This window comes from Trematomus bernacchii, unplaced genomic scaffold (genome assembly GCF_902827165.1).
Source record: "Trematomus bernacchii unplaced genomic scaffold, fTreBer1.1, whole genome shotgun sequence".
NCBI classification, from domain to species: domain Eukaryota; kingdom Metazoa; phylum Chordata; class Actinopteri; order Perciformes; family Nototheniidae; genus Trematomus; species Trematomus bernacchii.
This window is the reverse complement of record NW_022987708.1, coordinates 621,746-765,924: the sequence shown is the minus strand read 5'-3', so window position 1 is coordinate 765,924 and position 144,179 is coordinate 621,746. Positions and strand designations below refer to the sequence as shown.

The following is a 144,179-nucleotide window of genomic DNA, read 5'->3' as shown; positions in this document are numbered from 1 at the left end:
TCAGGAGTCAACCAAATTATTTAAATTAATGTTGAGGTGAACATGAACATGATGGGACATTTAATAAAAAATCACAAACGCTTTAGCAAAGTAATTTGTTTTGCTCTTATCTTCAGAAAATAAAAACTTTCAACAGTTTATTTATGTGAACAAATACTTGCCTTGTGTATTCATGCATATATGAACACTTCATTTATGACTTGTTTAACAATTTCGACAGTTTTACACCAGGCTGTCAGGAGGCTGAACTCTCTCCCCTCCCTCCCTGCCCCCAATGGACTGTTGACTATAACGCCCCACACACACTCAGACACTCAAATCCAGCACCAGACACTTTTGTTTTTACGCTGCTATGGACAATCTTGAAATAAATGCATATTCTATGGACAATCTTGCACTAATGTACATTCCCAAAGATATTAATATTGAAGTGACTGTTATTTTGTATTGATTGTTGTGTTTTTTATCTTAATGTGTGCATATGTGTAAATGTGTCTGTTGATTGTGTATAGGATATACATATTGTATACATATCTGTATATTGTATAATTGTATTTTTGTATTCAGGATTGTTGGAAACGTCATTTCGATCTCTCTGTCTGTACACACAAACTGAAAGATTTACATTAAAGTTGACTTTTGACTTTCCAAAACGTTGTAAATGTCCTTCTTACACATATCCCAAATAACCCTCCAAAGACTTTTATCTTCCATTTAGTCAGACTTACATTTTCATATTAATGAAATACTGAGCACTCTTTGGTACAACCTACTCCCATCACTTTTTTTTTTATTTTTTTTTTTATGTCAATTTATTGAACATGTCAGAAACAAAACATACATCAATACTAATAATAATATATATTGCTTCTTCTTTTTCTTCCTTCTCACTCATAATAATAATAATTATACCAAAGTACAATAAAATAAATAATAATGATAATGGAAAAAAAGAAATAAAAAGAAACAACAACAATAAAATCTTAAATTAGTCTCTGTCGTGTTCAACAGGGGCAAGAAGAAGCTTAAAAAACTTTTCTGGTCCTACCCCTTCTAGCGTACATTTTCCTTGCAGTATAAATGAAGTAATTAGGTCATCGTCATCAGCGACATGTTTGTCTTGATACTTTTTTTTGTTTTACAAAAACAATCAGGAAGTAATTACTTTTACAATTACAGGAAATAACAAAAGGAATTTTTACAGGTACTGTTCATAACCACTAATGGTTTGGCTCTTAAATAATACTTTCATTTTATATAAAGTTGTACAATTTTTCTGTGCATCACTACATTTATTCCACAGACTAACACCTTTTGATGAGATGCAATGAAGTTTGGCATTTGTACGTACGGGTGGTTTTTTGAAAATGCAGTTTCCTCTCAACATGTGCATGCCTTCTCTCCGTGTAAAAAGTCCCTGGACACCATGAGGCAAATGATGATTTGCGGCTTTGTACATGATTTGAATAGTTTTATAGTCAACCAGGTCTTGTAGTTTTAGTGTTTTTAGTTTGATAAATAATTTATTTGTTGGTTCTCTGTACGAAGTTTTGTGTATAACTCGTATTGCTCTTTTTTGCAGGATGAAGATAGGATGTGTATTTGTTTTGTATGTGTTCCCCCAAACTTCCACACAATACATCATGTATGGAAGTATGAAGGAGCAGTACAGCATAAACAAGGAAGCTTGATTAACTAGGTATTTGGCTTTATTTAGAATTGCTATTGATTTGGATATTTTGGCTTTGATATAGCTTATATGTGGTTTCCAACTTAATTTATTGTCTATGATTATTCCAAGGAATTTTATTTCCGTTACTCTTTCTAGTTGGACGCCATTTATAGTGAGTTTCTTCTCTGTATTGGTCGACCGATTCCCAAATATTATGAGTTTGGTTTTGCTTGCGTTCAATGTTAATTTATTTTGGTCAAACCAGATCTTCATCCTGCTCAGTTCCTTTTCCATTGTGACCAATAGCTGTTCAAGATTGTCCCCACAGCAGAGTAGACTTGTGTCATCTGCAAAAAGAATGGTTTTAACAGTTTTTGATACTTCACATATGTTGTTAATATACAGAATAAATAATAATGGCCCCAAGACTGAGCCTTGAGGCACCCCGCATGTAACCTGTAGTAGTTGTGATGTATGACTTTGTATTTCAACGTACTGATTCCTGTTATGTAGGTAGCTGGATAGCCATGATAGTGCAACACCTCTAATTCCATATCTCTGTAGTTTTTTTAATAATAGTTCATGGTCAACCGTGTCAAATGCTTTTTTAAGGTCCAGAAATATCCCTATTGCATATTCTTTCTTTTCTATTGCCTTAGTAATGTGTTCCATAAATTCTATAACTGCAAATGATGTGGTTCTGTTTGCTCTGAAACCATATTGTTGTTCATAGAGTATGTTATATTTGGTGAAGAAGTCATTTAGTCTTGTATAGTAGATTTTTTCCAGTATTTTAGAAAACTGTGGGAGCAATGAAATTGGTCTATAGTTTGACAGTACATGTTTATCTCCAGATTTATGTATCGGTATGACTTTAGCAGTTTTCATTTTATTTGGAAATACACCGGTTTGTATTGACTGATTACAGATGTGAGTTAGTGGTTTGGCTATACATTCAATAATGTTTTTAACTGTATACATGTCAGTATCATGACAGTCTGTAGACCTTTTACTCTTTAGTTTTTTAACTGTGTCAATAATTTCATTTTCATCAGTCCCTCTTAAGAATATAGTTTCCTTCACATTTATATCTTTACTTTCTACACCTTCACTACTACCAGTATTTGGAATTTCCCCAGCTAGACAAGGACCAACATTAACAAAATACTCATTAAACTGTTCAGCAACTGAGGTCATGTCATAAATGACTGTATTGTCTTTTGACAGAAAACTGTTTGGGTGCTGTGCTTTTCCATTTCCTTTTTTAATAATGGTATTTAATACATTCCATGTGTTTTTAATATTATTTTTGTTATCTTCCAATAATTTGTTGTAATGATCCATTTTGCTACATCGTATTATCTTTGTTAATTTGTTTTTGTATGTCTTGTATTTTTGTTCAGCCTCTACTGTTCTATTCTTTAACAAGTCTTTATATAATTCATTTTTCTTTTTACAAGCATTTTCTATTCCCTTAGTGATCCATGGTTTTTCAGCATATTTTTGTTTCACAATTTTCTTTACACGAGGACAATGTTTTTCATACAGCCCTGATAGAATATCTAGAAATGATTCATAAGCTTCATTTACATCTGGTACATACACTTTGTTCCAGTCTTGTTTACGTAATTCTTCTTTAAAAGAATTAACAGACTCTGGTGTTTTGTGTCTTGTAATTACGACTGTTCTGGTGTCTTTTTTGATCCTAGTACAGTTCTGTATTGTTGCAAAGACTGGCAAGTGATCACTTGTGTCATTTATTAATATTCCACTTATTACTTTCCTATCCATAACATTTGTGAATATGTTGTCAATGAGTGTAGCACTGTGTGATGTTATTCTGGTCGGTCGTGTGATTGTAGGATATAAACTGTTGCTATACATAGAATTAATAAATTCTGTAGTTGCATTGTGTTCTTGTGGGTTCAGCAAATCAATATTAATCTCCACATACAAAGAGCATTTTCTTGCTGCTTGTGTAGTTATAAAGTTCAGCTAGCTTTTTCTCAAATGTGTCAACACATGATCCTGGTTTTCTATACACGCAGCTTATCAGAAGGTTTTTAGATTTTTTTATTTCAATTTCTACTGTTATGCATTCCATGATGTTGTCTAAAGCAAAAGACATATTACTGACAGATCTACTTTTATAACTTTTGTTAATATAAAGTGCAGTCCCCCCAGCTTTAGAATGAGTCCTATTAGTAAAAAACATGTTGTATCCCTCGATTTCAACCATGTCAGCTTGCTCATCACTAAGCCAGGTCTCTGATATTGCTAGGGCTGTAACTTGTTTCTCCAGTTGCCTTAAACAGTGTTTGATCTTTGATACATTTGAAATTAGGCTTCTGCTATTAAAATGTAATATTCACTCAATGTATCACTCAAATCTGAATCTTAATTATAGGTATTTCTGAAAAGGACTTAGGAAAGATGTATTGCACATGAACACATATTCATGATGACAACAGACAAAAAGTGTTCATCCTGTGCTTGTAGTTGCAGCACCACAGTTAACAGTTATATTTGTTACATATGGGGCAGTGTTTAACACTCCAATGTGGAATGTGTTCAATCAACAGGGTCATGGTATACTGTAAACACAGGATGCATGTAGACTGGAACTCCTCTGCAGTTACCACACTGTCAGCACTGGGTGGCAGCAGAGAGGTGATCTGATTGAGATGTTATGACGGAGGGTGGATGCAGTCCGGAACAAGGCTCAGCAGGTGGCAGTGTGGAGTCATACATGTGAACACGGAGAGTAGTGTGTTTGTCCACAGGAGGCAGTGTATCCCTTCTATTCCCTATTCTCCTTCACACATGTACACACAGGCAGTGTTTTGAAACAGGGTTCACTCAGGGCTTATCTTGGCATTCTATTTTAGAACTCCACCCTGAACAGATCCAAATGGACTTAGTCCCCATTCTGCTGCGGGACTGTGTGTGATAGTATGTGGTTGTATCATTAAATGAAAAGACAGGGAGAACCGCATGGGGAGGAAATGTAGGTCATGCTACATAGGACGAAGGAAGAAGAGAAGGAAATGGAGACAGAGAGAGACAAGGAGAAGAAGACTGAGGAGGACAAGACACTCCAACTCCCAGATTCCCTCATGAATCCTTTTGCCGATAAACAGTGGGGACAGAGACACAGAAAATATCACAGATTTGCACTGTGTGTGTGTGTGTGTGTGTGTGTGTGTGTGTGTGTGTGTGTGTGTGTGTGTGTGTGTGTGTGTGTTTTTCTGGCCAATCAACAACCCTTACTTTGGGATGCAGCCTCCCTCCTCCCTCTCTCCTTCCACAAAGAGATGACCTAAATACTAAAGCCGCCAAACTGTTGGAGAAAAACTGAAGGAATTGTGTGTGTGTGTGTGTGTGTGTGTGTGTGTGTGTGTGTGGTGGGGGGGAGGGTGTTATGGTAAATGTTGCATCAGTCATGAAAGCTATAGTACTGCAGCTCAAAGCTTTAATCTCGCCCGTTGGCATGGCAACCCCTGAGTCAAACCAGGATGATCAAAGAGGGCCTGATTACCAAATATGTGTGTGTGTGTGTGTGTGTGTGTGTGTGTGTGTGTGTGTGTGTGTGTGTGTGTGTGTGTGTGTGTGTGTGTGTGTGTGTGTGTGTTTTATTTGACTGAATTTGGTACATAATTGCTTCAGCAAGTCGATCCATAGAGGTTCTCCTGGTACATCCCTTATGCCTGCTACACAATAGAGATAGCATTTTGCATCTGGTATCAGCTGGAACAGTCAAATATATAGAAGTAAACAGAAGTCACAATATTGTGTTTATTTTCTACAAATACTAACAGCTTTGGAATAACTGGTCTGGTGGTAACTGAACTAAGATGAGCTGATTCAAAAGAATATATGTCCTTATCCTTAAAAGTCTCCTATTATACTATTTTTAGGCATACATTATAGGTCTCGGATATATAAAAAACATGAAGTCTATGAAGTGTTTTGCTCAAAATGCCAAACAGATCACCCATTCTAGCCATGCCTCATACCCCTCTATTTCAGCCCTGTTAGAGAAGTGCTGATTCCGGTCCGTAGCTTTAAAAATAATAATAAACGAGAGGCGAGACGAGAGCTCATGCTGGAGAATTATACCCAGAAACTCAGGGAAACGCTGCCGTGATTAAATGCCATATTATGTTCCAAACCACATCAAGGATTATTTCTGAAACAGTATGGAGCTCGAATGCTTTTTCTCTCACGGGTTTACCACAAGGTGAGTACCCTTTTATATCCTGCTTCTTAACACATACTCTGTCCAGTACAGGTTAGCTCTGAGTGTTAGCGATGCTTGCTAATGTAAACACAGACCATATAACTTCCAAAACGATGCGCATTGTTTCTGATACAGCGACGTTTCTGATAGGGCCATGGGCGTAAAGCCAGCCCACATTTCCGATATTACGTCATATCGGACGTAAATCTGGATCAGCTCCGTTGTGCCCCCGTTTTTAGAGATGTGGGTAAGGAGGAAAAGAGAGAGGGTATTATTTTCGGACACTTAGTGAGTCTACTGACACACCGGAGACACATATTTAAGTATAAAAGATATCAAAAAGGGCATTTTGCATGATAGGAGGACCTTTAAAATACTAAATAAACAGTTTGTCATTGCCTATTCTACAACTTTTAAGGTTGACATGTCTTGGTACCCTCACATACTCGCAGACAGTATAGTTTTGGCTAGCATAACAACTCTACGCTAACGTACTCACAGCTATGGATGGGTCTGGTGGTAACTGAACTAAGATGAGCTGATTAAAAATAATAAATGTCCTTACCCCTAATAGATCAAATAAATAGTTTGTCATTTCCTATTCTATCACTTTTAGATGTCTTGGTACCCTAATATACTTGCAAGTATAGAAATTAAAGTTTTGGCTAGCCTAGCAATAATCTAACGTATCAGTTATGAAATAACGTACTCACAGCTATGGATGGGTCTGGTCGTAACTGAACTAAGATGATTCAAAACAATGTATAACCTTAGTCTTCAAAGAGAAAATAAATAGCTCGTAATTGCCTTGGACGCTTTTCGAAAAACAATTTGTAGGCTTTGCCCTAGTGCATAAATTAGCTTTCTGCCATTCCATTTGAAGGTTTGTATTCTTAGCATACAATGTATTCCTCACCATTGATGGATAATGATGCTTATAATGTCAGTGTAAACTCCTTAGTGCATTTTATATATAGTGACTGAGGGAACCTGGAAGAGGTAAAGGGCACAGCCATAGTTTTTCTGTCTTGTCATGTCAATGGTTAAGTTCTGGCAACTGAAACTACTGGTTTAGGCTAGTGAAAGATATCATTCATTGTTAAAAGAAACTAAGATGAACTGTTGGCAAGACATAGAACACAAGCTAAGGTCTCCGGTCTGCCAAATCATCTACGCAAAATCTTGCTTTTGGTGCAATATTTTTAGAAACTTGCCAGGATAAGGTGTGGTTGTTTTTTAACTAATTGTGACCATATGTTTACATCAACACCAGTACCATTTGGCATACTGAAAGCTTGGGCGCACATGAGTCAAACTAGTTCATATGACGATTTGTCGGATTTAATTTGTCCGAAACATGTTTTCATTAAGATCCAGAACTCCACACAGTGTCTGTGAACTTGCAGATACAGAAGCATATTTCAGACTTAAAATAACTTCTGCCTCTGAAAAATGTGTGCAGAGCTATCTATAGATCTCCTGCAATATCACGGCTGGCTGACAAAACAAGGTTATGATGCAGTTCACTTATCTGCTCTGTTAAAACATGTTTTAGAGGTGACATATTCCAACCTTTTTTGTGTATCTAGTGTAATATTGTACATTCACATTTCTGGAGAATCACTATCTTGGGTCACAGTGTCCACAGGATCATAATAACATGGTAATACCATGGCACAGCAAACCTAAATTGCTCCTTGATTTTCTATTCCAATAGACAACTATTATTATATTTTTCCTACATCACTCATTATACCGACAACATTCTAACAGATAAAAGCTCCTTGCTTTTGTCACCTCTTTTTTTGACACAACAGCAGAGAAATCCTAAAAAAGCTAAAAGGTTAGTTTGTCCTTGTCCTTATTTCAATAAGGAACTCAAAAGCCAGTAACTGTGGAATGAATGTAAACATTTGTTTTAGTGATGCCTCAGTCTGGTGAAGAGGAACAGCACATATAGGTGTGTGTCTTTTGTCCACCAGGAGATCAGAGCGGTTTGTTTCTGTTTTTGTTTGAGAGAACAGAAGAGTGTATTTCGAGTGCATGTATGCCATCATTTCTCAGAAACCACAGAGCTGGTTGCCATGGGAATGCTGCAGGGAGCTCCTCAGCCTCCCACCAATGGGCTTCAGTGATTTGTTACCGCGGGAAACCTGGCTTGTTGCCTAGGAGACCAGAGGCTGTATGCTCCAGCTCAAATGAAGAAATGTTTTCTGCCTGGCTGTTACTAAAGCAGAAACAGAAATATGGCACTATTGATTTGTTAATACAAAAAATGGATATCAGCCAGTGAACACTGTCTGTATTAAATCATATTGATTTGGTTTTATAGTACAATTTGTCACAACTACTGTATAATGTCTCTGTATGATAGTACCTTAAAGACAGAACCTACACATAAACATGGCTAAAAATGTGCAATGCAGTCAGTATAATGACAATTTAAATATCTGAAATATACAGTAAACAAGCAATGGGTCAAACCTCAAGCCGGGCTTACCTCTCCTATTGTGTTCCGCTCAAATGTACCTATTCCAAGTGAAAATATGTATAGAATATTATTCTTTATTCATTGACCAAGACTTCAAAAATATCCAGATAAACGCAACAAATAAAATGATTTGAAAGGCTCTGCAGAGATAACATCTGTTGTTTTCTGGATAACATTTTATTCAAACTCACCTCATATTCTTGTTTGGGTAGGGGCATAAAACATACAGAGAATACTAAATGCTTCATACTTACTGTCGATTTTTCCTGCAGAAACAAAAGGTACAGTAGATAGCGTAATAGGAGGGTTTAACTTGTAAATACTAAAAACTGTACACAATGATTGTTTCTATCAACTTGCATTGATTTTTGGGCATCACGGGCCAATTCACATTCAAATTTGGCTCAACAATCGTAGCGTGTCATCGCCCCATTTAGCAAAACTAGGATCAATGACACAACATGTGTTGTTATTATTAACTAGCTACATTAACAATATATGTCAAAATGATATCATTACATTACATGTTACTTGTTAGACGCTTTTATCCAAAGCGACTTACATACTCAATACTGTGGGCAATCCCCACAGGAGCAATTTGGGGTGAAGTGTCTTGCCCAGGGACACAATGACATGCTGACTGCAGTGGGGTTTGAACCTGTGCTCCCTTGATCTGAACACCAATGCACTAGCCCACTGCACCACAGCCTCCCTCACATATTACAGATTCATTTCAGGGGGCTTTAGAATGTATACAGAATATGACACCTTCTGTCCTTAGACCCTCGGAAACATCTCCCAAAGAAACCCCACAAATAAAGGGGGAAAATGTTAGAAACCTCGGGGAGAGCAACAGAGGACAGACTGACATGCAGTAGGTGTGTATAAATTAAAAAGACAATTCAACATAGACAGTCCAAATGTTAAAAAAGATAATGTGTCTATATATAAATAGAAAAGGAAGATAGAAGTAAGTGGATTGTTATAAAACTCCCAGGTGCTGCCAACAAAATAAAAAATGTTACCTATGGAATTAGACACATCAATGAATCGTGAATAAATAGTTCATTTGTTTATTCATGTATTAATATGTATTTGATGTTGTACTGAGTACTTCTGGCAGTAGGGCTGTCTGTGATATTGAGGGAAAATAATAAACTCTAGTGTGTGCATTCGTGGTAATATACACCAGGATACACATAGCACTTTTAGTACCTATCCTTTTATCCAAAATCATAACAGCATAGAAACTCATGTTCTCTTTGTGGTGAAAAGCTTACTTGTGATTTAACTGTTTAAATCAAAACTGTATACATTTACACAAAACACCCTTTTGATTATATGAAAAGGGTGATAAGCTGGTTTAGACATTGTACTGGAAGTTTGCTGCATTGTCAGTGTACAGTAAAAACTAACTTAGTGAAGTTTGTTTCCAAGATTTGTGTGACAAAGGTTATGTGGGAGCATCTAATGGGATATTTCACATTCAGATGTTTCAGTGCAAAGAATGAGTCGCGAGAGAAAGTATTCAAAACTTGATGAATTATTGATAAGCGAGCCATCTGGAGATGCAAATAACCTCGTACTAATTCACCAAGGACATCAGCTGAGAGCACGACAGCATTGCAATGCAGAGTAAAAAATATCACAAAGTAATATATAACTGCTTGTTTAGTACATATCAGTTGGAAAAATACAATGTGGGAACAAAGACACCTGTTTGTATTTAACTTTAGTATTTCAGTGTTCCTCGTCTCATAAGCTCTGACTGAATGGGCCTCCTAACATGGCACTGATAAATAGCTTTATACTAAAACAAACGACCACCATGCTTTACACTGCATTACATAATGTATATCAAGGGACTGAGTTTAATGTAAGAGAAAACATACAAACTCACCTCATCCTTGGACCAATTGCTGAGGATAAAAAAAAGATTTTTATTTAACAAAATGTAGCGTACCATGAACTTTTGAGGCAATTTGTATTTTAATTATATAAAAAGAAAAAATGAATAGATAATAGGGCTGAAACTAAATTGTATCTGCAAGATATGATTGACAGTTTAAAGTAAAGAAACATTGAACATAGCACAACAAATCTGTAGAAAATGTAACATTTAGTAAAAAAACACATTCTTTTCATATTATTCCATCATAAAACAAAGTGTATGAGTGGTTGCTTACAGTCACAACAAGTTATAATTTGCCTTAAGTGACTCTTTAGACTGTGGGTGTTTCTCAATCACGAGTACGCTTGCTTGGTAGCACATGTCTGCCGAGCATCTTGCTTCAGAAGCGAGGCAAGAATACTTCCTGGCATTTGGAAAACGAAGAGTGAAACACGCTAGCAAGTGTGCAGGTGTGCGTCATATGAGAGGCCCCGCCTTACATCTTCCGCCACAGATTTTGGAAATTGGTCCGTGCGCAAAGCATTGTGGGGATTTTAAGACCGCGGAGTCTACTCATGTGCAGCCTCGATATTTCTCCAAACGGAGTACGCCAGGCTCGGTAGAATTCCAAGTATGCTGGAGATTGGAACAGTACTTCGGCGGCACTCGATGACATAGTATGCTTGAAATAGTGGCTCTGAAGCAGCTTTACTCGCGATTGAGAAACACCCTGTGGGTCGTGATGTCGTACACATTTTTTAAATATGCCCTTATTATAACTGCTTAGCAGCAAAACAAACAGAACACCAAGTGCACTCCAACCTTTCAATGTCCTCACTGAAACTTCACACCATATAAAACTCTCTCTGTAGAGCTGGAGTCATTTAAATTAGGTCAACAGTTCCAAAGCTTTCTTTACTTTTCATTGGCGTCAATTTCTTTTTCAAACTATCTTCAATAAATCAGATTTTCTGAATGTGAAATGTACGGCGGCAAATGCATAACAACTGCCCAAAACATTTCTATTAGGAGAAATGTGCAGCAGTTTCAAAAACGATGCAAATATAAAAACACAAATGTGCCAAAACACATGCAATAAAAAGCATCTTCACCAACTTGACAACACATGCTCAAATAAAGTTTTTTGTCAGTACGTTTGAAATGACTATGTTAGCTTTTAGTGAACGCTGCGGAAGTGTTGTCAAGTTGGTGAAGATGTTTCTTCATTTGCATGTGTTTTAGCACATCTGTGGGGTTTTTTTTTGCATCGTTTTTTAAAGTGGAGCGCGTTTCTACTAATGGAAGTGTTTTGGCCCGTTGTAGCATGTTTGCACCTGTTGGCCGCCGTAGAAGGAAACAGAATCCCGCTTTTTAATACACAAGGTTAATAAATTACTAGCTTCTGAATCTTCCGATGTGAAAACATGTTTGGGGAATGTTTACACCACTTAAAAGGAACAACACTTAATCACATTTTAGAAACTGTGGTAATGTTTAAGCTTCAACACGTTAGACACCGACTCAAAAAGGAAATTCTTTATCTTAGAAGTTAATTAAATATGAGCTTCAATGTTGAAACAGATTTGGTAGTGTCTTTGAAAAGCCCATCCCCTGTGTTGTGTACTGTCTACGTCAAGTCAGATTTCTGTGTGTGGAGTGTTCATCTTTACAAGACAAAAAGGTCATTCTACACCCTGGAGTATTTCTCTGCACTGACACAGACTGACAGCGTGATGGAACACCAGAAAGCAAAGGCTCTGGTTTGGCCGCATCTCAGACCAGAAAGTGAAAACAAACATTAGACCCTTTATTCCAGAGGTGCTGTGACCAGTGGTGGAAAGTAGATTTACTCAAGTACTGTACTCAATTACACTTTTGAGGTACCTGTAGGCCTACTTTAGATTCAAGATTTAACGATTCCAACAACAGAGTCTCACTCCCTGATAGTCCAATAGCGATGCTTAGTCAGGGTCCTTTGGCGTGCAGTTGTGACGCGCCGAGTCTCCTTCAGCTTCATAAACGGACGCAAAGAGCTTTCAACTGATTGCAATGTATTCCCATCGGCGGCGGTATTTGACGCTCAGGGAAGCACTGCATCCGTCCATGTCGGCGGCAGTTAAAGGCAATGTGAGCGTCCATTCCCATTGGATAACGGAGGATTTTACACCCGGAAGTAAGTATTCTCCTTACTGTCGATTGATTTTACAGTGATATCTGCACTACTCATCAACTCAAAAACACCAGATTATCCTTGATAATTACACAACATTGATTGGTTTAAATTGTGTACAATGCTTTTGTATTTTTCCTAGGGCTGTCAAGTCAACGCATTAATAAAATAAAAAATTAACGCCACTAATTATTTTAACGCGATTAACGCATGTGTATTTTTTGTCCTCGGCCGCCCCGTAGTTTCAGAGCGCATCGAGTTTAAAATACCATCTACAAGCTGATGCTGACAGCCCCGCTCCTGCCGCCCGCTTGCGGCAGACCACACTTCCACGCTCACCGGCAGGCCCGGACTGGCCATCGGGAGGACCGGGAGGGTGTGTGTATGTGTGGCGCGAGCGAGGCACACCTTACGTGTTGTTGTTGTTGTTAGCATCTGGTGCTAGCTAGCTGCGCTAACGGATATAAGGAGCTGTTTCAATGAAAACAGAGGAGCGACATTTCGCCGACAACTGCGCCGAGCACTTGACTTTATGCAGGTAGCCAGACAGTGGGACATTGTACGAAAAGTCAGCACACTCAGCACGGATAGTGCGCACAACATGATTGCAGCGTCCAGGCAGCTCCCGTTCGAGCATATGCCTTGAGCTGCACATAGCTCCAACGATCCATCACAGTGTCTCCACATTCACACACACACACACACACACACACACACACACACACGCACGCACACACGCACGCACGCACGCACGCACGCACACACACACACACACACACACACACACACACACACACACACACACACACACACTGTATTGTATTATTGTATGAGAGAGGTTCCAGGTTGAATTGAGGCGAATATTTGTAATGTTCAGGTTGTTGTGTTTAATATTCATGAGAATATTTGCCATTGTTCAAATGATAATAAACAAACATATAAAGCATAGTTGTCCACTCATATGTTGATGAGAGTATTCAAAACTTGAAAAATATCCCTCTAAGGTACATTTAGAACAGATAAAAAATGTGCGATTCATTTGCGATTAATCGCGATTAACTATGGACAATCATGCGATTAATCGCGATTAAATATTTGAATCGACTGACAGCCCTAGTACTTTTACTTGAAAAAGCTTTTGAATGCTGGCCTTTAAGGTTGTAGTAGAGCATTTTTACAATGTGAAATGTTGAGATTATTAAAGATAGGGTATGTAAGTTTGAGAAACCGGCTCGAGATCGCTAGAATTTGAAAATACACGACCGGAGAGAATCTGCCACTTCCTTACAGAGCCCCTCCTCCAACACACACGAACGTGCACATGACCAATGAGGGCACGAGATAAGTTTGTGCACAGATGGAAGGCTGACAGGCAGGTAGGCCATCCAGTTCCATCCGGGCCGGCTAAAATGATTGGTCGTGCTTTTTACAGTACTACAGCTTCCACAGATGACATTTTTTTATGGATTTTTTGTCAAAGCACTTAAGATATTCATTGCTATCGGGATGTTAAGAGCATTCCATGGAATATAACAAAAAGTGTATCTCGAGCCGGTTTCTCAAACTTACATACCTTTAAGGTGGACCCTCTGAGTGATATAACCATTTGGCAGTTTTAAGGCTTTTTAGGGTAAACATAACATGACATATCATATTTATTTGAGCTGCTACTGTATGGTTCCTTATTTACACATTCAGAAGTCACTGAGAACATTATAATTTGTTCAAGTAATTCCACTATTCACTTTTTTGTACAAACTCTTGAGGCTCTTTAGCAACAAAGTATTCCACTATGGTCACAAGGTAAGTGCTAACTGTGTCTCTCTCACGCATGCATTAAGAAGAAATGGACACCAGGTTTAAAGATGGAGCCCCATTCATTCCTATACTAGTTTCTGTACACCTAGGAAGCCTCTATATATGCTTCCTCATGCTCATGTCTTTGGGCTCATATGCATTAGAGCCGGCTCACCTACTGTTGTCTCCCTGCACACATGGGATTAAATAAATAACACCAAAAAGCTAAATGTATGAGTTCTTCTTGAAAATTGTATTCATTGTTTTATAGTTGCTGCTTCTCTAATTAATTCGTAATTTGGGCCTAGGAAAAAGCATAAATATAGGTCTTAATAATCTGCTTGCACAGACATGGTATTCACATGGTCATTACACACATTTGTTCTCATAAAAATAATAGTTAAAGCTGATTTAACTCAACTTCTCTTAGATTCTGCTACCTCTTCTCAGTGCTTCCATGTTGAATGTAAATGAAACAGCTGTACTAACTGATTGGAAAAACTGAAATAAATATATGAATATCTATATATGATTAGAGATTTTCTTTCAGCAGTTTACTATAATTCAAGGTTATCCATGGTCGTCCATGTGTGACGGGAGACTCTCACTGTTGCTACACCTCCCACTATTAGAGGTCATTTAAGGTCATACATTCTTAAAGCCTTTCAGACTCGACCTGACCCTCTGTGACTGCAGCAAGGAAGGGGGGCTTTACAGAGAGGTGGGAGGAGTACTCTCATCTTGTACTTGAGTAAAAGTAGAAGTACCAGAATGTTACTCAAGTAAAAGTAGAAAAGCATAAGCATTATACTTAAAGTACCAAAAATAAAAGTAGTAATTGTGCAGATTGGTCCATTTCAGAATAATATATATGATATGTTTTATAATTATTGATCATTAAAGTGTTCTCAAAGCTGGTAAAGGTGCAGCTAGTTTGAATGACTTTGTATACTGCAGGGTAGCTTGTGAATTGACTCCAGGTGGAACTAAAGTCTGATTTAACACTTGATTCTACAAAGTAACTAAAGGTATTAAATGTAATGGAGTAAAAGTACACAATGTATCTCTGAATTGTAGTGGAGTAGAAGTACAAAATAGCAAAACATTGAAATACTCATGTAAAGTACAAGCACCTCAAAATTGTACTTAGTTACTTTACACCACTGGCTTTACAACCGGACCCAACAGCTCCTGGTGCTTCAACAGTTTAACCAGAGATGTTCCAGGAAGGCTCTCTAACACCCTCCTCCTCCTCCTCCTCCTCCTTCTCCTCTTCCTCCTCCTCTTCCTCCTGGCTCTTTGCCCACCTGCTGTTGAATATTTCAGGCTAATATCAATGAAGGAAGTTATCAGTCTCTCACTGCAGCCGGGGCTTTAAATAGCTCCTGTCGTGTGTGTGTGTGTGTGTGTGTGTGTGTGTGTGTGTGTGTGTGTGTGTGTGTGTGTGTGTGTGTGTGTGTGTGTGTGTGTGTGTGTGTGTGTGTGTGTGTGTGTGTGTGTGTGTGTGTGTGGCGTGTCCGCTGGGATAAGGATAAATATAATGTACAACCACACTATAGTCAAATATATCTTTAGATTTCTACGTGGCATTCAGAAAAAGTGAGGAATCTGCCAACGGAGTCTTGACAGGAAATGTAAAAAATATTAAACAAGGTGTCAATGACCAGCCTATAGGCAGGTATGGCAAGCCGTTTGATTATTTATTCCATGTCCTTGATATCAGACGGAAGTTGCAAACACTAGTTGGCTCTTTGTTAGCGCTCATCAGATAAATATTTAAAAATAAAATGTAATGATTATAATATAAGGAGTGGAGAAAAACAGTACTTAAATATACATATATACACTGTATATCATCCATTCCTCCCCTTATAGGCGTTTTCGGCATCTTGCCTATCGCAGCTTTGTAAGCTGGTGCTGGGGCTTTTTAGGACGAGGCATCAGAGTGGGTCATCCCGTGTGTGTGTTGTCCACCGGATACGCCAGGAGTTCCTGACTAAATCAAATGCAAATCACAAAATATTAGAGAAACTTAGTTGTTTTAGGTTTGTTAGCTCGCCAGCTAGATTAATATGCTAACCTACGTTTGCTAGTTGTTCAGTGTAATATGCCAACCTACTATGAACAACAGCTAGTGGTTCATATTAGGCAAGCAAGAACATGTTTACAATTGCAATCTTATTCGGGTAGTCTGCTACGTTCGGTCATTCATTGTAGCTGGCATAAAAACACTGTTTTCCCTAGCATGTCTAGCTCTTGGTGGCCTTCTTTTTTAGCTCGGTAGCATACACGCTAGGAACGCCAACTATAATGTAATCATGAAAATTAGAAATCTCCAACGAGGTGTTTTGGGGCAGCATAGACAGGTCTTTTCTGTGTTAGAGTTTTACTCGCTACAGGGTGTACTTTGAGGGTTTGTGACTTTGCAGACCGTTTACATGCATAAAAACCTTCATAACACACAAGGGGACGGGTAATAACCGGAAAAGCATGACATGGGACCTTTAAAAGTCAAACCTGAAACACAGGTTGTTGGAAAGGAATCCATCACTTACAGATGGGATTTTTAAATGTCTTTAACATAACAGAACAACTGGTGATGGTATCATACATGAACATACAGCCTGTGTGTGGGGGGGGGGAGTGTTCATGAATGCACCATCATGTGTTTGTGTTTTCTGTGCTGCTCCACTCTTAATCCCAGGATCAATAACAGGAGCCAGTCTTTCATGATCGCTTCACAGTGGCCTCCATCTGTCACACAACATCATGTCTGTGTCACACACACACACGTCTATTTACATTCACTGAAAAAAAAAAATTAAGTTGAACCTAATATCTTTTATTTAAACGTAATATTATTGCTTTAAACTAACCTAATACAGTTATGTGAAATCTGTTTCATTTAATTCAAGTCCATGTTTCAGATTTCTCAGTGTTTGTTTCAAACATCACAAAGGGAGAAGTGATTCACTACGTGTTTATTTCGCTCTTTATTTACACCAACCTCTCATCATTCTGTTCCTATGCTGCAGGATATTTAAAGGCACCTTGACTGTAATATTGGAGAGACGCTTCCTCATTTCCTTTCCGTGCACACACTCTCTGGCAGCCTGGGAATCTGAGCTGCAGCTTGCCAGTTCTCTAATGCTTACATAAAGTCTTTCTTTCTGCTCTTTGGGCAGAGTGGGGAGAGGAAGCCACCTGGCAGCGCTGCACTTTGAATATGCTGCTGACAAATATAATAAAACAAATGCATGAAGATTGAGGAACATTAGTAATGGCTTCATACAGGCTCCACACCTTCCTTGATTTTATTTACCATTTTAAAACAGGAAACGAAAATTTTAACATTTTGGGAAATTGTTAAAGGTCCCATGTCAGAATAGATTTACATTGTTCAATGTTCCAAACTCAAATTGGTTTTTCATACACCATCTCTGTATAGTATGTGTATTCACTCTCTGTCCTACACGGCTTGTTGGAGCTCCTGCCCCCCCCCCCCTCCCTGTGAGCCCAGTGTGCTCTGATTGGTCAGCTCGCCCACTCTGTTCTGATGAGTCCACCACCGTTACAGCGGAACATCAGTGATTATGTGTTACAATGGCGTTAGCAACCAGAAAATGACACCAGTAATGACAAACAGATGAGAATGCTGCGTGGGGTCTCTGGTTGCCGTGTTGGCGGGACGTTGCACGGCTCGCTGCTGTGAGGAGGGGACAGTGTGAGCTGTGTGTGTGAGGAGCTCCACGGATTGGTCCATTTGGACCAAGCCCCCAGGAAGTGCTCCGGACTCTGTTCCCACAATTCGTTCTGTCCAAACGGCGGTACTGCAACTTCCGTATCAGTCCGTGATGTCCCTGGGCCCGGAAATACTTTTTCCCATTGACTAACATTGGGAAAGAGTGGTCTGTAAATCGTTGGATACTTTATTTTTAACTAAATAAACTACCCAGTATGAACATTTGTATAGCCCTTATTAAAAACATTAGGTCCTCAAGTTGTAAAATGTGCTAATAACGTTATTCTGAGAGTTATTTTCCTCTGCATTATGGACGCGCATCTAACCCACGGGACGGCTTGATGTGAACGAGCCTTTTGGGGGGCGTGGTTAAAGTTGTGCATGCTCTATGAGCGCACATACGGGTACTTCTCAGGCATGACGGGTAATCTGTGACGTTTCGCTCTCTCAAAAGTTGGGCCATTTTGACTTCATGCGCCAATGAGCAACTCTCATAGGAATGAACGAGACCCCGCCTCCCACGCTGTATCCAGTTCTTATTATACATCCATGATTTTGACCAATGGGTCCATTTGAGTATGGTCACGTCACTGTACCCAGCAAGAAAAAAAATGGAAAAATAAAAATCTCCAACGAGGCGTTCTGGGGCAGCATAGACAGGTATTTTTGTGTTAGAGTTTTACTCGCTACAGGGGTGTACTTTGAGGGTTTGTGACTTTGCAGAACCGTCTTAACATGCATAAACAAAAGCTACATAACACACAAGGGGGACGGGTAATAACCGGAAAAGCATGAGATGGGACCATTTAATTTATTTCGTGATAGGGATGACTGAGTGTCATTCTGGCCCATCGACACTACATGTTAGCATAAGGGTTAGCAACGATTTAAATCATCCAAAAATGTAACTGGCGACCATTACCGACAAACACACTGCTTATTTGAAGATTAAATATGAAATGAGAGAATCATGCCAATAGTTCGCTCGTCTGTTGTGTCGCTAAGGGGGCTGACCACCAGTCCTTACACACACACACACAGCGACACACACACACACACACACACACACACACACACACACACACACACACACACACCACACACACAAGCACAGACACACACACACACACACACACACACCACACACAGACACACACAACAAACACACACACACACACACAGTTACTTCCGAGACCTGTGTTCATTCTGACAGATTGGTCGTTTTCATAGTTACTATTCTTGTTGGGACTTTTGATGAAAATTACGCAGCATGAAGTGCAGGCCATCAGGGGGGTATTTCATTTTTTATTTATGGTCTTGATTGTAGCATTAATTGCTCTTATCTTTTATTTTCTAGGAAACCAATGTTTATGTCCCATGTGGATCCAAAACTCAGTGTTGATTTGTGTATGTAATTTCAGTTATATAAAAAATGTACTTAGTGATCCGAACTCATTATCTTTATTGAAACCTAATCTAAGTATTTTTGTTTCGATTTACAACTTTAACCACGTGTTTAAAACTGAGACCTGAAGCATTATAATAGTATATATTAACGGTGATAACTCCTGACGTTTGCCATTTTAAGGTGCTGCTAATATTTGTAACTGTGGTTAGATGTATAAGTTAAAACAATTAAGAGACGAGTTAGCAGATTATGTTTTTCGTTACTTATGGAAGGTTTTTCACATGGCTCAGTGTAATTCAGATGGTTTTCTGATGTTATTGAAGCTGAAGAAGTGCCAGACAGCTGCACTTCTCTTTCTCTCTCCCCTCAGCTTCCTCTCTCTGTGGCTCTCGCCTCATGACTTCTGTCAGAGGGGAATACAAATTGAGCTCTAGCTCTGAACTAAATAAAGTCGTGCTTTGATGAATACAAATGAACAGCTTTCATAAGCTTTGAGCATTTTCAAATTCCCTGATATAATACAACAGTACTGCCACAGCGAGCATACTATGACATTGATTTGGTGACAGTTTGTGTTAGCTTAGCTTTTTTGACATGGTATAGCTTTAACTTGAGAATAAATCAAATCAAATCAAATCAAGGTTTATTTATAAAGCACATTTATAAGCACATTTAAAAGCGATTTTTGGTCGGGCCAAAGTGCTGTACATGTAATAAATACGACAATCACATAAAAACACATTACTACAATCACAATAAAAGACAATAAATTACAACAGATATATAAAAAAACACAGGGAAAAGTCAGGAGTCGTGCTCCGCTCTGACTAGAAGGCCAGGGAGAAGAAGTGTGTTTTAAGAGTAGATTTAAAAACCCCTAGGGTCTGGGCCGACCTCACATGCAGGGGCAGAGTGTTCCAGAGCCTCGGGCCAGCTGCTGCGAAGGCTCGGTGCCCTCGGGTTTTGAGCCTGGTCTTGGGCACTATCAGCAGAAGCTGGTCAGTAGACCTTAAAGCTCTGGCTGGCGTGTAGCGATGGAGGAGTTCAGCTATATAGGCCGGAGCCAGCCCATTTAGTGCTTTAAAAACAAATAAAAGGAGTTTAAAATCAATTCGGAACCGAATTGGAAGCCAGTGCAGTGAGGCCAGAATTGGGGTGATGTGGTCACGCTTTTTGTGACCAGTGAGTAGACGTGCAGCTGCGTTCTGCACTAGCTGCAGGCGTTTAATTGACGCCTGGTCCATACCCACGTACAGAGCGTTGCAGTAGTCCAACCTCGAGGTAACAAAGGTGTTAATAACCCTTTCCAGGTCTTTAAAAGATAAAAACGACTTGGTCTTGGCCAATAGTCGTATTTAAAAAAAGCAGGTTTTGACTACGCTGCTGACCTGCTTATCGAATTTAAAAGTGCTATTGAAGGTCACTCCAAGGTTCGTGACAGAGGGGAGGATATTATTTTTGAGGGAGCCCAGAATATCAACCTGGGAGGCTAGAGGTTGGGGTCCAAAAAAGATAACCTCAGTCTTGCTTTCATTGAGGTTGAGGAAATGTTGGCTCAGCCAGGATTTGATCTCTGCTAAGCAGTCCATCAATAGCTGTAATGAGTTTACATTTGCATTGAGTGGCAGATAGATCTGTACATCGTCAGCGTAGCAGTGGAAGGGGATGTTGTGTTTTGTGAGAATTGAACCTAGGGGCAGTATGTACAGTAGAAAAAGGATGGGGCCCAAAATCGAGCCTTGGGGAACCCCACAGGTAAGAGGGGCTTTGGCAGAGGAGAAGGCACCTAGCTGCACTGAGAAGCTACGGTCTGTCAGGTAGGACCTGAACCATGCAAGGGCAGAGCCTGTGATGCCAGCGGACTGTTCAAGCCGTGACAACAGGATGCTATGGTCCACAGTGTCGAAGGCAGCTGTCAGGTCTAACAGCACCAAGACAGCTGGGCTACCTGAGTCGGCAGCTAGGAGCAGATCATTAAAAACTCTTAAAAGGGCTGTTTCAGTGCTGTGCATGGGTTTGAAGCCAGACTGAAACTTTTCATGGAAGCCATGCATGGTTAAAAAAGACTGCAGCTGGGCGTAGACTACTCGCTCCAGGGCTTTAGATAAAAAAGGTAGCTGGGAGAAGGGCCTAAAATTTGCGAGAATGGAAGGGTCGAGATTTTTCTTTTTAAGTAGTGGCTTGACCACGGCATGTTTGAAGGCAGCTGGGACACATCCTGAGCTAAGAGAGGTATTTATAAGTAATAAAATACTTGCTCCAACTGATTCGGAAACATCTCTGAGAAGGCGAGAGGGAATGCTGTCTGAGGTGCAGTTTGTCGGCCGCAGGTGCATGACTACATCCGAGAGAGAAGAGAGCAGCGATGTGCAGTCAGGGGAGGCAGGGGAGGCAAAGCCTCACCTGTCATACTCCAATGTAACGGAAAAACAATTAAAGAAAAACTAAATAATAATAATAATAAAATGTCTCCACTGATCTTGTGTAAATGTGATTTCTGTATGATTCCAATCGCTTTTTATAGTCAAAATCAGCAAATTTGCCGAGATCCTCTACGGGAGCGATGAGAAGTGAGGCAGGGACGAGCTCTGCCTCTCGTAAGCCCACAGTAACTTGCTGGAGCGCGGGCACTAATTTAGCGCGGCCACTTATTTTGTGAGCGCGCTCAAGCCATTTACTGTGGGGTAAGGTGAGGCACAGATGAGCTCTGCCTCACCTCAGAATGCGTAACCCCACAGAAACTGGCTGGAAAGCGGGCATTAAGCGCATGCCTGTTCCCATCTCACTGTAGGTCACCAATGTAATGTTTGTAGATCCCTTTATTACATTTATCCTCGCCATCCATAGTCTCTAAATAACTTATTTCACGTATATATGATATTTAGGCTCGCTGCTCTCATCATACAACGGCAATGAAAAAAGCACCAGGAGAGGCAGCCATAACCTCTGCCGCACTGAAGGTGTGGTGGAGAGGAGGTGAGGACCCCCCCTAGAGGATGTTAGGTCCACGGTGTTTACATGCTGATTTATACAATATGTGTGCTTATGCTAACATCATAAGACAAAAGTGAGAACGCGCTAGAGTGAGGGGGGCCCCCAAGCCAATGCTCGCTTAGGGCCCCCAAAGGTCTAGGGCCGGCCCTGTGTGTGTGTGTGTGTGTGTGTGTGTGTGTGTGTGTGTGTGTGTGTGTGTGTGTGTGTGTGTGTGTGTGTGTGTGTGTGTGTGTGTGTGTGTGTGTGTGTGTGTGTGTGTGTGTGTGTGTGTGTGTGTGTGTGTGTGTGTGTGTGAGAGTCTCTCTCTCCACTCATGGCCGCCTTCCTGCGGATTCATTATTAATTCATCCAATTTCTTAATGTTCCTCCTCTTCCTTGCCTTCACATGTCTCCCCACCCCAACATCTCTGCACTCCTTTAGGATGGAAGAGCTCCTCTCTGCTTTATTGCCCTCTGTGTCGTTGAGTTGATGAAAACAGATGACGAGACTCGTGTGACCTTTTCTCTTTCTGCACCACAGTGCTCTGGATCACTTTCTACTTCTACTATAGAAGTCACACACAGATATTTGTTTAATATTTCATACTACACATGGTGATGTGTGTGATACTGACTCAATATTTACATGGGATTCATTTTTTGATCAGGGAATGTTCTGTTTCATCTCTCAGTAACTCTTTCTTTTTGTGAACTTTGTTAATAGATGTATACATAATTTGACAGCAATGATTAAACAGTTGTGAGTGTCATATTACAGTAGTGCAATACAAAACATGACATAACACACTGAAAAAACTGTCATGCAAAATGCACTTTTTGATGTCTTTTATACATAAATATGTGTCCCCGGTGTTAGTAGACTCACAAAGTGTCCGAAAACAAAACCCTCTCTCTTTTCCTGCTTACCCACATCTCTAAAAAAGGGGATACAACGGAGCTGATCCAGATTTTCTGCCGATATGACGTAATATCGGAAATGTGGGCTGGCTTTACGCCAACTGCCCGATCAGAAACAATGCACAATGTGTTTTGGAAGTAATATGGTCTTTGTTTACATTAGCAAGCATCGCTAACACTCAGAGCTAACCTGTACTGGAGAGAGCATTACCTTCTGGTAAACCTGCTAGAGAAAAAGCATTTGAGCTCCATACTGTTTCAGAAATAAACCTTGATGTGGTTTGGGCTTGGGTTTTTTTTTTTTTTTAAAGCTACGGACCCGGAATCAGCACTTCTCTAACAGGGCTGAAATAGAGGGGTATGAGGCATGGCTAGAATGGGTGATCTGTTTGGTATTTTGAGCAAAGCACTTCATAGACATGTTTTTTATATATCTGAGACTTATAATATATGCCTAAACATAGTATAATAGGAGACCTTTAAGTTGTCCAGTTATATCTGGCCAAATCCAATTCCAATGTGCTTGAGTCAAGAAGGCAAAAATGTGTTAATGTTCTAAATACCTATGCTTCTATTGAATTACATTCTACAATGTGCCTTACAACCACATCTAAAGGAAAATGTGTTGGGTTAAAAAGTGTTTGGGTTAAAAAGTAGGATCGTTGTGGCCTTAGTGTTTAGAGTCACGTCGTAAACAGTACTAATTTTGCATCCGATATGTCATTCCTCATCCATCTTTCTGATATCCTGTCATCGCTCTACTGTTGTTGATCAAAATAAAGGCAAACAATGCCCAACTTGTATTTGATAAAAACGTTATGTCATGGCTTCTTCCTGTCTTTGACTCTTGCATGTTTTGCGTGTAATCTCAGTGTGATGAATCAAAGGGGATTGGTGCAGATTTTGTACTCCTTTAAAGCAGGAATGGAAGTAGTACACTGGGATACAAGATCGCTTGAAAAATAAGTTAAAACCATGCCAACCTTGACAATCAGTGCGTACATTGGGCCTTTGTCTGTTTGCACTTTGTTGAAGCATGCCGTAATACGTTAGTTATTTAAAACAATGCAAATGAGGATCTCTTTATGAGTAAGAGAAGATAGGCTCTTTCATACATTGAAAGAGCCTATCTCCCAACCCTAATCCCAAACTAGCAATGACTGTCATGATACACGTCCCCATCTTGATATTCTTGTATTTGCTTCACAAACAAATACAATGCTGCACACAGATGCCTCTCTCTACTGAACTGTGTATAACATGAGACTATATTAAGGCTGATAATAGCACAGGTCTGCAGTGCTGCTGGACTTGATTAGCCTGTTTCCACATATCTATAAATAGCAGTGCTGATCATGCAGCACAGCCTGTCATCACTCACACACACCTACACACTTCTCCCCATGTTCCTTCTCTTATTCCTCCCATCCACAGTTTCACACTCATTTGCTGTAGCTCGTCACATCTCCTTCCCCCACTCTTTGTCTCTCCTCTGACTCTCATTTCATCACAGATTCCTCACAATGCCTCAATCCCCTCTTAACTCTCTTATTTCCCTCCATGTTAGGATTCAAATTCTCTTTCAGTACCTCCTATCATACTCTCCTTCCATGTCCTACATTTATTTAGTTTCCCCTCCACACTTTCATTTGGTTCCTACTCTTTCTCATTAGCTGTTAACCCCGGCAGTTGCTTCCTTCACCTTCACACACAGAGATGGAGGGTGGGAAGTGGCAGTAATGACTGATTAAATGTCTGTGACTGTGCTGCAGTAGTAAATTCCAATAGAATGTGCATGTTGATGGACTCAGTTTCTCTTTATGTCTAACACCAATGTTTCTTTCGGGAATGATCTGCATAATTTAAGTGCTACAGATGTTCACAGGCACCAATGTTCACCTACAGGTAAATAATAATGGGTGACCATATCAGGGTGAATGGTAACCTCATCCAAGTAAGCCAAATACGTAATTGAACACAAGGTCAAATTAACATGTTTTTGGGGAAAAATACATTACAGCCATGCTAGTAGCTCTGTGAGGCTTTACGCACATGGGCGTTGGGCTAATGCTAATGTTACCATGCTCACAACGACAACGCTAACTTTGTAATGTTTAGCGTGTAAATGTTGCCATGCTCATAATTTTTGTTTGCCGTGTTTACTTAATAACATGCTAAAGCAGGTAATAAGCAAGTTAGCATAAATTACCATGTTAGTGTGTTAACTTGCAAACATGCTAATTCATGCTAACATGCTAATCACTGCTTTGTTTTATGTTGTCAGGAAATTAAAATCTACTGAGCTGTTTTAGCAGGATGGATACACAAATTACTTTTTTTACTACTTAACATTGTATGAATGGGGATTTGACCTTGGCGGTGGTGTGCCCTCTCCGAGTGCCATTCTTTGAGCCTCTAAAAAGCAGTTACTACAGCTAAACCTAAAGGGAATTTCGTTATAATGAATTTGGTTTATATAGTTTTGCAGTCTGTCATAAACCAAACGGAAAGATACTTAAATGTATGGCAAACCAACCCAGTATCACAAAAAAACGTGTAATAGGTCGACAGGGCAAACACGTAGTATATTCACAAATAACCCTCTCAAGACGTGACATGGATACAATATTTTTGTAAAAAAAACATGGAGCTCAAATCTCTCTAGGTCGTCCTCGGACGAGCCCTCCATCGTCGCTTCCAGTCATCCCGGTACTCCGTATAGGATTTGGGATGACTTTGTTCTTCATGGTTGGCTTTACGCTGATTAAGGACTGGGGGGCGCAACTCCTCTCGGTCCTGGTTTTTAGTTCAGAGTGTCCTTCTCCTGGGCGGGGTTGGGTTGCTTTCCATGGCTATGAGCCCCAACTGCCCGGGGAGCATTGTAGGGAACGGTGCCTTGCTCAGGGACTGTACCGGGACTTGAACTGGTGACCTTCCAGTTGCCAAGCCAACTCCCTATCGACTTCGCCACCACCGCCCTAAATAATCTTCGTAATATCTATCAAACTATAGATCCTACACATCCACTGGACGTAGATTATAAAAGTACAATATAAACTTCTCGCTAGAAATGTAATCTATCCTACAATTTAGAATATTCCACTAAAAATAAATCGGGTGTCCGCCATGTTTTTTTTTCTCACTGGTCATTAGAAATGAATAGGAAAAAATATTGTATCCATGTCACGTCTTGAGAGGGTTATTTGTGAATATACTACGTTTTGCCCTGTAGACCAACGTAGCTATTACAGGTTTTTTTGTGAGACTGGGTTGGGCAAACCATTCAAAAGTAAAATATTTCGATCTGGATCAAGAAGATTGACCAACAGACGGACAGCTCGACGTTGCCAGCCCTTATCGACAGATTATTAAAAAATGTCTTGTCCTCGTGTATTGGAAATAGCATGTCCTAGGCCTAGAGTATTGTAATTACATTGCAAGTGTTTGGCTTGATATACGATGCTGCATAACATTGAAAGTCATTTTTGAAACACTTGCTTTGCATGCTTCTCAGCTCAGTTCTAATGTAAGCTGCTACTTGACCTTAAGTCAGGATATGGAGTGTTCTCCAGTGCTGGCAGCTCCCTGTGCGGGTACACTTCACATTACATGAGAGTACATCTTCTTTTAAAATTTAAAATCTCGTTCTTGAACGGCTCTTTATGTCTCTGTGACCTCAATTCTACTTCTGAGAGATGACACACTTCTAGCTTTTTATTTTAAATCAAACACATTTACAACTACCTTACCCTGTGACTCACTCAATCTTGGCAGATATGGGGTTTGTTTCAAATAACTTAACTAGTATCTCAAAATGAATGTTCTAATTTTGTGTTGATGGTAAATAAAAATAAAGTCTCTTTCAGGTCACTACTTTCCTTTTTTGTCAAACAAAGATATTGGTGAGTTTGCGTTAGATGAATGATGAGTGCACTCCAGATGAATACCAGTCATGTCTATGAAGTAGTTTGTGGTCCAGGGGGACGATACCCATTAACCCTGACCCACTGCTCTTGTCTGGCTGTGTACTCTGCCTTCTATCCCTCCTCACAGATCGTCCCAAGTGTTTGTAAAAAAGATGAACCAACAAATCTTTTTTGTGTTCCTTATGAGCTGATATGTACTGTTCCCAGGAAATAGCTACAGCCTCGCCCCCATGAGTCCAACACTGACCTTCTCCCACCTGCTAGCTGCTGGTGATGGGAATAGGAGCAATACTTTTAAACAGTGTTACAGACTCACTCAGTACTTTGTGACAAAGTTAGGCTTGCTTTATGCCGGTGACTGACACATTGTCCTCTCAGGGCCTACTGTAGCCTAGGGTGAGATCTTAAATATGAATTAAGTACATGTTCAATCAGAGCAAAGAAGTCAAATCAACCATAAAACTTACCTAGTTACAACCCACTCCTATGGCAAGTAGCATCCTCTGGCCTGACACAAATCCGCTCACCAGTGGTGAGCCATCAGGGCCCTCTAGGCCCTCTCTGAGGGCCTAAGATATTCTACAAAATAATATACATATATTTTTAAATATTTGTTTTGTTATATTTTTCATTAGTTTTACCAAAATAACTTGATTTAATTGTATTTAAAATAACATTTCCAAATAAATAAATCCTTTGAATCTGCCTATTCAGTTTCTGTTTGAATGTGAAAGGGTTAAATGAAAGAAGCTTGTGAGTTATGTGAAGACAGGAGCTGATTGGTGGTCCTGCTGTAAATTCACAGAGGGCCCGCTATAGTAACTGAACGAGAGAGTAATGTCAAATGACAGTACAATTGACCAATCATATCTTCCCTCTAAATGGGTGGGTTTTATTATCGCGGACTTTATGACAAGTTCCGCCCGCTGTGAAGCTTTTCTTGTTTCCATAGCAACAACAACTTCCTGTCAACAGCGTAAACTCACCGTCAAAATAAAAGCATGTCCATACAAAATAGGAAGCCAAGCCAAATTACACTTAAGACATATACAACTGCAACGGAAGTAACAAACACAATGCAATATCCTTTTCAATTTCAAAGAACACAAATTGGGTTATTTACAGGTGTTGTTTTGTGTGGTAGAGGGTCGCTGTCATTGATGCGTTTTGCACCCCGGGCCGTTGTTTTGATATTCCGCTGAAGTATACGCTGTGACGTAATAAGTCTTTTTTTTTTTTTTTCGAGGGAAGGGGGGGTCAGAGGGCCTAGGTATAAAAGTCACGGCTCGCCACTGCCGCTCACCCATGGTGCAACAGAAGGAGTGACCCAACACTGAGAGACTAGAGATTCATTCGCACACAATATATTGGATAGATGGTCTAAAGAAGTTCATACATCAGTAAGTCTCTTTTTAGGAATAGAGTTGCGACGAGGGTCTAAGTAATCGCAGCTCTATTTCTAAATTTAGCAAAAACGTTTTTAAGTTGGTAACGCAACTAACATAATAATCCTTACTGTCATACTGAACCGTCTGCAGTATGTTTGAGTAATGGAGGCGCCTGATTTCAACAAGGAAGACAATGCATGGAATTATCAGTGCTTCTGCTGCATCAATTTGAACCCAAGACTAAAAATCATCACAGATCCAATGCTCAATCAGTGCAAGACTCTTGTAATCATTTCTTTCTATTTGTGTTTATTTGACCTTTTATGAATCAAAGAACTTCGTATTTTACACGACAATGTAACTTTTCTTTTTGTTTTGTTTACCTTTCTTATTCTATTTTAGCTAGTTTTATTAGATATTTGCTTTTAATTACTGATATAAATTGCATTTAAATGTAATTGTATAATGTGCTTCTGTTGCACTTTTTCTTAATGTTACTAAAGTAGTTTGGATTGCCTTGTGATGAAATGTTCAATATAAATTAACCTGTCTTAGCCTAATACATACTTACTACTTTTAAATCCAGGCTGAAGACTTTTCTTTTTGTCGCCGCTTTTAATTTAACTATTCACATCTTAAACTGCACTGTAACTTTTATCCATGTATTTTTTCTTTTAATGTTTCTTTTATTATCTTTTCTTTTTAATGACTGATTTTAAATGCCATTTTCTTAATGTCTTTCATTTTTTGTAAAGCACTTTGAATTGCCTTGTGTTGAAAGGTGCTATATAAATAAACTTGCCTTGCCTTGCCTTGCAACTACAGAATTGCCAAATACTTTAATCACAGGAAAAAATAAGAATTATGTTTTCAATTCAAATGTTTCTCAAAAATACTACCCTCACTTTAAGTGTGACAATCCAAGTGTATAACTTCTTCAAGCTATAATCACCTTTATCTCTTGTCAGACAAATATAAACTAGTTTGTTTCACTCATACTGACAACTTCCTGTGATTAAAGTGTGTGCATTTGTCATGTTGTACAGCCTTGTGTATAACTGCTTAAATGCTATCATCTCTCACATTACTTCTCCATACACAAGCATATTTATATAAAAGTGATGTGAGACATATCTTAAATGTTACTTTTGTTTTTCTCTTGTGCTGAGAGTGCTGCTATTTCTCGTTTTGTAAAAGCTGGACTTTTTAATGTGATTTATTCATGAGCAGCATTTCAATTCAATAATTCTGTTTGTAACATCAGTTATATTATAAAACTTGTGATCCTCATTTGTTTTTATAAGAAGCTTTTTCTTTAAGAATCCAGTTATGATTCTGGTCCTGCAAAAAACAACTCTCCCATCCATAGGGAAATAATTTCCTTGATAATAAAAAAAAAGCCTTCACGATATTTATGTGTTGCGCTCTGTTTATTATTTCTGTTTTCATCTTTCTAATCCTGTAAAACCAGTTGGCCTAGAGTGACCTCAGCCTTCCTCCTCTACCTTCTTCCCCCATCTCCAGTCAGCAATTAATGATATGACCTCACCGAGCACACAAGCCCTGAATCATTTTCCTCCTTCCTCCTCCTCCTCCACCTCCTCCATCCCCACGTCTGCCAGCCTGTAATTGTTGATTGTCCTTTTCAGTTTATGCCTGCAGCAAACTAGGCGCCCACACAACACAACACACACACAATCTTTATCTTTTTATAGCTCTGTCTTGTTAGGCAGTGAAAGCAGCTTTCTCCCCAGTGAACAGTAAGCATTTCCTGCAGCCAAACGCCTCTGTGTTATATAACAAGGGACTCAAAAGTATGAGCAGTTCATTTCATCTCCATTTCCAACTCCAAACCTGGTATTGATGTTCTCCAAACACAGAGTATATGAATGTTAGGGTTATGTGTGCTTTTGGATTTCTTTCAGAGACGGTTCTGAAGCCAAGAGGAAGCAGCGGTTGAGGTCTGACAGTGTGTGTTTATACCATAACAAGCTAAAAGTACAAGGTGTATTTTCATCTGCTGTACCGAAGTGAATGTACTCTACTCTCGCATGTGTAAAAAAACAACATCCACTAAAACCGGACTAGGAGTTCAGCCAGAAACAGTGCACATAAATACAGGGAATCACATACCTTATGATGTTTTTAAGGGAACAAGAGACTAGTATCTGTTTCCACTAATAAACAGTCAGACTGTAAACACTGAAAAATATCATGAAGATAAAGAAATACATAAAAAAGAAAAGCCCTGTTCAGACGAAGCTACAGCAGATTGTTAAAGAGGCACTATTATGCTTTTGGGTGTTCCTTCCCTGTAGTGTGTTCTATAGGTTTTTGTCCATGTAAATGGTTTGCAGAGGCACAAATCCCTGTGTTCCCAGAGTTTTAGTACACTACTTTGTTTACTTCTATGACATAGTGACATCACTATAACACTTGCGCTTATTGGCAAGCGCTCCAACACATTGTACGTGGGGGGGGGGGGGGGGGGGGGGGGGGGGGGTGAGACATTTCCATCACGTCTCTAAGCGGTTGCCCAATCACAACAGAGCCGACCAGCTAACCAATCAGAGCAGACTGGGCTCTCTCTTTCTTTCAACTCAAAGCTGCTATATTTTGTATTTTCAGATGTATAATGTGAGAAGGTTAGCTCTTACTAACTATAATGAAGAGACCAAGCAACCAGTTCTGAAAAGGCATGTTTTGAAAGGCGTTGTTATATCTATTTATCTATCTTTCTATTTGGCAGGCAAGTTTGTGAATCCAGTAAAACCCGTGCAATTATTGAAAACGAACACACAATGTGCAAGTAAATTACTGCCAACCTTCCTCTTCAACAATTGACTTGATGAACTTGCACATTATAGAGGTGTGTTCGAAATCCCTGAATGGTAATAGCAGGTTACAAAGACACTCCACCTTTTTAAAGAAATACCCACACCTAGAAAAACTGTTGGTGAATGAGTAATGGTGACATAAAGTGCTTGGAGCATATTGAGCTTACTGGTGGACAATATATATTATTATTATTTTCACCACAGACTGGCTAAATTCATTACTTCCACATGACAATTACACACTTTATGGGCAAACACAGGTTTGAGAATGAGCACAAGAATCAGTTCTCTTTACAGACACTTTTCAAAGCTGCAAAACTCTCTCACTGCCCTCCCCTCCTCCTCCCGCATCGATTCCGCCTCTTCAACCCACCCCCTTGAGAAAAATGGCGGGGGAGTGTAGATTATAGCTTCTGCTCGCTCTGCTCCACTCTGCACTGCCTGGCTCTGACAGAAAAGCCCTTTCACCTACATTCATTGAGAATCTACACACACACACACACACACACACACACACACACACACACACACACACACACACACACACACACACACACACACACACACACACACACACACACACACACACACACACACACACACACACACACACACACACACACACACACACACACACACACACACACACACACACACACTCATGCAGAGTGCAGCAGAGCTGCAGAGAGTCTGGCTCCCTACAGGAGGGGAGTATTTACCATCTGTCTCTAAAACCAGAGCTGGCCATCTCTGTTGTGATTGGTCAACAACTTAGAGATGTCCCGCCCCTTATCTTATCACGTATAATGTGTTAACGCGCTAGCTCTAGCCAATAGAAGCACGAGTGTTATAGTGATGCCATTATGACACAGAAGTAAACAAAGGAGTCCAATGGAGGCGTTTCAGAGAGGGGGGGAGTGTGTGGGAGAGAAACTCCCTCTGGAAGGAACACAGGGATTTTAGCCTTTGAATACCATTTACATGCACACATACCTATAGAACACACTACAGGGAAGGGAAAACTCCCAAAAATAAAACTTGAAGTCTTCTGAAATACATAGATTTTCATCACAATACAATGGTCTAGTGTGAAGCCTGAATATCACATCTGCTATGTAAAGTTTAACCACAACACAATAAACAAGTTGTCCCTTTGGAGCTTCTTTGGAAATCAGCATGAGGTGTATCATCTCTCTCAGTTTAATTAGAAGCAGGTCCATGATTTCGCAACAATGGACTTTTGTAAGTTAGGAAAAGGTCATCATGATTGTGCAGTAACATTTGTAAGGAAATCATGTTTCATCCTGGACTTTTGGGTTTTTTAACATTCTAGGGAGTTGCATTCTCTAAACTACAATCAAATTGCATTTTAAGAGTGATTACGTGTAAGGCAAGGCAAGGCAATTTAATGGCTAGTAATCAATTTTAGGGTTTTTTGAGAATTTGGACCTCATCACCAGTATTTTCAAACTTGGCTATTCATAGAAGCCAATCTGAAATTCATTGGTGTGCTGCAACCTCGATGCCAAGTGCATCTCATGGTTTTCATCTTCAGATAGCATTGCAACTAAAAGGGCACTCGAAGGGACAACTGCCAAAGCCGACTCTGTAATGGCGCGTTTCCACTACAGCGCGGAGCACGGTTTAAGAGGGCTGTGACGTCAGCGGCCCGTCTTTGGTTGCGTTTCCACTTGGCCTAGTACCGGCCGGCGGGTCCTAATTCACAGTTTTTCTGGCCTCATAAAATCGCGGGTCTAGGGCCAGAGACAACGAGGCTGAGTCGGGCTGAGTATGCTAAACTAGAGAGAGCATCGCTGGCAAGGGGGCTACAACTACAACAAGATGGACATATTTGACCGTGATTTAATTGTAATACACGTTTCAAAATGATGCCGAAGTAACAACATACTGATACCGGTTAGTAAAAACCATGAATTAATGCTTTGTCAAGTCTGCAGACAGACGGCAGGCGAAAAACCTTTTAAAATGCGTGTTTTCTAAATGGAGATTAGATGGCTAAGCTAACGCAGTATATGCTCCGACCGTCCACACTCACAACAACGGCCTATACAGACATAAATAAAGCAGCGACTGTATTCACCATGACACAGGCAGTCTGTGCTTTGTACTTGTTTAACTTTTGTCTAGTTTCTGAACATATATGAGGAGCTGTGAGCTCTGAGTGCTAACAGCTAACGGCTGTGTTGTTTTTCTGGGGTTCTCATTGAAGATCACGTCACGGCTCCGCCTACACTGCGTTACTATAGATACTACCCCAGTTCCTAAACTGTAATGGAAATGCGCTATAAAGTGAGCCAGTCCTAACGAGGCCCAGCCATACCGAGCGGGACCGAGCGAGGCCGTGTAGTGGAAACGCGCCATAAGTGAAAGATAATTTGTATTTCAACCCGGTGACTCAGATCTGCTCCAAAATTCTTTCTTGGCCGATGCTACACCCCTCCACCGTGTTTCATGGAAATCTAACCAATAGTTTTTTCCCCGTGATCATGGTGACGGACCAACAAACAAACAAACAAACCAATAAACCTCAGAATTTTTTATAATAACAAACACCTTGTCCTATATGTGCCATCTTTGGATTCTGTGCATGTTCTCTATTCTCCTCTTCCTTCCTTTTTTAGGAATGATGAAAGTCAGCATGTGATGTCTACCACAGAGAGCCTCTGGTCTGTGGTGTGCATGTTGTGCAGATCTGAGAGTCTGCACAGGCCTCTGAAGTTTCTCAGTCTTTCTCAGAGTAACTGGAGTACAATCTAGCATGTAGCGCAAACATATTACATCGGATTATTTATTTGTTAGAAGGCCCTTGACAACAAAAGAAGAACTGTCTTTAAAGTGTATGGCCATTTTAAAATAAAAACTCGTAAAAGGGTAGTTTTTGTTGTATAAATGTTGTACACTAAATTGTCCAATCTTGCACCTCAAAGCAGCCAGATTTTGTATTTTTACATGACAATGTTTTGAATGAGTTTAATATTTTTACTCACTACAGAAAATGACTGCCCAACAATTCACATCATCTTTAATAATCTTTCTAAAGTCTTTTAGTTTTTTGGGTTTTAAAGCACATGCAACCGTAAGGTTTTCCCTCCCTCTCCCATCTCTACGCTACGCTGCCTGCCGAACAGCAGAAGGCAGACGAAGTACGTGAACATAGTGGAGTATTAGGTCCTTCGAATTTGGAAATCTCACTCTGGAGTTGGTGGAAACCAAAATGAGCTACAAGTAGAGCTAATATTTGACTACACTTTCTAACTCCAACTATTGCTTATGTTTCCCCGTCTCTGAGGGATGTGTCAAAGGTCACCTAGGGATAAACTGCTCTCTCCAGCTGAAACAAGAACTGTTGTTACTTTGTATACCATGGTTTCGATTCAGCATCTCTCAGACGAAAAAACGAAATTATAATTATAATGAAATCTTTAGTTGCATTTCTTTTTTCTTTATCACAACTTTTCATTTTTAAATGTAATGTTTATGACTTGGTTTTTGCAACAGTTCCTGTAAATATACAACATTTTACTATCAAATTAAGGAGTTTAACGTTTTTGTAGACAAGACAGGGGTATATGAGCCTTAGCAAAAATACAAAAATAAAATGTAATATTCATGTTGTTAACCTCTGACAGTATCTTAATTTGCAGAAACTTTCGAGTAAAATTGAACATAACTTGTACACTTTTATGGTTCGACAGGCTCATACACATGGTAACACATCAGAAGTGTACAGTTACCATCATTTATAGTATAGCCTAAAGTCTCCAATATGTATCAACAGGCTGAAAATGTATCCAGCATCATCTGAACACTGGGAGATGTTACTTTTGGTTTAACAGCTTGTCAGGTTTCACGCCCTGCACATAATAACCACATGAGATGGTGCAATATGGAAGAATTATCAGCTTTTCTCCCTTTCTGTTTTCCAGCAGGGCAGCTGATTGTTAGCTCCGTCTTCATTAGGGCGCCTCGGGTTCGGCTGGGACTGAAATTAGACCACATCGATTTGGCCATCCTCCTCTTCTCTCTGGCACACACACTCATGATTATTTGATCCTGCTAAAGCTTCCTGTCAGCAACTCAGAATATAGTGTGGCTGTTTATAGTAGCTTCCAACTCATATCCCACGCTCTCATCCACTCTCAAACTTGCCATGCAATACACGCTCTACTGCGAATGCACATATTCAAACTAAGCACATTGGACAAATGGAAGGCTATAAACACAACGATCACATTACCTAATTCTTCATGCATGCAAATTATTTTTGGTTGTAGAAGTAGAAGCATTATTAGAATACTCTTAGGAGCAAAAATACTGGGAGGTAATTGTCACAGCAGTGGTACACGTGTTCAATCAGGTCTATTAACTTGTGAGAGAGTAAGACACCATAATGCCCCAGTTAGAATCGGTAAACTTGGATCAGTAGGTTGGCTTCTGTAGATTCTCCATATTAAGTCCAAAGCCTCATTTGAACAACTATCACCTCCAGGCTATGAAAACCTGCTGAAAGACTGGATCATTATATCTGGAAGTGTGTGTCAGCCACAATATGAACCATTACAAGTTGATGTTAAAGGGACCTATTATGCTTTTTGGGGGGTTTCCCTTTCCTGTAGTGTGGTATATAGTTGTAAATGATCCCAAAGGGCCCTCTAAGGGAGTTTCTCTCCCACACACTCCTTCCCTTGATCTCTCACTTCCTGTCTGCTAATTAGGAAACAACAGCAAATGTTAGTCATGTCATTGTTCTATAAGATCTTGATGGAAAGTTTGCCAAAAACGGAATTGTGAAGTATATTGTGTGCTTAATGTTCTGAGTGGTTTTGGGAATTCAAATAGCAGTAACCAGGTGTGTGAGTGCAAGTTGCTTTACGTGCTCTATGAATGAGATTCTGATGATGATACTTTGCAGGATTTTTAGTGTAAGGCATGTTTACATTGCTAGAGACAAAAGAAGACTTGTAAAATATATTTGAAACATTTATAAATATGCGTAAATGCATAAATAAATGCATTAAAACAATATTTTGAATATATAAAATGCAATAATAAATGAAAACAATAATTCGAATACTGAATTAAATAATTCAAGAACAACATTGTAAATCTTCTGTAACTCCTGCATAATAGTTAAATAATTTCATATGAATATGTACGTTTTAAAGCTTCAATGGTAGTAAAACGTGATCCAGGTATGAGTGCTTTTCATGCAACTGTTTCTGAATTTGCCCTGGAGCAGATTTGGTTGAAAGGAAAAACAACATTGGAGCTGAACACATACTGTTTAAATGTCTTTCATCCTTTTGATTCTCCTGGAAACAGCAAAGGTTGCTATAGTGTTGCCAAGGAAACTCAGGATATGTCTGTTATTGGCTCAGCTGTATCCAGGCAGCCTGCATTAGCACAGACACACACACAAGACATTATGATGCCCTCCCTCCTACAAAAACACTGTGCATAGGCTCTGGGGCTGCAGCAAAACCCACTCCATTCAATTTCTGCAGCTAACATCAAAACCTGTTACATGTTGAAGAAGACGTAGCAAACAACAGACACACCTTGTTTTCACAATTTTGTAATTACAGTGTTATTGACGGATAATATTTCGAATTTCCTAATTAAAATTGTTTATGTTAATCTGAAGTTTTGCCTGATTCAGATTAGTTTCTATATTCGAAAACAAAAACAGTGATTTTCAAAAAACAAATGTGTTCACTAAAACATGCATTAAACTATTCTCATAATCATATTTTAACTTAATCATGATCGGAACTAAATTGTGTATTGTAATGAGATTCATGTTAAAAGCATGATATGCACAAATGTGTGCTCTGTGGTAGTATATGAAAATGATGGGTGCCATTAATATTTGACCCTAGTCACATCTGTAGTAGTAGTAGTAGTAGTAGTAGTAGTAGTAGTAGTAGTAGTAGTAGTAGTAGTAGTAGTAGTAGTAGTAGTAGTAGTAACATGTGTTTACTGGGAGGGTTTATTCTAAACATGGTTAATTGCACTGAATATTTAACCCTTATAAATTAGTGGAATTTAAGTAAACAAGAATGGTTTGACCTTAAACTTGAAATGAAAACAATGCCTACAGGCATAATTTATTATATCACAGATTAAGGTCAAGAGATGCACCGAATATCTTCAAAAGATGTGAGTTTTTCCCTCCACTGCTGTGGATGACATCATCTTGTAGTAACCAATAGCACAAAACAAAACTGGCATAACTGAAGGTTACTGTTTGAAGCCATGAACACATATTTTCCTTTAGAAGCAGAAGAGGAATGTTAAAAATCTACTCCAGTGCATTCTGGGAAAGCTGATGAAACATTTTTCTTTCTGTCAAGATCAAAGGCCAATCAAACTGAAAGAAAACTAACGAAAGAAGGAGAATACATTTCCTGCCTTCCTTTGTCTATCTGCTTTTCTACTCTTAGTTATTGTGTAGCTATTATATCATAATGATTACACGGTTTAGTTGAATACTCGATTCAGATTGGTCAATTTGGACATTTCAGAAGGTATTAATACTCGCTAATGCACTGCTGCTTAGGATACCATGGCCGTTGCTAAGGAAGATAAAAGGGACTATTTACCGTCATATAAATCAGAACAGGAAAGAAGAAAGAAGTCTTGTCGATTGAACGTCAGCTGTGGATTTTAAGCCCTAACTTAATTTCATCCTTGGTTTGTATATGTGTCGCAAAACAGTGCTTATAGAAAGGTTGACTTACATTTTGAAATGTAGTATAGAAACATAACCTGTTAAATACGATTAAGATAGGAATGTATATTAATGAATATGTAATAAACATATTCATTGAATATTTAACTAACATGTTACTCCAACACCCCATTTCAAGACCACTCTATTGTTCTAACAGTGGTCTGTCTGTGAACACATGATTATGTTAGAAAAAATAAACAGATTTATTTGCTAACAGAGGGGTAATTAACTCCCCTTCCTGGGCTCCAAGCATCACAGACACTCCCATTCCAGAGCCACATAAAAACCACACTCTTTATTACTGGCTTCAGAGAGTGTCCTAATCTCCCCAGTGTAAGATGATGAGCTGTTATGTAAAAGAAGATGGAGCTCTCTGGAGATCCTGGGGTTTGTGTTGCAGGTTTGCCCGGATAATCTCACCCCCCTTGTATTAATGTTCGGATGCTGCAGAGGAGTGAGGGGCTTACGAGGGAGACAAAGAGACAGAGGGAGAGAAATGAAAGAGGGCAGGGTGGATGGCATGGAGGAAAATGTTAATTTGGTCAAAGATAAAATCAGGCGTACAGGGAATGTGGGGCATCTCTGTCACACAGACACAGACACACACACAGACAGACACAGACACACACACACACACACACACACACACACACACACACACACACACACACACACACACACACACACACACACACACACACACACACACACACACACACACACACACACACACACACACACACACACACACACACGGAAAATATTCAACATTTGTAAGGGCGTTTGGAGAAATCTCTAAGGGTGTTTCAACAACCTCTTCTCTTTGACATTAGTATTCCTTTGTATGCAATAACATCTTTTGTGTGTGTGTGTGTGTGTGTGTGTGTGTGTGTGTGTGTGTGTGTGTGTGTGTGTGTGTGTGTGTGTGTGTGTGTGTGTGTGTGTGTGTGTGTGTGTGTGTGTGTGTGTGTGTGTGTGTGTGTGTAAATACTTTGATCTCTCAGTTCCCCAGAGTTAAGCTCTTCTGTGCCTGACTTCTGAAATCAAGCAGAGAGAGAAGAGCGGGTGGTGTGATAGCGATACAGTATAGAAGGGGTGGGGGTGGGGGAAAATGAAGTATGGTAGGTCAGCTATACCGTCTAGATTAGGGGACAGTTCATTGTGTTTGGACTTCAGCTGACTAACCATCACCCTCAGAGTCATTTATGACATTCACATGCAAATTCAATCATTTTGTGGTAATAAGGAACCATACAAAGCTGACCAATCTCTTTATCTACAATTCCCATCATGCAGGTTATATACTTATCGTGTGGCCAACTATTGTTACAATATATCTTTTTTTATACTACTCATTGGTCATTTAGACTGTTCTTGATGAAGTGCAAACGCACACATAAGCTAAGGTATTACTTCAATCTAAATATTAAATAAATGTAGGTAATTTTAATGAGGACACACAGCACAACACACATCATGTTCATACGCATGTCCATAGACATTTGGAAATATGAATTTACTATATTCTAATAAAGGATTATTAGTTGCTACATATGGTACTACCCAACAGTAGAAACGTACACCGCCTTGACTAACTTAGCCATAGAGATTCAACATTATTTCTCTATAAAGCTTGACATTTTGTAGACAGAAGCAACAACTATGGTTACAATTTGGCAGAAAACTATGCTTAGTGATTATTCATAAGAGTTGAACAAGGAATCACCTAAACATAACTAAAAACAAGAAGGCTCCTTTTGGAGGATCCTTTCAAGGACCGTGAAACTGAAGCAGCTGAATTATATTCTGCCATCATTTGTTTATTACTCACACAGGGGCTTTTCATACTGTAATATGCCAAAGGAAATTCTGTAAAAGTCTTACTTTCTTCAGGTAAAGGTTAGGGATTACAGAAGACAATTCTGAACAAAGAACATGTTTTAATGGAACCGCGGCCCTGATCTATTCATACGATCTGTTGTACTGTGCGATGTACTGAGGGAGGCTTTTGATGCTTTTAATTTACTAGAAGTTTTGTTATTCACACACCTTTCAAGGTTCAGCTAACTCAATACTTTCCAGAGGAATGCTTGGCATTCTAACCCTCACACTTTTCTCCAGGACTAATTCAGAACCAAGCCTTTTGACTGAGGTTGTGTTAACAGCAAGCATGTTGGAGCAGATTATACTGCTGTGTTTCATATGTATGGTTTCGCCAAGCGGGAACAATGCCAGTTGAACTTTTGCGACACCAAGGACTGCAAGATGAAGGATGATTGTATAAGTTACGTTTATGTTTATGCATGTATTTGAACAAGGACCATGCATACAAACACATTAATCTCAGAAAAGAGAAAAAATGATTTATGCCTGATTTTAGCTAATAGCTCATTTCCATCTGCAGTCCTTAGGCAGTTACATACATGTAGGTCTCAATGGCAGCATGGTCTGTTGAAGGTGTGACATTAACACCTTCAACAAAAAAGAAATTAAGATAAAAGAGTTTACAGGTATAAAGAGGCTTTTGTTGATGCCGTCTGATAGTTAGGAGTGTGTAATTCTTGGAAAGCCTGGCATAAAAAAATGATTGAGGGCAGATCACGGTTTGGAAATATGAATAATGTGAGCTGTTTCTTATTATCTTCTTACCCTTTAAGATATAGGAGGGGTAATCCCAGCAAAACAAAAGACAAGTCATACCAAGTTGCAATGATTGGAGACCAACTGAAACAACCTGGCGGGATAACAGGAAAAACAATCTCTTAGTCCCTGTAATTTATGTTTACCAGATTGTTTGGTTTGGATCTAATTGGAAGGTGTAAAGCTTACTGAATTAAATTACAGTTTTCTTCCACCCGAGTAAATAAAACCCAAAGTGGGCGGGGCTTGTTGTAGCCTCAGATTGTCCCTTTAAGTTAGAACTGGAACACAGTCTTCCTGAGGTGGACCCAAATAAAAGTCCTGATGAGGGCCTTGGTTTTGAAACAATTTTAGAGTACCATGTTCTGTAAAGATGAGCCCCAACTCTCCTCCCAGTTTCCACCAATCAAAAACAGCCTTCACATTGTGTGCTGAAAGAAGGCAAGCAAGTTGAAAAGAAGAAAATCAATGTGCAGAAGCCCGCAAGAGCCACAAATCATAATGCCTGAAAAGAAGCAGCTGACGTTTGTTTCCCCCAAATGAGCCACTTCTTTTTAAAGCCTGGCTTCTCCTGCAATTCCATCCAATCCTGATTCAGTACAAGGTGCTCGCTAAGGAGAACCATCTGTGGCGAAAGAATGTGAGGCTTGGCTAACAGGGCGAGTTTTTTTTCTCTTTTTCCTTGAGAGGATTTTAATGGCGGTTTGTGTTCTGCCAAACATTCCTTGCCTGCATGATTTCAACAAAAGCATTTCCCCCGGCCTGCAGGCATTTAAAGTCACCTCTGTCTCTAAGTGTTTTGGCTTTTTTATCGACACCAAATCTCACCTCATTAACTACCGCACTGAGGGCCAAGGCGAGAACACGGAGGTGCCGCTACTGAATTTGCCCGTACAACAGGATGCAAATATGGTCATGGCTAAAAACACTTTTGCATCGGCGCCCATGGCAGGTATGGGTTTCCAAAAATCTGTCTCTTCAATGGATGGGATGAACGGAGCTCTTTATGGAGAAGGTTTCACAGGAGCCCAGAGAGAAGAAACATGGGGGAATCAGCCCAGCAGCAGAGGCTACTATTCGGAGTTTGAGAGCAGAGAATCAGGAGGAGGGGGAGGAATGTATGATGGCATGGCTCTGCCAGACCACTTCCTGGGACAGTACTACGGTCAGGTGAGAAATCAATGAAATATTTGTTACTTCTACTACCACTGCAAATGTCTTTCCTAAAACCAAATATTTCGCAGTCTACTGGGGAACATATTCACAAATAAAGGTAACCTTATTTATCATTTCTTTATTCTTTTTAAACAGAAGGTGAGAAGCGAAAACGAAAACCTTGGAGGGAAGGATGGCCTTTTAGTTTATGACTACGAGGGTCAGGGCTCCCTAGCTGGATCAGTGGGCTGCTGCAGCCTCCTGGAGTCCGAGAACGACCTGCAGTTCCTCGATGACCTCGGCATGAAGTTCAAGACCCTGGCTGAGGTGTGCGGAGGCAAGAAGATCCAAACTGAGGTCAAACCAGCCTTCATTCCTCAGCCCAGTCCCTCCATCCACACTCACACCTCAGCATCAAGTGTGATGACCCAACAGATGCCTCCTCCATCCCAGGTGCAGCCGCCCGCCCCTCAGACTGTGGTCAGGGAAAAATCTGAACATTCTCAGGTGGTGAAGGACTGCAGGGCCAGAGCAATGGAAGGGATGACCACAGTGAAAACAGGGAGGACCACAGTAAATGAAGGGATGACCACAGTGAACACGGGGAGGACCACAGTAAATGAAGGGATGATGAATCAAGGCCAGATGATTTTGCTACAGCCGCAGCCGCAGCCAGTCTACTACACCACCGCCACCCCTGTGCTGCAGCAGATGCAGTACATGGTCCAGCCACAGGTTCAGAACACTGTGATGCTGGCGGAGGCACCAACCTCTAACCTGCAGGGCATGGTACTGCTCAACGGCACCCAGACTGGACATGCCCAAGGCATGGTGGTTCAGGGACAGACAATGATGTCCAGCGGGCAAGCCGGGGGCCAACGCATGGTGCTGTTGGATGGGAACGGTATCCATGGAAGTGGTGGCAACCTCATCCACACTGGCAACCTTTCTGGCTCCCAGACCATGATGGTGGTGGAGGGGAACGGGATCCATGGAAGTGGTGGCAACCTCATCCACACTGGCAACCTTTCTGGCTCCCAGACCATGATGGTGGTGGAGGGAAAAGTCCCTACAGGGACAATGAAAGGGCATCATGGCAGTCAGACCCTCCTCATGCAGGGGGGCACTCTGCAGTCAGGGGGGCTTTCAGGATCTCAGAGGGTCCTGGTGGTCGGAGGGCAAAGCAAGGGAGGGCATCTGGTCCAGGAGGCAGGAGGTCTGTCTCAAAAGAATGGCGTCTCTGGCTCTAAAAAGGTCCTTTATAGCAAGGGCAAAACATCTGCTGGCTCTCAGAGCAACGTGGTGACTTCCTCTAGCACCACAGAGAGCAAAACCCCCACCTACCGCAAGGTGTTGGTGCAGGAGAAATTCACTGAGTTATAATATAGGAATGGAAACTGTAAAATAGAGTTCAAACTTCTGGCAAGGCAGCCTCAGATATTTTAACAAGAGTATGTCAATTTCTGTTTATTTGTGGAGGGTGTGCGTGAGCAGTTTGGCAAGAAATGAAACTACATGTAGATGCATGTTCGTATAGCTGCTTCTATTTCACTAAAGCATATCCGCCTGTTTTTTAAAGAATACATTCATTATCACAGTTTTCTGAAGAAAAAGCACTTTACAACAAGTTTTTTTTTTCTTCAATGTTTGAATGGTTTTGGCAAGTATTTTTGTTAACTTATTCTGCACTGATAGGGTATAGGGTTAGCGTCAGAAGCCATGTGGCATGCAGCATGGACACAAGTACATTTACTAATTAGGAGATAGTCGATATTTTTAATACATTGAGCTCAATTGTGTGTATTACAAAATTAATGTTTGTAAGAAACAAAACATAAATTGTTTGTTCTGTTCATTTGTTTCCACTAACTTGCACTTTGGTTTTTCTGTAATGGGACCTGATCTAAACATGTTTCATCTACAAATACAAATGTTTTTATATTCATATGATTTTGATAGTTGCTCTTGAATAAATGGTTAATGGTAAATGCTGGGTACAAGGTTTTTAAAGGCTCCCTGTCATGACGTTATGTGTTATTTAATGTCATTCTAAAATCTATAATTGCATATTTTGCTATGTTTACGAATGTAACGTTATACTATTTTTTTTAAATGGTAAAAACTAGGGTTGATTCAGTTGAATGTGTTGGGATAAAAAAATGTCAATGTAAATGTCTGTCCCCGATGGGAAACATGTATCTACCACTAACTTCAATAAACGTTTCTACAATTCACTTGAGGTCAACAAGCGCTTTATGTTCTAATCTGTCTGCAGAACGAGAGGCTGATATAATGTGTTATGCTATATGACAAGTATTTCCTTTTTGTATTGGCAGTAATAACCTTGGTAAAATGCCACAGTGATTAACAGTAGGCCCACTTAAGATCAGGACAGAGCATGCTCAGGGTAGAATACGCGCCCGAAGAGAAGAAAATCACATTTGCATATTTTCCAGCCAATTTACACTGCTAACCTTGAAGCCATTAAACCTTGTTCCTGCTTAAAGCTATACAAATCTAATAAATATGTGTGTTTTGTTTTCACAATGTGGTAAATCTGGACTACTGTATAAGCATTAATTTAAAAGGGGCCGTACTATGTTTTGGGGGATTTTCCCTTTCCAGTAGTCGTGTAGTTATGTACGTTTTTGTGCATGTAAAAAAAAAATACTGCAAAGGCTCAAATCCCTGTGTTCCCTTCAGAGCGAGTTACTCTCCCACACACTCCCCCCTAGCCTGAAACACCTCCATTGGACTCCTTTGTTCACTTCTTACATAGTAACATCACGATGTTACACTCGTGCTTCTAAAGGCTAGTGCTCCAACACATTGTACGTGATAGGCTTAGGGGCCGTAAATCTCTAAACAGTTGACCAATCACAACAGAGCCGGCCAGCTAACCAATCAGAGCAGAATGTGCGCTGGTTTCAGACAGAGGGTGAGAAGAGGTGCTGCAGCACAGGCAGTATGAGACAAATAAAGACCTTTTTGAACATTATATGCATGTAAACATCATATACAACTAAAAACCAAACAACTTTGGGTAAGTAAACGCATCATACATATACATTACTTCTTCTGCAATTGTTGAGCTGCAAAAACTGACCTTCTACCAGCTGCATCTTGCAGAAGGCATTCAACAAGTGCAATTACACCCAGCCTCAAGCGATTCTTTCTTCAGCTATAATAAATGTTCCCTACACCCAGTTTCACAGTCTAACTGAAACACACTGTTCCAGTTAAGTGCTGTTGTCTGTTTAGTTGTTTTTAAAATATTTCAATGATTTGCATTTGAACAATCTATGATCATACTGTCATACATTATGTTTTGCATCTTGTCATGTAACTCAATGTTACTGGAATTCCCTAGTAAATATATCCAGTTAAAATGTTGCTTACAGCATGAACAATTCCATTAAATGACGTGACTGTGCTAAACAATGACTTCCTTAAAGGGTCCCTATTATGCTCATTTTCAGGTTTCATCATTTTATTTTGTGATTCTACTTTGACATGTTACATGCGTTAATGTTTAAAAGGTGCTCTTCTCACTGCAGCACTGAATATCAGATAGACATGTATAGATGTGTTATTTTAAAAAGCTAAGAGAACGGTGGGTTACGTATTGTAACCCTAGTTCTATAAGCACAGGCGGAGCCCTCTACTGGACTCTATGGTTACTACTCTTCATCAATGATACACAAGCGTTCACACACTGAATTTGCATAAACGTAGCTGACCAATCAGGGCGAGCCTACCTGAATGCACGTGCAGGCCGCACAGTATATAAGGCAGCTACACCTGCTGACTGTCATCCTACACCCTCTTCAGCGAGCGTCATAGGAAAGACAGGGCCCCTAGGTAGAGGGCTCCGCCTGTGCTTATAGAACTAGGGTTACAATACATAACCCACCTTTCTATCTCACACAGGCTCCGCCCTCTACTGGACTCTATGGGTACAGTGGGTGAAGCCCCGATGGATAAACGCCCTGTTGTCCCACAACATCGACCCACCACACTGCCCCTGACCGGCCTTTGGTTAACAGCCATCGTACCCCAACTTCCTATCACCCGGTTGTGACCGTGGAGAAGTCGGGGCCGCAGCTTACTTGGCTGGGTAGAGCCTAATTGGTCTGAATAAGCCCATAGCTCCACCCTGCAGGTGCCAGCGCAAGTGACTACACACTGCGCACTACGTTTCCCAGGTCCCTAAGGAGCATGGGAAGAACGTAAGTGTACTATGTCCCCCACTCTCACACGCTTACCTCCTGTAGAGTGTGCATGGATCTTAGTGGGGAAGGCTCTCCCCGCCTGCCCATAGGCAGAGATTTTAGAATGACATTAAATATGGAGAGAGTCCTCCAGCCCTGTATGGGGCTTACTGCGCACCACGTTTCCCGGGTCCCTAAGGAGCATGGGAAAACATAAGTGCATTATGTCCAAGGGGGTCAGATACAGCTTACTGACCCACAGCCCCCCTCCTTTCACCAGTCCTGTGTTGCCCCAGCAAGCACAGACGATTAAAAGGAGCCAGACATGGCCAAGAGATAAAACCTTATGAAGGGGCCTGGCGTAGACTAAGACGCCGCCGTGTATATGTCCTCCACACTCACGCCGTTGAACAAGGCTGTCGACACAGCTATACCACGTGTAGAGTGTGCACGGACCCCAGTGGGGAAGGCTCTCCCCGCCTGCCCATAGGCATGTGAAATGCACTCGCAGAGCCATCCTGTCAGGCGTTTCTTGGACAGAGCTTTACCGGCCACACCATCCACAAAGCACACAAACAGCTATGCAGTGCGCCTAATGGAAGCCGTGCGCCCTACATAACATGCCAGCGCACAAACTGGGCAGAGGAGGTGCAATTTTGCCTCCCTGTCCCAAAGGAGGGGTTCGGTCTGAGTGTCGCCCCGAATCAAAAGGCAACTCGGGTTCACCGACAGAGCGGTCAGCTCGCATACTCTTTTGGCCGAAGTCAAGGCAAGCAGCAAAGCTGTTTTCAATGACAGCACCTTCAGGGAGGAGAGCTCCAGAGGCTCAAACGGTTATGTAACCAAAGCCTCGAGCACCAACGGCAGATCCCACTGCGGGGTGGAGACATGCACCACTGGGCGCTGTCTCCTGACTCCCTGCAAAAAACGCGTCAGAAGCGGTTGACTAAAGGCTGACCTGCCGCTAAATCCCTCATGGCAGGACGAGATGGCTGCTGCATACACCTTCACTGTGGAGTGAGCAAGCCCCTTGTCCACCATTAGATGTAGATAGGATAGAATAGAGCCCAATATACCGGACAGAGGCTCTAGACTCCTTTCCTCGCACCAACGTTCAGTCTGCCTGAAGCAGGGACGTATGTCTGTTCTCTGACAGAGTGGCACGTAGCCTGCCCTCCTTCTCGATTGGGCATACACCTCTCTCTTGCATCGAGCAAAAATCCCCAGATACCCCACCTGCTGGTGAGGTATGGGACTGCTCTTCTTCCAATTGACCGCAAACCCCCAACTTGGTTAGGTGTAAGATCAATTGGGCTGTGTGGAACATCTGCCCATTCCCTGGACCTGGCCATGACTATGAGGTCGTTGAGATAAAATAAAACCCTCATGCCATGGTCACGAAGCGGCTGAAGCGCTGTGGCCACACATTTGCTGAACGTGCGTGGGGACAGGGAGTAGTCGAAAGGTAGTCTGTTGTACTCGTAGTCTATCCCCTGGAAGGCAAAACGCAAATACTTCCTGTGTTTTGGCTTTCTAGCAATTTCGACATGAAAGTAAGCGTCCTACAGGTCGATGCTTGTGAACCAATCGCCCGGCTGCACCAGTTCCAGTAACTGCAGGAATCCCAACCACTTCGTCCTGTAACGGGCCGTCTCCACAGCAGCGTTAAAAAAATCTTGGAGGTGGGCGTATCTGAAGCTTGAGGATTTTTTGCGAGCAACCAATCACATGAATCTCCCGCCCGCGACATACGAAGCAAAAAAGCCCGAAGTAAACTGGATATAAACTCCCCAAAACAGGCGAAAACCTACCACTGTCTCTGCCACCTCCCTCCATGCCTGGCTCCTCCGGTTTATATCCCGGTAGGTCTGGTCATAAAGCACCGGGTGATTGATTCGCTACCGCTAATTTCTCCTCCATTTTTTGGAATATGAGGAAATGACCTGCGGTATTTCTCTCCCAGCATACACGCCGTTTGATTGGCTAGAGCTTGAACTGTCAGATTTGCGTACACGGGATTTGATTGGCTGACGCTTCCACCTCAGCCTCAAAAGTTGAACATTGTTCAACTTTGAATCCTCAAAATCCTGAAAATCTCCGCTCGCCTGCCCACAAAGCATTTCGGCGAAAAGTGAGGGAAAGTGACGTCACCCCATTCAAAGTGAATGGGCAGAAGCGTTTCAAGATTTTTTAACGCTGCTGTGGAGACGGCCCGTAACAGGCTGTGGTGGATCCCGCTCCTGCTGCCTGGATAGTCTGAATAACCTTGTCAGACAGTCCACCCCTTCTCAGCCTGTCCCTCTCAGGAACCAAGCCTGGGGAGGTTGGCCCAGAGTGGGTAACGCCCCTATTGCACCCGCCTCCTGAGACAGCGCCCCCAGAACTGAGTAACTGTCCAGGGCTGGCCCACCATCATTTGTGTCACTTCTGTGTACCACGGCGCCGAGCGGCGACCTGGGACTACCAGAATGACCGACAACTGTTCTCGTCTCACCCCCTCCAGGAGTGGGGGAATGAGACGCAGCGGTGGAAAAGCGTAGAGCAGGGGTCGGCAACAGGCGGTCCGGATCCAGACCCAGACGCCGACCTATACGGACCCGGACCTATAATCAATACATTAATAGGGGAATTCAATTTTGACGGGGCGATTCTATTTTAACCGCTGCCGACAGGGGCGGGCGAAAGAGACGAGTGAGCGATACAGGGAGAGAAACACAGAAGAAGAGACGAGAGAGCGGCAGAGAGAAGCGGAGAGGAAAGTGAGTGAAGAGAATAATTAGCGATACAGGGAGAGAAGCGGAGAGGAGAATGAACAGGCGTGTTAGCGGCAGACAGTGAGAGACAAATAATTACACATGGCGCTCTCCAAGAAGAGGAAAGTGGACAGTGAGAACAGAGCTTTTAACCCTGAGTGGACGGACTCATTCATGTTCATTCTGCCCACTGGGAGCACAGAACCAGTGTGTCTCATTCAGAGACCGTGGCGCTCATTAAAAGTGCCAAAACGCCACTATGAGACAAAACACAAAGTGTGACCAAACATTCCCTCTCAAGTCAGAACTGAGGTCACAAAAAATAAGCAGTCTCTGAGCCCAATATGATCAGTCCACCAAACTAAATATCGTTCCAGGGCAGGCTAACCGAGGCTAACCAATGAGCACCTGCATGTGTGTATGAGAATGGCCCTGACACCATTTCAGCCCAGATTTAAACTCCTGGCAGGACAAGCTCAAGCTCAATTCTTGAACTGAATTAAAAAAAAGTGAGTGATGGACTGCAATATAAGAGGGAAAGAAAGAGAAACTTTAAAACTGTTAAATTGTTATGATGTGTAAAGACTGATATGTTCTATAATCGGCTGAAACTGTTAAGTCATGATGTGAAACGGTTAACAAAGAAAAAGGGAAACTCAAGCTGCTGCTACACTTTATTTTATTTATCTAAAATTAAGCACTTTTAAGATGCACATATTTTCAAAAGCCATTTTATTTATTTTCTCCTATTTTATTTTTAAATGCAGCCAGAGAGGAACATTACACATATCCACAGTATTTTACTGTATATCTGTATAGTTCAATGTTAATTGACAATAAATATTGTTGTTTATGAATTGTACTTTCTTTATTTGATTGGCAGTCAGTTGTTGATTACATGCAGACGTTGATAAGGCTACAGGCTACTTCAATATATATCACACTAATTCATAAAGCAAGTTAGACATTTTGATGTTCCGGACCTTTGCATGGGGAGATTTTCTCTAACTGGACCTCGTTGAATTTTAGTTGAATACCCCTGGCGTAGAGCATGTAAATAGGATAGAATAGAGCCCAATGTACCGGACAGAGGCTCTAGACTCTCCTCCTCGCACCAATGTTGGAATCCCAACCACTTCGTCCTGTAACGCCGCCTACACACGGCGGCGTGCGTTGCCGCTTGGCAGTGGGCGTGTCTTGAGCTTGGGGAGTTTACGCGAGCAACGCGACCAACAACCAATCACATGAATCTCTGCTTTTAATTGCATAAAAGGTTTTACATGTCACACTTTATATGATGAACATTTATGACATTAATGTCTATGGTGCTATTTTACGCAACATTCCATGCTGGCTAAATACTGCCTATGCCTGCTAGCTGTCCATTCAAATGAAGTACACTGGATATAAACTCCCCAAACAGGCGAAAACCTACCAGTTTCACCCACTGTCTCTGCCACCTCCCTCCATGTCTGGCTCCTCCGGTTTGTATCCCGGTAGGTGAACAGGGACTGAAAGCACCGGGTGATTCCCTACCGCTACGATTATTTTCTCCTCCATTTTTTGGCATATGAGGAAATGAACTGCGGTCTGGCTCTCCCAGCATACACGCGGTTTGATTGGCTAGCGCTTGTACTGGCAGATTTGCATACGCAGGATTTGATTGGCTGACGCCTCCGCCTCAGCTTCAAAAGTAGAACATTGCTCTACTTTTGCAGCGAGCACCGCGAGAAAAGCTACGCTTTGCTCCCACAATGCAGTTCGGCGAATCGTGACGTCACCCCATTCAAAGTGAATGGGCAGAAGCGTTGAAGCGTCAACGCACGCCGCCGTGTGTAGGGGCCGTAACAGGCTGTGGTTGATCCCACTCTTGCTGCCTGGATAGTCTGTATAACATTGTCAGACAGTCCACCTCTTCTCAGCTTGTCCCTCTCAGGAGTCACGCCCCTATTGCACCTGCTTCCTGAGACAGCGCCCCCCAGAACTGAGGGACGGTCCAGGGCTGGCCCACCATCATTTGTGTCACTTCTGCGTACCACGGCGCCGAGCGGTGACCTGGGGCTATGACCTACAACTGTTCTCGTCTCACCCTCTCCAGGAGTGGGGGAATGAGACGCAGTGGTGGAAAGGCGTAGAGCAGTTATCTTGGCCATGGCTTGTGTGCAAACGTGTCCACCCCCAAGGGTGGATTGTCCTGCCGAGCCAGGGAGAACCACCATTCGTCTGGCAGGGACCTGCCTCTTGACATGAGGCCGGCCCCACTGTTCTCCAGTCCCGGAATGTGGGGGGCCTTTAGAGTTAAAACATTTCTCTGAGGCCCACAACCACAGGCAGTGGCGGCGCCAGGGTATGGCTGGGGTAGGCTACAGCCATACCAAGAAATGGCTTAGCCCCACCTTAGCCCCACCATGAAAAATGATGTTAAAGTAAGCAAAATAAAGTCCGCCAACTCGCGCGGAGTAAATTGCACAGACAGCAGTTAGTAAGATTGATTTCAGTAGCCACTTGTCTGGAAATACCGAAGACTAGAAACGGTTTTGAAAACTTTTGTCACGTAGTGATCGTCTTCTCAATAAAACATCTTTGATAATGTCTTCTGGCCAATCAGAATCACGATAACGGCGTGGTGTTGTTGCAGGAAGTCCCGACGGAGAATACTTTTGCTGTAGTACATCTCTATATACATCGATACAACATTACGTGTTGATAGAAATCAACACGTAATGAAATAAGACCCCACGGTTTGATGATTGATAGGTGTGTGGGCTGTCTTTCACACAGAACAATGGGGGCTATCCACCCTTATCCACAATGTAAAGTACAGCTCACACAGCCTCTTGCCTCTTCTCTCTGTGAGGAGCAGCAGGTTCAGCTTTCAGAACAAAGTAACAAAAAACTAAAATGGCATTCATATTTTTAAATGTGTAGTAATAGATTTATTTATTTTTCTTCTCAAGAGAGTACCAGAATGTGTATTTTATGTTAGTATTTCAAAAAATCTCCTGGGGGAGAATCCCCCCAGACCCCCCTGCAGTGGTTGGGTTTTCAGCATGTCAACTCTTTCACCTGTGGGGAAATTGCAGGATTGGCTCCAGGTCGCCCTTTTTATTTACTACAAGTCAAATGTGCCTTTTTATTTCATACAGTTCAATTTGGATTGAGACAGGGAAATAATCTAAACCTCACGCGTGGCGTTTCACTGTCAAGGGGAGCGTGTATGTAATTACATTGCAAATACTGACTTGAGCCCCACCACTGTATGGGTTAGCCCTACCATAGATTACCCAACAAAAATACTCTGGAGCCGCCACTGACCACAGGTTCTCCGCTGCGCTCAACAAGGCGGGGGAGCTGACTCCGTCCTGCCTGTTGATGTAAGCAACTGTGGTGCAGTTGTCGCTCCTCACCAGCACATGTTTTCCCTGTAGTAAGGGTTTGAAGTGCTGTAGGACCAGTACTACTGCCTGTAGCTCGAGAAGGCTGATGTGCCGGGTCTCTGTCAGAGGCCAGCCACCACCTACAGCTGTCTCTACGCAGGTCCCTCCCCTTCAGCAAATGCTTTGGGGACCCCCAGTATCGGAGGTTGCCCTCTACTGAAGGGGGGGATGGAGGAGGGACGCTGCAGAACTGGAGTGAGTAACCCAGTCCCAGGACAGAAAAACCTAAAGACACCTCCTCCATACCCATATTTGTGGAAACTGGGCATGGCCTCTAGTGTGCAGAACTTGCAAAATATTATTCTCGGCTATGGCATAAACACATTTTTGGGGCCTTAGTATTTCTCCAAAAAGTCAGGAGCCCCCCCCTGTGCACCGCTGTGGGAAGAAACTGTCTTCTCTTTCTTATCAGTGACACCCATAAACCATAATAGGCCTTACACTCAACTTAACATACCACTTGTGTTTTGTTTATACTGTAAATATAGAAAATCATAAAATATGAAGCATTTTCATTGTGGGTTATACAAGATTATAAAACGGACAAGTCAAATCAAGCAATCTGATTGGTTCTTAGCCGTGGTATACTGAGCGTATACCACGGGTAGAATTGTAGTTACTTTTCACAACAAGTCAGTATCCCTCCGCGTCTGAGAAAAACCGTATACAGTTGGGCTGAAAAGCAAACTGTCCCAGTTTGCTTTTCAAACTGGGACAAGAAAACAGCGGAGAAGTAACGGGGCAGAAACCCTCCTTTTTACGCAGCGGTCCAGACATAGACATCAAACTGCAAAACATATTCAGTGTGCAGTTCCTTTGGCATTAGGGCAGGGATATCTAGATACTTTCCAAGGTTTGACATAATGACTTGTGCTACTTTTAAAGCAAGCAACGATGTTTTCAAATCTGTAATCAAAAAGGTCCGCAAAAACATTTAAGATTAACTTCGACCTCCGGGGGGGGGGTCTTACTATGGAGTGGATTGAGGAGTGCCTATCTCCAGAACAAAAAGCACCTAAACGACGACATGTAGAGCTACGTGAAGAGCAGGTAGACCAACTGGAAAAGTATCACCATTCAAAAGCTTTCTGATGCGGGTCTTGAAACAAAGCAGAGAAATTATGACCGTTAGTGGCCACAGGTGCGAAAGCTCTCTCCAGAGCTACTGGAAGCCGAATCTCGGGGACCGGAGAAAGTGGAGCAATATTCTCGCCACGCCAAGCAACAGCCTAGAACAACCTCAACCTATACAAGTAACCACGTAAGCCATTCTACTGATGCTGGACAGTTTTTCAGTGGGTGCACAATAAACGGCAACATACAAATTAATGTAAATAAATAGCCAAATAATGGATCAACGCTCTCTGTCTAATATGTTCGCTAGCTGTTGTTAGTGTTGTTGCATAGCAACCACCTCGCACTATGTTTTGTGCAGAAGGCAACGGAGGGACTATTTTATTTTGAACATCATTATTTAATAATAACAACTATTTAAATTAGAGTGTGTATTTTTCATTCATATTGCCACACTTGGTAACCGTTTTATAAAAGCAATAGCTCACTTCAGGCCGTGGTATATGGCCATTATATCACAGTTAAGGGGCGTGGTTCGGCCCGTCGTGAGCTATTGCTTAAATATAATTGATTATATTTGATTATAATTAACTTTCGTTTTAAGTAGTCAACCTAATATGGAGACCTCAACACCGGCTTACCGGCTTCGGCGGCAGTGGTGGGGGGAGCGGTAGTCCGACACGACCTGGCGGGCAGACATGTGCGGTGGACTTCCGTGGATTCCGGACCCGGAAGTGTCAGACACCGATGAGGCGAAGTCATCTTCTTCCTCCTCAGCAAACAGAGCCATAACCCGCAACGGCTGGGATGTCGAACATTGGTGGCATTGCCTCGGCCATATCCTGGTCTCCCACGTCCACCACCTCAAGCTCGTCTTCGGCGTGGTCTGGTCCCAGGCACGCGAACCAGAGCTGGTGTGGATCGGCGCCCGCTATTAAGCCGGGCATGAGGGACAGGCCCGGGTTTCCTGCAGTGGCGACTCCATTCGCTTGCCTGGAGGTAAGATACTTTTTACTTGTTTCGAATGCTTTTCTCAGGTGTTGTCCCGCTCGCTGAAGAGAAAAGGATGACAGTCAGCAGGTTTAGCTGCCTTATATACTGTGCGGCCTGCACGCGCACTCAGGTAGGCTCGCCCTTATTGGCCGGCTACGTTTATGCAAATTCAGTGTGTGAACGCTCACGTATCATTGATGAAGAGTAGTACCCATAGAGTCCAGTAGAGGGCGGAGCCTGTGTGAGATAGAGAGGTGAAGTCCCGCCCATCTACTATAAAATTATCTATTGAAGTCAATGGAGAGAGAAAACGTATATTTCGATCCCGTTTGAATTGTCCCACGAATTACACATATGATGTTTGTCAATCTTAAAAAATTATTTCCATGTAAAAAAAGTCACAGTTTGTCGTAAAACTGTTGAAATATAAGACTATGAAAAATACGCAACTAGAAAGACTACAAATCCCAGAATCCCGGTCCCGCATGCTGGCTCTTACGGAACCGACTAACTCCCCTTGTGTGTATGTACAGCTCTCAACATGCCCAGACTTGTAGTGATTTTCACCTCTTTTAATACTTTCCGCCTCATTCTGAAAGAAAGAAGTGAAATGTGCCAACGTGACGGCCGTCTTGGTGTGTGGTGCGAGACGGGAGATGTAGTTCATTGAGCGGTTTCACACAAAAAAAAGTGTTACTTCACAGTTTTACGACACATTTTTATTTTTTTAACTTGCAAAATTATGTTTTAAAAATTGACAAACATCATATGTGTAATTCGTGGCACAATTCGAAAGATAACTTTTCTCTCTCCATTGACTTCAATACATACTTTTTCCGAAATAAGGTCCCATGGAGGTCCCCCGGAAAGGCAGGGACTTTGCCTCTCTATAGAACATAGATGGATTTCACCATAAAACTATTTGGTATTCACCCTGAAAAAAAAAAAAAACATAGCCCCACATACACTGTTGCTCATAACATACTTGTTTACCTCTTCTCATGAAATGATTGTGTGTTTAATAAGGAATAAAAAGAGGAATGTGTCTGAAAAAACAATTATTCCAACTTTATGGGCAACAGTGTAGATTCAAGACCATATATTATGCAAATGTTCAGGTTCATATTTGTATTTTGTGCCTCTACTGTGAGATGTTTACATGTTTTAATATTCAAAAAGCTCTTTATTTTTCTCATACTTCCTGTGCTGCAGCACCTCTTTTCACCCTCTGTCTGAAAACACAGCCAAGTCTGCTCTGATTGGTTAGCTGGCTGGCTCCGCTGTGATTGGTAAACCGCTTATGTCACTTTTCCACCAAACCAGTTCCAGTTCTAGCTCCATGCTTGTGCTCTTCTGGTTCCGAACTGGTTCTTCTTTTTAGCCACAGTTGTGTTTCCACCACTCAGATCCCAACTGGTGCTGCGTCATGACATCACTGTCTACGTCACTGATTTTTTTCCCAACACCGCTAACAACAACAACAACAACAATGGGGGACTCTGTTCAGTCGATGATCGTGTTGCTTTTAATCATACGAAGCCAGATTAAATTAAAGAACTACTTCTCAAACCTTATACTTTTCTCCAGAGTGCCGTGGTTCATTGTTTATTAATGTGGTTCAGCGGCATTTACCGACCGCTGCAGTTCTGCTCATCCACCGGCGTTAACCCTTATGAAACAAAAATATATTGTAATATATTGGTAAATATAATACAATATATTGGATCATACATTTCCATATATGGGAAAGTAGTCCTTATATTTTTAAATATATTGCAATATATGCATGGACCATGTATGGCTATATATTGATACATATAAAAAAAATATATTGCAATGAAAACAAAAACTGCACTATACATTTATATGTAATAGTTTTATTGAAACACTCATTTATCTTTCATGAGTTTACATAAAATTGAACAGATATTCATAAACAGTTATCTCACTTCGTTTTGTATAGTTACCCACTTTATATATGAACATATGTTTGATGGTAGCCTACATATAAAAAAAGTACAAATTGTCCATTGAATGATGGAAAATAATATACAGTTTATAAATATATATAGACACACACATATATGCACGCATATATGCACGCATATACAGATGAAGCGTCTTATTTTGGACAGTTTAAAGTGCGAGGGTCGTGATCGGTTCATGCACGTTCCGTGATGGCCGGCCGGCCCCCAGTCAGACTTGATACCGCCCCCATGATAAATACATTTAATTATTGTGAAGCCAGCTGCAATGGATCATTGATCCACCAGGGGGTGCAGTGGGGTTCCACACTGGAGTCATGTGAAATCAACTTCTAAATAATAGATGTTGTTTAGTCGGAAAAAACGAACGAGCCGGCTCTCCCGATTTTTAATCCTAATTTAATCATCATCATTGATGTTTATGTTCGCCGAATTGACATGAAATCACTGACAAATATGAATATTCTGTATTCAACTTCATTGAAACGATCAGGATGGGTGTTATTTTTCCCCACAATGACCAAGTCGCTGCAAATGATCCCATGTATTACATGTACATGGCCACATTCTCAACAAAGTTACGTAACGAAACATTCTGTATTCCTTGCTTACTTTTTATTTAATGCTTTATAACAGCTGGAATAGTTCGTTTAGAACAGGCACCTCACTCGCAATCTGCTCCTCCGCAACGCCTACCACCTACCTCCGGCTGAAATTATGAATGTACAGTAAGGCATAGTAATCATAGATAACACGGCAGGGTCCGTTACAGTTTGTTTTCATCTGATTTCAAATATTTCAAATGTCTGAAGTTAATAAATACATTCTCAGTGTTCAAGTCAATAATAGTCATATAAGAAAAGTACTGATCTAATAACAGAGATTTTATAAGGACTTTTCAATGTTCGACATCGCTCATGTGAAATACAGTAAACTGGATGTTGTGGTGCCGAGAGGCGGGGTATCAAAAGTACAAGCTAAACTTTTATTTAGCATCTGAACACACTTGTAAACAACGTGATGCCCGGGAAGCGAAGACCCGGTGGAAACAGCTGGTCTGGTTCACTAAAATGTCCGTGTACAGTATATCTGGTACTAATGTATAGCGGATCTTTGTTAAGATCCATATGTCACGGATAGAACTATATATTGAGCTTTAAAACAAATGATATATATTATAATAAAATAAACACCGGCTGTTGTTATGCCTGCTGTAACGTTTACTTTCTCCGTTCTCCGCTTAAGTAATTATTACTTCCTGGTTAGCTTTCCGCTCGAAATTTAAATCTGAAAATGGCAAAATAACGGAGAAAAAAACGTTCACAGAGAAGACGACAACAATTGTCACTTGCACTTGTCATTTAGCATCTGAACACACTTGTAAACAACGTGATGCCCGGGAAGCGAAGACCCGGCGGAAACAGCTGGTCTGGTTCACTAAAATGTCCGTGTACAGTATATCTGGTACTAATGTATAGCGGATCTTTGTTAAGATCCATATGTCACGGATAGAACTATATATTGAGCTTTAAAACAAATGATATATATTATAATAAAATAAACACCGGCTGTTGTTATGCCTGCTGTAACGTTTACTTTCTCCGTTCTCCGCTTAAGTAATTATTACTTCCTGGTTAGCTTTCCGCTCGAAATTTAAATCTGAAAATGGCAAAATAACGGAGAAAAAAACGTTCACAGAGAAGACGACAACAATTGTCACTTGCACTTGTCATTTAGCATCTGAACACACTTGTAAACAACGTGATGCCCGGGAAGCGAAGACCCGGCGGAAACAGCTGGTCTGGTTCACTAAAATGTCCGTGTACAGTATATCTGGTACTAATGTATAGCGGATCTTTGTTAAGATCCATATGTCAGTAGAGATGGGATGGCAGAAGGTGCTATATATATATATATATAATTCCAAAGCTGGTAAAGACCTTTCAAATTTAGCAATAATAGTCATATAAGAAAAGTACTGATTTGTTCTTGAATCAACTTTTTTATGGAAAATGTTTTATGTAATTTTATTTCATTTTAAATAAAATGAAAGACATTCACAGTTAATGTAATTAGATATACATTATTAATGCCATACATTTTTAAATGTAATTAGATATACATTATTAATGCCATACATTTTTGCATAAATATTTATTCAGTATGATAGCTGTCTAACAGAAGTTAAATCCATTTCTCACTTATTCTGACAATGTACATAACCCCAAATAAAAGAACCCAATAAAAATAGTTGTTAAATAATAGTGAAGTCACGTTGTAATAACAATAACTCATCTCTCTCTGTTTTTTTTGTTTTCTTTGTGTGCTTTGCCAAAAGCCACTGTGTCAAGTGTCCTAGTTGGGTTACCGTAACGAACAGCAGCCGGCTCTCGATTTTTAATCCTAATTTAATCGTTTATGTTCGCCGAATTGACATGAAATCACTGACAAATATGAATATACTGTATTCAACTTCATTAAAATGTTATTAACGTGCCTAAACTCAGTAATTCACTAAAAATTACTGATCCCTCCGCGTCGCGGAGGGATCTTGATCCCTGGGTGTTATTTTTCCCCATAATGACCAAGTCGCTGCAAATTACCCCGCTTATTACATGGCCACATTCTCAACAAAGTAACGACATGACTCCCAATATTAATTAAAATGCTTTTATGGATTTAGAAAATATTTTTATTGATTTAAAACATAGTTCTATGTATTGATTTAAATTTACATGCATCCGCTAAGAAAAATAGTCCGTTGTTACCGTTTTTTAAACAGTCAGAATGAAACGGCAGCTCTCAGCTGTGTGTTCACACTCCTAACTCTGATCTTTCTTTTCCAACAGTTAAGTTAACTGTAGGTTACTCTGAGTGACAAGCTTACAGTTAGTGAAGTAACACTTTTTTTTTGTGAGTCACGACCTCGCTGTTTCATTCTAACATAACGCTCCAAATATGACTGTTTCCACTCGGACTTCAATACAGCAACACCATTGTTTGGTTTCCATGGTAGCGTGTCTCTTTAGTAGCGTGCACTCCTTTCCTGTAAATTACAGGTCCAGCCAGGCAAAACAGTAATATGAAATATGAACGTTAGTTTTTAACTGAAATGATCAAATAAAGTCAAAATGTCACAGTGTTTACAAACATTGACCATACCGTTCACCAGCCCCCACCCCACTCTTTGTTTAAAACGAATTGGCCATCGGAATGTGTGTGTCCCAACCCCCCCCTGTGATATCTCTTCACAGGGGGGAGAGAGTTAGACGCTCGTGAATTGTCAACGGGGGGGGGGGCCTCTCTGCACGGAGGAGCCGCGGAGAAGTGAATCACAGTGATCTGCTATTTTAAAGTAAATTCAACACATATCGACCCTAAATATAGCATATATTAAGAACGAGAAAGTGTTAACATCGTTTTTTGTAAACATATGACCAATGTGCGAGGGTGATGACATCAGAGCATCGTCCTATGGGCTTAGCCCCGGACAGGTACAACAGGTATTCACTCAGAGGGGGGTAGTTACCCATTTACATGTCAAAAAGCAACATACAGTAGGCGGGTGGGGGATGGTGAACGTTTACATTTCTCTACAGCAGTGGTTCCCAAACTTTTTGTGCCCAAGGCACACCAAAGGACAAGTAAAAATCTCAAGGCACACCTATTGTGCGAAATAGCCCTTATAACACGTGTTATCACTCATATCATGTAAAATATCTGTAAATGTGCATAATTATTTACTAATGCCAAATAAAATGTATAGATAGAACAATCAGTGGTTCAAGTTAGTATATTCCTCAGTGTAACATATCCACTAGTTGCAAAGCTTAAACATTTTTATATATTTTTTTATTTTAAGGGAAAGGATGTTTTCACTACTCAGTTTGTCAACTATGTTACGGACAAACTTGATGTCATTACAATCATTTGATTAAGTCCTGCACTTCAAGTAAAATCAAATTTGAAAGGCTCTTGAGTCTATTCTACCATATATCCAAAGATTTTTTAAAGTTTAAAAAATAATTGTATTAAAGTTTTGTTTTTTCATGTGATATGTTCAGCACTGTCATTAAGTTTAGGGATATTTTGTATTATAAAACTACCATACAGGTCATTTTGATAGTTTTAAGAGATGTCATGTAAAACTCCAACCTGTGTAGATATACATTATACTATAAAGGATATCAGAAGCACTATTTTAGATATTTTAAATTTGAAAAAATGAGGTGCAACATAGTTGACAATGAAAGTCAAACATTTGACGCAAATAACATAGTTGACTGGACACATTATTAACCATCAGCACTATGTTAATTTCAAGGCAGAAGTGCAAAATTCCATTGATAATGATGTGTAATGACGTCTACATGTCGTACAAATTGTCAACTAGGTTACCTGTCAACTAAGTTACTACAGTTATTACAGTACTGGGTAACTCAGTTGACAGGTAACCTAGTTGACAATTTCCCTATTTTGACCCATCATTTCAATGGTAGGCCTTGCCTGGATGACCACATGTCATTTTCTTGAACAGGTTAACATCACATTTGCACATATAATTGAATTAAAATCATTAAACAATTGTAAACCATAACAATGTACGTAACATTGTTGATTGTCAATGAGTATATTAATTGACCATGTGCTATTATACATAAAATATTGTAAAAATGTAGAGGACAATCACCACAGTGTGTTCAAAATGTCTGCCAAAGAGGAACATGGCATCATGTGATGCTGGTGACATGGTATTGGGACAAACAATTTTTGAGTTAAAGGGGGAAGTTCTGTTAGTAACATAGTTGACAGAACTTTTGCGGACATTCATATATTAAGATATTTAAATTATTTAAAGGGGGAAATCAATTAAAAATATGTTATTATTCTTTAGTATTTAGACTTTTGAAATAAATGAATCATTTTTTAAATTTACTTTAATGGTTTTTATTCATTATTTTGAATCCAAGACACCCTCAACTGAAAAACGGACATAGCAAAAACTGACAATTTAAGAACATCATGACACATTTCAAGCTAAATAAAGCATAGGATGCACATAATGTTTGTGTGATATTATAACATGCTTTCCAATAATAGGCAAAATATGATATTTTTGAAGAAAATAGTTAGAATAATTATAATTATCATCAATGGACATCAATGGACATGGAATGTACCCTAAATTGTAGAATCACTCAGCAGTTACATACACCAAACCTTCCAGTTATATTCCTATCAATATTATGAAGGCTTTTACAGAAGGGTTTGGTCATATATAATTCATAGCCTGAATTATATAACATTTTATACCTAAAAACATGGTGAAAATTGATATTTTAGGGCTGTTGACAGTATTTTCTGATTTATGGAGTGATAAAAAGAGATATCCAAAATCCCTTCTGTAAAAGCCTTAGATACTAATATGACTACAAAATGAAACAATAATTTTGATCCTGGCTTTATCCAAAGTTCAGATTTCGGTTCCTGAAATGTGTTAAAATATGCGCATATTTCATGAGATAATGGTTCATTTGGATATTTAAACATGCTATTTCAGAAAACTTGTAATACAAAAAACAATTGCCTTATTGTAAGTAATTAACTGGAGAAATATTTAGCTGATATCTTTAAGTTAAAAATACCCTATTCACCTGGGGTGTCTCGCCTTAATTAGATGTTTGATAAGTGCAGATCACATAGTAAAACACGTACACAGATACATTATTTTGTATTTTTATTAAATTCGACAATGTCAATTTCACTTTCCACTATGTCCACCGTTGTTTTTCACAACCAATGGCAGAACTTTATTGAGGCCTGTAATTAGTCAACTACAGGTCTCTTGAGTCAGTCTTTTTCTTCCAAAAAGCTTGTGACAAGATGTTATTGCTCTTGGGGCATTAAAAACAAGATTTTAACTTTAGTTTTTTATATAATATCTGCATTTTCTATTGTGAAAAACTAAGTCTTAGTTATTTAATATATAGCGCCATCTCCTGGTTAAACCCTGAAATTGGAGAATAGTGGGAGGGCCTAACATTCCTGAATACTGGTCTTTGGCAGGCAACTGGCTGGCAACTGGCTGGCAGTCGGCAGGAAGCTGTATGCTGGGGTCCAAAATAAGAGGCTCCATCTGTAGATGCGCAGCTCCGCTAACTTGGAACAGTCTGAGCATTTTGGTTCCACTAAATGTTTTTAAAGCAAGGATAGATGCTATCCAATCGGAAACTGTTGGAACCTGTAAATGTTACTAGCTATGTAAACTGTAGTCACTGTAAATATGCTGTATGATGTCCTTTTTTGTTTTTCTGTTATGTTTATATGTATTCATGTGGAACCTACTTGTAGCAGGTCACCCTTGAAAAAGAGATCAATGATCTCAATGGGATTCACCTGCATAAATAAAGGTTTGAAATTAAATGAAAGATTTTTTTTATCAGAACATGCATTTCTCCTCATTGTGAACATATATTGCACTCATGTTCAGAATATATGGTACGTACATGGTCTTTTATAAATCTGAATATATATAGTGCATACATGTCCCCATATAATTGTGAATATATAGCGCATACATGTCCCCATATAATTGTGAATATATATAGTACATGTCCCCATATAATTGTGAATATATTCTACATACATGTCCCCATATAAATCTGAATATATAGCGCATACATGTCCCCATATATTTGTGAATATATATAGTACATGTCCCCATATAATTGTGAATATATTCTACATACATGTCCCCATATAAATCTGAATATATAGTACATACATGTCCCCATATATTTGTGAATATATATAGTACATGTCCCCATATAAATGTTAATATATAGTAAATGTATGTTCACATATATACACAACCAATATATTATATATATTTACATATATTACTCAATATATGGAAAGCGGCAATTACTGATGTATTATCACATATATTACAATATATTATCACAATATATTATTCAATATATATATATATTGTAATATATTAACACAATATATTATTCTATATATCTTCAATATATTTTCAATATATTTTGTAGATATGAATAAATATGTTTTTCATGTTGATTATTAATCAGTATCACTTGGTGTAGCCAACAGCAAGATTTCCTTTATTAAATCTTTTCAATTAACCAGTAAATCAGAAAACAAAATAATGCAATATATTGACAGTTAATATATGGGGAAATATATTTTCTTTGCGTAAGGGAAGTCTACCGTTAACGGAAAGTATTCACTGTCTGACTGTCATACAGCAGCTGATGAATATCCCCCCCCATAAGTGAATGTGTTTCGGTATGAATTGACACTGTTTGGCATCACAACGCTGTTATTAAAGTTTCTCTGGTATAAGATGGGTGATGTTAGCATAGCAACCGAAGCTACAGTAATCTGACTATCTTGACTACTTGTTGCTATCCTATTGTGGCTTAAGCCGTTTTCTACAGGCATATTTTACTGGCCTATTTTTCATTATGATTCTACTTGTGATAGTCGGACATGGCAACCTGTGTATTCCATGTGTTGATTCCATCCGATAGCTGCTATAATACAAAACGGCTTATGCCACAAGAGAGAATGTCTGGGAGAGAAACTCACAGGGAGAACACAGGGATTTTAGCCTTTGCAGACAATTAAAGTGAACAGGTCTCAGTTTGGCTTGAAAGATGAAGCTAGATGGATGCTGGAAATAAGTGACAAAAGTAGGAAAGAGAAGGGATTAATGTCAATGATACCCTACAAAAATTAAATCATGAATGCCCTTTTCTGAATCATTGATGCTTACCTGTCCTATCCTGTGTCTCAGTAAAGTAACACTATGTAGGACTCTCATTCAGTGCATAAATATGTTAACAAGTTCCAAATTATAATTATCTTTTTTGGAATGTATGTAAAATGTACAATGTGTGTGATGGGTGAGCAGTGAGGGAAACAGGAGGAGTTGTGTAGAAGAAGCAAAAGGAAGGGGGCTGGCACATCTAGAATAAAAGAGGAGGGAGAAACAAAGAGGAGCAGAGGGAAACCATGTTCTGAGGGCCTGTGGGTGTCAGGAGCCGCTGCAGAGGAACAGTTTACAGCTTTTACCTGAGACATGGAGGGTCTGACCGCCATCATTTTACTGCTTCGCCTGTCTGTTCTGGTGAGTTCACTATCTGTTCGTCTTTTTGTCCATCTGTCTGTCAAATATTATCATCAAAATGTATGGAAAATTAAAGTAAATGTACTCGTTATTCAGTATTATAATTATTGATGCATTAATGTGTTGCTCATTTTAATGTTGCAGCTGGTAAAGATAAAGATCATTTAAATAATCATTTTTTTTTACTGCTTGGTTGTTTAATTTAATACATTATTTATGGGTTGATTTTTCGTTTATATAGATCGGAATAGTAATGTATGTATGTAGTGCAGTAAAGAGTATAATAATTAGGTTGAGACAATGATTACAGACTTGTGGAGTAAAAGTTAAAAATAGTAGAAAATGTACTGTACCTGTACAAAAGTACCTCAAAATAGTACTTTTCAAACACAGGGTACACAGAAAACAAGAAATGTAATTCAGGTCAAACGTTGAAACCTTTTTGTACACACATGCAACATATGTACATTATAAATAAGATTTCAAGTAAACAAGAGCTGAAATGGGCAAGAGGAATAATAAAATAAATACAACAATAATATTTTTTTAAATACATTGGAAACCGTGAAATTAATCAAAAAGTTCACAACAGATAACTCACTCCGTAAAAGTAAGACTGACCCATGTCAAAATGAATAAAAACAATATAAAAAGAAAAACATTCAATAAATAAAACAATGAAAAAAAGAAGAAAAAAACGAATTAAAAGCTAATCTACAAAAATAGGTCCTTAGCCGTCGTTTGAAAAATATCTCCAGGTAGGGTGTTCCAGAGTTTGGGAGCGTATCTATAAAAGCTGCTTCACCAATCTTATTTTGGGGGACTTAAGGCATATTTAAAAAGCCATGTCATTCAGCTGACACTTTTTTACCAAAGATAGTTACATACACTTTAATAACACATGCCTAGGGAGGCAATTTGTGTACATTATATATAAATAATAACTAATTTCCTAAAAGACATGCCATGATATATATTGGTAGGAAAAGGTGCATTAGTGAAAAGCTTGCTGTATACCTCTTGTTTTGGCACATCAATGTTAGTAGATAACTAGCACCCAATCTAGATAAAGACAACAGGCTAACCCATCTGAAAACAAGATATTCTAAAGTCTGACTTTTCATTGTTATTTGGGACAGCAGAAGCAGGCTTTAAGCTAAGATTTAGCATACTGGTGAGGTTTCATCTCACCATCAAATTACTTAATATAAGCAAAAATAAAATCACAGCCAGCATGATTACTTTAGAATGCAGTCAAACATCTCCTGGCCAAGCTCTTTGTGAGAAACCTGCAACACCACACTAACAAAACCTGGAGGGCACACAACTTGGTAAATACGTTCTCCAACAAATTGCCTTCCCTGAGGCGCTCACTTTCTTATCAGCACATCATTCTGAATGAATACCACAGAGGGACGAGCCATCTCCAGGAGAACCTTCAGGGAACCGTGAGCTTGCTGCTGCGTCACTAAATCACAAGAGACAGACAAAGGAGCATCAGCACATGTCACATCATGCTGCTGTGGAAAGTTATCCCTTTAAGGGGAATGTGTTTATTCCAATTTTGCATGCTTCATTGCTTGTGTCAAATTGCACATCTGGAAACGTATCACTGACTCAATGCTTTATCTGAGGGTCAATAAAAGCTTAAACGAAACACCTGTCTCCCCTACTATATCATTACCCAAAATCATGGTAAGGTTGGCAGAGCTGGATGTGTGGTAACTGCCACCTCACCCTGGAACAGATCAAAAGGTATCATGAGTTTATGCTCAGGTTCAATCAGCACCATTTACCCCATACAGCCCTAAAGACAAGGGAGCTAGGGTTAGCTAAGTTATGCAACCTCCAAAGAAAGATTTACCTGCCTAACTCCCCTTTAGTTGTCATGATGCGTAGCGGTGGCTGCTTGTGCAAGTGGTTTTATGCGACCAGAAACAGACAACAGCTTGGAAACCACAAATGTTCTCAGAAGCAAATTTAGGGGTGAGGCAAAAGGAACCTCTTAACTAGACCAGATTCAACTAATACAAAATAAACAAAGTAATTTAGATAGGAGAAGAAAACGAACCCGCCACGTTCCTGGTATTGTCCTCTCAACGTAAGGTTTATGATTAGGCTTAGGGTTAGACACAAATTTGTTAAGACTGACTCATTGACTGCGGGTGCGTGAATGTGGTTCAGTGTTTCCTCTAGGTTTACTGCTTTGGGGGGGTGCTGCCTGTGCGGGGGGTGGGGGGGGCATTGGGATATATATTTTTTAAATCCTCTGGAGCAGATAAGGTGTGGATTATTGTTATTGATTAGTGCATCAGTGTTTCTTAGGGTCAAAAACACTAAACTCACAACTTAAAATGAAAGCATTTAGTTTATTTAATAAAAGAGCACATGTTCAATGTCAAAAGTGACAGTAGATATAGATTAGTTGCAATTTGGTGCTATATATATATATAAAAAAAAAAAAATTAAAAAAAAACAATTATAAGAAACGTTCATCTTGGTGAAGAAAAACTTAAACCCTAGGGTTTAGGGTTAGGGTTTATGGAAAATAAAGACATCAAGAACACTGTCCAAGTGTACCACACAAGACAAAGGCAAACAACAGAAAATAATCTGTTGGGGTTAGGGTCTTCGGGTTTTTTTTTAACACCAAAAACAGCCATTCGAGAAAAGTCTATCCATGGGTGATTGATATGGAAAAGTTCATATTTATTTGAACAAAGCTTTGCGTATTATAAGGGCTTACTTGTTCATACATTTTCTAACAAATGTTGACGTGACTCTGTGTCTTAAAGTGACGTAAACTTTGTACTGGTTGATTGTCAACATTAGTGCATTAATGCTCGCGATTATTTTGGACACCTTAACTCGTGAAAAAAAATGAATGCACACTAATCGCATTACAAAGTTTGACCCAAACTTCCTCCCGTCATTCTAGTTTGGAGTTTACCATGAAATCTATGGCAGTGAAAAGGCAATGAAAGCGACTTTGGTCCCCTGACTGGAGACTGGACATTAGATTAATCATGTTTTCACAGATTATTATTATGATCAACGTGATTCATTTTTTTAACCCCTTGACACCACTTCTTGATTCAAATTTTAAATGGTAAATGCTTATAATTTAGTTATTATAAACAAATAAAATATCTTGATGCCAATGCATGCTGTGATGTTTAACAACAGATCTGAAAACCGACACAAACGGTCATCTGTAGTAGCAACAGCTCTGCAGTAACAAATGTACTCCTCTCTTTGCAGTTGTGGATGGGAGGCCATGCCTTCAGCGTCCCACATCTCAGACGCCACAAGAGGGACTGGATTCTGCCATCAATAAAAGTTAAAGAGAACTTTGATTTCAATAAAGCTGGTCCCGTTGCCAGGGTAAGAAGTTCCCCTCATCACTTTATCTCTGTGTTTAAGAGTAACAGCAAAGATCTTTACCACTATCAGGCAAAAAAGTTAGACTTGTCAAAAGATTGATATTGTATATCTCAGCTTGGTAAACCCAGGACAAAATCTGATGGCCATGCAAGGTACCCAGGGGCGGACTGGGACTACAAATCAGCCCGGGACTCTCGACCGGCCCACTTCGGTACCGCCGGCCCACCACGATACATTATCAACGGTGCCGCAAGTACATACCGCGAGGATTTTGTCGACGGGGGGGGGGGGGGGTGCTTGTGAGTTATCCGACCGGCCCACATCGTCCGACCGGCCCACTTCAGTACCGGCCCATCGGCCAGTCCGCCCCTGAAGGTACAAATACATTTGGGAAGCAGTATCTTCCCCAAGGACATTTTAAAATGTGGATTGAGCAGCTGTTAAACAAAAGAAGTTGGTGATTGGTGGTCGACCATCGTGAGCCGCAGCCGCACCATTTTTTCCTTAACTAGATTGTGGCAGTAAAGTAATAACGAGAAAGGAGGATTGCAACAAATGTCTTGAAAACTAAAACAGAGATATTGCAGTTCATGGTGCAAAGTTGCGAAATTTGCTGAGTTTTCAGATTTTGTAGAGCTTCAATGTGTTATATACAGTTCGCTATTAAACTACAGAATTAAAAGATAACTACAGATGCCTTACGGGCCGTCTCCACAGCAGCGTTAAAAAATCTTGAAACGCTTCTGCCCATTCACTTTGAATGGGGTGACGTCACTTTCCCTCACTTTTCGCCGAAATGCATTGTGGGCAGGCGAGCGGAGATTTTGAGGATTTTGAGGATTCAAAGTTGAACAATGTTCAACTTTTGAAGCTGAGGTGGAAGCGGCAGCCAATCAAATCCCGTGTACGCAAATCTGACCATTCAAGCTCTAGCCAATCAAACGGCGTGTATGCTGGGAGAGACATACTGCAGGTCATTTCCTCATATTCCAAAAAATGGAGGAGAAATTAGCGGTAGCGAATCAATCACCCGGTGCTTTATGACCAGACCTACCGGGATATAAACCGGAGGAGCCAGGCATGGAGGGAGGTGGCAGAGACAGTGGTATGTTTTCGCCTGTTTTGGGGAGTTTATATCCAGTTTACTATGGGCTTTTTTGCTTCGTATGTCGCGGGCGGGAGATTCATGTGATTGGTTGTTCGCAAAAAATCCCCAAGCTTCAGATACGCCCACCTCCAAGATTTTTTTAACGCTGCTGTGGAGACGGTCCGTTATGGTTACCTGTTGAATCTGGGCCCAAGATTCATGCCACTGCTTACAATTCAGTCAGCTTTTTCATCAAATGGAAGCTGTCATAAGGCTGTCGTACTCATGGGTCATTAAAGAAAAAAAACTGTTGAATAAAGTCACAGGTTAAAAACATTAAAGATAACCTGTGGCTAAAAGCTTGAAGGTATAATCATTTGTCTATAATTTTCTCACACTGACTCACTTTAAGAGGAAAATAAGAATAAAACCTGCATGACCTTTCTTTCTTGTTTGTTATTCGGCAGGAACCGTTAGATCAATTGAAGAAAAATACTATGTGGTTACTTTGTGAGTCATCCTACTCCTTTTACTTCAGCAACACATAATTATACACACACAAACACACACACTGGCAAGTTGGAAACAGCAACATGAAAATACATTGCCAGTTGAAAGGAAAACAGTTGGGCTTTGCTGCTGCAGTGCTTGTGCTCAGGCTTGACTTCTTCAAAGAAAGATGTGATAAATGTCAGATTTGTTCTGCTATCTAGGCCTTACTTGGATATGTTCCCATCAAACACTCATGGTGCTGCCCTCCAGCATGAGGGTGAGGCACTCTGGTTTTATAGAGACAGATCATAAATATTATCCAATTATAAAGCAGTGCTTCGGTTCAAAATGTTGCTTCAAACATTTTTGCTGGAAAGTTTCCTAAACAACTGCAATGTGAACCAAGTGTCTTTCGTCTCTATAAAAATGAAGAACATATTGTATGATTCTATGCTTTGTGTTTTATATCGGATGCCAGTATCCAAACTTATAAAGACAGAAAACAGTAAGGGTGTACAATGTGTATACACTGTGGAAGTAATTTATTTTTTAGCATCAAATGTTGAAAAAAGGTGATATGGTTACCTCCAAGAAATCAACCAAAGAAGGTTGGGGCGGTCTGGTCCCTTTCCAGTTGATCCACATAAATATACGTACCTTTTTTGCAATGTTGAGATTTTTCAAGTAAGTGCTTGTCGACAGTTAAGCCCAACACGATTTTGTCTTCCTTGACAAGTAGCAGACCTCCCAGTTTGTGAAAACGGAAAAAGGACAGTCTCTCATTCAGTCACTCATTGCCTCCTCGATCAAGACAATGCCTCCCTGTGCATACTAATCACACCATTATGACAATTCTGGAACATATGTCTGAATTAAAACATTCTTTTTGATTTAATTAGTGGTTTCTATTGAAGTAAAACACAACCGTGTTATTTAACAAAACAGTATTTAGTCCAACCCGACAATTATACATCAACTCAACAAAATATACCCTTAACAAAAACAGCGCTCAAAGCAACAAACAAAAACCCTTAGCGAAACCTTTCAAAACAACATAAATTAAAGTGCATTTTTGCTATTAAAGTTTGTGACAGGTAATTTCAAAAACGGTTTGAAAATAAGTTCCAGGCTATCATCGTGAAAAGCATCTCTTACCCGACCAATAACAGCAACTCATAAGAGTTTTTGTTTGCGGTTGGTTGATTTGTGTAATTATAGTTTGTGTGTTTGTGTGCGTGTGTGTGTGTGTCTGTGTGTGTTTTATTTTGTGTGTGGTGTGTTTGTCACCACCAGTCAGTCTTAACCTCTTAAGGACAACGGTCCCCCCATTGGACCCCTCCCACCGTTTTTTTTTCGAGACAATGTCTCAGGGCTTCTTAACATTTATGAAACTATTAATGTGTAGCACCAGATTAACGGGAAGAATCTCAGCTAACTGAAGATATGAACCATTTTTACCAAAACAAAACACAAGGGTAATACCAAGCCTCTGAATTAGCACTTTAGCACACAACTCAAGATAAAGATACCCTTATTACTTATCGTAGCTGCACATACAATATATCCGATTAAAGCTGAGACTCCACTGATTATTTAGTTATAGTATCATCACTGAGCGATCCGAACTCGCAACAGGGGAAGCAAACACAGACATCACAACACGTACCTTTACGGAGCTTTTACAGGAGATCATCTCACCGTAGCTGTCAATCTGATCAAAAGACGTGTTCAATGGCATTAAAACGAAGAAAAAAAAAGGCTACAACTGTTGATCCATAGGTTAATAATGTAACTGTGACTTTGAAAAAATTATTTATAATCCATAATTCTATTTTTATGTAAAAATCGGAGCGAAAAAGTTAGCTGCTAATGGTAGCCACCAGAGTGTATGCAGCTTCCGGTTTTGGTTACGCGTCACTCTCACTCCTTATTTGTTAACGTTTTGGTGTGTATAGAACTTTCCCTCGATTCCATTGGCTCTAGCGGTTATAAAGAGATTTCATTCATCAAAATCAAGCAAGGGGGCCCAGAGATAGGTCAAATCCACCCAAATGACCCCAGAAGTGGGTTTTCTTGGCTAAATCTCTCTAAAAAGGTAAAATTTCACTTGTTTTGCATCAATCTTGATACAGGGTACTTACTATATGTTGTACTTTGGATTCCTTAAGCTTTTAGTCTACTAACCCATCATCCAAGGGTAGTTTTCACTATAAGTAAAACATAATTTAACAGTTTTTTACTATGTAAAATCTGAATTTTCTTTAAAATAAAAAACATCTATATTGATTCTGACTTTTCTACATCCAACTCACAGGTTTATCTTTACTTTGAGAATAAAGATTATTAATTTAACCCTTTTAGAAGGGAAGATATGGTCATTTGTTCTGGGAATGTCATTTTCGAGCCTGAGACCTGAAAAACAGGCTCAGGGCTTAACAGGTTAACCAATTGTCTCGAGGTGTAGTTCCAAAAACACATGCCTATCAACAGCTTATGGCTTGAGAAATGCCCGGTGGCATTTATAATCGCACTGGTACCAAGTACCCTTTCTGATGGGGGACACACACAGGTGTTTCAGGTTTGGGAACATATTCTTGTACTCCTTCAACCACTGCAGGGCATGTGACTCACTGACTGCAACCGATGGGATCTATCTGGAAGAAAGCAGCTAACAGTTTCAAATCGCTCTTTCTGTGAAAGTGTGGCAGAGGCTGCTGTCCTTTTGAAGGAGCTTCAGGGCGTTTCTTTGTTCTGTGGCTCTGACTATGATACTGTTGATGTTTTTATGAAGCTGTGAAGCAACTGACTTAGCTGTGCCCTGTTCAGACAGCATTGCCTCCATCTCTGATATGGCTCTTAACTTGAGTGCCTCCACCTTTTTTTCAGCGATGTATGTTTGTTTTGAACCTTAGATCTTCTTGCGATTCCAGGTTGTTGTTGGCGGGGTTGGCAAATTCCCCCCTCAGGTAATCCAGGATTGACATTTTGATATTGGGCGAGGCCAATCAGGGCTTTGTAAGTAATCAATACATTCTCAAAATCAATTTTAAGACTTTGACATGTTCCTCACCTGATTGAGCCTGTGCACTGACTCGAGGACTTGCTAGTTCTTTCCTGGTCAGAACAAGAGACTAACTAATCAGCTGGTATGCAGGGATATTTAACTCTTTCTGCACAATGGCAAGGTCTCTTCTCCTCTTCCAACTGAATGGGAAGCTGCTCTCTACCTTCTTACCCACAGGCTTTTATTAAATTGATGATAATACAAATTATAATTATTTCCCTGGGGAAAAAAACTCAGCTGATGGCCATAACACTGTGGTCTTAACCTTGTGGTCTTTGATGATGTTACTCCCGTTGTTGGTGGTGATGTACACTTAACAATCTTCTGTTAAATTCCATGATATGAGTGCTTCTTGCAAACCTTCTGCTACAATCTCTCTATTGTGTGATCTGCCTGAAAACAGGTTGTTTCAGGACACACACAAAGCCTTCTGCTGGAACACAGATATATATCACAGAAATGTAAAACTCTGGTAGAGCTTTCTCTGTAGAACATTTGGGACCAGACAATTCAAATTTCATTTTGATGATTTTTTGGAATCCAGGAAGTTCTATACTTATTTGGGTCATGTCTTTGTCTATAGAGTGGCGAAGTCACGCCCATCTACTTCCGGTCCATGGGACCTTATTTCGGAAAAATAATGTATTGAAGTCAATGGAGAGAGAAAACGTATCTTTCGATCCCGTTTGAATTGTGCCATGAATTTCACATATGATGTTTGTCAATCTTAAAAAATCATTTCCATGTCAAAAAAGTCACAGTTTGTCGTAAAACTGTTGAAATATACGCAACTAGAAAGACTACAAATCCTAAGTGATGTCACAATTGTTTTCCTCCACTAAAATAGAGATAGCTAAGATAAGATAACGCCATATAGATAGAATCTATCTATATGGCGCTGGCTAAGATAAGATAACTTTAACAAGATGCCTGTGTGCTTAGTACCAGGTTGTTATCATACCAGCAATGGGTCTTGCTCGTTCTTTTGCTTCCCGTCTGATGAAAGGACCAGGAGTGGCTTGATCAAGTTAGCTACCTAGCTAGTAGCTAGCACGTTAGTTAGCATTACAGCCTTGTCATTTTTATTAGCCTTAACATGAAGTAACATTAAGTAACCCAAAATGTTAAACAGTAAGAGTAGTAGTCATATTTCGTGAACCCTTTGAAGAGTACTGTCACCGGTGTGGTCATTCTATAATACACAATTTAAGCCCGGGGGAGAAATGCTAACGCTAACGCTAGCGATCTTTTCTACTTCATGCTATCTGCACAAATGGTTGACATTAAACATTAAAACGACCAGGCAGTTCAGAGAGAATCAAAGGAAGGCAGGCAGGCAGCTTTGCATGACATTCTTCAGGACGTGTTTCATTGTGGTGATAGTGAGGGTAGTCAATCGTTTTGACAGTAGTGACGGCCATCTTGGTGACGTGTGTTGTTGACCAGAGATGTAGTTCATTGAGCGTTTCACACAAACAAATGTGTTACTTCACAGTTTTATGACACATTTTTTTTTTTTTTGACTTGCAAAATTATCTTTTAAATTGACAAACATCATATGTGTAATTCGTGGCACAATTCAAACGGGATCGAAAGATAATCTTTCTCTCTCCCTTGACTTCAATACATAATTTTTCCGAAATAAGGTCCCATGGAGGTCCACCGGAAGGGGAGGGACTTCGCCACTCTATGTGGTTGGTTATTGGGGATGTGATTTTTTTTTATTTTCGACTTTTTTGTCATTTTTTAGCTCTTTGTTTCAATTAAAGTCATTTGCGTGCAGGCTGGTGGCTTTGGTGTTTTGGACATGCAGAGTTTAGGGATTCTTTGTTTTGCCGTGGATGGCATTTCAAATGGTAAAACACATTTGTGGAACTACTAAGTTTTATTGCAAACTTTACACATTACCAAGGTATGTTTCATCTACCCGGAAATACTTAAAGGTGGGGTAGGTAAGTTTGAGAAACCGGCTCGAGATACACTTTTTGTTATATTGCATGGAATGCTCTTAACATCCCGATAGCAATGAATATCTTAAGTGCTTTGACAAAAAATCCATAAAAAAATGTCATCTGTGGAAGCCGTAGTACTGTAAAAAGCACGACCAATCATTTTAGCCGGCCCGGCTAAAATAACTGGATGGCCTACCTGCCTGTCAGCCTTCCATCTGTGCACAAACTTATCTCGTGCCCTCATTGGTCATGTGCGCGTTCGTGTGTGTTGGAGGAGGGGCTCTGTAAGGAAGTGGCAGATTTTTTCCGGCTGTGTATTTTCAAATTCTAGCTCACTCGAGCTGGTTTCTCCAAAATTACCTACCCCACCTTTAAGCCATTGACAGACAATGAATTCACTGCTATTTTTTCTTAGAATTGAATTTCATCAGATGAAATGTTTCTGATCTCATTGAGTTATCATTATAATGCATAAACAACACTTCAAATAAAACAATTATTTTGTTTGAAAAGAACATCAGTTTTCTACAAGTTGTGGTGATAAACATCATGATTTCCAAACATTTTTAAATACAGAAGTTCTGACTTTAATAGGTCTTACCGAAGTTTGTATTAAATCAAATTGACAATGTGTGACGTTAAATAGATTTTCATCTTTTTTGTATTTATGATCATTCTCAGATCAGATCAGACTATGATAAGAACAAGATCCTGCACTACACTCTGCAGGGGCCCGGGGCCAACGAAGAACCACTGAACCGGTTTACTGTGGATCAGCACACTGGCCTGGTGTATATCCAAGGAACACTGGACCGAGAGGAGAAGGAAACTTATATTGTGAGAACACAACTCAACCCATCTACTCACTAATAAATCAACTAAAAATGAATAATTATTGTTATTGAATGAAGAGGATTTTATTTAAGCGTCCCTTCTTCCCACCACAGTCTTTCTAAAGACATTTCCCAGTTATACACAGAACAGCAAGAGTGGTTAATGGCAGAGGCATGTGAACAGATCTAAAACCGTTATCAGAGTTTGTGTAGGTTTTATTACTTTTACTAAAGTTTAAACCTGAAGAGTTTCTTCATCGATGCTCTGCACCAATGTGGACTTGTGGAAATCTAGTGAATTGCCACCTCAAGACATATCAGCATGTGTGTGTGTTTATTTCTGTTCAACAGCTGACTGGATTGGCTTTATTTAGCAACGGCAGTGTGGCTGAAGGCAAAATAGATCTGAGTTTTGAAGTGGAGGACGAGAACGATAATCCACCTGTTTTTGTCGATGTACCTCCAGCTACAGTCATTTAGTCCAGTCCAGCAGGTAAACGTTTCTGTCACCAACACTCAGGGACTCACTCCAGTATATTCGACAACAGTGGACGCAAAAAAAAACTAAAAGTCAAGTTTTCTCCCATCTCAGCGCTGGCTTTTTAAAGAAGTATACACTTTATAACGTCTCTGTGAACACTATAACACACTGTTGAATCACCCTTTCAGGCTGCATTCTCACCTGTTTTATGAAATAAATATTGCAGTTGGTTAGTCCTGATATTTTAGACATTAACACTTTTCTTTACCATCTGGCATTTCCTTCTACAATTTGAAACATGCAACTGTTTACCTCCTCTGGATCAATCTTTTTCTAGGTATTTTGAGAAGCATATTTAAGCTGCGATTCTTATCCAAGATTTATGAAAAAATGGTCTCTTTAGATTTTGTATTATATAAAAAAAAATTATATATGGTTTTCTCTTTGTACCCCGGTCAAGGTCAACTTTGACATACTGACTTTACTTTAAAGAAGTCTGATTTGAGTCATCATTTAAGGAGGCCCCAAAGTCAAATCACTGAAGTTTCTTTTTAAGCAACCCACAGCCCGCTCTTAATTCAGGACGTCAAAAACCAACTTAACCCTAAAATATGCTAATTAACAGACAGACTCATTGTCAAACCTGCATAGGATTAAACCAATGTTAATGAAACCGGCTGAATGTTGTCTTCTTTTGTTGTCCAGGCACTCTGGTTGGCGTTGTAAAAGCTACTGATGCAGACAAGGCTAACTATTACCATTCAAAGATTGCCTACAGTATTGAGAAGCAGGAGCCCTCTGATGGCAGAGACCTCTTCTACATAGACAGAGAAAGTGGAACCATCTACGTCAAAGAAAACACCACAGACAGAGAGGTCAGACAGATGACATATATCATATGTCTGTCTCACGCTGTATGACTACTATACGTTTGTAGGGTTGATAAGATTGTTGCTATATGATAAAGCTGTGTTGGTCTCTCCATTTTTCACAGAAACAAAGCTCCTATATTCTAACAGTGAAAGGAATTGATATGGACGGAGCTCCAAGAGGCAACACAGCCACCGCAACTATATATATCCGAGTACTGGATATAAATGATAACCCACCCAAGCTGGAAAAATACGAGGTATCAACAAAGAACATCTTGTGATAATGAACTAAACCATGTCATTGACTTGAAACCTTTGTGTAAAGGTTTAAAAACAGCCCTTTATAATGTGAATAACCATACTGTACCTTCCCCGATGCTAACGTAAAATAACTGCCCCTCTGCCTGAATATAAAACAGCTCTGTGTAGCTGTAATGTACCTAAAGTGTTTTGACGTGTCTGAAAAGATGTAGATGTTCACATTGATGCCACTCTCATGTCTGCGTTTTTGCCTATATGAAGCTACAGCCAGCAGCTAGTTAGCTTAACTTATCTTAGCACACAGATTGGAAACAGCTGTAATCAACTAACATTTAGCTTCCCAAAGGATAATATAATCCCCCGGAAATCCATCGCTCTGGATACACATTTTGCCTCAAAGGCTAACTCATTTTCTTTCTTTATCTAATTTGTTTAATATATAAACAATTCTGACTTTTTCTTAGCAGTAAGAAATAGTAGCAGTGGTAGCAGTAATTTAACCTAGAGTCTGTTATGGTAGCCTAGGAATGTTTTTTACAAATTATAATTTTAGCATGGAAAATAGTGACTTTAGATTTGCTGCAAGGCAATGCTAGCTGTTTGCCCCTGTTTCCAGTCTTTGTGCTCAGCTAAGCTAACTGGCTCTTGGCTCTCATAAAAAAGAGACATGATAGTTATATCAATCATCTCTCATATATCTTTTGCCGAAAAGCCAATAAGCAAATCATATTTACTTTAAGCTTTTAAAATCAATATGTGTACAATGAAAATTGTCTCCTGTGTAGTATGCATGTAGCATTGTGGAGAACACAGCCGATGTGGAGGTCATGAGGTTTAAAACGCTGGATGCTGATGAGGAGAGAACTGACAACTGGCTGGCTGTTTTTGATATTGTCACTGGAAATGAAGACGGGATATTCAGCATAAAGACTGATCCCCACACCAACGAAGGGATTCTGTTGCTTGTAAAGGTAGATCTGAACTATACTGCAGTATGTGTATAATCAAAGTTTAAAGGAAATGTTTTTATATTAATTAGTTGCAGGGTAAGATGAGAAAGCTTAGGCCAGCCATTTATCCATTAAGACTCATTTAGTAATTAAGAAAATGTGTTTTCTTTAACTGCTTTCTCTTTCTGAGATCAGAATCAGAAACAGGTTTATTACCAGGTAGATTGACACGTACGAGGAATTTGACTTGATGTCTTGGTGCATACATAAAAGTAAAACAAACATTTGAAACACAGATAGAGAACTAGAAAAATATTAAAAATAATAAAAAATATCGTAAAATATAACAGTATTTACATAGAAATGGAATGGAATCAAATAGAATAAAATATGGAATAAAAATCGGCAGTAATAAAAAAAGAAACAGATATTGTTGTACATTGTGTGCAGGTAAGGATAAACACTTGTTATCCTTACCTTTTCTACATTTTGAAGATTTAAAGTAAATAACAACTTTTCGTTTTATTTTGAATAGCCTTTTTTTAAACAAATCTGCTTGTTGCATTTTCGGAAAATTAGTTGACGCAGGAAACTTTTATAAGATGAATTACAAAATAATAATACATTGTGTCAATTTCAACACCATAAATCCTTATACAGTAATCCTTTTAATTAACCAGGAAAATTATTATCAAATAACCTTGAAAAAATTCATATAGAAAAAGAAGAATAAATCACTGTCTTTAAAAGCAAAGTTTCTACCAGCACACATCTTCATGTAAAGACATCCAAAAGCTTGAATTGTATTTGTTTAGAATGTATCAAACAGTAATTTGGACGCACCCCAGAAGTGTCTCCAAGGATCCCCTTGGGACCATGGTCTCTCTATTTAAGACAACATATCTGGAAATGCTTTGCCAACTTTGTTGTCATGTCTGTGCCACATAATATCTTTTATGTAAAATGTATTCATTTATTTTCAGTAGGACATGTTAAACAGTAACCTGTTGGTTTAAACTGATGTGACTGCAATCTCTTTGCCTTACAGCCTGTTGATTTTGAGGCAAATCCTGATATCCACCTGGGAGTTGCAGTTTCCAATGTTGCCCCAAATGAAGGGGATTGGGGTGGTGATGAGGGGGGTCAAGGAGGAGGAGGTGCCGGAGGTGGAGGAGGAGGTGGAGGTGGAGGAGGTGCGGGTGCGGGTGCGGGTGCGGGTGGAGGTGGAGGAGGAGGTGCAACTGGGGCAACTGGTGCAACTGGTGCAACTGGGGCAACTGGGGCAGGAGCAGGGACTGATGCTAAAACGCAATTCAAGAAAAAGAGGCCAACAAAAGGCTTTAAACTTTACCCCGTGAACATCGCAGTATTGAATGAGATTGAAGGGGTCGCCTTTAAACCCTCAGTGAAGCCTGTCTCTGTGTCTGAGAACCCGAAGGAGAATCCACTGAAGGAGGTGATCGCTGTCTACACAGCCACTGACGTTGACACTGAAAAGCCTGCTAAAAATGTTCGGTGAGACCAACTCATCTTCTCCCCTAAATGAAATCAACATCATTGTGGTGAAACATTTCCCTGGCTGACTTTTCAATTAACTTATAACAAATATTCTATATTTTACTGTTGTCATTATACACCCTTTAGCCAACAGTAAGGCAACAGTAAGGCAACAGTGTGTTATATACAGTATCTTCTTATATAACTGAAGCAGGTTACTGGACTCAATGAAAGTGCATTCAACTTAAACTCTATGTCTAACATTCTAAATAAATATTACATATTTTTCTCGCATAATAAATAGTCTGGTATTGTGGATATTGAAAGGCATCAAAAATAAATCTGTGAGGTGATTTGATTGTTGTTTGTGAAAAGTAAACTTTGACCAATTCTCTTCCCACAGATATGCCAAAGGCTACGATCCGGAGAACTGGCTGCTGATTGACTCAGAGACAGCAGAGATTAGACTTCAGAAGGCCCCAGACAGAGAGTCCCCGTACTTGGTTAATGGAACTTACTATGCTAAAATACTGAGTATGACTGAAGGTAAGCTCTGTTTATGGAAAGTAGATGCAGTGGTTGATGATTAGTAAAATCATGTACTGAGGTAGTTTACTTATAAGACCTTGAGGTACTTGCGTTACTTTAGTATATCCATTTCCTGCTACTTTACACTTCTACTCCTCAGAAGCGGATATTAAGATGCAGGCTAATAATACAAAAGGTAGTCAACAAATCAGTTATCATGAATAATTATAGGTTAAGATAAAACTTTATTTATTTCATTTTTATATTCACAAGCTACCCAGCTATATAAATATAGGAGAAAAAACTCCTTCTTCGTAAGCAGCTACATTCAATTGATGAAGTGCCTCAATATTTATGATATACTGTAAATGATTCTGAACTGGGCCGCTAAGCAGAATGCTGATACTTGAAAGTTTGCTTAAAGTGGACCTATCATGCTATATTTGAATAATATAGTGTAGGACCATACCTATATAAGGCATATTTATACTTTTTTTTTTTCAAAATACCAAACAGATCATGCATTTTAGCCATGCCTCATTTTGCTCAATTTGACCATTTCTAGCTCTGTTTTAGCAAGGGCAGATTCAGTGAGAACAGCACCATCTACTGGCCTGGCATATGTACTACAGCGTCTCCAGCGCTTTCGAACGGCAACGGCCGTGGCTGTCTCCTCCTGATTGGTGGAGTTGGCCCAATAGCCGTAGCGCCACTGTCCTGACGTCAGGATAGTGTTCAAATCTGGATCAGTTTTTATCAGATCCGTTGCAGCCCCTTTTTTAGAGATTTGGGTATGGAGGAAAATAGAGAGGGTTGTGTTTTCTGACACTTGGTGAGTTCCCTGGAACACCGGGGACACATATTCATGTAGAAAAGACGCACAAAAGTGCATTTTGCATGATAGGTCCCCTTTAAGTAACATTTTACCTTTTTCGTCCACCTCGCAGTGGGGTTAGTCTTACATTTAGAAAGCTGAGCTCAATAGGTTTGGGGTTTTTGAGCTTTTGAAGTTTGTGGATGCAAAGAACATTAAGAGCTTGGGATCAGCTACTTCCTTTAAGCTGTACAAGTGTAATGCGATGGCCAGAAGTGAAGAATAAAGGTCACTGCTTGAATTGTTTTAAGCCCTATTAACAATACATATATCAACAACTATATACTGTAGCAGTGTCATGGGAAAGTTGTGCCACTACTACTGATCACAGCCTGAATCACTGGGATAATGTTACAGTAGTAGCTGGTAGCAAGGAAACACAGGAAATACTGGAGGCAAACAGTGATCACCTCAGACTTAAAGGATGAAGTTACACATAGAAAATGTCACCTTCCTTTTTATTGGGTGCAAGAAAAGAAGGAGTAATGGATCTAACTTGTTATAATACACTAGCTGTTAAAAAGAAGAGAAGTATTGTTTAATTAATTACTAAGCAACGATTGGACTGTGGCATTCAGCGAAATTCTTTGTTTGTTGTGCAAAGTTGATATCAGATCAAATACTGTCTGTTGTGGGTATGGATATGTGTCCAAAGTTTTGTCATTCCTATCCAATCAGAAAATGGGAATCTAAATCTGATTATTTTAGGTGATTTCTATCTTAGCCAGTTATTAGCTATTATTAACTAGTTGTATATTGGCAGTTGTACGAGTGTTAGTTTCACGATCACTAGTTCAAAGAATGTTAGTTGTTTGAATTGTAGTTGTATGGCCAGAGACAAAATACAGAGAATACTGTGAAAGTGTCCTAGTGATTGTTATAGACACCTAAAGACTCTTTTGACTATACACGCTTGGTTTCACTGTTTTGGTCTGTAAATGTCTAGCCATTCAACCACAAGTAAAAGTTGTCCCACTGAGCGTGCAATGTTAGGTGTGAGCCAATCTCGTACTGTTAGTTAATGTGTCCCTCCTCAAGTAATACTCATGGCCCCCAGAGAGAGAGACCTTGTATATTGAGCCATTGTCGAAACACAAGCCAACTAAACTCTTCAAAATGCTCCGCCCAAAATAACATATCATTATTTTTACATACAGAAAAGGGGTCTATATGATACTTTTAGACACTTCTAAACTTAACTCTAGTTTACTCTAGGAAGATTTCACAAGGATTGTTCCTCTTTCTGAACTGAATTAGTGTTTCCTGATTCCCACAGACAACCCTCCTAAGATGAGCACCGGAACAATAGCATTGCAGGTGGGAGATGTAAATGATAACTGCCCAACACTGACCAAGCAAAAAGAGCACATCTGCTCGGACACTGAAATACTTACCGTCACGGCAGTGGATTCCGATGGAGACCCAAACTCAGCCCCTTTCAACTTCCTTGTTGTGTCTGGGAAAAGCCAGGGGGAGTGGAGGGTTGAACCTTTAAATGGTATGATACCTTGTTTTTATTTATCACAAGTTAGTTTTGCTATCTACCCTTGAACCAATGGTTTAATCTCAAATCACTTTCAGAAGACAGTACTGACAAGGGATGGCGGCTGCAAATGTTTGATGAAAAGGGCACATTTTGATTGTGGATTCCTTTTCAATATCAGTTAGTTGATCTGTTTCAGGGGGAGAGAAAATATTTCAGACATGTTTGCAGAACTCAGTAGGGCTGCCATTGGTTCCATGTCCTCTATTGTTTGGCATTTGTTTGGGGTCAATTTCCATCTAGTGCTTTAACATTGAATAGACAAAACCAATGTTCATGACAAAAAAGTTCCGTCAACGTAAGAAAAGGCAGAATGAAAATCTAAACATCCACTAGCTTCTTCTGCACTGGAACAGTAACCCTCTTTCTTGCGCTCAGGTACCAGTACGTCCCTCAGGACTCTGAAAGCACTCTGGCCGGGTCACTACCAGGTTGTCTTCATTATCGAGGACCAGCAGGGCCTCGTCTGCCCAGACCCTCAGTACCTGGACCTGCACGTGTGCTCCTGTGAGAAAGGAGAAACTTGCACAGCAGATTTAGATGGTAGAGCAGCTTTTCTCAAGGAATCCTCCTCTACATTTGGAGGACTGGGAGTTGGTGCACCGATCCTTGGATTTTTCTTACTGCTTGGTGAGTAACAGTTGTGTTAGCGTGACATAAAATGTATGCCTACTGGACTGTGGTCAAACCAGTATGTACATTTATTAGTTTAGGGTTAGGCTTAGGGTTTTATATGGTTGATTCATCATCAAAAATATTCGGTATGTGCGGTGTCCATCTATGATCGTTTTGATTTTATTCTTTGTAATTTTCCAGCATATAACATAACATGGCTAGATAATCATTTGAGTAGCAGAAGAGAATATTTTTTTTATTTTTGTGTGTGAAATGTAAAGGTTTGCCTTCTTTTTCTTTTAGTTGTAGGTCTCTTACTGATGACCTGCTCGTGTAAAGGAGCATCTGGTACTTTTACTGATCTTCCTTTTGACACCAAAGAACACTTGATGGTGTATCATATAGAGTGCCGGGGCGAGAACAAGGTGAAAATAGAGCACACAAAGACTCAACTATTCCTTGCTGAAGTGCTAAAAAATGTACCAAAGATAAATTAGATTTGTTCATACCAGAACCCTTACAACAGTATCTATAATCCATTCCAGCCTAAAGCCACTGTCACTTTACAGCCATGTGAAGGTGGCAGTGCAGGTGTGTGTCTCTGATTTAAATATATATGTCTCTTTCCAATCTCTGTGCTTCAGGATGTCCCTCTGCTCAGATCTCCAGTTCATAGGTCGCATCCTGCCATATATTCTGTATGGGCCAGCAACGCAGATTTCAACACCACAGCAAACACTGCAATGTCCTTTGTGAAGATGGGCACAGCTAACAAAACATATAATTCTTCATGCTGGGTCGACATGGGCCACCGGGACAGCAGGCTCTTGGAGAGCCAGAGGGAGGAATACTCAATGTTTCAGAATGAAGCATTGGATGGCATTGCCCTCTCTGATGTGTTTCTGCATCAGTACTACTCTGAGGTAAGAAACTGCTTCAATATTTTTCTTACTTGCATTAGTTTGTTTGTAATATAAGCAAAGTAGTTGCTGCTATGTGAGAACATTGCGGTTTTACTTAACATCGCAGTCAGTCAGGTCCAATCCCCTAGGAAGTGCGCCGAGCGTTGAAGCAATATCTTTTTAGTGGCCAAACGGTGTTACTATAACTTCGGTGTCTGTCTTTGACGTCATTGGGCTGCAAAATAATTGTTCCCATTGTCTTACATTGGGAAATGGAAATCTGTAAATCAGCTCATAATTTTTTTCAGGTAAATCAACTTCAGAGTCAGAACACTGGAATACCCCTTATTTAAATCATTAGGTCCCAAACTTTGTTTAATGCACTAAAAGCCAAATCCAGAGTTGTTTTCCCTCGTCCATTCATTTGACTGAGCCAACACCGGCCATCAGTTTGCTGATTGGAGGAGGGGCTTATGGGAAAGGCAAGCGTGCACGCTCTATGGGCCCAGATATGGTACTTTTGCTCTTGAGAGTCAGGCCATTTTGGCTTCATGTGCCACTGAGCAACTTTCCTATGATTAAACGGGGTCCCACCTCCAATGCTGCATCCGGGTCTCTCCATCCATCAGGTCAGGAGAAACAACAGTTTTATCCAGATGGTCTTCTGTAAACTGTCATACAATTTAGGTAATCATTTGGTGTGGTGGTGTGTATTTTGCCCAGACAACATTTTTCCATGTCTCAGCAGTTTGCTTGTTGAGTACTATGGTATCCTGTGTCAAACAAAACTCCAAGAACAGTTGCCAAGTTGTATAAAAAACACAGAACCAAACAAGATGAGCCTGTGAGTTATTTTTCAGGGCAATACAGAAACACAGTACATCACATCGGCCTTTCTGTTTTGTAGTTATATTTGGCAGATTGACAGACAATGCAATAAGTGGGAAATTATGAAAAGCAACATTGATTTTTTTGTAATGTAGAAGAATAAGAGGCAAAATGTAAGTAAAAATTATGTGTATAAATTCTGAAATGTTTCCATTCTTGACATAGTAGATTTCAATTAATAAAATAATGCTGTATTTCAGGTCTTTCTTACACTTTCAATGTGTCTATTTTTTTTTATTCTATTCCGATGGCATGTTTTGTTATTTAGCCCTACGCGGTTAAATAAATGTAAAAAAAAAAAGATGCATTCATTCTATCAAGCTACGTCAGCCATGCCTCTCAGCTTTGATAGTTACAGCTGGTAGATTTTTAGGTATTAAATTACCTGATCAGACACACATGTTGCTGTCATAGTGAGTAATTATTGTTTCCAAAATGTTGCCTTGAGCATAATTTTATATGTGCAGATTGTTCCAGCTTTGGTGGATGTGATCCTTACTGAATCTTTATTCTTGCAATTGTCGGTGACAAGAGTAAAATGCCTTTCATTGTGTTTGTGTTAATGTCTGCAGAAGGCGAGCTGTATAGCAGAAAAGCAGGCAGCGAGTGATTGTCTTTTGGAGTATGACTACGAGGGTCGGGGCTCCTCTGCTGGCTCAGTGAGCTGCTGCAGCCCCCTGGAGTCTGACAATGATCTGCACTTCCTCGATGACCTCGAATCAAAGTTCAAGACCCTGGCTGAGATCTGTTCTCCACCGAAACCTCCAACAACTCTGATACATCAAAGCATTGTCCCCCCAGAGGTGGATACAATTGACCACGTAGCAGGGCTCTCATTGGAGATTAAAGCCAACAACTTATGTGGCAAGAGTCTAGAGCGCAATCAAGATGTCGGTATCAGTCAGTCCACGGATGTCGTGAGATCTCACCGAGCTTCCACCGGCAGCATGCATGGGCAAACATCCAACAGTGTCATGGGATTCAATGGAACAGCTTCCAGCAGTCAGCATAGGCTGTCGTCACACAGCATCCAATGGCAGCCTCAGTCACCTCTTGTTAGTCCTGTTAGCTTGCTGCCCTCTCCTGTTCAGGTAATCGTACCACAGCAGCAGCAGCAGCCTGTCTACTACATCAGCTCCACTGTGATGCAGCCGATGAACTACATAGTTCAACCACAGCTGCAGAGCACCATGCTGCTGGCTGAAGTTCCTGTCAGCAGCCTGCAGACCATGATTCTGTACGAGGGGAACACTGCTGGGTCCCTACCTCTTGGTACAAACAAGAGGCGACAGAGTGGCAGAGTAGGACCAGGGAGAGGGGACATGGCGAAGGTCTCATGTCCCAGGAAAGAAGATGGGTGTCAGCAGGATGTGTCTTATAATCAGAAGGTGGAGTCAGGACAAAGCAGTTTAATGTTGGGATACTAATAGTCGGATACATCAGTTTTAGATCTGAAGAGGATATCAACAGACTCCTTTCTTATAGTGTGGAACTTACACAGGAACACAAGCAAACATTGTCATTTTATAGAGTCAGCCATGTATTCATGTTACTTTTTAGCCAAGCTTCATGTTGCAGTTTCATCAGTTTGAACGTGTTCCACTACTACTTTCCCATCAGACTCATTGTTTAGTTCTAATTAGCTAATTCTAACACATTGGCATACTAAACTAAGATTATGAACAAGGTAAAAATGACACCTGCTAAACATAAACATTAAAGTCACGTTCAGCATGTTAGCTTGCTGATGTTAGCATTTAGCTTAGAACGTGGTTGTGTCAAAGTTCAGCCTCACTGAGAACTCTTAGACAGGTTGAAACAACAAAAATGAATCCTGTGCTGATGCCAGTACTACATTAAAAAAATAGATGATTCATGAGGTTCATGCTAACATGAGACGCTGCTAAAGATGCTCCATTCTGTACAGTTTCCATTAGACTGATTCGAGAAATTAGATGAGGCAGATTAGAGTTATGGTTAATAATCTATTAGTAATTAAAGGATGCCCTCCCAGTAATATAATACAGTAACAGAACAGTTGAAAATGATGACAGTTATTGTGTTGAAATTACCTTATTCAAAAGGAAACTGCAAAGTTAAATGCACATTAAATAATTTAGAAAAAAAAAGAAATGTGTTCTATACACTTCTTTTAAAGTATAAATATGTTTTATTCTTAGATCTTATTAAGGCTAAAACCTAATACAATGCATATTATTTTATGTTTATTCTTTCGTAATTGTATGTATACTGTATGTTCAAATGTAATGTTTAAATGTTAAAACATCTCACTTCTGCACACTAATGTACTGAAGCTGCATTTCCACCACATGGTACGGCTAGACTTGTTTCGACTTGACTCACTTTTAGTACCAGGTGCTTTCCACTGCTTTTCCTCTTTCAACTGCGGAAAGTCGGCTACCTTGTCAGTGCAGGAGTTGAGAATCAGCTATCAGAAGCAACAGCAGTTGAATGTTACATGTAAACTGGGATTCGCTGAAACATTTCATAGGCAAACACACTTTAAATGTTGCTGTTGCCCACTTACTTTTGTAAAAAATCTTGTTTGAGTGAAAAAAAGACATTAATGATGGCAGTTAAAAAGTTTAAATATCAAATGGATAATTCAAAAATATATTCTTTTAATGTCTTTTTTGTTTAGTTTTTGTCAGCTAGCCTTAATGAGTGACGAAATGCAGGAAAAGGTTTCAGATTACACATCATCTGATTCCAGTTGTCTTTTCAAGCACTAGATGGTAGCACACAACACACTAGAAGACAGCAGAGCAAAGTATCTGTTTTTAAAATGTTTAAATGCTTGAACTGATTAGCATAGGTTAATGTATTCTAAGAGGGTATATGGACGCAGGAAACATGTTGATATTCAAAGGCTTATGGTTTGCAGTCACCGTCGAGTTTACAAGGTCTGGTGGAGTGTAATTACTGGAAATTATACATTAAAACCAATGTCCTAGGTTGTAGCTGTACTGTAACACAAAATTGGGCAATTTGTTTGGTAAGTTCATTATGTAGATTTTGGTTGATTTTGAGTCATTACTGGTGCTATTTTGGAAATGTTCTGTTTCAGTCAGTGTTGAAGAGGGTTTATTGTAAAGAGTAGTGCTGATAAATTATTCCTGTGATTGGTTTGAACTTGTCTTTGTGCCACCTTACATAATGTTTCTGACAGATGCTCTGGCATTTTACTCCACCCTTCCTAAATCCCCTCCTGTTGCTTTAAAGTGGACCTATCATGCTATATTTAAATGATATATTGTAGGGCCATACCTATATAAGGTATATTTATACGTTTCTGTTTTCAAAATACCAAACAGATCATGCATTTTAGCCATGCCTCATTTCGCTCTATGTGCTGTTTGCTGTCTACGGGTCTGATTCTGCTGACCACGCCCCCCTGCAGGAGAGGTGAGCCGTGCTCTGAGCACCTGCTGGGCTGTCAGAAGAGGGGGAGAAAAAGAGATCTCCGTCCTCCGTGTTTTATTATATAGAGTCGTTATTCATTTGTTTTAAAGCTCAATAAATAACAAAGAAGACCTTTGACCGGCACTTTTCTAATTTTGTCCGGAAGATTTAAACTTTAACGGACATCTTGACCGGCGAAAGTAACTGAAACTGAAACTCTGCCACACGGTCCCCTCGTTCCTTGGAAGAGGCGGAGAGGTGGGTGTTTGTTTGGGTGGTGTGTGAGTAATACAAAAAAAACGTAATAAAAATGAACATCACCTCTGCAACAGTGCAATCAAACTTAATTAAACAAAATTAAATGTGGACTCTTTAACGTAAGATCTCTATTACCTGAAGCGCTAAATTACTTATTATCAGGCACAGGCCCCGGAGGTGGAGTCGCAGCCATCATCGACTCAAGAATACAATCAACCCTACACTGAAACTGAATTATAACTCTTTTGGAAGCCTTGTTCTTAGTCTCCAGTTTTTGTTGTTGCGGTGTACCAGGTAAATTGAGCACTGAGCTCAGTCTGTCCATATATTCTGCTTTATCTGGAAATGTTTAATAACTTTTAACGTTACTGGACCACAAGCCATAAGGCAAACATTCGTCTACCCACCGCGAAAGTGCTATAGCTATAAGAAAGAGACATACATAACTTTAGTTTTATGAGTCAGGAAAGAATGCATAAGAAAGGAGGTTGAGTTGCTATTTTGTTCAATGTTTCCATTCAATGCAGGAAGACATCTTATGGGAACTTTGCTTCTTTTGAACATGTGGCCCTTCAGCTGAAATGCTCCTCTCGAGCTCTGTTCCTAAATATCTATAGACCACCCAAATACTGTGCAAGCTTTTTTGATGACTTTACTGAACTGCTGTCTATAGTGTGTATTGACTTTGACCGTCTAGTCATTGTTGGTGATTTTAACATCCATGTTGACAACCCCCAGGACAGAGGGGCTAAAGAACTGTTTTGTGTTCTTGATAACTATGGACTGACTCAGCATGTGACGGAGCCCACGCACAATAAGGGGCACACTCTGGACTTAATTATCGCCGCTGCTCGAGTCCTCACTGACACTAAGAAAGTGGATCACATCACTCCAGTTCTGAAGTCTTTACACTGGCTTCCTGTGTGTCAAAGAATTGATTTAAAAATATTGCTGCTGGTTTATAAAGCTTTGAATGGTTTAGGCCCAAAATACATTTCTGACCTACTGCTAAATTATGAACCATCCAGATCTCTCAGGTCTTCAGGGACTGGTCAGCTTTCTGTCCCTAGAGTCAGAACTAAACATGGAGAAGCAGCGTTCAGTTATTATGCTCCAAATATCTGGAACAAACTCCCAGAAACCTGCAGGTCCGCTGCAACTCTTTTAAATCCAGGCTAAAGACTTTTCTTTTTGCCGCTGCTTTTAATTGAACTATTCACATCTTAAACTGCACTGTAACTTGTATCCATGTATTTTTTCTTTTAATGTTTATTTTATTATCTTTGCTTTTTAATGACTGTTTTTAAATGCCATTTTCTTAATTTCTTTCATTTTTGTAAAGCATTTTGAATTGCCTTGTGTTGAAAGGTGCTTTATAAATAAACTTGCCTTGCTTTGCCTTACAACTTAACCTATTTGGATTGATCATCTTAACAAATATGGGAAGGCTCTCCATAAAGCTAGAGCAGCTGGTTAGTCATGACTGATTAGTCATCTTTAATAGAAATAAAATAAGAAGAAATATGAACAATGCCAGGCTGACAGTGGGCCAAAGCTCTATTGAGCCTTCTATTTCTATACCGCTCAGTAGTATTGACTTAATGAGATTTCTTCATGATAAAATGATAACCCTTAGAAACACAAATTAACCACCTACTGCCCTTAATTGGTAAAGAGTTATCTTCAAATCTGATGTATCTAGACTGCGTTTCTCCCATATGCCTTCCCCAACTAACTTTTAAGATGTATTTATCTGAACGGTCTCAGTTTGTATATGTCAACGATGAATCCTCAATGCAAATCAAAGTGAATCATGGTGTGCCACAAGGTTCTGTACTTGGACACCTTTTGATCACCTGATGCATCCTTTGGTCAGTGTATGTTTTGGTCATTGGATTTTATTTTCACAAAAGGATATTGAAAAACAAAAAACGACTGAATATTTAATTTTCGTTTTAAAATTGAAAAACCAAAATTGAAATACAAGGCGTTTTTCTTTATCATGGTCAAAAAGGGATTTACTAAACTTAAAAAACGGGATGATTTTCATTTTCTACTTCTCAAAACAAAAAATAAAATCACTAGAAAACAGAAACAAAAAAACTACAGTTTTTCCATATTCTGCTACCGGAAGTTACCTTACAAAATAAGAGTGCAGACGAAACTCACGGATTTCAAAACAAAAGCACTCGTATGCTAAAATCACACTTTGAATCACTACAGTATCCTGTTGAAGGAACGGTGATTATAATAAACAAGGGGAATTTAGCGATCACAATGAAAACGGCCAAGACACACATTGAGCCCAGAAAATGAATGTTATTACGGGCTGTAAATATAATAAGCCTATGTCTAAAATGGACAACATTGTTAGGAGATTTAAACTATACAGCGATTCTGCACTGCAGTCAACTCAGCTGCCTCTCGAGTTTGTTTTTTCAAATCAGCTGCTCTTCATTTTCTTCCTGCTATATTTGACGAGTGATACAAATATTTTTTACCACAAGTTCTTAAGAAAACTTACACTGTTGGACTTGGTACTAGTTTGACTTCTACCAGAAATAAAATGAAGTACTTTTACTGTGTACTTTGTGAGTAATCCTCTGTCAAAGTCCCCTCCATAGCAGGCTACATAATGCATGTTTTTCTGCTATCTTTGATGAATGATAAAAATACAATTTTACCATTAGTTCTTAATGAAATTGACACTGTTTGACTTTGTATTAGTTAGCCTACTACTTTGAAGTACTTTTACTGTGTATGTTTTGAGAAATACTCTGTCAAGGTCACCTACTGATAACAAAATCAGTAAGTGAGTTTGATGAGGGAATTCTTTTTTGTTGCCATTAGTTCTTCGTGAGATTGATCCTGTTGGACTCAGTACTAGTGAAACTACCCCCACAAGTACTATGAAGTACTTACTGTGTACTTTTCCAATAATCCTCTGTCATTGTCCCCTCCTGAGAACAATAATGCATGTTTCTCTGCTATTTTGAATAAGCGTTAAAACACCTTTCTTCATGAGACTTATATTGTTGGACAGAGTATTTTAAGAGTATGGTAGACTTGATATCAGCAATACTTCCAGTCAGTACTCCGGCTGCAGCATTTTACATCTTGGAAAGTCTTTAGACTGGCCTGGATAGCTGGTCTATCCTTCAGCAAAGTGACACACTCTGTCACTCTTGTTGGCCTCTTATGATGCTGCTGTCTTTTAATATAAATGATTATTTCTCTGCTCCTAGTTCATTCCTCGCAGATTCTTCCATCAGTCCCAGTCATTGCATGTCAGTTAATAGAGCTTCGAAAAAAGGGGCCAATTCAACAAAATGTTTTTTTGTGAGTGAAGGCCAGAGCTAAACTAGAGAATGCAATTCCTGAAGAAATTGCTAATGGGAATGCTTTATGCTGAAAATCTGACGCTAAACTGCCATGCTGAAATGTAATGTGTCAACACGTTCTCACTCCCAACCCGTCACATGTTGACGGTCGGTCAGGGCCCCTCCCCGTCACCGTATTACGCACAGGGTACCCCTTGAGAGTCAGTTTTCAACGGGCAGGGCGTCCTATTGACTTGCATAGAGCTCCCTGAACGTTGGTAATAGACGAGTTGGGATCGCGGCGAAATGCTCTCCGCAGATCCATTCTCACAGCGTTTATCAACCTTTTTCTTACTCAATATCAAGCCACACTTATTGTTTTTACTTCTTTATTTTAATTGAATAATGTAGGACTTTTGTTGCCGTCAGTTATGGGGAGAGTAGGGGCTCAGAATACTGAAATCTGTATTGTTTCATCGTTTTTTCCTTCTAATTTTGTATTCTTTTCTAAACCACACACTGTTATTTACTCAACAATAACACATAATTATCCTTATGTTTATTTATTTGTTTGATTAATAAACACAAATTGGAGCCAAAACCTGTGAAGTTTTGGGCCGTTTGGAGCATTTTCACTGAAGTTATGAGAAAACCATGTTTCATGGGGAGCCTTGTGTTACCATGGCAACGGCATTTGAAGAAATCTCAAAACTCTCACGTAGATGTCGTCACAGCTGGACTGTTAGCACACATGTGAAGTTTGAGCACTTTTTGAACATTTTCATAGGAGTTAATGTAAAGCGACATCGTCTTTTATGGCCATGGAAACGGCATATGATGACACCCCATAATTGACGTAGAGCTGTTGAGGGCAGGACCATTAACCATTATCTGAAGTCTGCTGCTCTAATTATGTCAATTGGAGTGATGACATCATGGTGTTCCATGACACAGGTGTTTATATTTGAGCAAACGAGGTGTCCAGAGATCAAAGGTTTCCATTGTTCTGAATGAGAGATAAACCTGTTACATGTGAACGTTTTGTTGAAGAACCGTAACAGATATCAGTGAAATTTCAAAGCGTGAAGCATCTCAAGGACCTTGAGTATCTGAAGTGTGCTTTTTGTGTACTTTCGGGTCAATAATGTGGCCTTTTTGGCAGATTAACTAAAGGTGTGCGGCTGCTGCTGTGAGGAAATATCAGCCTGAAATTACAATGGGCTTTAATGGAGACATGTTGAAAGTTTTTGTCACTTCATGCCCTCAAGAGGCATTTTGTTTAATTATTTTTGCTTAATTATTTGTCATTTTTCAAGCTACGAGATGTTTTCCTACGTTTGTCATGAAAAATGATGTCTTATGGCAGGTTTAAAAAAAAATATGAAGGCAAATTTCATGCTGTGACATCACGCACTCTAGTTCATGTTAAAATCTGAAGAAGGCCTCTGTACCAAGGTCTGAACAATGTTTAATATCTCTAAAAGTAAGAATCAGATTTAAAAGTTGTGTTACACGAATAATGTCAGAAAGATGTGTAACATTTTAAAGTTGGAATGAGGTTTCTGAGTGAAGGTATGAAGGAACAGTTAGCAGTTGAAGTCGCATGAAGATTGTTCAAGTCTGAAGATTTTCTCCATTGACTTCAATGGTTAAAAATGTGATGAATTATGGGATGTATCTCTGGAATTAAGAAAGTTATGAATGAGAAAAGTAATAGCAATCGATTCCCGACCGAGCTGAACGTTTTGATGTTTGAAGGGAGTTTCTGCGATGTGGAATGTGGGAGAAGAAGACCGGCAAAATAATGGGTGGAATAATAAGAATAAAGAATTTTGTGTGTAGAAGAACAGATAGTTGGAATGCTGTTAACAGCATTCCCACTAAATTATAGATTGTTTGATTGTGTAATTACAAGGTGAGAGAAAATAAATCCACATCCTCCTATGAAACCTATTTTATTTACTTGTCCATGTTATACTTATACTTACTTGTATTAGAACATTTGCATGTTGAACTACATGCTGATATATCTTCCCCAGCCTCAAGGAAATACATTAAAATAAATGGATTCATCATTTTTTTAAATTGATTAAAATGTATAAATTAATAATGTTGTGTGCAAACATTTCAGATTTAAATATAAAATGAAAAAAAAGTTTACTTTTGAAAAGATTTCTCACAAAAACCTTTCTAAATTATACTAAATTATTAAAAAGGTTTAGTCAATATACGTTTTTCTGCCAAAAATAGTTTAAATTGAACGTAAACTATATCAAACACCACATGCATGGCAATTAACCCAATTAACCAATTTTTGCCCGCTATTTAAATTGACTTTGATTAGTTAATAAAAATATTGATATTATATATATATATTAGGGCTCTCAAGTTAACGCGTTAATAACGCGTTAACGCAAAAAACGCACTAATTTTTTTAACGCGATTAACGCATGTGTATTTTTTGTCCTCGGCCGCCACGTAGTTTCAGAGCGCATCGAGTTTAAAATACCATCTACAAGCTGATGCTGACAGCCCCGCTCCTGCCGCCCGCTTGTGGCAGACCACACTTCCACGCTCACCGGCAGGCCCGGACTGGCCATCGGGAGGACCGGGAGGGTGTGTGTATGTGTGGGGCAGCCATAGACTGTATATATAAAGGGCGCAGCACACCTTACGTGTTGTTGTTGTTAGCGCAGCTAGCTAGCACCAGATGCTAACGGATATAAGGAGCTGTTTCAATGAAAACAGAGGAGCGACATTTCGCCGACAACTGCGCCGAGCATTTGACTTTATGCAGGTAGCCAGACAGTGGGACTTTGTACGAAAAGTCAGCACACTCAGCACGGATTGTGCGCGCAACATGATTGCAGCGTCCAGGCAGCTCCCGTTCGAGCATATGCCTTGAGCTGCACATAGCTCCAACGATCCATCACAGTGTCCACACACACACACACACACACACACACACACACACACACACACACACACACACACACACACACACACACACACACACACACACACACACACACACAGTATTGTATGAGAGAGGTTCTAGGTTGAATTGAGGCGAATATTTGTAATGTTCAGAGGTTGTTGTGTTTAATATTCATGAGAATATTTGTCATTGTTCAAATGATAATAAACAAACATATAAAGCATATTTGTCCACTCATATGTTGATAAGAGTATTCAAAACTTGAAAAATATCCCTCTAAGGTACATTTAGAACAGATAAAAAATGTGCGATTAATTTGCGATTAACTATGGACAATCATGCGATTAATCGCGATTAAATATTTTAATCGACTGACAGCCCTAATATTATTATATAGAGTCGTTATTTATTTGTTTTAAAGCTCAAAAAATAACAAAGAAGACCTTTGACCGGCACTTTTATAATTTTGTCCGGAAGATTTAAACTTTAACAGACATGTTGTCCTGCTGTGCTGTGCTGTTGAGTGTTAATTGACATAACAACCGAAACCAGCCACATCTACGTATGCGTGCCTCATAGATGTGCTCCGGTTATTATGCATGGTACCAACTGTTGTCGGCTTCGCTGGATCTGAGGTCAGAGCTTTGAAGAACAGAGCTATGGTGTTGTTTTACTTGCAAAAAGAAAACAAGTTTAACTAGTGGTTAGTGCCAGATAGTTTCCAATTAAACTATCGGTCCTACTGAGTGAAACAACAAGCAAAACGACATCAAAACATGTTTTTTGTGTTCTAATGAAAAATAGTTTTCTTTCTGAGAACCTACACTCTGTATTTGCATCAGTTTAAGTGTCTAAACAGTACAGTCCGAAATATTTGTAACACCTGTGAGGCAGAAAGAGATGGAAATTTGCTAAATGAAATACTCCTGTTGAATGTTGCAGCGACAAGAATATAAGAGTTTTGAGATAAGGAAGTCCCGCTGGTCATACTCTTTTCATTCTGAAGACATACAGTGTTAAAATATATTTTAGATAACAATAGTCAAACCAATATCAAAATCAAGTACCAAACATTTTGTAGCAAAACTCTATCTGACATATTCTTAATTTATCAGTCATTAGCCTACTTTAATGCACATTATGGTTTTAGCTCTTTTCTGGACAAATTCAACTTTAACATGCATATGTTAGGACTAATAAGTACCTGGCCTGCTTTTAACGTTTTTGTGTTTTTTGGAACCAGCTTTAATTTAGTTAGCCTTTTGTCCATTCTTTTATACCTGCCTCCTCTAATTTTATATTGCATTTGGGTCAATTTTTTTTTTAAAACTGTAAGGACCGACCAGAAATGGACCCAGCAATTTTTGATGATAAATGTTGTGATTTGTCATACACTCTTGTATGCATTTATAGACAGTGGAAGAGAGCCTCTTGTAGACAGGTCCAAGAGGCTGCTCTTTGTATGGCTCTGTGGGCTAATAAACCCTGGCTTAAGAGTTCTTTGCCTGACTGACTAAGAGATTTTGCCAACACCCCTAAATGCAAGACTGCTAGCCTATCGCCTGCCTCTCACACTCTTACGGCTCGGGATTTTGAGTCTGAAGCCTCCTCCATGAACCCTTTTAGCCTTGGTCATTCCCCCACGAATCCCTCCTCCCACCCTGCTGGACTCTTTTGGGGATGTGTCATGGTCCTTGTTTTTGTGTTTAAATTCCTATTCAATATTTAGAAAATGATTGTATGTTTGTGTCTTGTCTTACTTCCTGTCTTTGTGTAATATATAATATGTAATTGTCTGGGTTCTTTCCACCTGTGTGTGAGCTCCATGCTGCTCTTGTGTTTACCTGCCCTCTCCAGCTGTGTCTTGTTAGTGTAATCAGTCATGTCTCTATATACCTGTCTGTCTAAGTGTTCTTTTTCAGTCCGTTGTCATTGTACCGTGAACGTTCCCCCTGATCTGGTTCTTCTTGTCAAGGTTCCTGCCCATGTTTCTTGTCTGTGTTTGTTAACTGTCAATTTGCTCCTTGTTTTTTCTGGTTTGTCCCTTGTTTTTGTTTTCCTTTTTTAAGCTGGATTTTGGAACCAGCTATAATTGTATTAAAGGTCACCTATTATGCAAAATCCACTTTTTCATGTCTTTTATACATAAACATGTGTCCCCACTGTGTAAAGAAATTCTGAAGGTTTCAGGAAGAAAGATTCGCTCACTTTTTGTCCTGATCCATTTATATAAAAACCTGTCTGAAAATGAGCCACTTTAAGTCATAACAATTTTTTGGCTTGTGTAACCATTAGCCAATCACCAACTGTTACGTGCCGCAGTTGGTGCTTGTGTGTGCTTTTGTGTGTGTCTCTCTCTCTCCCTGATTGTCCCCAGGTGCAGCCTCTCCCCAGGTGCTCCCAATCCCCAATCAGGGCCTCCATATAGGACCTGAGGAAGGCTGCAGTCGCTCTCTCCTTCTCCTCTGGCTGCATGTCTCTGTCTCTGTGTGAGGCCTGTGTTTTTGTGAAGTGTTAGGAGATGTGCTCCAGTTTGTTCGTGTATGGTTTATTTTGGTTTGCTTTGCAAGTTGGCTGGTGAGCCCTTTTTCTTTATCCATTAAAACCTCACTTTGTGGCTTTATAGCTCAGTTTCCTCTCCTTTTTTCTCTCTCCCGGTTATTTCATATGTTGTTACTTCCCTCTTGTTCCCCTAGAGCACCATTGTGTTCTTTTTAACCAAATATCTCACAGAGCGGCGCCTTATTTTCATCTAAAGTAACAGACAGAGAATCAGATCTATTGAAACAGGGCTGAAACAGAGGGGATTATGGGATGCTGCAATGCATGATCTGTTTGGTATTACGAGCCAAACACTTCAGAGACATGTTTTGTATATATCTGAGACCTATCATATATTGATGAAAAACAGTATAATAGGGGACCTTTAAGCTTTCCTGCCTCACCTCCTTTTATAATGCAATAGAGTCTTGATTTCCTCACCTATGACAAAGTCCCACAAGTGGGCCTTACTCACCGGTAAGCCAGGGGAGATACTCTGGGGCCCCCAGGCAGAAGAGACCAGTAAATACTGAAAACGGGTCCCACAGACCCAAACAGCACACAAAAGTTAAAGTGCTAAATATATACACTGCAAAAAAAAAAAAAAGAGGAGTAAAAGTAGCTCACGACTTGATTTATTTTTTGAAGGTAGCCCTCATCCTAAAAAAGGTTGGTGACCCCTGATGTAGCCTAATGCTTAGTGTACTCTGGTTAATTCTACTTACTCTACTCAGGAATGCATATTTTGATCATTTGTGAACAGTTCTAGGCCCCAGGCCTTCTCAAAATGAACAGATAATAAAATATATGCACATGGTTCTATTGCCAGTTATCAGCACCTCATCACAACCCTGGGTGTGCATTAAAATGTAAGGATTTTATATATATAAGTACTTTTACTTTCGTATTCTGAGGCCGTTATAACCTTACAGGGAGAACTTCTTCCTTCACTTCTGTAAAAACCTGGTCGTGTAGAAAACAAGCTGACATTACCTTGGTCAAATGTTTTACCCTGAGGCTTAACTGTACGCTTACAAACTGTACATCAGTGAGCAGACACGCCTTAAAGAAAAATGCAATCATGTGACAGGTACAGTTGTGATAACAGGCGGTGGGGGCTTGATAAAGGTGTGTCTCTGATAGAAGAGATTTAAGGCTCGTGGCTTCGTCCTCAGTGGGTTTCCCGTGCACAAAAAAGGAAGCTGCTGTCGGCTCAACTTGGCTGCAGTCATGGCTCGCCTCTCCTTCTCAGAAGTGGGCCTGCTGCTCCTGTTAGTGCTGGCTTTGGTGAGTATTCAATCTACTCTATTAAGTGACTGTAACATTGACACACTGGGGCATGCTGCAGGGCATAATGCAACCTGTCATTGCAGGACAGGGGTTTATTTTTTAAGTGGTCTAATTTGCAATTATTTAAAATGCAATTACTAATGATTCCAAAGCACACCTAGAAAAATATGATTCATGCTTACACTGTTGTTATTATTACTATATTAAGCAGCATGCTCATGTACAGTATGCCAGGTTTTGACAGACATGCATTGATCATGATTTGACAGACAATAGTAAACATAAAAAGGAATGGTTTTTTTTACCCTATTTTGGCATTTCATAATATGTGTGATGTCATGAAGATGTTAAGTACATGGTGTTCCCAGCCCTCCATATAGTTGTGTCTAACACAATGTACACAAATGAATCAAAGAAAGCAAACTAAAACATTTTTTTGTGTAGATAGAAATAAGAAAATGTGTTGGCTTCAGTTCATGGGTGTTTCTAGGGGTAACACTGACCTTGGACCCCTCCTAAAGTACACAACCGGAAAAAATCTGCCCCTTCCTTCAGACTTCCTTACAGAGCCCTTCCTCCAACACACACAAACGCGCACATGACAATGAGGGCACGAGATATGTTTGTGCACAGATGGAAGGCTGACAGGCAGGTAGGCCATCCAGTTATTTTAGCCGGGCTGGCTCAGATGATTGGTCGTGCTTTTAACAGCGCCACGGCTTCCACAGATGAAATATGTATTTATTGTCAAAGCATTTAATGTATTCATTGCTATCGGGATGTTAAGAGCATTCCATGGAATATAACAAAAAGTGTTTCTGAAGTGAATTACCTACCCTACCTTTAAGTTATAAGTTAGCAAAATCAACCAAATGTAGGGGGGGTAAGGGGAAATAGAAAGAGGATATTTCAAACGTGTTATACAAATAAGTTATTGGGCTTTTTCATCAACTAAGATTTGTTGTCAACTTTAATTTACTGAATTTATTTGACAATTGGGCATATTAACACTGACATAACAACAACAATGAATAATGTGTAATATATTTTTTTATATAAATATTTAAGAAGTACAATATAAGAGAAGCAGAAGTTTCAGGTGTGGGCCTTAATTCATTATACTTTTAGAATTTGCTGGACGTGGGCTGCAGTTGTCCTCCGGGCCATAGTTTGGACACCCCTACCTTATAATGTTGAAATCTTGAACACTGTCTTCGTCTCTGTTTACCCGCATTTAATGTGCCACTGTCATAAATAAATGACCCCACCACTGCCCCCCTTCCCCAGTAAAATTGGTCCACTGCTTCAGTTGTGTTACGTATGCTTTGAATACCATTTGAATGAAAGCACTGTTCGTCAGTGCAAGTATCATCAGTATTACCTTAATGTCCATGTTTTGTTTAAAGTTGAATTCATTCTAACTTTGATGGATGTCTTTGTCACTTTGTCTTGTAACATGATGTCACTTGTTCGTTACTGCTTGAGCACTGTTTTTTGGCCCACTAAATCAGAAGTTGATTTGTATGTTGTTTGTCAGGAAATATGTTTGACATAACATGAGAGCTCCAATAACCCACACAAACACTCACAACCACACACACACACACACACACACACACACACACTTTATTTATCTATAGGGTGCCATTTGTACATAAAACAAACACATGAACATACATCGAAGGGCACAGCACAGTAAAAGATGGAAGAAAGAATTATATATATTCGATTAAGAATAAGAGGATGCTTAGGTAAAGGGAGTCCATGGGAGCTTTGAACACAACTTAAAATAACTTGAAATCTGGTGCTTTCTTTGTGGTCTTGGTCTGTACACATGCCGCTGCACAATCTCTAAATGATTTATAGCTTTCTTCTTGAGTAAAAAAAAAATGTTATGAACATTGCACTAAATGTTATGAACATTGCACTAAATCAGCCTGCTAGTAACAAAGACAGGTATAGTTCTCTCAGTATCTCTTTCAGAGATAATTGGTTGAACTGTAGCAAATACAATTTCTACGCTGGTATAAATGTGGCATTCATTTTGTGTTGATTCAAAATTCTGATCTGGATCTAGAGGCATGCTTAGACATTTTGTTTGGGGCTTGGCCACGGACTTTTGGTTATTCAACTCGTCTCTGTTTCTCTCAAAAATGTGTAACCTTTCTCTGAATTACAGCATATGTTTGTATTTGCTTAATGTGCATTGAACCAGTTTATCGATAGGATTGATGTCATTTGGTCTTAGGGTGGTGAACAGTTGTGTATTTTCAGCATAGCTATAGAAATAATTGTGTGTTCTCTGATGATATTTTCCAGTGCGACATATAGAAAGTGAACTGAGCACAGGTGCCACTGCCTCAAAACCATAATCATAGCTTATGCTTTTCCTGATTTCCTTTTTCCCACACATTCATGCTGTGGCTGATCAAATGTATCTGTGCTGTAGTCATTGAAGCTCTTCACATCACCTTTATTCTTAATAATTAGCTCCCAATAGTGGTTCATGTTTAAATTCAAGCTTCTTAAATGTAGTTGGTGCTATAGGGTTGAAATATATATATATATTTTAGCAGCTTTTTATTGGAGCTCTTGTCTTAATTCTAAAGAGGAAGGAAAGATCACTCATAAGACTAAAGTCTTTGGAAAAATGAAGGGATTGAGATCATATTGCCCTTGTTTCACACCTTGTTTTTGCTGTGTGAAGAGTTTGACAATGTTATTTCATATTTGCATATTGGCAGAAAATTAAACATTCAAAAGCAAATTAAATTGTTATGTGTGGTGCTTTCAGGTGCTCAGTGCCGAATCAGGACCGAGAAGGCAAAAGACCTTGAGGAGGAAGAAGAGGGAGTGGATCCTTCCTCCTGCCAAGCTCATGGAAAACACTGACTACCGACACAAGGAATTCATTGCCAAGGTTTGATCCAAATATTATTTCCCACAATTTACATACACAGTCATTATAATGTGTCACTGGCAAAGTGCCCAGTTGGATGAGCTTCAATGTTCCAAATAAAAATAAAAAAACTGGTTTCTGTCACGCCTTTGCCTGCAGTGAGCCAACCTGTTTCAACTGGTTTGAGTCCTCAGCTGTGCTGCTGAGTGATTTGGCCCTGGGCTGCAGTACAGGCTAAAGAGGTGTTGTTTTAACAGAACGTTCCCAAGAAAATGCTGAGATAAGAAATAGGGTAGGGAACATAGTGTACCAGTAACATCTGAGTGTATGTATTATTAGAGAAGCCACGCCTGCATTGGTCATTTATGAGTACAAATATGAGTGTACCCCAAGCAAACCTGTTATTAACGTTTATTTGTGCAGAGTGATAAATATGTATTGCTATAAATTAGCGCTTGGCAACGATTACCATTTTTAATCGTGATTAATTGCATGTTTTTCTTCGATAAATGCGCAAAATTCAATAATGAATTCAAAACCAGTGTATTGCGCACTTTTATTTTAAAAGCACTGCTATAACAAAAGTGCAATAACATTTGGTTTGCAAACACTTTAAACAAATAATATGCTTTTTAACAGCAGTATTCCCTTTACACAGTAGCAGTTAAAATATTTATTGTAAATCTCAACTTCAACATTAATTAATGTAATCAAATATAAATATAAAACCAAAGCTATGTGCCACTGCAAGGGCATTAACATTTTATCTAGTTAAAGAAAAACAAGTTGCCCTCAGAGTCCAGTGAGAAGTAAATTTAACTTTGCAGTGGTTACAAATAACTCTGGTTCTATCAACTCCGCCGTCTGGAAGAGATTTAAAATGTCCATGTTTCTGTCCTGCCACTTCTCTTCTGTTTCGATTCATGTGAGCGCTGCAGCAGTCTTAGGCCCACCCCAAATGCTCTCATTGGTTGAGACGCGTAATGACGCCCATCCTAAGCCAATACTGATCAACATCCCACCCCTCCTGTCTGTATGTGTATTCAGAGCCAGTGAGCAACAGACTTTTAAAATAATAATATTAATTAAAAAACTTTAATGATCAGCCCTAATTAATTAATTTGTTAACTGTCAAAAACCAAAGTGGCTTAGGTTGAACGTCCTGCAACACTAATAGTGGACTGAAGTTCAAGGTTTTGTTACAGTTTCAATCAACTCACTTTGTATTTTAGATTACATTACACTGGATATGGATGTTATCGTCCTGAATAAAATATTGCAAGATTCTTAATGGAACTCTGGATTTAAAGCTTGGGTAGCCTTTGCAGACCATTTACATTCACAAAAACCTATATAAGTTAACACACTACAGGAGAGGGAAACCTGAATAGCAAGTCCATGATTCCTCTGTCTGTGTTTTGTGTCTGTGTCAGATTCGCTCTGATAAAGATTTAGGTGAGCTGGTGGATTATTATCTCACTGGAGAAGGAGCTGACAAGGAACCCTTCAATCTCTTTGTAGTGGACCGAAAGACGGGGTTTGTACGCATCACTGAATTACTGGACCGGGAGAAACGCCAATTCTACAATGTAAGTCTTTCTTTAAAGTTGTACTGTCCTGAAACCTGATGAAGACTGGTGGGAGAATAAAGCTCACGTTCCTTCAGTCATACTGTAGAGCTTTACTGAATGTCACTAGCCTACCCTTGTGCATATATTGTTTTGGACTTTTGTTTCAGATCAGATCAAAAGAGGTTTATTGTCATTATACTTGATATACTATAGATGAGATTTGGTAGGCTTCTCTCTATGCATTTAAAAATAAAAACTAATAAATGTAAGCAGTGATTAAAAACCGTTATAGCAGCAAAGAGAATACAAATAAAGAAGGCACTAGTAACGCCCAAATATTTCAGATGATTGTCAACGTTTTGTGCAAGCAGATTTGTAATATTAACGAAGCTTCAAATAAATGTAGTAATTAACCTGTATGTATGTTTAAACAAGGAAGTTACCTGGCATAAATTCCCACAGACCTTAAGAAACGCATTTGTGACAACCAAGCGTCATAGGGACGAAATATGCTTCCGCATAACAGTTTAGTTTAATAAGTATGTATATTAAGAGACCAGGCTTGGCACATGCACAAAACAGCAGCGATAAGAAAGTGCAGATGTGACAGCTGTGACATCCACAGTCAGGCAATGGATGAAAGTCAATTTACTTTCTTCTAAACAAACCTGCTCAAAAATGCTGCGAGAAGACGCAGGATGCTCCGGAAGAAATCTAGTGAAGCAACATTGAATTGAGGTTTGGGTGTCTGTATTCTATCTTCAAAGATCAATAGTAAAGTGTTTCTTCATGTAACTCATGCAGCTAACAGGGATCGCAAGGTTCAAAGACGGGAAGAAAGCAGAGGATGATGTCCCACTGGCAGTCACGGTTCTGGACCAGAATGACAACACTCCTTATTTTGAGCTGCAAATCGGCAACATCACAGAGGAAAGCAAACCAGGTAGTGTCACATTTTTGAACACATATCAGCCTGCTGCTGTGAGAGAATGATGGAAACAGTCAGAACTCAGAAATATGTTAAATCAGTAAAGCAACATTACAAATAATAAAAGTCCTTTATTTAAAACTTATTTAAAATAATAAAGGAGGACAATATAAATGCACTAAAAGTGCTAAAAGTAAAAGTACTTATTTTTCACAATAGCCCATACCTACAGTAACAAAGCTCAAAACTCAACGGAAACGGGGAAACTAAAAAGTGATGCACGCTAGTGATGGGAATTCCGGCTCTTCTTGGTGAGCCGGATCATTTGGCTCGGCTCACCAAGAAGAGCCGGCTCTTTCGGCTCCCAAACGGCTCTTCAGTTTACTACATATTATACCTTTTATAATTCAATCAAATGTAGCCCTGTTTTGACTCATGATTTATATGTGTACACATATCACTTAAATTATTCAATACATCCTTTGTACTGAAGTATTCAAAAGTAAAAATTACATGTTTAATATCAATTATTTGCTGTGGCCAGTTTTCATTGCATTTACAGACCCTTGTATCTCTCTGATACCACCCAATGAATGCACTGACTTGCTTGAACCACGCTACACAAAGCAGATAGCAACACCTATAAAAAAACCCGAGGTGACAGGGCTTTCAGTGTTGCAGCTCCTAGACTGTGGAACAGCCTCCCAGTATATATCCGGACTGCTGAGTCTATTGAACTTTTTAAATCTCAGCTAAAAACTCACCTCTTTGCACTGGCTTTTAATACTAGTTGAACATTACATTTTTACATTTGTATGTGTTTTTTTTTAATATTTTTCTAGTTGTGCTTTTTATCATGTTTTTAATTATTGTTTTATTATTGTACTCCCATTGTGTTATTTAATATGTATTGCCTGTACAGCACTTTGGTCAACTGAAGGTTGTTTTAAATGTGCTATATAAATAAATAAAGATTGAGATTGAGATAAAAACTTAAGCATAGACATTTAAATAAAGGGGCTACTGTATCGACATTTTAAAATTATATTTAAAGAAAAGGCCCTGACTAAACAGCAGGGCTCTATTTCAGTATTAACTATAGAAAAAAAGACAGCAACAGCTGACATCAAATCTTTGCTGAGCCCAAGGATAATCATAAATAAATGACATAGTGAAAATAAATATATTGCAATGCTCAGTACAGCAGCATCCAACAGTCTCTAATCCTTGGATATTACATGTCACTGCATGCATGCACGGAGCAGCTGTAGCGCGGAGATCATCATATCATTCTGTCTTGTATTACTTAACAACAAAATAACAAAAAAAAACGGCTCGTTCGCGGGCGCGAGCCGGCTCCCGTCGTTCACTTAAAAGAGCCGGCTCTTTGAGCCGGCTCGTTCGCGACCGACACATCACTAATGCACGCGGCTGGGATCGAAAGAACTTGTTGATGATCGGGGATTATAAATTCGGCCATAAAATGTAAATTGTATCGGCATATTTTAACATGTGATGTAACGGCATGATTCCTTCCGATAATATTGCAGATCTGCTGTAAGCTAGCTAACGTAGCTAACCTAGCCATATATTATGAATATACTGACAAAGCACACAATTATGAAACAGGCTTACTCTGCCAACAGTGACAGTTGGACAACTTTATAATCCCTGAATGCCAACAAGCGCTCCGGTCCTAGCTGTGTGCATCACTTTTTAGGTTCCCCGTTTTCATTGTGTTTTGAGCGTCTTGCAGCGTTTTTTTTTCTTAAGAGTTTTGTTTAAATTATATCATATTATAATATTTAATCTTTAATTAACTCAAAAGTTAAACAAAGGCAAACACTGTATGTGAATACTAGCTGTGAACAGATTCTCTGAAATGTTCTGGTTTGTGCTGTGATTTGCTGCAGGAAGCGTTGTTATGCAGATCAAGGGGAATGATAATGATGAAGCTGGAACAATTAACAGTGAGATCAGCTACAGGATCGTGAGTCAGGAGCCCGCAGGCACCGGTCACATGTTCACTCTAGACAGAAAGACGGGCCAACTGTACGTCAAAGAGGAAAACCTGGACAGAGAGGTGAGGTCATTGTATATCAAACACATCTCACATATGTTGCAGCACCTTTCAAAATAATAATACTTAATAAAATGCCCCGACACTCTGGAACAAACTACCTGAATCATGCACGTCCGCAGAAACACTTAACATTTTTAAATCGAGACTAAAAACATATCTCTTTGCTGCTGCTTTTAATTGAGCTGCTCATATTCGAACTACAGTATGCCTTTTAAACATGTATTGTACACTCTGGTGTTTATTTTTAATATTTTATTATCTTTACTTTGTAATGCCTGTTGTAAAATGCCATTATATAATGTGTTTTTACTGTATTTATTCATAAAAAGTATTTTAATTTGTTTTGTAAAGCACTTTGAATTGTCGCGTACGAAAAGTGCTATATAAATAAACTTGCCTTGCCTTGCCTTGCCTAATACAGAGTGGCTGCAAGGTGGTGCGGCCTTCTTTCAATTGGACGGTTGTGGGTTTGATCCCAGCCCTTGCACTCAACATGTCGATGTATCCTTGTATCCTATCCCAAGATACTTTACCCAAGTTGCTCCCAACGGCAAGGCCAATGTTGTGTGAATGTGTGTGAATGTTTGCTTACTACTCTGTAGGAATAAATGGGTGAAAGATGACTTGAAGAATTCAAAGCGCTTAGAGGGGTCGTGGATAAAGTGAAATATAAATACAGTCCATTTACCATTTACCATAATAGAGTTTGCAGCCCTAATCTCCTCAGGCAGGTTGTTCCAAAGCCAGGAGCCCTTACAGCTAAGCAGGGTTCTTACACCTTTTCCAAAGTCAAATTCAAGCACTTTTCAAGCATTTTCAAGGTGCATTTTCAAGCTTTTCAAGCATCTTACAGCTGTTGTAAATTACATATTTATATACACATACTTATACTCAAATGATTATTTCCCTACCTCACATTAAATCAGATGTTCTTTATGCTATAAACAACCAAATGTGTGTTTCATAATAGCATTCTACATGAGGATGAAAAATTTAAATTTTTAGAAAAGAAAACTAAGTTTAATATTTCAAAATGAGTGACCCTTCTGTACGTAGACTGGGCATCCCATATAACCTGGCTGAGCCAATATAAAACAATCAGCCAAATAACTTTTCAATACATTATTGATTACTATTTTTGAGGTACTTTTAGGTTGGCAGTAAACACAAGTCAGAGGTAAATGGTGTACTTTTACTCCACTACATGTATTTAATACCTTTAGTTACTTTACAGATGTGGATGAATGATGTGAAATATAATCAAGTGTTAAATCAGACTTTAGTTCCACCTGGAGTCAATTCACAAGCTACCCTGCAGTATACAAAGCCATTCAAACTAGCTGTACCTTTACCAGCTTTGATAACACTTTAATGATCAATCATTATAAAACATATTATATACAATTCTTAGGGATGCTCCGATCGCCAATTTTGGGGCCGATCGCCGGAATCAGTATCGGCCGATACCGATCGCCGATCCGATCAAGTGGGCGGGGCCTATGGGGATCTTCCATTTAAAGTGATGTTTAAAACTCAGTTAATGGGGCTCATTCACTGGCGCTTCCACAAACCAACCAACCAACATAATTATTACATTCAAATGAAGTACATTATTCAAGTTTACATTAACTTGGGATAATAACACGGGAGAAATTAGCGGAAGCGCTCTCTTTTCCTCTCTCCCCCTCTCTCCCTCTCTCTCTCTCCTGACAGCCCGTCAGTATCTCCTGCAGCTCACTGATCCAGTAATGAGTGACCCGACAGTGAAGAATAAATATATGTATAACTAGTTTAGCTTGTTCCAGAGGTAGATCAAATAGCTAAGTGTGTTAGGTCTAACTCTTAATGTGTGTTCTGCTCCGCTCACCGGTCCGTCACAGCAGGTGGAGCTGCAGGATTTCTGCTTCACACACGTTGCATACCTCTATTTTATTGTCATTTTCGGACACTTAAAATACTGCCAGACTAGTGAAGCCATTTTGGCGAGCTTGTTTTGCCGCGCACAGAGAAAAGTGTCATGTAATTTACATGCAACGATAGCCTAATCTAAAATGCTCTACTACGGCGTACCTTTCGTGTAGTGTGTGGCTCGTCACCGCAGACTCTCGCATCGTTATTGTTGCACACTTTGCAGGAGGCTACTCTTGGGCTTCGCTTGACCCTCGTCTTAGCCATGGCTTGTATTTGTCTTCTGCTAGCCAACGCTCGTTGAAACGGCAACCTCCTGGCATACTGTCATCTATCACTCTCATCAGAATGCCCAGGTCACACACGTAACAAAAACACTTGCCGGTCACGCGCATTGCGCGGGAAGGCCGGAGCGGAGCTGTTTTATGTAAAAGCGAAGCAATTAAGCGCGCTCCGACTTCTTTATTTTCTTTTAATCTAAAAAGCGAAGTAAAGCATTTACAATTTCAAGCACTTTATCCCAAATTCAAGCACCATTCCCAAAATTCAAGCACTTTTCAAACCTTGAAAACACCTCGTACAATTTCAAGCATTTTCAAGATTTTCCAACACCCGTACGCACCCTGGCTAAGGCTCTATATGCTTTGCGTTTCAATCTGTACCTTGGAACAATCAGCAACGACGCATCTCAGGTTGTGGGAGTGGACATAGGGCAATAAGAGGTCTGATAAATAACTCCAGCTATGCCTCTCAGGGCTTCTGAAAGGAAGCCAGGATTCGTGTGATGTGGTCGTTTTTCTAACCTGAGTTAAATTCAAAAGCAGAGTTTTGATTAAGCTGAAAACGGGAGACGGATTTTTAAAATGTATGCCAGGGCGGAGAGAGTAATCAAATTGACTGCTAATTTGGCTGGAACAACTGTTTCAAACTTTTATGGAGTAAGAAATAGTCTGAGCTTGTCTACGTTGAGGTTTTGGTCGAATATCAAGACTTTTGCAGTGCTGAGTGATGGACTGGGACAGAGAACCTATGTGATGACTATTAATCTTTTAGCTGCAGGAAATCCACTTGCAGATGTCGAGAAGGCATTTTAGCAAGTAGACTGTGTTTTGATAGTTTCAGGGCCCCAGGGTTTTTACATAATTTGAATTAAGGCGGGATGAAAATACTTTAGTTGGAACAAGATGTTCTTTGAAATTCAATCAAGGAACAATATACAGCAGCACTGTTTTGCCCTGAAGGTCTGACTCACCCTGCACAATATCATCACATGTCATCAGATAACAGAAGAATGTACCTGTTTTCCCTCCAACAGACTATTGACTTCTACAAACTGGTCATAGAGGGGACTGATATGGGAGGGGGATCCAGCGGCCTAGTAGGGACAGGAACAGTGGAGGTCAAAGTCCTGGACATCAATGACAACATCCCCACCCTGGAAAAATCGGAGGTACACACACACACACACACACACACACACACACACACACACACACACACACACACACACACACACACACACACACACACACACACACACACACACACACACACACACACACACACACACACACACACACACACAGCAACCTATTCCATTACATCCTTACGTTCTCAGGCACCTTGCTGCATTTTTTCAATGACCTTTTAAGGGTACATCTACAAACCAGGATACGGATGTAGTGTTGAACACATGGTTAACGCTGTACACGTATACAAAAAAAAAAGGATGCAACAAAACGACTTTTGGATGTTTTGATTTGTTTTGCTCAAAATGTATTTACTCAAGTACTGCACTTAAGTACAATTTGGAGATACTTCAGTATTTACATTTTATGCAACCTTGTACTTTTACTCCACTACTTTTATTTAATACCTTTAGTTACTTTGCAGATTTGGATTAATGATTTGAAATATAATCAACTCTTAAATAAGACCTTGGAATGTGCCCAGAGTAAATCCACAAGCTACCCTTCAGTATACAAAGTCATTCAAACTAGCTGCACCTTTGCCAGCTTTGATAACACTTGAATGCATCAATAATTATAATCAAAACATATTGAATATATTATTCTGAAATGGGCCAATCTGCAGAATGACTACTTTTACTTTTGGTACTTTAAGTATATTTTGATGCTAATACTTTTGTACTTTTCCTTGAGTAACATTTTGATTGCAGGACTTTTACTTGTAACAAAGTATTCCTACACTCTGGTAGTTCTACTTTTACTCAAGTACAATATCTATACTTCTTCCACCTCTGCTCAAAATAAGTATATATGTTACTTTATTTCAGTTTTGGATGCAAGGTAAAAGGCAGACTTTAAAGGTGGGGTAGGTAAGTTTGAGAAACCGGCTCGAGATACACTTGTTATATTCCATGGAATGCTCTTAACATTCCGATAGCAATGAATATCTAAAGTGCTTTGACAAAAAATCCATAAAAAAAATGTCATCTGTGGAAGCCGTAGTACTGTAAAAAGCACGACCAATCATTTTAGCCGGCCCGGCTAAAATAACTGGATGACCTGCCTGTCAGCCTTCCATCTGTGCACAAACTTATCTCTGTGTGTTGGAGGAGGGGCTCTGTAAGGAAGTGGCAGATTTTTTCCGGTTGTGTATTTTCAAATTCTAGCTCACTCGAGCCGGTTTCTCAAACTTACCTACCCCACCTTTAATGGACTTTGGTTGGAAGGCAATTGGTTGGAAAGTGAGGAATGCAAACCTGCAGTCTTTCTGCAAGAGGTGATGCTACTTGTTGCAAAAATAAGTTTGATTGTGTAGGAGTCTATAAAACAGTGAGCCTACTTGATGTATTACCTCCTTCTAAAATGTGGGCTCTGATCTCACAAAATGCACTGCATATGGAACAGAGTGCTCCGTAAACCCACAGCCAGACACCAGTGTTGTGTATTAGTAGGAAGAGAACATTAATAAAGCACGGGACAGAGGATATGGGTACTAGTTTAGTGGGAATGCTGATACAGCATTCCAACTATATGTTATTCTACGGACAAAATTATTATTATTCCGCCGGAATTTTGCACCTCTTCTCCTCCTGCATTCAACATCGCAGAAACTCCGTTCAAATATCAAAACGTTCAGCTCGGTCGGAAATCGATGGCTATTACTTTTATCATTCATAACTTTCATAATTCCAGAGATACATCCCATAATTCATCACATTTTTAACCATTGAAGTCAATGGAGAAAATCTTCAGACTTGAACAATCTTCATGCGACTTCAACTGCTAACTGTTCATTCATACTTTCACTCAGAAACCTCATTCCAACTTTAAAATGTTACACATCTTTCTGACATTATTTGTGTAACACAACTTTTAAATCTGATTCTTACTTTTAGAGATATTAAACATTGTTCAGACCTTGGTAAAGAGGCTTTCTTCAGATAACTAGAGTGCGTGATGTCACAGCTAGAGGGTAGGAAATCTTGAAATTTGCCTTCATATTGTTTTTTAAAACTGCCATAATTCCCAAACCCTACATTCCTGAGACATCATTTTTCATGACAAACGTAGGAAAACATCTCGTAGCTTGAAAAATGACAAATAATTAGGCAAAAATAATTAAACAAAATGCCTCTTGAGGGCATGAAGTGACAAAAACTTTCAACATGTCTCCATTAAAACCCATTGTAATTTCAGGCTGATATTTCCTCACAGCAGCAGCCGCACACCTTTAGTTAAACTGCCAAAAAGGCCACATTATTAACCCGAAACAAAGTACACAAAAATTACACTTCAGATACTCAACTTCCTTGACATGCTTCACATTTTGAAATTTCACAGATATCTGTTATGGTTCTTCCACAAAACGTTCACATGTAAGAGGTTTATCTCTCATTCAGAACAATGCAAACCTTTGATCTCTACAGAGCTCGTTAGCTCAACTATAAACACCTGTGTAATGGAACACGATGATGTCATCACTCCAACTGACAGCAGTCAGTTCTAACTGTTCATTTCATACACACACACACACACACACACACACACACAAACACACACACACTCTATCTCTCTCTCTCTCTCTCTCACAAGTTCAAATATTCTGCTGCTTTTCCAAGCCTTTTTACTTTCTTTTCTTCACTCATCACACATTCAAGCCCCCAGTGTTCATGTATCATTTCAATCTAAATTCTTCACTTTCTTCTTACACATTACATTTCAGCATATCAGTTTAGCGTCAGCTTTTCAGCATAAAGCATTCCCACTAGCAATTTCTTCAGGAATTGCATTCTCTAGTTTCTTTACTGTTACTCATGCTTAACCACCACAGCATCAACTCCCGGGCATACACTTATTCTCTTAACATTGTATGTTACTGTGGTTACACTGTGCCCCCTATTGGCAGGAGTATATATATCAGAACACAACAACCAGCAAATGTTAGAGAGGTCCTGACTTTTATTTTGGCTATATTGTTGGTCAGCTTGGGGAGGGTGTCTCTCTCGACTGTTTACAGCAGCCGCACTGGATTTTGAAAACCACAAGCTCTGAAGGTGTGTGCTTTAAGCTGGGCAATGACTATCAGTCATATACACCAAATGTTTACGGAACAAGATGGTCTTAAGCTAACCACTTAATGTTTGTCTCAAAGTGCATCAGATCTTTAAAATGGAAACTTTTCTTTAATTATTCCTGTCATTTTTAAAACTGCGACACAAAGCCTATTGCAGAAAAAGTTATATAGCAAGTGAGGTGTGAGAGGCAGAGAATAAAGAGGGAGAGAGAACAAAGGGAAGAGGATATAGAGATGAATGAAAAGAGAGATGGTGTCTGTCGTGTGAGATGTTACCTTTACTTTAGCGATTTAACTAAGCATTGATAACATTCATTTTCAGACAATTTGGGATAATTGTATCCTTTTTTGCATGTCCAGATTATAATGTTGATTTTTCAATTGATAATTTAACTCAGTTGAATCTGAAGACTTAGGCGCATGGTGAAGACATGGTGAAGCTCTTGGTGCAATCCTTGTTGGTCCAAACAGTCCGGAAGCCATCAATGGAAAAGTTATTATTAGTTTTAAATTCTAAATTATTAGTGCTGAGCAACAATAAAACTATTTAATCGCGATTAATCGCATGATTACAAAAGTAGTGTATTGCAAACTTTTATTTGAAAAGTACTGCAATATTAAAAGTGCAATAACATTTGGTCTGCAAACACTTCAAACAAATAAGATACTTTTTAACAGTAGTATTCCCTTTACACAGTAGCAGTTAAAACATTTCTTGTAAATCTCAACTTCAACATTAATTAGTGTAAACAAATCAAATATAAAACCAAAGCTATTTGCCACTGCAAGGGCATTAACATGTTATCTAGTTTGTTGTAGAAGTTACCCTCAGTGATCAGAAAATCCTACTTTGCAGTGTTTACAAATAACTCTGGCCGTCTGGAAGAGATGTAAAATGTCCATGTAAGAGTTTGAGTGCTTCATTAGCATCTACAAGCTAATGTGACATTTTAACTGAACTTTAAAAGTAACATCAAGAAGGCTAGTATCTAGGGCCGTGCAATTAATCATATTTTAATCGCAATTACGATTTTGGCCTGCCACAATTACGAAAACAACATAATCGAAAAAAACAATTATTTTGCTTTGCTAGGTTGTGACAGTGCACTGCAACATATTTGATCTAATTTATTTTGGTCTTATTTATTTGTATTTATCATATTTATATATGTTTAGTAGCTTGTGGAAGTACGCTCCAAAATATTTGTTGATCTTGTTTATTGGTATTTATTATTTTTATATTATTTATTTAAATGTATCATTTATTTTATTTATTTTTGTATTGGTTTTTCAGTTGAATTATACGTTCAGGGTAATCAACAGTTAAAAAGATACTGTTCAAATGATTATTTGTATTTGTTTTAAAGTTCAATAAATTGATTTTTCCAAAGTCAATGAATAATCGTATTTAATAATCGTGATATCAATTATTGACCCAAATAATCGTGATTATGATTTTTGCCATAATCGCACAGCCCTACTAGTATCCCAGGGGTCAAGTCAAGGGTTAAATGACTTTTCTTATCTCAGCACTGAATCTTAACGTCTGCCACATTATGAGAAGCAGCGTTCAGTTTTTATGCAACAGATATCTGATACTTCATCCTCGGTGCTGTTTAGTACAAAGTCTAGTGCTGTCAAGTCCACTGCACTTAATTCAGTCCCCACACCTCCTTTTTTTATGTGGATGAATGTATCTCTTTCATTGTTCATTCGTGCTCCTCAAATGAAGACAAAAAGACAAAAGTACAGTGATGTAAAACATAGCTACTGGTCTCTGCAACTATGATGAGACACATGGTACGGAGAGACCGTACAGCTGTGACCAGTGTGTGGGAAGATGGCGCCTGTGTCGGCTGGCCGCTCCCTCAGCTCTCTGCCTTTAGCTATCCTGTTTTTGTTTTATGTTTGTCAGAATGTCTCTGCTCTGCTCGTCAACGATCGCCAAGCTCTCCTCCACCTCAGACCCTCACTGGAGTAGATATTGCTGCCCAAACCTACATCTGGCAACCATAAATCGTCCCCCCCCCTCTACTGTCGGATATTCCCACCTACCTGCGCCGGTTGCCCTGCATCCTGCCTCGCCGAAAGCGCTTTAGACGACGGGGAAAGCGTGGTGGTGCGCTTGTCCATCAAAAAGCATACCTGACGGCTTCTTCTGGGACTTATCCACGCCTCGGATGTCATGGCCCTCCCGCTGCACGCCATGTGAGGGATCGATGGATTCGCCCTGTTTTTCCGGAGCTGCGGCCTCTGCTGGGCCCGCTGGCAGCTCCTCCTGCCTGACTGACTGCTCCCGGCCCGCGCGGCGTTCAACACGCACATCTTCGTCAGCTGAGACGCACTACACCTTCGGCCAGCCCGGAGCGAAAACTTTGCATGGCTTTGCTAAATGCTTGGTCGATAGCAAACAAAACGTTCCTGCTAAATGACTTCTTCACCTCTCGTGAACTGGATTTTATGTTTCTGACGGAGACCTGGGTCCACGCTGGCGAGTATACACCGTTCTCTGAACTTCTTCCTCCTGACTGTACATTCTTCAGCTCCCCCCGTACCACCGGCCATGGTGGGGGCATAGCATCAGTGTTTAGAGGTAGCCTCCAATGCCGATTGCTTCACCCTGTAACTAGCTATGCTAGCTTTGAGTTGCAGCTTTTTGAACTGAACCCAGCCTCGCCTATACTCTGCGCAGTCGTGTATCGTCCGCCAAAGTGCAATAAGGATTTCATAAATGACTTTTCTGACTTTCTGTCCGGGATCATGGTGAAATATGATCTTGTTTTGATCTCCGGAGACTTCAATGTCCATGTGTGTTGCGAGTCCAAACCTCTGGTTAGGGACTTTTTAAATCTCCTTGATTCTTTTGGTCTCGTACAGTCCGTGGCTGGCCCAACACACAAAAAAGGACACACTTTGGACTTAGTATTATCGTTTGGACTGTCTGTATCTGTGGATGAAATATGTGCAGCAACGCGTATCTCAGACCATTTACCGGTTCTGTTTACAACCTCGATCCCTTCCGCAGGAGTCGAATCACGTGCCCCTGCGCGTCGTCTGCGTTCGATTAACCCCTTGACTGCCTCACAGTTCTCTGATGTTTTTAATGCTTCTCCGATCTGTAAATTAGATGTGAACTGTGCTTTTAATGCTGATGAGCTTATGTCCATGTTTGACTCGACACTAACCCTAATACTGGATTCTGTTGCTCCTTTTACGCTTAGACGCACCAGAGTTCTCTCAGAGCCGTGGCTCAATGACTGTACTCGTGCTCTCAGACGCGCTTGCAGGCGTGCAGAGAGAAAATGGAAAAAGGATAAACTCCATGTCTCCCTAGAAATCCTTCGTGCTTGCCTTTCCGACTACCAGACGGCAGTCAAAGCAGCCAAAACAGAGCGGCCAAAACTCCTGCGGCCTCCCGCGGGAGGTCACAGAAAGTCGGCCCAAGCAATCAATCTGATTGGCTGTTCACACTACCCCTGCCTGCTGGTAAGGACAGTTATTGCCACTCGTCGACTGAAGTATTTGCGGTGTGTTCGTAAGCGGGCGGCGTGGCGGGCGGCGTAGCGGGCGGCGTAGCGGGCAGCGTAGGCGTCCCGACTTTTACGTCAGCTACGTCGCCTTCGGTACGCGTTCTTTGGTCTCAGGTGGGTGTGTAGCGGCCTTTAGACCTGACAGCTGCCTTTGACACTGTGGACCATAGCATCCTGTTGTCACGGCTTGAACAGTCCGCTGGCATCACAGGCTCTGCCCTTGCATGGTTCAGGTCCTACCTGACAGACCGTAGCTTCTCAGTACAGCTAGGTGCCTTCTCCTCTGCCAAAGCCCCTCTTACCTGTGGGGTTCCCCAAGGCTCTATTCTGGGCCCCATCCTCTTTTTACTGTACATACTGCCCCTAGGGTCAATTCTCACAAAACACAATATTCCCTTCCACTGCTACGCCGACGATGTACAGATCTATCTGCCTCTCAAAGCAAATGTCAAACACTCTCTACAGCAGTTGATGGACTGCTTAACAGAGATAAAATCCTGGCTGAGCAAAAACTTTCTCAACCTCAACGAGAGCAAGACTGAGGTCATCTTTTTTGGACCCCAACCTCCAGCCTCTCCGGTTGATATTCTGGGCTCTCTCAATAAAAACATCCTCCCCTCTGTCATGAACCTTGGAGTGGCCTTCACTAGCGCTTTTAAATTCGACAAGCAGGTCAGCACCGTAGTCAAATCCTGCTTTTTTAAAATAAGACTATTGGCCAAAACCAAGTCGCATTTATCTTTTAAAGACTTAGAAAGGGTTATTAACGCCTTTGTAACCTCGAGACTGGATTACTGCAACGCTCTGTATGTGGGTATGGACCAGGCCTCTATTAAACGCCTGCAGCTAGTCCAAAACGCAGCTGCACATTTGCTGACTGGCCACAAAAAGCGTGACCACATCACCCCAATTCTGGCCTCACTACACTGGCTTCCAATTCGGTTCAGAATTGATTTTAAAATCCTTTTATTTGTTTTTAAAGCACTAATGGCGCGTTTCCACTACAGCGCGGAGCACGGTTTAAGAGGGCTGTGACGTCAGCGGCCCGTTTTTGGTTGCGTTTCCACTTGGCCTAGTACCGGCCGGCGGGTCCTAATTCACAGTTTTTCTGGCCTCATAAAATCGTGGGTCTAGGGCCAGAGACAACGAGGCTGAGTCGGACTGAGTATGCTAAACTAGAGAGAGAATCGCTGGCAAGGGGGCTACAACTACAACAAGATGGACATATTTGACCGTGATTTAATTGTAATACACGTTTCAAAATGATGCCGAAGTAACAACATACTGATACCGGTTAGTAAAAACCATGAATTAATGCTTTGACAAGTCTGCAGACAGACGGCAGGCGAAAAACCTTTTAAAATGCGTGTTTTCTAAATGGAGATTGGCTAAGCTAACGCAGTATATGCTCCGACCGTCCACACTCACAACAACGGCCTATACAGACATAAATAAAGCAGCGACTGTATTCGCCATGACACAGGCAGTCTGTGGTTTGTACTTGTTTAACTTTTGTCTAGTTTCTGAACATATATGAGGAGCTGTGAGCTCTGAGTGCTAACAGCTAACGGCTGTGTTGTTTTTCTGGGGTTCTCATTGAAGATGACGTCACGGCTCCGCCTACACTGCGTTACTGTAGATACTACCCCAGTTCCTAAACTGTAATGGAAATGTGCCATAAAGTGAGCCAGTCCTAACGAGGCCTAGCCATACCGAGCGAGGCCGAGCGAGGCCGTGTAGTGGAAATGCGCCATAAATGGGCTGGCTCCGGCCTATATAGCTGAACTCCTCCAGCGCTACACCCCAGCCAGAGCTTTAAGGTCTGCTGACCAGCTGCTGCTGGTAGTGCCCAAGACCAGGCTTAAAACCCGAGGGCACCGAGCCTTCGCAGCAGCTGGCCCTAGGCTCTGGAACACTCTGCCCCTCCATGTGAGGTCGGCCCAGACCCTAGGGGTTTTTAAATCTACTCTTAAGACACACTTCTTCTCCCTGGCCTTCTAGTCAGAGCGGAGCACGACTCCTGACTTTTCCCTGTGGTTTTTATATATCTGTTGTAATTTATTGTCTTTTATTGTGATTGTAGTAATGTGTTTTTATTACATGTACAGCACTTTGGCTCGACCAAAAATCGCTTTTAAATGTGCTTTATAAATAAAACTTGATTTGATTTGATGGTAACATGTAGTCATATGTGGAGAGCGATCATGAACTGGCCTCTTTCCCCAAACCCTATCGGTGGCCTTTTACTTCTGAAGAGTAGATGCTTTGATGATAACTGGAAACATCAAGCAAAAAACACCAGTTTTGTAAACAGAATAGACACATAGCTGACAGTAAGACTTTGACACATACTGTTGATCTAATGTTTCGAATCATATTTTCTGTTTGCAGTACGATGGGGAAGTGGAGGAAAATGTTGTCGATGTAGTTGTGATGAGAATCAAAGCTCTGGATAAAGACCTTCGACACTCAGACAACTGGCTGACTGTCTTCAAAATTGCCAAAGGGAATGAAGATAACTTGTTTTCAATTGAGACGGACAAGGAAACCAATGAGGGCGTCTTGAAGCTGATTAAGGTATTTATGTGACTTTAACACCATTGTACTTTATTTATCACACTAACTGTAACAAGTGTTGAGTGGTGCCCTAACATTTGCTTACTGCTTCGTATCTGTTCTTGTCCTTTCACTCAATTGCTTTTTACTCTACAATCCGGACCAAACAGGCTGTGGATTATGAAGATGTCCAGAATCTTGAGCTTGGCCTGATCGTTACGAATGTAGCTCCTTTTGTGAAGGGTGGTCCTATATTAATGGATGTGGACGTCCAGATTGGAGAGGGTAATCCTATGGCTACTGGAGCGGGTGCTGGAGGCGGAGGTGGAGGCGGAGGCGGAGGTGGAGGCGGAGGTGGAGGCGGAGGTGGAGGCGGCGGCGGAGGTGGAGCTGGACCTGGTCCTGGTCCTGGAGGTGGAGGTGGAGGTGGAGGTGGAGGTGGAGGTGGACCAGGACCAGGACCAGGACCAGGACCAGGACCTGGACCTGGACCTGGACTTAAGCCAGATGTTGGGGTTGGGGTTGGAGTGGGTGTTGGTATTAAGCCAGGTGTCAAACCAGGAACAAAGCCTAAGCCAAATGCACCGGCAAAGAGCTATCCCATTAAGATAGCAGTGAAAAATATTCCAGAGGGTCCAGCATTCATTCCAACCATCAAGAATGTTCCTGTATCAGAAGATCCAAATGAAGCACCTAAAGATGGAGTGATCACAGTTTTTGCTGCTGTCGATCCAGACACAGGGCTACCAGCTGAAGATGTCAAGTAAGTCATGCTGCAGGAAACATTACTTTTACCACTCATTTACCATGTTCACCATCTTAGTTTAGCAATTTAGCATGCTAAAATGTGAGAATTAGCAGTATCTCAAAGTACAGATACAGTAGAGTTGATGGGAATTTGATTTGTTTTACAGTTATTTGCTTTAAAATCACCCAATTAACATTTTGACTTGGTGATGATGACCCAATAGTTTTCAAACCATACCACTCAAAACGAAGTCTATTAAACTAATGGTGGCGTTATATGATAAGTAAGGGGATGACCACATTAATGCTTAGTTCGGAACAAAGACTTGCATAAAAACGTGTTAAAATGTGCAGCAGCTTGCAATTCTTATGTTCTGCAGCTTTCTGAAACATTAAACACGCGACAAGACAAGAAACTTCAGTTTTTCTGTAGCTGGATATCATTTGTTCCATCAAGACAAATTGTTGAAGTGAATATCCTTTTCCTCTGCCATTTCTACCGTCTCATGAGGTTCTATTTGACTTGACCAGTTGACTTCCCTATGTCCTTAGTTTAGCTAGTTGTCTCCTAGCTTTAGCTTCATACTTACACACATAATTCTCATCAATAAAGTGATTACGTGTTTTTCTCCAAATGTTGAAAGTATTACTTTAACCAAATTCTTCTTCTCTTTCTTTGGTTTACTGTATATTACTTATATTAATGTTTTTGTTTATTTTCCTACTTATTTTTTCCTAGTTATGCCAAAGCCTTTGATCCAGAAAACTGGTTTACCATCGATGAAAAAACAGCTGAGATTAAACTCAACAGGGTACCAGACAGAGAGTCACCTTTTGTGGTGAATGGTACCTACATTGCCAAGATTCTGGCGATCACAAATGGTAATCCCCTATTTACTTCATAATCTTGTTGGTTTCTTGATTCATTTCTGTTTGAATAGGCGCTGTCTTTCCGTACTGAAGGACTCTCAATAACTCAACAAAACAGACTTCCATAAAAAACACTGCAGACACTATTAATATAAATATGGAATTATACTAGGACGTTAAGGTTTTCTCCAATGTACAATGCCTTGTTTTTTTATGCTGCTGCAATGCAAACATTTTACCAAATTGGGATCAATAAAGTACTTCTTATCTTATCTTATATTAGAATATGCTGTTATGCACTCCAGTCTTTGTACTGTTAGATTTACTAAACTGTTGTCATCCTCAGACATGCCATCAAAGACCGCCACAGGAACAATAGCCATTCAAGTCCTTGACTCCAACGACCACTGTCCCACTCTGACCACCACCCACAGCACCCAGTGCACTAATGAAACAACTGTCTATGTTACTGCATTTGATGAGGATGCTAATCCTAACGGAGCTCCATTCACATTCAGAGTCATACCTGATGGGACACGAGGGAGCTGGGACGTAGAAGTCGTCAATAGTAAGAAAAAGTGGTTGGAGGCAGAAGAAAAAAACTGATACAAACGATTTTCTTTCTTTTAGCATTATTTGTGATTTTTGTGGTTATATTCTTTTAGTATCACTAAACTGTAATATTACTTAGGTTACAAGCAAAAGTAATAAGGATAATACTGCGTTATTTGACAGTGCTTTTTCCTTTGTTGTCAACAGAGACGAGTGCCGCGCTTCACTCTCGTGATCCGCTCTGGCCTGGTTTATATGAGGTTCAGGTGGAGGTGTTGGATGCTCAAGGTCTGTCTTGCCCATCCAATGAAATTTTTACCGTGGACGTTTGTACCTGTGTGGAGACAAAAGACTGCAAGATAAAGGCAGCCAAATTAGAAACTACTTCAACTGAGCTCTCTGCCCCAGCTATCAGCCTCCTGCTATCGGCAATGTGCTTATTGCTGTGTAAGTTGATCTTTAACAAATGCCTACAGTACACCTTATGAGGGATTGTTACGGATGGGTCGATAACACTATTTAATGTCTGATACCTGTACCATCAGTGCCTTCTTAATCAAAAAACAATCCAATATTTATATATAATGGGGCATAAATTCATCAGTGGTGGTGTGATGTATTGGACTGAATAACATAATTTAATAAGTGCCCCAAATAAGTACGGCTTAAAAAATGATATTAGAGTTACTCCCCATTCACTACTCTCTGTTTTTAGATGTATTCTTAACACTCTTGTATGAATGATATTGATAATATTAAATACTCTGTGTCTCTTGAAATATTAAGATCTTGGAATAATTGTAAAGAAAAACCTTTGAGCTCAACTGAACTTGGCTTGACATTGAACTGAATGTTGTGCTTCTCTCTGCAGTTATTCCTCTTCTCGTGCTGTTCTGTCAGTGTGGAGCAGAACTTTTTCCTGACAGTTTTCGTGACATGCCATGGGAGACCAAAGAACAACTCATATCTTACCACACTGAAGGCAGAGGCGAGGATAAGGTTGGCTTGCAATGTTGTTGTTTTTTATTGGGAAGAAAAGTATACATTAACTTCTTATTTTTAGTTTATCAATACAGAGAATCAGACAATATCCTAATATTATTGAAAATGATCGTCTGTATAGAGATCAAGAGGCAATGTTGGTGAAAGAAAGCAGTGTAGTGGGTCAATGGGATATAAGATCAGTTACTCCTGTTATCACAGGGACAAACAGGAAGGTTTAACCCTGTCTAATATTGCTAAACCTATATGCTTTTCTGAGATAACATTGTCATTCTCCTGTTCTTTTTTTAGGAAGTGCCACTCCATAGTATATCTGTATCTTTGGGTCCCCAAAAGACATTTGGGACAGCACAAGGATCAAATTCCAAAGGCCCTATTACAAATACTATAGAAAATAACCAGACAACTACAATCCATGAGGGATTTTTGGAAAGGTTTCGGGACATCAGGCAAAGTTGGATGGAGGTCGACAACAACGCTCACAGATTAACAAGGGATTTTGGCTATGGTTATGGCAGGCCAACAATCAGCAGAAACACACTACAACACACGACAGCTCACACAACAGCTCTCTATGAGGATATAGCCTTACCTGACGCTTTCCTGAATGATTACTACTCACAGGTACGTTGTTAGCCTTGCATTCAGCTGTTTTTTTCTTTTACAAGATTTCACCTTTAAAGAAATGTTCCGAAATTATTGACACCAGTGTCTGTGCTATTCCTTTACCTTAAACAGAAAGCGATGTGTGCTTTGCCTGCGAAGGACTGTTCTTTGGAGTATAATTTTGAGGGCCAGGGATCCTCTGCTGGATCTGTGGGCTGCTGCAGCCTCCTGGAAACTAACAACGACCTGCAATTCCTCGATGACCTTGGGCCAAAGTTCAAGACTCTGTCTGATATCTGCTCCCCTCCTAAACCAACACCCAAACCTTCCCTGACACACAAACTAGTAGGTGTTGTCCAAACCACAGTAAATAAGGTTGAACCTGTTGTTATGCCCAAAGTTGAGCGAAGCGTTGAAACAGAGCATACTGATGTCATGTCATCTACTAACATCTCCAAATCATCCGTCAATACTGTAAGCACTGCCCATCAATACATGACACTTCCTAACTCTAAGGTTACTAACATCAGTCATTCCACCACTCTGCCCCCTCAAGCTCATTATTCTGCCAATCTGCCCCATCAAGCTCATCATTCTGCCACTCTGTCCCATCAAGCTCATACAGTTTTCTTACAGCCACAGCCAGTTTATTACGCCACCAACCCTGTACTACAGCCCATGCACTATGTAGTTCAACCACAGCTACAGAACACGGTTATGCTAGCAGAGGGGTCCCATGGAGCTAATTTTCCAGGCTTGTATGTAGTCAGTGGGCCCCAAGGCTCTCCTCCTGGGCTAGTGATTCAGGGCTTTGAGGGCCCAAAAAGCCCTGCCAGTCCAGTTAGCCCCACCTTCTTTCTACCTGGTAGTCCAGGTGTGTCTCCGGGCTCAGGCCCTGCAAAGGGTTGGAAAATGATAGGGCCAAATCCCGATGGTAAATACATGTTAGTTAAAGATAAGAGACCAGATGATGCAGGTGAGGTTGACCCAGGCTCGTCTCAGGGCAATTTGCCCAGAGGTGCAATCCTGGTAAAAGAGGCTGCTCCCCCTCAGGGGGTGTTAGACCTAGCAGCTCAGGGGAGAGTGTATGGCATTCTGCCAGGACACACTGTTGCAAAGAGAGGGGGTGCTGTTGCAGTAAATAGCAATTTGGGGCAAACATGGGTTGGGCAGCCAGGAATGGGAATGGCACATGTGGTGACAGTGAAACCAGAAGTCAGACAGGTTGGAATGTGGCAACCTGGGATGACTCAAGTTGGCATTAGGCAGGTAAGTACAAACCAGTACCAAGAAACTACGCAGTTGCAGCAAACAGCAGATACCAGTGGTATTCTAAAAGCATCAGGAATTAGTTCACCAAATGAAGACAAGACTACAACAGTTGTAAATACCATCATTTCAGCAGAAACCCATCCATCAAACGAAGAGGTGTTGATAGAAAATCAGTTGAAGTATCCAGTTCAGAACATGAATTATGAAATGGTTGAGGAAAAGCATGATGTCCCCTACATATCAATGCCTCTCGAGACATCACTTGATGATGAGGATCCTGGTAGGATGGTCCAAACTGCATTTGAAGACAAATTGGGTATCCAAGAATGTCCTACACAAACATCAGAAACAGCTCCAACAAACAAATGTACAGATATGGTAAGTCAAACCACAGAATCCAATGTCCCACAACAAAACTCAGTGGAATCAGAACAGCAGGAAAATCATGTTCCTGCTAAAGGTTTTTCAGAGGAAAATATATCTCTGGTCAATCAAATGTCGACCACAGAAGTGTGCCAACCTGGATCAGATGTCATTGATTTAGTTAATACAGGCAGAGAGAGTATAGAGACATCAACAATTCCCCAAGGAGAGGGATCCACATCTACTTTAGAACACATCAACATTGTAGACGATCAAATACAAGATATCACAGAAGTAAATGTGGACAGTCAAGAGTCATTGAAAGGAGTCGTAAAAGAAGGAAAAGCTGTTCATCTCACCATAGTTGAAGGTCTAGAGGACAAAAGTCAGGAAGTTGGGTCAGAACCTCAATTAGATGATGTGACAGAGGACCAAATGGACAGGGATCTGGAGGAAGATGTCAGTCCAGCAGAGAACGTAGTGTCAGACATAGAAACAAATCAGGTAATTGCCACCTCTAATAGTATCCAGGGAAAAGTGAGTATGGAGGAAATGACTGCAGATAGTGTAATCAAAGTCAGTGATTCACATGAAGACGTAAAGGCTCAGGAAGAGCAACTGCTAGATTCTGATGTAGGACTCGATAGTATGCATGACAAATTGTCAGCAACTCTTCCAAACATGTTTTCAAAAGTGACTTTGAATGCATCTGAAGTTAAGTTGAACCTCGAACCAGAGTCAATGCCAGAACCACAGTTTGGTCAAAGTGAATGGATTATGATAGACAAAGGTAATGAAAAGACAGATAGTGCTGATGAAGCAATAACATCATTGCAAACTGTCAGCACTATTATCCTTGGTGATTCAAATCTGACATCAGCCACAGAAGAAATAACCAATCAAGTGCAAAAAGAGGTGTCTAATGTGTCAACCATGTCAACATTAGAGCAACACATGCATACAGCAAAAGACAATTGCTGTGGCCACCAAGAAGAAGAAAGTGGTACAGATCAAGTTGATGCAGACAGTATGGAGAGAAGTGATGGAGAGAAAGAGAGTATTATGGAGGAAGGAGTGCCACAGCAGAGTTTTAGCACCTCTGACCTAGATGAAGACACTGAAAGACAAGATGCTTTCAGTTCTCAAATGGAAGATCATTTAATTTCAGATGACTACATTATTGATGAAGAGAAAGGTGAAGATTCTGTTGAAGCAATGGTGTCACCGGAACAGCAATATGTAAAATTCTCAGATGAGCAAGCTGAAGTGAGTACAGAAGGAAATGCATCATGCATGAGTTCTCGAGTTGATCATACCTTAACCTCAGATGATAACATAAATGTTCCAGAGGTAGAGGAGGAGAGTCTTGAAGAGGGGACGACATCCATAGAGCAAAATGTTAGCATCATAGACCACCAAGATGAGTTTATTGAAGGAGAAGCTGTGTCAGGAAGAAGTTCTTCTTTGGAGGATCCTTTAGTCTCAGAAGAGAGTAATGATGATGAGGAGAAAGGTGACATTTCTGTAGAGGCAATGGTATCACCAGTACATCAACATTTAAAATACTCAGATGACCAAGGTGAAGGGAATGCAGAAGGAAATGCAACATGCATGAGTTCTCGAGAGGATCATAACTTAATCTCAGATGATATCATAAATGTTCCAGAGGAAGAGGAGGAGAGTTTTGAAGAAGAGGTGTTATCCATACACGAAAATGTTAGCATCACAGAACCCCAAGCTGAATTTATTGAAGGAGAAGCTGTATCAGGAAGAAGATCTTTGGAGGATCCTTTTATCTCAGAATACAACAATGTTGTGGAGGAAGAGCTTTCAATTGTACATCAAATGTCTTCCATCTCAGATGAAGACAGTGTAAAAGAAGATGCATCTAACACTGTTCAAGTAGAGGATATGCTAATCTCAGGTGACAGTGATGGAGAGGAAGAAGAGGAACCGGCCCCTTTCATACAACAAGACAGTAGTTTTGCTGATGACCAAGAAGAAGAGAATGGAAGCGAAGACGCACCAGACACAAGTATTTACGTAGAGGAGGAGAGCAGTAAGTTGAACCAGCAATTAGAAGACAACTCTCTGTCTTGTCACACTGAATGCTTATCTGAGGATCATTTTGATTTAGCAAGTCAAAATGTAGAGATTAATCCGTTGCCAGCATCGTCAAATGTGGGTAAAACTCTAGAAATACCCTGTGAAGTTACTACACATCAAGTCAGGCAAGGTTTGGACTCTTCTCAGGTAGGAGACATAGCTTTGGATATTCCTGATAGAGAAGATACTGTTGGTCAGGCGTTAGAGAAGGATACTAATATGGAGAATTTGGATTCTCCTGTTATATCTTCTGAGGGAATTAAATCTTCCAGGGTTGCAACAGGACAGGTTTCTATGTCCAGTGAAGATAAAGGGGCCAAAGTTAAAATGTTTGAATCTGGAGATATCGCTTTTGAAAAAGGCATGACAGAGGTAACTTTTGATTTCGCGATTAGGGAGGGATTTGATGACAGTGCAACTGGTGCATCTGCTCAGGTAGCACCAACATCTTATTCAGAAATTAAAGTGGTAGAGAAGACCCTATCTTCAGTGTCAGAATCAGACCCAGACTCAGGAGAGACAAGAACTTTAAGTTCCATTGCAAAAAGTAAGGTAGATGAGGAGGCTGGTAACCTCGTTCAGAATGAAACTCTGCAAGTAACTGGAGAAGCAACAGGGGAAGGCCCATACACTGTGGGGAAAACTCTGATGGACGATGTGTCAAGAGCTTCTGATGACACGCATGGGGCTGAAGCAATTGGTGTTGAAGTGAGTCCTGTACAGTTTCAGACAGTCATGAGCCCAAATCCTCGTAACAAATCAAGAAAGAGCAAAGAGGATTCTAAGAAGAATCCTAAAAGTCCAAAAAGCCCCTCTGGAAAGTGTAAACAACAGTGAGTACTCTGAATTCAATGTTGCATTATCAACTATACAGAAACCCATACCATTATATGTAGAGGTCTGTTTAAGGTCGAAATGGGTGAAGAAGAGGGAGGTGCAACAATATTTAGGATTTTCTGTCTGTAAGGCCAAAATGGCCAGGCAAATTCAAGGAACAACAAGAAACTTGTTGTTTAATACCAAAATATGAACCTGCTACGTTGTTGCAAAAGCAAGCTGTGTCATGTCGTGCCTCTTCAACGTACTACCCAGGTGCCCACTCCCCTTACTTAAAGTGGACCTATCATGCTATATTTGAATAATATAGTGTAGGACCATACCTATATAAGGCATATTTATACTTTTTTTTTTTCAAAATACCAAACAGATCATGCATTTTAGCCATGCCTCATTTTGCTCAATTTGACATTTTTTAGCTCTTTAGTTGCAAGGGCAGATTCAGTGAGAACAGCACCATCTACTGGCCTGGCATATGTACTACAGCGTCTCCAGCGCTTTCGAACGGCAATGGCCGTGGCTGTCTCCTCCTGATTGGTGGAGTTGGCCCAATAGCCGTAGCGCCACTGTCCTGACGTCAGGACAGTGTTCAAATCTGGATCAGTTTTTATCAGATCCGTTGCAGCCCCTTTTTTTAGAGATTTGGGTATGGAGGAAAATAGAGAGGGTTGTGTTTTCTGACACTTGGTGAGTTCCCTGGAACACCGGGGACACATATTCATGTATAAAAGATGTACAAAAGTGCATTTTAGGTCCCCTTTAAAAGGGGACCTATCATGCAAAATGCACTTTTTTATGTCTTTTATACATAAATATGTGTCCCCGGTGTGTCCGGGAACTCACGCAGCGTCAGAAAATAAAACCCTTTCTCCTTTCCTCCGTACCCAAATCTCAAAAAACGGGGCTACAACGGAGCTGATCCAGATTTGCGTCCGATATGACGTAATATAGGAAATGTAGGCTGGCTTTACACCTACGGCCCTATCAGAAACGTTGCTATCAGAAACAATGCCCGACTGTTTTGGACGTAATATGCTCGGTGTATGTTTACATTAGCATCACTAACACTCAGAGCTAACCTGTACGGCACAGAGCATGTGTGTGAAAAAGCAGGAAATAAAAAGGAACTCACCTTGTGATATAACCGGCAAGAAAGAAAGCCTTTGAGCTCCATACTGTTTCAGAAATAATCCTTGATAATCCATGATATGGCATTTCATCACCGCAGTATCTGCCGGTAGAATCCCCCGCATGAGTTCAGCTCCCTCCTTTTTTTTTATCAATTTCTTATTTTTTTTAAAGCTTTATACCCCAAATTAGCACTTTTGAAACAGGAAGTGAAATAGAGGGATATGAGGCATGGCTAGAATGGGTGATCTGTTTGGTATTTGAAGCAAAACACTTCATAGACATGTTTTTTATATATTTGTATATATCTGAGACCTATGCTATTGCCTAAAAATAGCATGATAGGTCCACTTTAATCAGAACAGAATTTTACCAGTTTGGTGAGTACGCTCTCAAAGACAGACAATTGCTAGAGTGTGTGTAAAAGGGACCTGCGGACAGAATCCGGACCTGAATTTTACATTCACACACGAGTGATCGATGGATTGATACAATTCAACTGATGACAGGGATTGTCAAGTCAGGCCCGCACATCAGATATTTGCTTTTTGTTGCAGTGATTGGGCTGTGTGGGGCAGACAGGCAGAAAGTAAAGTGAGACACAAGTAAAGGCCAACACCTATGTCAAATTCTCACTCCCTGTGTAAGCTATTTTAGCCCAGACAGCACAAGTGTATAGACGGTGTGTTGCACTTTATAGTTTTCTAGGGTGAGGGGGTTAACCAACTCTCCCTAGCAGTTTTTAAGGAGTTACCCCTTTACCGAGCCTTCTAAAGCTCCAAATAGCACAAAGAAGTTTATTTATGAACTTTAATTCCCAGAAGTTGTTCAATAAGATGCTAGTTGACTGCATTCTTTGGGACAGGATACTACAAAGACAAGAGTGACAAAGATCAAACACAGATGAGTTGAGTTGAAGTAAAATTGGGTTTTCACACAAAGTGATCCAACGTAACTTTCGGTTACAAGTCATTTGCTAAATGGATTGCATACATTAGTGCTGTCTGTAAGAAAATACCTTGTTGTGCGGATGTTTTGTTTAAAGTTTAAACTAGCATAAAATGGACATTTCTAATTTCAAGTAAAGTAAGTGACTAAAAACTGTACAGAAAGCTACTTGAGTGAATATATTTGGCTACTGTCCACTAACCATGACCATCCACAACCATCATTCTTAGATCCCATTTTATTATTGTATTACAGCATTGTTGTCTTTTTAATGTAAGGCTCTCATTTGTGCATGCAGAGCTGAAATTCTCCTTTGCGAGGCTTCTCTTTGAGTTAGAATAAAATGCCATTACCTGTCCCATATCTTCCATTTTGTATCTGTTATTATCTTTAGTTTTTTCTTCACTATATAACCATGTTTTTATTGAAGCCAAATCTTCTAACATTCTTTGAGCTGAATGTAAATGTGAACAAGTAGCAGAACCTGTTTAACTAGTTAAAACATAAGAAACCAAGCTGGATTTATGAGCATATTTTTCTGCATCTGCCTTTAGGAGTAACGGTACGTCTACACAGCAGCGTTAAAAAAATCTTGGAGGTGAGCGTATCTGAAGCTTGGGGATTTTTTGCGAACAACCAATCACATGAATCTCCCGCCCGCGACATACGAAGCAAAAAAGCCCGAAGTAAACTGGATATAAACTCCCCAAAACAGGCGAAAACATACTACTGTCTCTGCCACCTCCCTCCATGCCTGGCTCCTCCGGTTTATATCCCGGTAGGTCTGGTCATAAAGCACCGGGTGATTGATTCGCTACCGCTAATTTCTCCTCCATTTTTTGGAATATGAGGAAATGACCTGCAGTATGTCTCTCCCAGCATACACGCCGTTTGATTGGCTAGAGCTTGAACTGCCAGATTTGCGTACACGGGATTTGATTGGCTGCCGCTTCCACCTCAGCTTCAAAAGTTGAACATTGTTCAACTTTGAATCTTGAAAATCCTGAAAATCTCCGCTCGCCTGCCCACAATGCATTTCGGCGAAAAGTGAGGGAAAGTGACGTCACCCCATTCAATGTGAATGGGCAGAAGCGTTTCAAGATTTTTTTAACGCTGCTGTGTAGACGTACCGTAAGTGTGTGAAAGGTTTTTGGTGATTTTATCTACTCTAAAATATTCAATGTATCTTTTTTTATATAATTTGGGATTCTTGGATACTGTCATCATTGCCTTTAAGTAAATCAGTTTGATATTACCATATGGTGTAATGTATACAGTAAAACATTGGTGAAATGTGGGTTTTCTAAATATTCAGATTTTTGTGTAATAAAGACTTGTTTTCAGTTATTAATGAAGTCACTGCATTCTTTCATGCATTAACCTGTTAAGCCCTGAGCCTGTTTTTCAGGTCTCAGGCTCGAAAATGACATTCCCAGAACAAATGACCATATCTTCCCTTCTAAAAGGGTTAAATTAATAATCTTTGTTCTCAAAGTAATGATAAACCTGTGAGTTGGATGTAGAAAAGTCAGAATCAATATAGATGTTTTTTATTTTAAAGAAAATTCAGATTGAACATAGTAAAAAACTGTAAATTATAGTGTCCGTCCAAAAATTCTTTTTTACTTATAGTGAAAACTACCCTTGGATGATGGGTTAGTAGACTAAAAGCTTCAGGAATCCAAAGTACAACATATAATAAGTACCCTGTATCAAGATTTATGCAAAACAAGTGAAATTTGACATTTTTAGAGAGATTTAGCACAAAAAAAACACTTCTGGGGTCATTTGGGTGGATTTTCCATATCTCTGGCATATCTTGGTCGATTTTGATGAATGAAATCTCTTTATAACCGCTAGAGTCAATTGCCGCGTTCACACCGGAGTACATTTCACCGTACTTTTCGCGTTTAGTTCCGTTAGTACCCCTTATGTCGCGTTCACACCAAAAAGAGCACTTAATCTCGGGAACTTTTACCCCCATTTTTAGTGCCTGCTGAGAGATGGTACTTTCCTGGGGGAAAAAAGTGCCCCAAATCTGATTGGCTGGGTGAATTGCAAACCACGCCCCGTACAACTCTGAAATGTTTTGTAGAGCCGCCATTTTATTATCCTGGCATTAGCATTATTAGCATTAGCATTCGCCCAGTGCACAAACGCAGAGAGACTAATTTATGGCAACACAAAATAAAACATGGGAGCGGTGGAGATGAGGAGGTGTCGGCGTTCTGGCGATTTACTCGGAAGGCTGCTGGGAGTCCCAGCAGCTTCTACTGAAGCCAGTCCCCAACTCCGGGGACTTCCGGCCGGTGACTCCGGGTGGCAGTATACGCCGTGAAGTTGTTTGCGGCCTGCCAGTAAACCCAAAGCAGAAGAAGACGAAGTGACGTCAGCGGCTCATTTGCGTAATCTTCCCTCAGGGAAAAGTACTCGATCTGTAGCGATCTGTACTAAATGCCCTGGGGTAATAAGTGCCGGGGCACTGAGTGCCGGCACTAAATACGGCAAAGTACTTGGTGTGAACGCGCCTATTGGAATCGAGGGGAAGTTCTACACACACCAACACATTAACAAATAAGGAGTGAGAGTGACGCGTGGCCAAAACCGGAAGCTGCATACACTCTGTTGGCTACCATTAGCAGCTAACTTTTTTGCTCCGATTTTTACATGAAAATGGAATTATGGATTATAAATAATTTTTTCAAAGCCACAGATACATTATTAACCTATGGATCAACCGATTCAGCCGCGTTTTTATGGGCTCAGAACAGTCTCATAATACACACATGCACACAGAAGGATTCACACTTGTATTTCATGATCCGCAAAAGGATCCACACTTGTATTTCCGGATCCACACTTGTGTTTTTCAATGCACACACAAATGTGTTCCGTTTCATATACATGTAAATAAAATCCAAATACAGAAAAAAGTTTTACATATGTATTTTTGATCCTCACATATTTGTTTTCCGTTTAAATCCCCTGAACCTACAAACACAAACCGCTTTCTGTGCATGGATCGCTGTGCATTCGTGTGTGGGTTTTTTGAGACTCCCCTGACGGTCACCCGATTCGTACTTGTAATTTTTTCTATCTATAGCCAATCAGATGTCTCCTTCGTTCTAAGCCAATCACATGAGCGCCTCCCCACGAGGGTATGATTTATTGCGTTCATGACACTTCATATACGCATTTTGCGCTGTCCGGAGCAGGGTTTCCGCAGACAGAATTTATTTTACCGGACAAATTTGAAATTTACCGGTCATGTTTCAATAATAATAATAAGAAGAAGAAGAATTGTGTAGCAGAGTTTCCGTTAGCAGGTAATTACCGGACTATGACCGGATATGGCTAATAACACGGGAGTAAGGATCATCTCTTTTCCTCTCTCCCTCCCTCTCTCCTGGCAGCCCGTCAGTTTCTCATGCAGCTCGCTAAAACTTCACTCGCGTTTATGTCCATATCGATCAGATCCAGCTCTCCTGATCGGCCTTTATAGAGAGCACCGATCAAACTATTAAAAGTGAATATCCGTTGAGAGTTCACTGTCTAGCACTGGCTTCGTAGTGCACTGATCGATTAGGCTAAGCTAACCTGTAGCTGCTCCCTCCACACTCACAACAACTTCCTACAGACATAAATAAAGCAGCTGTATTCGCCATACAGGAAACACACACATTTAAAACGGTTTTGCCTGCCGTTTTTATGTACACAAGCATTCATTAATGGTTCGGAAAGTGGCACTGTACCTTAATAATATAAAGGCTTCTATTTGCGTGCATTTCCTGCTCGGAAAGTGGCAATGTACTGAGAGTGGAGGTGTCCTGAGATTAGCGCCTGCAGGCAGGCTCCATGGACCTGTCAGCTCCGGACAGCGCAAAATGCGTACATGAAGCGCTACGTCATGAACGCAAGAAATCTACCCTCGTGGGGGCACGCTCATGTGATTGGCTTAGAATTGAGGAGACATCTGATTGGCTATAGATAGAAAACATTACAAGTACAAATCGGGTGACCGTCAGGGGAGTCTCAAAAAACCCACACACGAATGCACAGCGATCCATAGACAGAAAGCGGGTTGTGTTTGCAGGTGCAGCGGTTTTAAAAGGAAAACAAATATGTGAGGATCAAAAATACATATGTAAAACTTTTTTCTGTATTTGGATTTTATTTACATGTATATGAAACGGAACACATTTGTGTGTGCATTGACAAACACAAGTGTGGATCCGGAAATACAAGTGTGAATCCTTTTGCGGATCATGAAATACAAGTGTGAATCCTTCTGTGTGCATGTGTGTATTATGAGACTGTTCTGAGCCCATACGTTTTTTCTCGTTTTAATGCCATTGAACACGTCTTTTGATCAGATTGACAGCTACGATCTCCCGTAAAAGCTCCGTAAAGGTACGTGTTGTGATGTCTGTGTTTGCTTCCCCTGTCGCGAGTTCGGATCGCTCAGTGATGATACTATAACCTATATAATCTGTGGAGTCTCAGCTTTAATCGGCTATATTGTATGTGCAGTTACGATAAGTAATAAGGGTATCTTTATCTTGAGTTCTGTGCTAAAGTGCGTTAGCATTTTTTCGCTTAGTGCTAATTCAGAGGCTTGGTATTACCCTTGTGTTTTGTTTTGGTAAAAATGGTTCATATCTTCAGTTAGCTGAGATTCTTCCCGTTAATCTGGTGCTACACATTAATAGTTTCATAAATGTTAAGAAGCCCTGAGACACAGTCTCGAAAAAAAAAACTGGGGGGACCGTCGTCCCTAAGAGGCAGTGGCGGTTCTACGGGATGGCAGCTGCCACCTCAGAAAAATGCCTTGCCACCCCAGCTGCCACCCCAGTTGGCAGCTTTGTTTTGAAAGAAAAGTTGTGGCTCATCGGACATTTATGAGAGAAAATCTCTAATGTCCGAGTGCAAGTAAATGCAGCACAAGACGCGAGCCTTGTCACCCCTCCCCCGGCCCTGGCGCGAGCTTGGAAATATGATTGGCGGCGATTTCATTTGAACGGGGGGACAGCGCAAAATGAGAAGCATTCGGACCCAAGTACACGGAAGGAATGAGGTATTTGCGGTCTACAATGACAGAGAAGAGACTGTCAAATTTGGCTGTACTCAGCATTGAATCAAAACGCACTAAAGCTTTAAATCTTAATAAGTTTGTGAGGCGTTTTGCTGAACAAGATGGTAATCGCCACATTCAGCTGTTACGGGCCGTCTCCACGGCAGCGTTAAAAAATCTTGAAACGCTTCTGCCCATTCACTTTGAATGGGGTGACGTCACTTTTTTTCGCTTTCGCCGAAATGCATTGTGGGCAGGCGAGCGGAGATTCTCAGGATTTTCAAGATCCAAAGTTGAACAATGTTCAACTTTTGAGGCTGAGGTGGAAGCGTCAGCCAATCAAATCCCGTGTACGCAAATCTGACAGTTCAAGCTCTAGCCAATCAAACGGCGTGTATGCTGGGAGAGAAATACCGCAGGTCATTTCCTCATATTCCAAAAAATGGAGGAGAAATTAGCGGTAGCGAATCAATCACCCGGTGCTTTATGACCAGACCTACCGGGATATAAACCGGAGGAGCCAGGCATGGAGGGAGGTGGCAGAGACAGTGGTAGGTTTTCGCCTGTTTTGGGGAGTTTATATCCAGTTTACTTCTGGCTTTTTTGCTTCGTATGTCGCGGGCGGGAGATTCATGTGATTGGTTGCTCGCAAAAAATCCTCAAGCTTCAGATACGCCCACCTCCAAGATTTTTTTAACGCTGCCGTGGAGACGGCCCGTTATAGTCATGCCAACTTGATGCTCTGCTCACGGATGACTCGATGAGCATAATAAACTGTTAAGATGATGACCTTGTATGTGTGTATAACATTTTTCTTCTTTGTGGGGGTCTGCCCCCAAAAAACAGTTTTAAGTCCTGATAAAGTCAAATAAGACGGTGTGTAAAACTACACTGCCCAGCCACTTTGATTTAACTAGGCCAGTAGGTAAGGACTTTCCACTGGATAATAACTGCAGCGATGTATATGTTTTTGCTGAATACACATTTTTTAACCCTAACTGATGCAGTTAGTCACTTCTTTAATGTTTGTTCTTTCTGATGTAAAGTCAAGGTTGTAACTGTTTGCAATGAAGTTGTGGGGCGCTGAACTGTTCCTTTGAATCTTTTGATATATGATAGTAATTACTTGTCTTTCAAATTTGAAGGAGGGTGAGCAAGCATCTTGAGGAACATTCATCATTAACTCCTCCAAAAAATATAGTTTATTTAATAATAACACTGAATATGTGAATCATAACAGTGATTGACAGCTGATAGGAATAATATGATTGTTAATAGTATCATATTAATTTAGACAAACATCGACAAGGCAGTTAATTAATGTACTTATTGCAGCAGTCTGCATAGATTTGGTACCCCTGCTGGTCTAAGAGTTAAACAAACTCATTCAGTTATTGTTCAGTTAAAATTCATTAAATGATGTCTGCCACCTTATATATTTATATGTAAGGCTTTACTGATGTGCCACAATAATGTCACCAAATGTTATTGAGTTAAAATATAAATATTGTGGCTTTCCAAGTTAACATGACTATGACTATGACTGTGATTAAATCAGCATATACTTCTGCCAGGGGATGCCACCCCTGAAATTCTCCTGCCACCCTCTTGCCACCCCATGAATATTTTTCTAGATCCGCCCCTGTTAAGAGGTTAACAGAAATATAGCCCATAAGGTTATTGGAAGATTATATCTCCAACAGCACTGCTCAGTGACCAACAGGTTACACTGTATGGCTGCTGGTGTCAAAGTGTGCCTGTGAGCGGCGAGTTCGCCAGTGCCTAGCGTGCACCGATAAATGAGACCCCAAAAATAAAAATTGTTCACCAGTCATGACAAATGTGCCGAAATGTCCAGCTTTTAAGCACCTTTGGGCCATCAAAAAACGCAATTAATTCTGCCAATAATAATAACTTTCAACAGGTTCTTCACCTCGACTCTGTCGTTGCTCAGGCCTGCAATAATAATGTTATTAATAATTATTATTAATTAACTTATTAATTATTCAAGAAAAAGAAGTAGAACAATCTTTTAAAAAGTTTCCACCTTTTCAGGTACATAATCAATTGTTGTAAGTCATCAAATAAATCAAATAAAGTGGGAAGTGAGATATTGTCAAATGTGTGTCTTTGTCTTTGCACAGATGCATTAAAGCACACTGGCATGACATCATTAGAACAACGAGTTCCCACCTGTAATCCGCTTCTCTGTTCACATCATGGACGACTGATTCTCAATTGATGTACAAAATTGTGCAACAACAAGGTGAGGGATACACCTTCACCAAACCTGTCCTACAGCTCATCATGCATTATTACAGTAATCCGTAGGAATTACAATTACATAAATTGGCTCCACTTTAATCTACAGCCAGCAGAGGGCAGCCAGCACACCTGTAGTGTGACCCAAAATGTCAGAGGGTTTGGGATGTATAAACCTTTTTAAGAAGAGAAGTCATACAACTCAAGGTCAGATAGGTGGGTTTCTTGTTGTCACTCATTAAACAAAAACATCCCCTGTTTAACCTGAAAAAACAGAAAAAGTTTCAATGTAAGCAATACACGTACGTAGCAACACTCAACACATTTAGCTCCAACCGTGGTTGTGTCTAATGCCCCTTTCACACCAACGAGGTTCCAGGGCCGGTTCGGAGCTTGAGCCTGATAAGCACCGGTTTTTCCTGTTCACACCGCAGCGGAGCCAGCTCTTTTACCCGAAAACCGGTTCTTACCAAGCTCGAAAAAATTGTCGGTCTAGAAGCAAGAACCGCATATGTCACGCTTACGTCGAAGGGGGGCGAGATTAACCTGAGCGAACAGTTTATGGCGAGTACGGCAAATACAAGTTGTAACAAGCAGTAGCGCTGAGCAAAGTGACTAGAACGCAACCACACACTTATAAAAAAAAAACACACTTTATAAAGTCAGGCAACACTAACCAGGCTTCATGTGATTCTGTTTATTTGTACCTTACTTTGACGGGAGCGTGTCTATGTTCCCACAGCCCAATGTTCCCACAGCCCAATGGTCCCACAGCCTTTAGACATAGACTCTTTATACACCAACATTGAAACTCCAGTTGGCCTCTCTGCCCTTCAACACACCTTCAACAAATATCCCAACCCAGCCAGACCCGACAGTCACATCCTCAAGTTACTCAACCTCACCCTCACCCGGAATGATTTCGTTTTTAACAGTAACCAGTACCTCCAGCTGTGCGGTTGTGCTATGGGCCGCAAGTACGCTCCGGCATATGCAGATATATAACTGGCCCATTGGGAGGAATCGGCCTTCATCAAACTCACCCTGAAACCCCTCCTTTATGTACGGTACCTGGATGACATCTTCGGCCTATGGCACCACTCCACCGACGACTTCACGACTTTCATGGACACACTCAACTCTCATCACCCTAAAATAACACTCAAACATACCCTTCAACCCCTCACAGTAGAGTTCCTGGACACCTGCCTCTTCTTCCGTGAATCCAGCGACCTGACCAAAACACTGTCCACTAAAGTGTTTTTTAAAGACACGGACCGACATGCACCCCTCCACAGGACAAGCTACCACCCAAAGCATACTTACAGAGGCTTAATCAAATCCCAGCTGATCCGCTTCCACAGGATCTGTACCTTCGCGGAGGATGTGGAGGAGGCTACCCGGACCCTCTTAAGTGCGCTGAGGCTGCGGGGCTATTCGAGGCGCTTCCTGATATCCGTCAAGGCGGAGGTCGGCCGGACTTTTACTGAGAGATATCAAGACACCTCCACTCGGCCTTCCGGTCCTGCCCTCATCTCGCTGATAACTACCTACTCCAGCAGCCTGGGCAGCCTCCTCAGTGGCCTTAAAGCCAACTTCGAGGGGGCGAGGGCGGACTGCGACGCGCTGAGGGAGTGTCGGCTGATCTCCGCCTACCGCAGGAACAAGAACCTGAAAGACCTGTTAGTCCACACTAAGCTAAAGGATAACAGTGTCCGGGCTAGGGAGGCGCCTCGAATGTCTGAGGTTGGTTTCATATGCCTCCCCCACATTTTTAACCCCTTCTCAAAGCTTGGAGCCAACCTCGGGCGGGCCCTGCAACATACAACCAAGAATGCGGTTTATGCCGTCAGGTGCAGGGCCTGCCACAGGCTCTATGTGGGGTAGACGCGGCATGAAATCAGCCTCAGGATAAAACAACATTTATATAGAATAAACAGCGGTGATGGTACGAGCGTTCTCTACCTTAATTTTAAACTCCACGGCCCAGAGAACCTCCAGTCTTTGGGCCTGGAGAGCAGCGGGAGCTGGACCAAGGCACAGAGACGAGCGGCGGAGAGGAGGTGGATTCATCGCCTCAAAACGATAGACCCTACAGGCCTCAACAAAAAATATCAGTGATGGTTCTGCCTCCTTTTTATCAGATGGTTTTTAAATCTCTTTTACACACATTTTAAAATGATTACTTACCTTTTTTAAGACTTGTAACTTAACAGGTCCCTTCTGTCCTCCCGACGTGTGCTTCTCCCCTGCGGTGATGGCAAACCAGAAGTTCCACCTTATTTTATATATATTTTTTATTAATTTTTTATATTACCTAATAAATAATATAATGGGATTGCTTTTTAACTAATGTAGCTTTTTTAATTAACTATTTAATTATTTGTTTATCTGTGTATTATTTATTTTTTATACATATTTCCTATCCTTATTTTATAAATCCTCCTCATTTGGACTATTTTATTAATTTTAAATGCATGTTTTTTTTTGTTTATTATTATTATTACCATTTTATATATTTTTCTTACATTTTATCTATTATTATTTATATTTTACATGTCACAGTTTATTCTATGTTTGCACGGTGTATTGCATGTTTTTAGGTTCCAAATTAGGAGATTATATATTTTATTCTTTTTTATATATTATTAATCCCCCGTTTCCTATTTTAACATTGCTTATATTATTTTATTTATATTTTAGTTATTACTTTCCATTTTATTTTAAATAGATGTTGGAGCCTCCCGCAGGGAAACACCCTAAAACAAGCCCTTTAATAAAGTATTTTTAAACATCATCCGAGGCGTGTCCCATGTCTCAGCTGCACCACCTCTCTAGACCTCGGCCTGGGTTTTAAACACTTTTAGGGACACTTGGTTGACTTTATTTTAAGATATTTTCCCTCCCCATGTGCGTACTAACCCGTGTGTATTTTATATTTTACATTTTATATTTTCCATATTTGTTTTATATTTGACATATTTTAACATTTTGTTTGATGTGATTTTTATTACCAGCACTTCTTTTTTAAAATCACTTATTCTACTAAGCACTTTTATGTATGTATTCATAATTTTTTCACACAAATTTTACCTGCATGCCGATTTTAAACAAAGTCAACCTCGGTACTTTTAGCCAGATGTTTTTAACCCACTTACCAGGTCTTTTACCAGATGTTGTGGGACACAGCCTCGGACACCCCACCGGGGGAGACCCCCTCGGGGGGGCAGGAGTACAGGTTTTAACCCCGCCGCATACGCTCTGTGCTTCAGCCGCTGCTCTCTTTTATCCCTTTTATTATATGTTTGTGTTATGTGTTATGTGTAACGTTGCTGCCTTCTTGGCCAGGTCAGCATTGAAAATGAGATTTTATCTCAATGTTTTTTTTATCTGGTTAAATAAAGGTTAAATAAAAAATAAAGTGTTAAATCTTTATTTAATTAACACTCATTTTTTTTAACACAGACCAAACAGGGCTTTTATAAACTTGTATTGGTTTTACAACAGGAGTTTTTAAATAGGTATTTAAACAAAAAATATTTACCCGAGAGCCTGTGCACCACGCTGCGCTCCTATGGAGCGCCGCGCGTTCCCCTGAACCCTAACCATTGAGCTGTGGGAACATAGGGCCTAATTTTGAAAAAAATATATATATTAGAAATGTGGGACCATTGGGCTGTGGGAACATAGGGATGACCCCACTTTGACCATCCGTTCGCTGTTACAGATCATTGTGGAGAGCAGGCAGATGTTTTGTTTTGTATTATAGCAGCTATTGGATGGAATCAATACATGGGCTGCACAGGTTGTCATGTCCGACTATCACAAGTAGAATCATAATGAAAAATACGCCGGTAAAATGTGCCTGTAGAAAACGGCTTGTGCCACAATAGGATAGCAACAAGTAGTCAAGATAGTCAGTTTAGCTTCGGTTGCTATGCTAACATCACCCATTTTATACCAGAGAAACTTTCATAACAGCGTTGTGATGCCAAACAGCGTCAATTCATACTGAAACACATTACTTATGGGGATGGGGGATATGTATCAGCTGCTTGTGTGACAGTCAGACAGTGAATACTTTACAGCGGCCGTGAGTTAACGGGAGAATAAACTCCGGTGGACGAGCATCACTGCAGCGGTCGGTAAATGCAGCTGAAACGCATTAATAAACAATGAACCACGGCACTCTGGAGAAAAGTATAAGGTTGGAGAAGTAGTTATTTAATTTAGTCTGGCTTCGTATGATTAAAACTAGGGCTGTCAGTCGATTCAAATATTTAATCGCGATTAATCGCATGATTGTCCATAGTTAATCGCGATTAATCGCAAATTAATCGCACATTTTGTATCTGTTCTAAATGTACCTTAGAGGGATATTTTTCAAGTTTTTAATACTCTTATCAACATATGAGTGGACAAATATGCTTTATATGTTTGTTTATTATCATTTGAACAATGACAAATATTCTCATGAATATTAAACACAACAACCTCTGAACATTACAAATATTCGCCTCAATTCAACCTGGAACCTCGCTCATACAATAATACAATACAAAGTGTGTGTGTGTGTGTGTGTGTGTGTGTGTGTGTGTGTGTGTGTGTGTGTGTGTGTGTGTGTGTGTGTGTTGTTGGAGCAGAACACCTATGGTGGTGGCTGATAGCCCCCCCCCTCCGCTACGCGCCGTTCGTTAGATAAGGCTGATCTCCATTTAATAAAGAAAGGAATTGAAAACACCGGAATCAAACGTTATAACAATTATCTGAGTTTACTTGTAGGAAACAAAACACGTATACAAGTTTTACAGAGTACTCCGGACTTCAGGTTTGTGATGCGATGCGGATACAGGTATCGGGACCAACCACTCAGCAAACAAGAAGCATTGACTTCAGGTTTGTGATGCGATGCGGACACAGGTATCGGGACCAACCACTCATCAAACAAGAAAGCATTTTACATGCAAAAACAACAGTATTCATATTCATATTTTGGGGCGGAGATATGTTGACTTCTTCCTTCCCATTTTACTCCGAAGCGAATTAGAGAGTCCGTGGGGAGGAGCTGTGTGAGCTGCTCACTCCCCCAGGTGTTTTTACTGGTTGGATTCACTTCTGGTCGGGTTCAATACAGCGAATCAGAGTTCTGACCAGAACGTGAGATTCTGAAGTTCAACAGGGGCAAAGTCAATCTTATCTCTGCCCCGATATCCACTCCCTTACTTTCCCATGGAATCTTTCACATAAACTATTCCTTCTCAGACAATTAAACATTGTGTACAAATATAATGATGCCCAGAAAGAACCTTGAAAAGAATATGTGTGTGTGTGCTTAGTGAAGGAGGTGTATGTGTGTGTAACAGGATCTCTGGGTCAGTGAGTTGTAAGCGAGAAGACAATATCTATATATGTGATTACTTAAAACAGTTCAAACAATACATGTTCACTAAAATACAATTCAAAATAATACATGTTTACTTCAATGTGTGTGTGTGTGTGTGTGTGTGTGTGTGTGTGTGTGTGTGTGTGTGTGTGTGTTGTAGGAGTAGAATACCTCTGCTACGCGCCGTTCGTTGGATGAGGCTGGATCTCTATTAAATTAAGAAAGGAATTGAAAACACCGGAATCAAAGTTATAACAAATTATCTGAGTTTACTTCTAGTAGGAAACCAAACACATATACAAGTTATACAGAGTACTCGAGTACTCCGGACTTTTAGATTTGTGATGCGATGCGGATAAAAGCGTCAGGACCAGACAAACTCATCAAACGAGAAGAAATTGGACTTCAAGTTTGTGATTCGATGCGGACACAGATATCAGGACCAACAAACTCACCAAACCCAAAAGCAATTTTACACACACAAACGTCAGTATTTCTATCTGTCTTTGGGGCGGAGATTTGTCGATTCTTCCTTCCCACTTTTCTCCCAAGCGAATTAGAGAACCCCTGGGGAGGAGCTGTTTAAGCTGACCACCTCCCCCAAGTGTCCTGACTGGCTGGATTCCCTTCTGGTCTGGTTCAATCAGAGTTCGGACCATAAAGTTCCATAAGGTCAAAAGTCAACCTCTATCTGTGATTAGAATCTTAACTTCATTTCTTTCCCATGAGTTCTCCACATATTTAACGATGTCTTTTAACGACTTAAAAACAGCACCTGGTCTTAGCGGTGATAAGGAGGATGTAATGTTGTCTTTAACGACCTCAATGACGACATCTGCTTTTAGGAGTGAACTCAAGGTTGGTGTGTGAAAACAGAATCTCTAGGTCAGTGAGTTTAAAAGTGAGAACAACATTCCTATATATATGATTACCCATAAACCGTTGTGATTACATAAAACAGTTCAACTAATACATGTTTACTTCAATACAGTGTAGAATCATATCTTCTTACTTCAATCCCTCTTTTGATCTCACCTCACGAGATCAACATATAGCATTTGAAACATTACCACTGTCAATTTTCTTCTTACTGTGTCTGTCCCAACATTTATATAAACCCATCAGAAGTTGGGATATAGAGCACTTTAAACCTTTAGGAACAGTCCACAACAACAACTTATTATGACAGTGGAGGGAGAATAAAATATGTCTAAAAAGCAAAGTCCTTGTCAGCTGAGTCATCTTTACTCTTCCCTCAATGGTGGAACTGATGAGTCTTAACACACAATGAGCAGATACAAGGCACACAACAACAACCACATGTCACCAAAATGGCAATAAAAGTAGCCACAGAAATCAGAAAAGACATTATCATACTTTTCCCTCTTTTGGTAACACATAGTTCTGTAGAATAAAAAAATACAAATCCCTTACATTATGGGATATAAAAATAAAGTTGAAAGTTCCTCAAAAAAAAAAAAATTGATTGTTCAGACAAAGTTCCACACCGGCTATATCAACCTGTTTCAGCGGGAAATGGAGTTCCCTGTGCCGTCTTGGTTTGCCATGTCTTCGTCCCCCCAGCCCGCTGACGGCGGCTTCTGGGGTGCTTGCTAGAGAGATGTGGCCTGATTGTCTTCCCCCGGCCCGCTGATGGCGGCTTCCGGGTCGACTGTTGGAGAGATGTCCTCCCGATCCTCCTCCTCCGGTCTGCTGATGGCGCCTCCTGGGTCGACTGTTGGAGAGATGTCCTGATCCTCCTCCTCCGGTCTGCTGATGGCGCCTCCTGGGTCGACTGCCTTGACGAGAGCCAGATCTGTTCTGATGTCGTCTAGGGTCCTCGCGACGAGGGCCAACTCTGTCCTGATGTCGTCCAGGGTCCTCGCAGGTGTTTTTCCCGACCGCACACTGGCTCCAGTGGTACCAGTTGTCTCCCTTTCCATCTAGGCGAACGGCATGGGAGGTCCCCTCCAACCAGACGTAATCTGCTGTGTTGGCCTTGTGTTTCTCGGGTCCCCCTTTTAACGTCAGCAGCCTGTGTGGAGAAGTCTCATACCAAGCCCTTAAGTTGCTGGAAATATGGTTTTGAAATCATCTTTTCTACTTCTTTAGTGTTTATTGGCGGCACCAACTAGACTGGAGTGTGGACAAGAGACTATGCAGAAAATAATAAACAAAAATAAAAAATTAAAAATTAAAATTAAAAATTAAAAATTAAAAATTAAAAATTAAAAATTAAAAATTAAATTAAAAAATAGAACAAAACAAAAAATAACCAAAGCTAGATTATTTTAAATGTATCAATTTCTCTTAAAAGCAACAAATAAAACAAAACAAAAAATACCATAACTAGTATTTTAAATTGATAAATTTCTCCTAAAAACGTAATAATCTCACATACATATTGTCTGA

The 144,179-nt window shown here is 40.2% G+C and overlaps 3 protein-coding genes across 3 annotated transcripts; all 3 read left to right on the top strand.

Annotated features, from left to right (window-relative positions):
- The first annotated feature begins 41,664 nt into the window (after positions 1–41,664).
- On the top strand, positions 41,665–44,236 carry LOC117491001 (desmoglein-2-like). The gene is made up of 2 exons (XM_034140808.1): positions 41,665–42,017; positions 42,159–44,236. Exons 1-2 carry the CDS (start codon positions 41,757–41,759, stop codon positions 43,383–43,385), a joined length of 1,488 nt encoding a protein of 495 aa, XP_033996699.1. The 5' UTR covers positions 41,665–41,756; the 3' UTR covers positions 43,386–44,236.
- Positions 44,237–54,284: 10,048 nt separating this feature from the next.
- Positions 54,285–86,260, top strand: LOC117490943 (desmoglein-2-like). Its single transcript, XM_034140728.1, has 13 exons — positions 54,285–54,476; positions 75,271–75,426; positions 75,774–75,816; positions 76,609–76,778; positions 76,898–77,032; positions 77,822–78,007; positions 79,035–79,239; positions 79,324–79,501; positions 79,887–80,029; positions 82,162–82,383; positions 82,807–82,925; positions 83,688–83,966; positions 85,406–86,260. The coding sequence occupies exons 1-13, from the start codon at positions 54,285–54,287 to the stop codon at positions 86,258–86,260; spliced, it is 2,883 nt and encodes a 960-aa protein (XP_033996619.1).
- A 12,220-nt stretch (positions 86,261–98,480) lies between these two features.
- LOC117490942 lies at positions 98,481–127,319 on the top strand. Its single transcript, XM_034140727.1, has 15 exons — positions 98,481–98,600; positions 101,398–101,523; positions 102,936–103,091; positions 103,878–104,016; positions 105,915–106,084; positions 109,308–109,442; positions 118,456–118,641; positions 118,791–119,009; positions 119,079–119,383; positions 120,107–120,249; positions 120,584–120,805; positions 120,997–121,236; positions 121,661–121,788; positions 122,083–122,415; positions 122,530–127,319. The coding sequence occupies exons 1-15, from the start codon at positions 98,544–98,546 to the stop codon at positions 126,973–126,975; spliced, it is 7,005 nt and encodes a 2,334-aa protein (XP_033996618.1). The 5' UTR covers positions 98,481–98,543; the 3' UTR covers positions 126,976–127,319.
- Positions 127,320–144,179: the final 16,860 nt, after the last annotated feature.

Bases quoted from the DNA above. Each gene is read 5' to 3' on its own strand.
- LOC117490942 (XM_034140727.1), top strand. From the start codon at position 98,544: ATGGCTCGCCTCTCCTTCTCAGAAGTGGGCCTGCTGCTCCTGTTAGTG. The intron at 106,085-109,307 runs GTGAGGTCATTG...TCCCTCCAACAG, and splicing joins AGGAAAACCTGGACAGAGAG to ACTATTGACTTCTACAAACT. The intron at 121,237-121,660 runs GTAAGTTGATCT...TTCTCTCTGCAG, and splicing joins GGCAATGTGCTTATTGCTGT to TTATTCCTCTTCTCGTGCTG.
- LOC117490943 (XM_034140728.1), top strand. From the start codon at position 54,285: ATGTCGAACATTGGTGGCATTGCCTCGGCCATATCCTGGTCTCCCACG. The intron at 54,477-75,270 runs GTAAGATACTTT...GATCATTCTCAG, and splicing joins CTCCATTCGCTTGCCTGGAG to ATCAGATCAGACTATGATAA. The intron at 83,967-85,405 runs GTAAGAAACTGC...TAATGTCTGCAG, and splicing joins TGCATCAGTACTACTCTGAG to AAGGCGAGCTGTATAGCAGA.
- LOC117491001 (XM_034140808.1), top strand. From the start codon at position 41,757: ATGGTCATGGCTAAAAACACTTTTGCATCGGCGCCCATGGCAGGTATG. The intron at 42,018-42,158 runs GTGAGAAATCAA...CTTTTTAAACAG, and splicing joins TGGGACAGTACTACGGTCAG to AAGGTGAGAAGCGAAAACGA.